General features: G+C 43.0%; 6 protein-coding genes across 7 annotated transcripts; 4 read left to right on the forward strand and 2 right to left on the reverse strand.

The window, feature by feature from the left end:
• Positions 1-23,007: 23,007 nt before the first annotated feature.
• On the forward strand, positions 23,008-34,328 carry oprk1 (opioid receptor, kappa 1). Its single transcript, XM_018756813.2, has 3 exons — positions 23,008-23,240; positions 32,878-33,230; positions 33,802-34,328. Exons 1-3 carry the CDS (start codon positions 23,008-23,010, stop codon positions 34,326-34,328), a joined length of 1,113 nt encoding a protein of 370 aa, XP_018612329.1.
• A 14,191-nt stretch (positions 34,329-48,519) lies between these two features.
• chmp5a (charged multivesicular body protein 5a) lies at positions 48,520-54,016 on the forward strand. Its single transcript, XM_018756811.2, has 8 exons — positions 48,520-48,691; positions 50,732-50,836; positions 51,124-51,170; positions 51,366-51,459; positions 51,906-51,977; positions 52,169-52,277; positions 52,704-52,819; positions 53,740-54,016. The coding sequence occupies exons 1-8, from the start codon at positions 48,623-48,625 to the stop codon at positions 53,788-53,790; spliced, it is 663 nt and encodes a 220-aa protein (XP_018612327.1). The 5' UTR covers positions 48,520-48,622; the 3' UTR covers positions 53,791-54,016.
• Positions 54,017-55,073: 1,057 nt separating this feature from the next.
• On the forward strand, positions 55,074-59,603 carry bag1 (BCL2 associated athanogene 1). Its single transcript, XM_029255120.1, has 7 exons — positions 55,074-55,172; positions 55,303-55,428; positions 56,360-56,442; positions 57,136-57,249; positions 57,827-57,934; positions 58,889-58,951; positions 59,072-59,603. Exons 1-7 carry the CDS (start codon positions 55,136-55,138, stop codon positions 59,159-59,161), a joined length of 621 nt encoding a protein of 206 aa, XP_029110953.1. The 5' UTR covers positions 55,074-55,135; the 3' UTR covers positions 59,162-59,603.
• A 77-nt stretch (positions 59,604-59,680) lies between these two features.
• On the reverse strand, positions 59,681-63,992 carry fastkd3 (FAST kinase domains 3). Of its 2 annotated transcripts, XM_018756783.2 has the most exons (7): positions 63,914-63,992; positions 62,088-63,560; positions 61,897-61,982; positions 61,261-61,435; positions 60,967-61,036; positions 60,484-60,598; positions 59,681-60,184 (listed from the first exon to the last, which is right to left on the reverse strand). In XM_018756783.2, exons 2-7 carry the CDS (start codon positions 63,523-63,525, stop codon positions 60,086-60,088), a joined length of 1,983 nt encoding a protein of 660 aa, XP_018612299.1. In that variant the 5' UTR covers positions 63,526-63,560; positions 63,914-63,992; the 3' UTR covers positions 59,681-60,085. The 2 variants fall into 2 exon arrangements, with proteins under 2 accessions (XP_018612299.1, XP_018612298.1); XM_018756782.2 differs by having other exon boundaries at positions 60,103-60,598.
• A 1,125-nt stretch (positions 63,993-65,117) lies between these two features.
• LOC108937102 (myosin regulatory light chain 2, smooth muscle minor isoform-like) lies at positions 65,118-70,544 on the reverse strand. Its single transcript, XM_018756865.2, has 4 exons — positions 70,451-70,544; positions 67,890-68,105; positions 66,719-66,880; positions 65,118-65,676 (listed from the first exon to the last, which is right to left on the reverse strand). The coding sequence occupies exons 2-4, from the start codon at positions 68,071-68,073 to the stop codon at positions 65,504-65,506; spliced, it is 519 nt and encodes a 172-aa protein (XP_018612381.1). The 5' UTR covers positions 68,074-68,105; positions 70,451-70,544; the 3' UTR covers positions 65,118-65,503.
• A 9,629-nt stretch (positions 70,545-80,173) lies between these two features.
• On the forward strand, positions 80,174-117,624 carry LOC108937086 (M-protein, striated muscle-like). Its single transcript, XM_029254722.1, has 37 exons — positions 80,174-80,385; positions 85,494-85,631; positions 85,996-86,170; positions 87,228-87,385; positions 88,336-88,428; positions 89,746-89,834; positions 90,323-90,367; positions 91,502-91,663; positions 92,258-92,419; positions 94,157-94,298; positions 94,766-94,965; positions 95,092-95,148; positions 95,281-95,405; positions 95,540-95,723; positions 96,090-96,264; positions 96,486-96,607; positions 101,605-101,801; positions 102,016-102,142; positions 102,686-102,870; positions 103,383-103,497; positions 105,106-105,262; positions 105,401-105,507; positions 105,662-105,706; positions 105,816-105,952; positions 107,434-107,578; positions 109,000-109,059; positions 109,177-109,244; positions 110,182-110,295; positions 110,986-111,021; positions 111,328-111,415; positions 112,139-112,177; positions 113,198-113,303; positions 113,461-113,624; positions 115,104-115,140; positions 116,045-116,067; positions 116,503-116,558; positions 117,001-117,624. The coding sequence occupies exons 3-37, from the start codon at positions 86,168-86,170 to the stop codon at positions 117,277-117,279; spliced, it is 4,002 nt and encodes a 1,333-aa protein (XP_029110555.1). The 5' UTR covers positions 80,174-80,385; positions 85,494-85,631; positions 85,996-86,167; the 3' UTR covers positions 117,280-117,624.
• The last annotated feature ends 4,272 nt before the right edge of the window (positions 117,625-121,896 follow it).

A 121,896-nucleotide genomic window follows, 5' to 3' on the forward strand; every position in this document is an offset into this window, starting at 1 on the left:
AGAGCAGGACCCAGTTCGACCCCGTTCAACCCACCGCACCACCGCACCACCATGCCACCATGCACCTTGGGTTTTTCAAGGCAAACAAAATTTAATGTAATTTTTAAGTGAAAATCTCAAGTAAAGCAGCGGTTTCTGGTCAAGAAAAGGGTGAAAAAAAGAGAAAATGGTTATGTGCTCATTGCGGCAATGTGTCCAAAGGGCGTTTATGCTGAGATCAGAAAAATACTAATGATTTGCAGGGCACATGGACTCTGTACTACAAAGATTTTCAATACAAATCTGAAAAACATGACTCCTAATGACTTCAGCAACTTTGATGTTTCAGAAAACCCAGGAGCAGTAATTTTTTCATGATACATAATACAGTTTAATTTGGATCAAACTCGATATGATTTTTCTGGATGAATTCAAGGAACTGGGTGAGTTGTCCAGAGTTATTTAGGGGTGAGAGTAACCCAATGGACTGAAAGCTAACATGCAACGGGTTTCAGAAGTAGAAATCGAGCTTTGAAAATGGAAATTATCAAAACGATATAACCAAGGGTATACTTTTAAGTATAAGAACTAGACAAAAACATCCACTAAATACACACACACACACATTTTCAGAACCGCTTGTCCCTTACGGGGTCACGGGGAACCGGAGCCTACCCGGCAACACAGGGCGTAAGGCCGGAGGGGGAAGGGGACACACCCAGGACGGGACGCCAGTCCGTCACAAGGCACCCCAAGCGGGACTCAAACCCCAGACCCACCGGAGAGTAGGACTGCGGTCCAACCCACTGCGCCACCGCACCCCCTACCCACTAAATAATTAAACATTAATTTACACAGGAACACACACACACATTTTCTGAACCGCTTGTCCCATACGGGGTCACGGGGAACCGGAGCCTACCCAGTAACACAGGGCGTAAGGCCGGAGGGGGAGGGGACACACCCAGGACGGGATGCCAGTCCGTCGCAAGACACCCCAAGCGGGACTCGAACCCCAGACCCATGGGAAAGCAGGACCCAGTCCAACCCACTGCACCACCGCGCCCCCTACGCAGGAACATTTTTTTCAATATTTTTTGCAATAATACAGTTTCTTTCGACTCAGTCTCGAAATAATTTTTCCGAAGAATCCAAGGAACTTTGAGAATTTTCCAAAGATGTTCAGTCTTGCAGTGGGGTGCGGTGGCGCAGTGGGTTGGACCGCAGTCCTGCTGTCCCGTGGGTCTGGGGTTCGAGTCCCGCTTGGGGTGCCTTGCGACGGACTGGCGTCCTGTCCTGGGTGTGTCCCCTCCCCCTCTGGCCTTACGCCCTGTGTTACCGGGTAGGCTCCGGTTCCCTGTGACCCCGTATGGGACAAGCGGTTCTGAAAATGTGTGTGTGTGTGTGTGTGTGTGTGTGTGTGTGTGTGTGTTTAGTCTTGGAAGTGAAACAAATGAGTTACAAAAACACACATCCAGCTTTACAGTTGGGAATCATTATGGTCAAGAATACAATTTCAAGTTTTTGATCTAGACAGAAATACAAAATAATGAAACATTAATAATTTTTTTTGGAAATATTATTTCCAGTATTGCCCAAACAACAGTACCAACACCACGCTAATTTCCTGTGGATATGCTTCATAAAGGGAATTCAAAATTGTGAGCGCTGGTTATCGCAGATATGATTTGGATGTAGCCTCAATTCGCTGTTCCAATAACCGAGCTCTGATTCACATAAATCTCAACAGCCGCACGACTCCCCAGCCCGGATCCCCGGTGCGAGCCTTATCCTCGGGGGCTTTGCAGTCACAGAGCCTCAGACAGTCCACTCAGCTTGATTTATCGTGTGCATCAGCACTTTGATGTGTGATTGATTTCTCCCTCACTTCCGTTAACCCTGCCGAATCGCCGTCTTCTGGCCGCTGGCCCAACCTCATCCTGCAAATGCATCTTGTTTATGTTCCATGTTCACCTGTAACAGGTCTACAAGTGTATTTAAGTGCTGTCACACACTGATATGTGCCCCATACCTACACCCAACTAACCCTAACTCTAAACCTAAGCTGTCTCAGGTTGAAGGTCTCCGTGGTTATCAGTTTTGATTTTAATGTGATAAAATGAACTCCCTCCATCTCTCAGAACTGCTGAATCCCCCTCAGCCTTCGCAAAAAATTTCAAAACACATTTCAGTTTGACCCAGTTCTCTCCAGATCTTCCATCAGCTACACGTTTCATATTTCCTACCTCGCTCTTAGTTTTAGGAAGCTACTCCTGAAAATGATGGTGGAACGAAAGGAAGAAGGTGGTGCTATGAAAAGTAAAAACTGTGTAACTATGCAACAAGTGCGATTTTTGTTGCAAATGTGAAAACTAAAAATATTAAAGACTTCAAAGCTATTATTGTGTGTACAGCTATTATTTTCACAGCACACAGCCCATGAAATTTCTTATTTGAAGTCAATTAAAAACTTTGTTATGCTAAAAATTGAAATTCATTTAGAAATTAATTTGCTAACAATATTTTCCCCTTTAATTATGAGGCACAACAAATTATTTCCCCATATTGAGTTATTGTTTTCCTTTAAGTTGTAGTCATGTCACAAAACTGCACTGTTCAAATGTTAAATCAAGTAACATTTCTTTCTTTTTTGGGCTAGTTTCAGTCCTACTTATCATTGTGGCATGTTTCAATATTTACAAGATTTTTTTTTTTTTTTTTTTTTAACTTGAATAATGCCACAATTGTTTTTATATTTAATGAAATACTGTCCCAGTCTTGAAGCCTTGCGAAGAGAGCTGGGCCTCACTGCTCTGAAATGTTCCCCTGTGATGAAGAATACAGAGGTTCTACTGTTGCACCCAAACCCCAGATTATGATAAAATCACACAACAACTAAAAGAATTAGGAGGTGACACATTTTAAGGTATTTTATTATTGGGATCAACTGTAATGATGGTACAGTAATATTCTGGCCAACGCTAGAACTGGAATTACTAACAAAGGAAATTAATGATAAATGTGTTTATGTGCTGAAGAGATGCACTTAATGGCTATTAACGAATATGATGATGTCCTTGTGCTCAAACAAACCATATTCACAAAGTTTCCACCAAATAAACACTGCGGTTCCTTCATCAGCCTGACAGTAAGAGTCAGGGACACGGTGTGCGCTTTTGCAAAGCAAGCCAAAAATACAAACGACCCCTTTCCATTGCCTCCGTGCAGTGGTTTGAGGCAGGCATTATGTCAGTATTTTAATATACGTGCTATATTTTTATATATATATGTTTTATGCGAGCAGAAACGCAGCCAGGAGCACTTAATCACAAAAGCTATTTTTCCGAGCTGAGGGAGGAGGTGCTGCGGGTGGCAATGCTCGCTGAGCGAGATCACAGTCCGCTGCTGCGGGAGGGTGGTTGCCCCCAACAGCAGGGGTGGAAGGAAGCTTATCTAAGTGCAGTGAGCATATTTAATCGCCAAGGATAAGCCGGACTCTTGAGACAGCTGGCTTCTTTTCTCCGAAGTCCTCATTCTCGGCGAAAGTTCGGCAGTTCAGACAGAATGAAAGGCTCGAAAATAACGCAATTCTATACTCTCTATACACCTCGCCACGGCAGACTCTCCTATACAAGAAGCAGGACAGCCTTGGAAAGGATGGGGGTTGGGGGGGGCAGGGGTTTGAGTCAACTGCAACCACACAAAATACAGCTGAGCCTACCTGCAAACTCAATTGTCAGGCTTTGGAAGCAGTCCAATAGCTAAATAAACCAAAAAGCAAATAAATATCTAAATAAGTAACAGATAGATAGATAGATAGATAGATAGATAGATAGATAGATCTCCAACACTTATACTCTCCCCTGACCTCCCATTCATCATACACTGAATGCAATGACATTCAAAATAAGAGCAGATGTTCCATTGCTGTAAATGCATTAATATGTATTAAATCATTACATTGTGTCAGCACTACAGTTTCAGTTGCATATAAGTAATGAATGATTTTCGAGATGAACCTCAACACACTTGGTAAGGCAGATGTCCAGGGAAACGTTTGCTTGGTGTCAGACTCTTGTCACCAAGCACAAGTCTGCTGGGGGGGGTTGCTGTAAAATTAATTTGAATTTTTATCTGGGGTCAGCAATTGACTCATCATGATAGGATTGCTGGTCATCTATAAATCTGGGGCGCGGCGCAGGGTACGCCCTAGACAGGACACCAGTCCATCATGGGCCAGTCACACACACTCACATTCACTAACACGTACACACAATATGGGCAATTTAGAGTTACCAGCTGACCTGAAACATGTGTCTGTTGCCTGTGGGGGGAAACCAGAGCACCCAGAGGAAACTCATCCAAACACGAGGATAACGTGTGAGCTCACACAGACTGAGCCAGACTCAAACCTACATCTGACCACCAGCATTATCCACTGCATCCCAAAGATGCCCTTACTGAAGTATTTTATAAATAGAAATGTAAAAATTTTGTATATATAAATTAGTGTTTATATATAAACATATGTAAACATATCTATATATCTACATTTACCACATTTCTAAGATAAGGTAAAATAAGGGCTTTACTGAGCTCCAAGGGGAAAACCTATAATATTAATTTTGAACAAATTTTAATAGAATGTTCATTCTCAAACATTAATGCAATAATACAAATTTTATATCCTGTTATGAAGTCAGAGTGAACATTCAGACATTCCCTTCACTTCCTTCTCAGTCTACCTCATAAACCTGACTAAGCCACCATGTCTAAACTGAAGGAACATTGATTAACCATTCATATTGACTCAAAATGAACACTTTGGGTGAGAAGCTGATAGTGGGGCTCCGATTTTTTTGCTTCATAAAACTTCATAATGCCGATTACGTGCAAACTTATATTATTGTGTCTTGTACTTCTATGGAAATATAAAATACAAAATTCATTATACTGAAAATGGGTAACACCAGAAATCCCACCAAGTTCTAATGAAGCATGAGACATCATAATGAATGGTTTAAAAATGACTCATTAAAATGCAGAAATTTGGCTTTCTTGAAGTTCCACTGCCGATATAACAGAAGTTATGTAATGGATCCTTTCATAAGGTCATGGTACCATTTTCATCCTTTCGACCCTTAAGAAAGACATGTTCACAAAATTAATTTTCTCAGGTTTTAAAACTTTGGTTTTATTTTTATTGAAGTGTCCTTTTCAAGAGGGGGTGCAGTGGCGCAGTGGCGCAGTGGGGTGGACCGAGTCCTCCTCTCTGGTGGGTCTGGGGTTCGAGTCCTGCTTGGGGTGCCTTCCGGCGGACTGGCATCCCGTCCTGGGCGTGCCCCCTCCGGCCCTACGCCCTGAGTTGCCGGGTAGGCTCCGGTTCCCCGCAACCCTGTGTGTGTGTGTGTGTGTGTCCGTGTGTCCTTTTCAATAATGTGACATAAAGCACTGAACAACAGACCACATGCAGTGACATATAAGTGATGATTGAAAAAAGCAAAGATAAAACAAGACAGTTTACTACTGTACTAACCTGAAATAAACCAATTAGCAGCTGAGGAGAGGAAAACAAAATCCTCCCAAGCCAAGGAAAAAAATAATCCTTGCGGGTCCACGTTGCAGCTTATATGCACCCCTCCTCGGTGTTATCGTGCATAAAAATTGAAAATAGTGACAATTTATAACAAGTAGACTGAAGCTGTTTAAAAAAAGAGCTAAACTTGTAAGAACGTGGATAAAAGATCAATAGAACAGTTAAGTGACTTATCTCCAAAGCAACTTACAATGTTAAGCTGTCTGCTATTATTTACCCTTTATACATCGCTAAGTAAATTTTATTGGAGCAATTTAGGGTAAGCACCTTTCTCAAGGGGATTAAAGTCAAAAGAAGGACTTGAACCAGCAACCTTTGGGTCCAAAGAAAGCAATATCAAACATTACACTATTAGCCACCCCAGGTGTTCTTGAGCTATAATCTGAATGCAAGACACCCTGATACTAACTGCAATGGCAGCATGGTGCCTTGGTCCTGGCCGGAAATTTAATTGACACACATCATGAAAAACATGGTAAAGTGACTAAGAACTGTGGACTTCATACACAAAAACTCAGATTTCCTTCCACAACCCAAACATATGGATTTCATGTGAATTAGACTTCAAACTATGTATGTACTGTATATGGGCATTGCTGATAAATAGCTTCCTTCCTTGCACCACATGACCCTGGTCACATTACAGCAAAATATTTTTATTGTGGATCCATAAAAGAGAGATGTTGAGTGGTGAGTGACACCCTGGAGTAGAGGCCAGCTGAGTCCTCCTGGTGGGTCCCCTGGACTCACAGAGGACCTACTCAGTCTAAGATAAATGTAAAATAAAAATGATCTATATACAATTTAAAGCCATAAATTAAAAAAATTAAAAAATTTTTGATATTTGCTGCTGGATTGTGGAGTGTCACTTTCCTGAGACAAGCATGTGTGTATGACAGTCATTTTCTCCTGCGTCTATTTAACTGTAATAATCTGCATTATTAGCATTACTGGCCTTATTGCTCATGGCCTGAAATGCATCATTAGCCAGAGTTTGTGTTTCTTACACTTTCTTTCACAACTATATGCTCTCGGCAGTAGCTTAATTCCCCGGATTTGACCCCATAACTTTTTAGGCAAAGGCCCCGATCCGAGGAATGACACAACGCTCCTCGATGTAATATTCCACAGCATAATTTATTTTGTAAGTCTAACATCAAATGCTGTAAATAGCATTTTTTATGCACAGTTAGGCAAATTTTCGAGTTCTTTTAGAGCACAGCAGGTGGACGGTCTCTTTTTATTGAGTTAATCTGAATCAAGCGCCACAGGGCCGCGGCGACCAGCCTGCACCGAGAAGCAGGGTTACGTATGCGTCCGATCGGGGGGCGAAACCGGCAACGACTGTGAATTTATGATTGCGCTCAGTGTGAGCAAACAGACGAATACCCGTGCCGGCAATAAACGTTAATGGAGCTGTGGGAACGCAGCGCCACATCCGCCCCTCGCCTAATGACTGCGTTGCCCATCCAGCCGTGCGGCACTCAATGCTTCCGCCACGAGCGCGCCATTGACACCGTTTCGGCCAGCGGAGCAAATGGGATCACGTGACAGCAGCCTGCGCCGAAGGTGTGACCCCCGACGGGGTCCTTCTCCCCGCACAAACAGCAGGTGCGTAGAACGAGGAACATCTCGGGCCTGTCTGAAGATTACTCTACAGAGTAAGGTCAGAAAAGAGGTGGTCAAGGGAGAAAGAGAGAAAAGTGAGTCACGAGGTGGGATTGCCCTTTTACAGAAGCGAACGGATTTTTGTCTCGCCCGGCACGCGCTACCATCCCGGATCACGTCCAACACTCACATGTAAAGTAAACAGCAGTAAAAGCAGCAATGATAGTTGCCATGCATTACCCATAATAATATGCAGGTAAAATGCTTCTTAAAATTATTTCCACATCAAGGGACTGATCATAAGCTTATAGACGGGAGGCAATCCGTGATGAAGATAAGAGACTTTTAACAGACAATGAAAAGCAAGACATCGTTTGACTGATCAGTTAGATTTGCCTAGATGAACCTTTATTCAAATGTTTCCATATTTTTTTTGCCGTATGATTCTCATATCTCTGAATTTCCAGTCGTGAAAAATTGAGCTTTCACGAGCTCCCAGACAGACACAGTGGGTCAACAGCATTGCGTCATGCGAAGAGTTACTCTTTATTGCGATATGGAAGCTCAGCTGGGGAGAAAGCGATAAAGAATTAAAATAAAACCAAGGTTTATGTTTTTTTGGCAAAAAAGACAGTCGGAGGATGGATTTCAGAGACTGCGCTCCCACCTCGTTGTTTGTCCGCTGCTCAGTGGCACAGCGGTAAAGTGCTCTAGCAATGTCCCTGTCCAGGAGTCCTCAATGGGAGCTTCTATGAGGATCTTTTAATTAAGGCAACCTGTAAGTCACAGATTCTGAGGGGAATGGGGAGGTGGGTGGTGGCATGGCTGGTTTCGGGTTCACGTCCTACCTAGGGTGCCTTGTGGCACATTGGCGTCCCGTCCAGGGTGTGTCCCCTCCCCCTTCAGCCTTGCGCCCCGTGTTGCCAGGTTAGGCTCTGGCTCGCCGTAGCCCCACTTGGGATAAGCGGTTGTAGATGTTTTGTGTGTGTGTGTGTGGGTGGAACAGCTTCTGGCATGCCAAGTCAGCTGTTTAGCGGTCTCTACATGCCCCCCCCCCTTCCTGAGTCTGCAATCACATCCAGCTAACGTGCCCAACCTCTCCAAGTACACACACACACACATTTTCTGAACCGCTTGTCCCATACGGGGTCGCGGGGAACCAGAGCCCACCTGGCAACACAGGGCGTAAGGCCGGAGGGGGAGGGGACACACCCAGGATGGGACGCCAGTCCGTCACAAGGCACCCCAAGCGGGACTTGAACCCTAGACCTGCCGGAGAGCAGGACCGGGTCCAACCCACTGCGCCACCGCACCCCCTCCTCTCCAAGTAATTGAGGGCCTAAAGCAAAGATGACCCTGTCCACCTCAAGTCCACACAGTACATTTACTTACTTAGCAGACACTTTTCTCCAAAGTGACTTCCAGTGAACTCTATGCAGTGTCATGAGCCAAACACCTTATTCACCGTGGTGACTTACACTGCTAGATAACCTACTTACACTGGGTCACTCATCCATACATCAGTGAAACACACTCTCTCTCACTCACACACTATGGGGGAACCTGGACAGCATGCCTTTGGACTGTGGGAGGAAACCCACGCAGACACGGGGAGAACATGCAAACTCCACACAGACTGATCCACGCCCTCTCGCACCACCCAGACACTGCGAGAAAGCATCGCTACTCACTGTGCCACCGTGCTGCAGACAGTGATTTACACATTTATACAGCCGGCTCTGTTGTTACTGTATCAGTTGAGGGTAAGTACCTTGTTCAAGGGCACCATAGCAGGGATTCAAACCTGGGCCCTTTGATCTCGAGGTGGAAGTGCTAACCAATACATCACCTGGTGCCCTGTTCAAGAACATACACATCTACTCTTGCGTCAAAGAACCTTCCACGACAGCATCGGTGAAATATACAAGCAAATTGAGAGTAGCCAAAGGCAGGGGGTAGGGCATGAAGTGGGGGCCGAACATAATGGACAGCTGTGCACTGCTCGTCTCAGGTCAGTTTACGGTAATGATGACAAGCAATGGGCGGTTGAAGGCTGGTCACTGAGGACATTTATGCAGCTGGTGATTTGTTTACACTAAGCTGTTTGCCGCTTTCGAGGAAAGCGTTTGCTAAATGAATAAATCTGATGTAAACGGTGTAAGAAATCTGAGCAGAGAGAAGCAAAGAAGGAGCAGAGGTCCCTGTGTTTGGTCAGTGTATTGGGCTTGTTTAGGCTTGGCTTGATTTGGGTTAGTTTTTGGGGTTTAAGAACCACCAGGTTCTTTAGTTCTGCAATGGGCTGCATCCGAGTTTTTGATTTAATTTGATTTTCTTAAAAAAAAAACTTTCAGAAAATTGTGCATTCATTACTATTATAGCATGGTAATAAAAAAGGAGAAAGTGCCTGGATTATGATTTTTTTTTCAGTGTTTGTTTTGGTTCGTCTTTAACATTCTCTTTCGACGGAACAGGGTGTGGGTTTTGGGCTCGGATACACAATTTTCTAAAAAAATTTAGTTGCATAAACCTACTGTCCTTGTTGCTCCTGTGTTGCTCAGGTTCGAACTGTGGTTTGATTCCTATTTCCTGCTGTACCACCCTTATTCAAAGTGTGTACCCTCAACCGATGCACTAGACATTACCCAGCAGTATCCATAGGTAATAACGGTAAGTAGCTAAATGAATGCAAAAGGGCGCACAGCGGCACAGCGGCACAGCGGGTACCACTGCTGCCTCACAGCACCTGAGCTTTTAGGAGTAGGTGCGAATCCTGCTCTGTCTTTGTGGAGTTCGCATGTTCTCCCCATGTCTGTGTGGGTTTCCTCTAGGTGCTCTGGTTTCCTCCCACAGTCCAAAGCATGTAATTTATATTGGGACTCCTTGGGATATTTGGGAACGTTCCCTCATAATCCTGCCGTGATGAGATTTTGAGCCACTACTCAGATTTATTTATTATCTGTCAACATTTCTGTTGCTGACACCTCCGTCCAAGGCAATTTACCATGTTAGAAAGAGCTTTACCATGATTCACCTATTTGTACGGCTGGGTAATTTTTTGTGTATCGGGGCAAGAACCTTGGTCAAGGGTACTACAGCGGGAGCTGCAATCAAATTCAGTCTGAAAGGAGACAGCCCTAATCACTGGGATATCTGTTGCCGCAGTGTTGACATGATCTCTGATCAGTACTTAAATTCATGCTGTTATCAGGTCTGAACATGTCCCTTCAATATTTACTCAGCTACGTCTCGAAGCCTTGAGCAAATGGGGGTTCTGCAAGCTCGCGTTTCACCTTGGGGCCTTCCGCTCACTTCACCCGCAGCACTTTTACTCCTTTCAGATGTGTAATCGAAACACAGAACACGGTCGCTGAATTAGTTCCTAAAGACTCGCTGTTGGAGGCGAGGAAGTAAAAAGGAGGCATCAATATTTAATTACAAATTAAAACGCGGATGAAGGCTGTTAGGAAGCCGTCAGAGCAGCAATGTCACAGAGTTTTGGTAACTTTACACTAATAAATCTTTCGCTGAGTGGGGTTCCATCAAAATTAATTTATATAATAATAATAATAATAATAATAATAATAATGTGCCCAGTATTATTTTTCAAAAAAATAATAACAATAATCAAAACTAAATATACAGTGCATCCAAAAGCATGGGCGGCTGACTATTTGGGTTCATCAAGCCTGATCGCTTAATTATGTAATCAAGGTTATGGATTGCAAAATGAAAATAAAAATGAGTGACTACAGTATCCAAAGGCCAAACCAGCGCTGTTCATGTGCTCCAGCTGATATGAATCATCACAAATGTGAAACTAAAACCCCAGGCTGCAGATAGAGAGCAGAGCACTTCCCCTGCGGGAAAACACTGAAGAGAAACGTTCCTGACAGACATCCGTAACTCGGAACGTCACGCTTCTTTGTCATTTGTTAGTTTGATGCTTCGGTGCCCCTTAATGGTGTTTCTTCTAATGTTTTGCAGTCGTTTTGGTCGCTGAGGAATACTTTTATGTTAAGTATGATGTTAATTACAGTATGTGGTACTGTGTGGTTTGAAGGAAGGGAACTTAAAGAAGCATCACCTTGTGGTCCAAAAGCCCAGGTTCGATTCCCACCTCCTGCTGCTTTACTGGGTAATTCACAAAAAGAAAGCATAAATATTTCTGAAAACTAGTTATACGTACATATTTGAAATTGTACATAAACATGCATGGTGGCACAGCGAGTAATGCTGCCGTCTCAGTGCCTGGGTGGTGCGAGAGGATGGGGTTCGATCCCTGCTCGGTCTGTGTGGAGTTTGTATGTTCTCCTGTGTCTGCATGGGTTTCCTCTGGGTGCTCTGGTTTCCTCCCACATTTCAAAGACATGCTGTTGAGGTTCATACACAGTGTGTGAGTGTTTTACTGATGTATGGAGGAGTGACCCATTGTAAGTAGTGTATCTAGCAGTGTAAGTCACCTTGATGACTAAGGTGTGTGGGCTCATAATGCTATGTGGTATCCTTTGAAGAAAAGCATCTGCTAAGTAAATATATGGGCTCCTGGTTCAAACTGTATATTAAGGTACCCCCCCCCCCCCTGCATGAATACAGTAAAAATGACCCTGTGGTATAAACAATAAATTGCTGTGTACAAACATGACATTGTAAGTCAACTTGAAGCAACTAACATTAATTAATAGTAATAATAAAAGTTAACTGTGGAATATCTGAGAATGAGATGCAGAGAAGAGGGAGTGTGTGGAAATGGAACTGGAACTGGTATCTAATATCATTTCTTCCACGCCCTTCCAGTTTTATTCACTTTCCTTCTCTTTCGGATGCACAAATGTGAGACACCATCAACACGATGCTCCCTGCCCCCCATGGTGTTCAGAACTGTCTCTTACACACACAGCTTGGAGTGCTATGTAGTTCTGTAGTCATGCTCAGTGGGTCTGGGTCTGGGTCTGGGGTTGGGGGGGGTGGGGGTGGTCGCTCCATGCCTGGCCTTCAGAACATGCATACATAACATCCATGAGATGGATTTGTGGTCAAACATGTTGTGTTGTGTTATATTGTATTTGGTGTTTAGGGGCAGCTGATGGCTTAGTATTTAGACGTGTTGCCTTCGGGTTCGAATCTCACCGACTACCGCAGTACCCTTGAGTAACATGCTTACCCTAAAAATACTCTGTTGTATAAATGGATAAATAACTGCAGGTAGCTCAACATATGGAAAAGCCAAACAAGCCGGTACTCTTTCAGATCTCTTTGGGGTTGCTGGGAGACAGTAAATCTGCTCAACTCATTTCAAGTTATGGCCTCGACCCGACAGATCAGTCAGTTTGGTGTTATGAACTTACAGCACCGAACGAGAAGATAGCATGGCGATCGTTTCAGACCAGTAGGTGGTGTACTGGTTACGGTGCCGGGGTAATTATGGAAGCAGATGGTAGCGACTTCTGTTCGCTGAAAGGAATGTGGCATCGAGCAGCTGCACGTACAAGCGGGGATGTAAATTTTTAAAAAGGAAAACTATTCTAAGATTCTTAGGTGTTCTAAGATATTTGCAAATGTCGTACAATGTCTCAAATTAAATTTTTCTTCTTATTTAGATAGGTCTCTCTAGTCGACTATCACACTTCCCCAGTGTAGCTTCCATTGACTGCGATTCGGATATGGACTTCCTCCTAATTCCAGCCTTCCTACTCCCTCATTTGTCACCATCTGTTTCGGTCCCTGTTAGCGCTGTGTGACCCCCACATGGGGAGCAGATCAAGCTGCCAGAAATGAGAATGACAGCAAAACACATCACGCGGGATCAGCTTCCTTTAAGATGACGAGTCACAGAAGAGGGACAAGTTTTGTACAGAATGCAAGTCCAAGCAAGTCCAATGGCATGCTATTCAGGTTCCCCATAGTGTGTGAGTGACAGACAGTGTGTGTTCCACTGATGTACGGATGAGTGACCCAGTGAAAGTAGTGTATCTAGCAGTGTAAGTCACCGCGGTGAATAAGGTGTGTGGGCTCATAATACTATATAGAGTTTATTGGAAGTCGCTTCGGAGAAAAGCATCAGCTAAAGAAATAAATGTAAATGTACAATGGTTGAGGTTAAAACGGAAAGAAAAGGAGAGACTGGAGTCCCATCCCAGACGCACTCTTCCTCAAGCCCAACCCTTCCAGGATAGCCTCTACTCTCATACTAAGCTCCTGTTAAATATTCACACAGGCTGGGAAGACAGTGAGTGAAATGATGGAAAAACCTTGTGCTTTCTGTGTTTTACAATGTGAGGCATTAAGAACAAAGTAAACAGCTCCAGATTTGAAACACAAGGAGGTTTTACTGAGATTACGTGCGGAGCTCTTCTGCATCGTCATTTGGAGCACGAATGTTTCAGCACAGTGCGAGTCGTGTTTGAATGCCCTGCCAATCTAATTACTTGGAGGGGAGCGGCAGAGCGTAGTGTCACTAGGGACCCCTAAATGCCAGTGCCTCTTCGTCGATGGCTTTGCCTGTGATTTTGAGAATCTGAGTTGCGGCTCAGCCGCTGGATCACTGACAAATGAGGTCTCGGTATTGATGACGGTCAGGCCAGCGAAGCTTGAGATCCCATCAGGCCACGTGACCTTCAACCTTCTATCTCGCCGGGCCCGTCACGATCAATCTGCTCCCATGTAAAGGGCTTTCTAATTACAGGTGGAATGTAGAGGTGTGCAGTGCTTATTGCTCGCCAGCTTTTGAGTGTGGAAAGAGGTACATTTACAATGATGTCCCAGAAGGGGATGTGGTCCGAAACACTCGGTCGGAGTGAATCGGGTCAGGAAGTGGGTGGAAGCTGAGAGTTACACAAAATACACAGCATGGCTGCATGTTAACACTGACACAGACATGCGAAACAATGGTACAGCAATTGCTGTTGGTGAGTGTATGAGTGAATGAGTGTGTGTGATCTCCCTGTGATGGACTGGTGTCCCATCCAGGGTGCACCCTGCCTTACACCCTATGCTTCTGGAATGGATTCTGGATAGCACTGTGACCTTGCACTAGACAAACAGCTATGAATGGTTGGTTGGTTGGTTGGTTGGTTGGTTGAATGACTGGATGGATGGATAGATGGATGGAATTGTCTGTCCCTAAATATTTCCCAGTTTTATGCCCCTACCAAAGACTCAGCGAGCCCAAGAGAGTCCAGGTTACATCACAATCAGTAACAGCTTTCTATACCACAGTACATTGCCTTAAAGCTCCAGGGTTGAGGGTTCAACTCTTGAGCGAGGTCTGTGTGAGTCATTTGCATGTTTTCTCCATGTTCAAGCAGGTTTCCTTCAAGCACTCGGTTTCATGAGATCCTCTGAACTACTGCTGTTCCTGTGAATTGGGAATTCTGAGTTGCCTTTAGTGTGTCGCTCTGTGAATAAATTTGTGTGTAAATAACCTCCAACTGATGAGTTTTGAGTGCAGCATGACTTGCGCCATATGCTTCACAGGAAATGCTCTGGGTTCTATAAGTCCCCTAGGATGCTTAACTGTTAAACAGTTAACTGTTTGAATACTTAAAACATTTTTATAGTACAACAGCCATTGAACTTGTGCTGTGCCTCTAAACATCATGTACTTTAATGTACATTAATGCTTCAACAGCTTATGACTGAAACACACTTTTCTTTGAGCTTTAATATTTTATAGGCTTGAGAGCATAAAGTCAACACCCATCCATTGTCGATATACCATTTGTCCAGTGCAGGGTCACGGCGGTCTGGAGCCTATCCTGGAAGCACAGGGTATGAGGCAGGGCACACGCCAGATGGGCCTCGAGTATACAGCAGGCCAATCACACACTCAGTCACACACACTGTGACCAATTCAGAGTCACCAGTTCACCTGAAACAAAAGTACATGAAATGACCTACTTTTCTATCAATACCGTAGCCTCCCGGTTTAAGAACAGACTGTAAAATGATGGATAAATATTAAAAATTACTTATCAGCAGTAAGTATCTGAAATGTTATTCCGCAATGCAAATTAAACTAGTTGCACATGAACAAAAATTCAGTTTGTTTAAAAGGTCTTGCTGGGTAAAATTAACCATCTTTATGTCGCTTCTTCAATTACTTACCTTGAAGTTCTTTATATTGATTTATGAAAGCATAGTCCTGAAATCTTTCGTAACCTTTTATATATATTAAAAGATTAATTTAAGATATTGTCTTATGTGGGGCTGGGTTTATTTTTTTTCTCTGATTCTAATCCTGCTGTAGTTGTTAAATGTGTTGTAGTACTGTAAAACATGCACATGTCTGGTATAGGTCAAATCTCGGGGTACTGATTGGATTAGTCTACATGTGGTTCCATGGGAATGACAAACACATCAGCTCTTGCACGACGACTCCATCAGCTGCGCCGCGTGAAATGAAATATCTCCAGGAGCTTCTGCAGTGGGATGAACTGGTGTGGCCGCCCCCTCTTCAATCACATTATAAAGAGATGATGAAACCTATAAAACAAAAAAAAAAAAAAAAAAAAAAATCTATCAAAAGTATATTTTGAGGTTGCCTTTGCCTAAGAGATCCTCACGGTACTCGGCAGTCAGTTTATAAACCATCAGGCGTGTTTTTATTGTAGCATAATCTTTAGACACTAGTCTTACAATGTAATAACCATATAGGATAAGGAGTAATTTATTGTTACGTAATTTCTTAGTAAGTCCATCTTTGTTGCGGCGATGAAAGCGTACAGATGATGGCCCAGAGTGGTCGTCACATAGGACTCAAAACTGACGGACCAGGTTGAGCAGCCTGTCGCGAAGCCTGGACTCTCGTAGGGGTGATGAAGCGGTGAACCCAGATTGGGTATCAAAATGTAGAGCACGCCTTTCCACGAAGAACACAACAAGGGGAGAAAGTCTGTATTTGATTTCTAATCAATCCCCCCAGAGCACAACAGTAATCTGATTCCCTTCTTAGAGTCCATTTAAATGAGATGTCTGTTTGAATGCAAAATAAAACAAGGCAAATTCGGCCGATCCTGCTGACACGCTCCAGTGGATTTGTACTGTGCGTGCGATGCTGGGGATTAGATTGGATCTTTAGTGGTTTTAATGGTGCACGGTAGAGCGGCTCTCTTCAGAAAGACTGGTAAATTATCAGGGGCAAAATATGTTCATGTGACAATTTTTTCCTTGCCCTTCTCCCTGCGTGACCTCCAGTAAATAATGTGCTGACAGTTCGCCTGCCAGGTGAAAACATAAACCCTCAGATATTACAGGTCCAAAGCAGGTGTCGGAAGGTATTCAACAGCTTGCACTTCATTTCTTGTACTCTGCATGTTTCGTCCAGAGCCATTGCCTGAAAGTTTTAAACTAATGGTAAATGTTCATCACAAAAATATTACACATACAGTAGTACTAGAAACGGCTATATTACAGTATTACAAATGTACGAAAACCACACACACACACACACTGAAACCGCTTATCCTAAGCAGGGTTGCGGCAAGCTGGAGTCTAACCTGGCAACACAGGGCGCAAGACTGGAGAAGGACGGGACACACCCAGGACGGGACACCAGTCCGTCACAAGGCACTCCAAGCGGGACTCGAACCCGAGACCCACCAGAAAGCAGGACGCAGCCAAGCCCACTGTGCCACTGCACCCCATGTAAATTTACATTTATATAGATAAATAAATACACACATACATAAATAAAAATGTATGCATATATATATATATATATATAAATGTAATGCATACATTGTAATTTTGCTGAGATGTGCGTCGCTTTGGACAGAAGCATCTGCTAAATGAAAAAATGTAAATCTAATGTAAATATATACAGTACATATACATATATACTCTATGTATGTTTTAACCATGATTAGCACTGTCCCCATAGCATTGTTTTGCTATAAAACTTCTTTTAGCCCTTTCAGTAATTTACTGTAATAATTTATGACATTTTGGAATTTTTTTTTAATATTGTGAGACGAATGACTTCTTATAGCAGTGTTTAATTTAGCACCCTAGCTCTTGTGAACACATCTAAAGCACCAATCATAGTATTACTATATGTAATTTGTTTTATGATTACAGATTTTACATTTATTATTTCATATATATGAATATACATATAGAAAAATATACTTTACATATAAACAATTTTATGATTTTACATTTGTTCATTTAGCTGACACTTTAATCCAAAGCAACTTACAATGTTACGGTTGCAATTACAAGCTTACAATTATTTACCCATTTATACACTACACTACCAGATGCCCCCCCACATTTTATGTATCTATGTAAGCAGTAGCAAATATATATCAATAACAACTTGTCCAGCCTCAAATACGCATAAGCAAGCAAGTCTAAACAAATTAATTCAACACACCAGGGCTTTAAAGAACTGAATAACATGGAATGATCACAATATCTAATGAAATCTTTGACTTCCATTTCCTATTGCCGTTTGGCACTGCAAATTAAAGAAAAAAGGAGCTCCCACATAAAATTTAAATTCGATGTATTTTAAATAAGCACGATGTTTAATATTTGGCAGCCAGGGAGGAGTTGCGTAACAAAAGACAGAGGGAAACTGAGCGCTATGAGTGTGATATGAACATCCATTAAATGGAATTGTTAAAAAAGGAAACACTTTTATTGCATAAGATGGTGTACATTCCCAAAATTGTCTCCTTCATCAACCCTTCCTCTGTTTGAGGGCACTGCTAGCGCACCCTCGAAATAGCTACTTAACCGCAATTGCCTCTGCAAATATCCAGCTGTAAAACTACAGATTGCACGAGTTATTTTGGATAAGCATATCTGCTAAACAAATTAATGTAATAAGGTCAAGGCAATCATACTGGCAGAACCATATGCTGCACACTTCCAGGATTTTCAAGGGGAGCTTCACTCCTGTTAAGATATTCGCATCATTAATTACCCTGAAGGAAATATCCCTGGCTGTAAGAAATGCCCATTTTGGGAAAGAATAATCATGTCGCAAAAGCACTTCAGTCGCCTCACTAAGTCATTTTTTTAAATGAAGTTAATTTGTGTATTTCAGTCAATTGCTTGCGGGCGCATTTACAAGCCATATAGCAGTACAACTAATTTGGATAATCCCAGTACCACAGGCAAGAAGCGAACCCCCTCAGCACCCCTACACAACCTATACAACTGCAATCCCTGCAAGGACTTTCATCTGTAAATAAAAATCTACTTTCTGGCATGCAACTCTGCCATTTTCTGACAGGCTTTTGCAGCATATTCTCCCTAGCTCTAAGAGTTCAAAATTTATTATTAAAACCGTAATGTAAGTTTGCTGTAAACAATTATCCCTCTAATTCTCTTAATTCTCTCTAATATCGACCAACAGCTTCCAGGAACGGTGATGAGCAGTGAAACCTTCCCAGAGAAATCAGGAACCCTTATTTGGAAATGCACCGGATCGCCACCCACCACACGGAAACATTGACGCATGTTGAAAACTTTCCACGTGTCTTGAATTAATACTGGACACAGGGTGTTTTAGATGCTCCATTCTTTCTTTCCTAATAAATAGATGTGTGCTCATCCCCAGCCAAGTTTGGAATTCAGGAACAGTGGATTTGCATTTTCAGTTCAGATCAATTCAGTTATTGTGACATGGTTCCGAGGAGTGGTACAATAGAGAAGAGAGTGGAACAATACAAAGTTGTATTTGTATTTGTCACTGATATAGATAACGTTTGAAAAACCCAGATGTCAGCTGAGGAGAGAAAAACAAAAAGACTCCCAGCTGCTAAAAAGGGGTAAACAAAAAACCTCCGGGAGTCCAAGTACCAGTGGGTCCCAGCCCTCCTGGTTATCCTATGTGGTGAAAAGGGACCTGTGTGGATATGTCTAGTATAAAACAAACATGTCTATCAAGGTGGAGCTGTGGTCCACCTTGGTGGCAGTTTGGATGTGAAGACTTTCTCCAGGCCCATGATTGCTGATCCTTTAGTTGGTGGTGGACAGGCATGAGTTCCTAACTATAAAATCCAGCAGTTGTCAGCAATTATCAAATGCAGGGAGTTGGTGACCTGGGGCAGCTGGTAGTCTTTGGACCCAAAGGTAACACATTCCATACACTTCCAGCTGTAGTACCCTTGAGCAAGATACCTACCCTGAATTGCTCCAGGAATAAAAATACTCAGCTGTATAAATGGGTAAATGATTATAAGTAGCTTAACATTGAAAGTTACTTTAGAGAAACGTGTCAGCAGTATGCTGGTGCAACTGTAGACCATGCTGGACGGACCCCACACTGAGACACTTTCACATTACATTCATTCATTTACCCGATGCTTTTCTCAAAAGCGACTTTTAGCAATACATATATAGCTGGGTATTTTTGACTGAAGCACCTCGGGTGAGTAAGTTACTGAAGGATACCACAGGAGGAGAAAGGATTTAAACCTAGGTCCAAGCCAAGGGGTATTGGCTCTAACCATGCCGCCTACTGAGACAAAAGAGAGCCAGAGGCGGTCAGTTTGTGGAAAACAGCCTATGCAATAGCATAAACAATAGTAGGTGTTGATAAACATCATTAATTGTCAGGTGGAGTCAGAGGTTCTAATATTTCCCTCTCGAAACTTTGTTTTTAATTGCTTGTCCTCCGGCAGGTCTGGGGTTCAAGTCCTGCATGGGGTGCCTTGCGGTGGACTGGCATCCCATCCTGAATGTGTCCCCTCCCGCTCCAGCCTTGTGCCCTGTGTTGCCGGGTTAGGCTCCGGTTCGCCGCAACTCCACTTAGGACAAGCAGTTTCAAACAGTGTGTGTGTGTGTGTGTGTGTGTGTGTGTGTGTGTGTGTGTGTGTGTGTGTGTGTGTGTGTGTGTGTGTGTGTGTGTGCTTGCCCTCCAGGAGGGCCTGCAACTTGGTACTGCCACCTTTCCGAGATGCTTAGCTCAGATGTTCAGCTTTCATCCATTTTTTCAAGAGATTTTGCCAAATAAATTTTTTTTAAAGTTAAATCAGAATGGGTTTACAAGAGATGACAGTGGAGCTGATGAAAAGTGTCAGTTTAATGGTGCAATTATAGGTAATGAAGCACTCTTAAACCTCTCTCACTTGGATGTGAAATCCATCTGGGGTCAAACCTGAGTCCATGTGGACACAGCTGTTCACTAGATCCGGCGAGCGCACTCCTCACACGTGATGCCGCCGCAAGTTGACATGTTTGAACTTGCTGGAGAACAAACGGTGCGCTTTGGGGGGGGTTGGGAGAGAGCGTTCGCTGCAATGTGCCATCGAGTTGCACTCGTGCTGTCTGTTGAGATCAACCTCAGCATATCATTTTTTGCGGTGCCTAAAAGATGTATATTCTGAGCGGAAATAATTGCCGTGAAAGTGAACTGCATTAAAGGAATACCATTTTCTTTATTTGATACACTCTGACATATTGCTGTATATGTCAGGGATGAGAGCAGGAGACCGAGGAGAAGGTGAGGATCCAATCGTGGGTGGTTTATTCTTGGGCGTGCGAACACAGGAAGGAGTCGTAGTCAGGGGCAGGCAAGGGTCGTGGGGGGCGCAGACGTTATCCGTGGGGCAAGACGAGACTCGGATGTTGAGGAGACAAAACAGGAGGTCCGGAACGAGAAGACAGTGAACAGGGAACCGGGGGAGCCGCCGAAGCGGGACTGTGAGAACAAGGAGGAAGTGGGCGTGGTTTTATAGCAAGGGGGACGGTTGTCTCAACAAGATTCCGTCAGCTTGTGAGGCAGCGGTGTTTCTTTTAACGTTGCGTGTGCTGATTGATGGCAGGTGCGGTTGTTTGACCTGGTGGTGTGGGCGTGGTCATGACAATATATTTCAGGAACATGAAAGAGTTCTGAATCCACTAGGGTAAGGCTTGCTGAAGCAATCTCATTATTTTCGGATTTATAATGTTTGTGACTTTAACCGACTCCTGGGCTTGGGGTTCAGAAGCGGGTTCCATTTCAGCCCGGTATAAAAGGGGTTTGCATGTTCTCCCTGTGTTCCTGTGGGATTTCTCTAGATGCTCTGGTTTCCTCTCATAGTCCAAAGACAGGCGTTTCAGGTGAACTGGTGTGTGTGTGTGCGTTTGCGTGTGTGAATGAATGACTGTGTGCAATTGCCCAGTGACTGACTTGTCCCCCATCCTGAGCGTGTCCTACTTCACGCCCCGTGCTTCCAGCCCAAGCTTGGGACCTCTGCGACCCTATCGTGGACAAGCGGCAGATTAGCGTGGAAAAGAGTTTAACTACTTCCACACCTCGATGGCCACTGAAGGAAATACTCCCCTAGTGCCAGAACTCAAAGGTACAACAGCAGAGCCCTTCCAGATGCTCGACCCTCACAGTTCTAACTCGTAATGTTACTCACCGCTGGCAACCTCACCGGCCCGCAGCGTAATTCTCTGTTTACGGTTCCCCAGAAGACAGCTTTCGAACCCGGTTAATCCTTAATGTCTGCCATCTCCTTTCCTCTGAGCGCGAGGCCTACGATGGGCACCAACCTGGTGCTCCATGACTCCTCCAGGGTTTACCTTCGTCTCTCCTCAAAAAAACCTGCATTAGCTGCGCTTCCTCTCAGTTCCCAGTGCTGTCAGATGTCCACACGCGTGTTTTCCACACATCCTGCCCTGCAATGAACTTCTCACCAGTGCGAGGACGGCAGTACGAGATCTGCTCGCAAACCGTACTCGAGTGATGCTCTCTGGCGCACTCCCTTCTTTGTTGCTTTGATTGGGTTACGAATTCACGGGATACGTGGAGTATCAGAGTTTGTGAGCGCGCGTTTGCGTCTCTCTGTGTACTGTGTGTATTTGCGCGCGCGCGACGCCGGGGGGGAAGGAACGCTCGGACACGCCCCTTTTTAAGAATTCAAATCATAATCGAGGTGTTTAGACTGTTCTTGGTGTTTGATCAATCGAAATGTTTATCGGCGCCCATTAAAAAAGTTAGATTGATTCTCTGTCCGATTTTCCATATTCCCTCTGCCTTATTATATATGAATGTTATATACTGTATACACCCATATGGCATATGTTTCCCGAGCGCGCGGCGCGCCCCCTCCTGCTATAAATGCCCCCGGGGCGCTTATTGTCACAGCTCTGATGTCACACTCGCGGCGGCGGCGCCTCGCGACTCGCGGCTCGCGGAGGGGTGGTGGTGGTGGACGTGGTGGTGATGGTGGATGGAAGGGGGTGTGGGGGGGAGGGTGTGCGAGCGACGGCAGTGCGCGCGCCTGGCAACCTGTCCCCTGTGCTGCGCGAGAGCACCGCGATCCGCGCGCTGCGGACGACCGGGAACCCGCGATCCTGCTCGTGCTCCACGCGGACGTCAGCGAAGTTCTCCGCGCACCGACCGTTTGCTTCTCTGTTCGTGTGTGTTTTTTTTTTTGTTTTTTTTTTTTTTTTTTTTCTCCTCCCCGCACAAGCGGAGGGCGACACTTTAAACTGTGTCCTTTTTTCCCCCTCAACTTACTACTGCGCCGGGAAAGTGAGAAGGAAGGCGGAGAAGTGAGACACAAACTCCTCTGGTATGCGTTTCGTACATTTTTTTTTTTAAATATAAAATGCACATTTCGCTTTATATTTTGTTATTTTGCTTAACCATGGCATGTTTTACGTTGCGTGTTCCCTGTGTTAATCGGCGTGTATCAAGTCTGTATAAAGTATCAAACGTGTTGCCTTCGTTCGTAACTTCGTAGCACGCGGTGTAGGTGTGTCCCCTTTGCCACCCCCCGCTATAAATAAAATTTATTGTCCTAATGTTTTTTCACTGTTTTTATGTGACCCCCCCCCCCCCCCCCCAACTCCCGCGCTTGCAGAAACCGCGGGGGGGGGGCATGGAGATCAGCCCGGTGGAGATCTTCAAGGAGGACAGGTGTCCCTCGGAGGAGTGCCTCCCCAACTCCACGCGGCTGCCCGCGCTCGCAGACATCATGTACAACGTGTCGGCCAACGGCACGTGGACCGGCGAGCCCATGTCGCCCATCTTCCCCGTGCTCACGGCCGTCTACTCGGTGGTCTTCGTGGTGGGCTTGTCGGGCAACTGCCTGGTCATGTACGTGATCATCAGGTGAGCATCAGCCTCAGAGAGTCCTGGGAGGCTGCTCAGCACTGGAGGGATGGGGGGTGGGCTGGGGTGTCGGGCGGGGGGGACGCTGGTACCAATGATGCTGCCATTGACAAAGATGCAAAGGTGACGGTGTCCAAGTTGCATTTTTGTGTTTTGATCGGGGTGAGGTGGACATCACCAATGTTTGAGGGCCACCCAGTGGCTGCTCTGCAGAGGCAAGGGGCTCGAACGCAGCCAGAATGACCACAGGCTGACCGATGACTATTGCCATCAGCTGCCGTTTATGGCTAACGTGCCTGTTTAGGGGGTGAAAAAGACCTTATATGTGTGCTGTATGTTTATTTTCTATGAACACAAAATACTGTTGTACTTTACTGCTACTACGGTAAGCTGTGGTGTTGTGATACAGAAAATGTATTCATTCTGTCCGGCTGATTTCATTCCTGCATGTCACGCAAACATCTTAAAATGCTTTTTAATGGCATCTTGACCATCATTTTCAGCCTAAATTTCAGCCCTTATGTAAAGAAATTACCCCCAAAAAAACTGAATAGGATAATGTTGAGATATCACTGAGAGATATTGAGATGGACAGAATGAATAAAAACTGATACAGAATAGTTAATAATAATTGTAAGCCGTTAATATGGTTCACTGATGCTGACGCCTGAATTTTTAACACAGCAGGTATGGTGCAGATGTGCTGAAAACCGTTCAGTAAACACTGAGCCTTCGCCCGTCTGACATGTGCCTCGAATTTGGCGAGAGAGACGCGTCTGTTAGTTTGTAACCTCAACGACAAAATGCCGCTCTTCGGTTTCTGACAGCGCACAGAACACACATTGGGTGCCTTAATTGCGTGTGACCCCCCCCAGTTACTCAATCCAGCTAAACTGACCGCCACTGGTCCGACTCCACTGGGTGATACTCGGTTGACCTGAGACTGACCAGGACTAACATGCCATTCAGGCTTCCCACTGAGGGCAGTAAACTTATGAACTAACCTCATACATCCTGGTTCCAGTCTACAGGGGTGACCTGCTGACCAGGGGATGTCACTCATCCGCTGATCTGCAGTAACCCAGCAGATGGCCTTGGTAGTGACTGCTGTCAGTTGTCTTTTCACTCCTATAAACATATTTATTTGTTTAGCCAATGTAGCCCCCCCCACCCCAAAAGCAGCCTACATTGTCTGTTATCCACAGTTATTTACCCATATATATAGGTGGGTAATTTTTACACGAGCCGTTTAGGGTGAGTGCATTGCACTAGGGCACTGTAGCATTAGGTGAGATTCAACCCTACAACCTTCAGACTTGAAGACAACCGCTCTACCCCTACACTTTCAGCTACCGCTGTTATACACCCACCCCACACTCCGCACTGTTATACCGCTCCTGGAGACACAGTCACACTGCCCTTAATATTTAATGTTTCTCCTGTGCCAGTGTGATTTATGCTTTGCGATATTATTTCTGATTCGAGATATTATTTGGGGAGGCAGTTATATTTGTGTAGCACTTTCTCCGTCTGCTTAGATGTCCGATTCGCTCACCACTTTGGTCTTGGGATTGTTTACTCACCTAGCGATCCAGCTGCAGGTTTGCTGACTTTAATTTATAAGCGGAGGTGTTCGCCGTTCGATAGCAGTGCACTTCATTGGAATTCATTCGCTCTTTGACACTTGATTAATTCATACAAGCCAACTGCCCCCCTGCACGTATATTGATTACTAAATGCAATGTTCCAGCTTCGCCATATGGAGTTTCTGCCTGCGCTGACCTGCAGCCCATAATAACATATCCTGGTCCAGAAGTTCTGACACACTCAGCAGCTCTTGGCTGAAATGGAAGTTAATTATTTACATTTATTTACTTGGCACCTTTCTAGTAAGTGACTTATGCTGTTAGGTTTGTACACTGAGCTGCTTGTAATTATGTCCTCTTTTATACAACTGGGTATTTTTACCATATCAGTTCAGGGTAACTACCTTGCTTAAGGGTATTGCATCAGGGATTTGAACCCAACACGATTTATTTGAGGGTGACGGTCCTAAGCATTACACCACCAGCTTCTTGTCTTTTTTTGACTGGTTTCTGTTGTGTGAATTCTGAATCAATAGTAAAATATTATTTCTTGAAAGCACTGTACTGATACCATATGATTTAAGTCCAAACAATGGTTTGGGTATTTTTTTAAATATGTAAAATTTAAAAAGTGATGCGCCAGAAGTCATGCAGCAGGTGGCATAATGGTGAGAACTACTGGGGTCAATCTGAAGGGTGTAGGTTCAAAACCCAAGTACTGCTATAGCACCCTGGAGCAGTATACTTCACCTAAACTAGTGCAGTAAAATTGCCCAGCTCTGTAAACAGGTAAATGATTGTGAGTAGCTTAATGTTGGACGATCCTTTGCAGAAAATCATACGATAAATGTAAAGCCTCAGGAAAGGCGGCATCCTTACAGGACATTTATTCCAAAGCAATTTACGGCATTAAGCTACTTACAATTATTTACCCATTTATAGAGCTGGCTAATTTTACTGTAGCAATTTATGGTAAGTACCTTGCTCAAAGGTACTACAGCTGGAGGTGGGCTCACACCATTAACCTGTGGATCCAAAGGCAGTAGCTCTCACCACTACACTAGCAGCTGTCCTTAACATAAAGCGTAATAAAGTTTTGTCATACACTTTAGTCAGCTCACACACATCGTCTGAAAACACTCGTCCTACAGGGTCACTGGAGGGGACATACCCAGGACAGGATGCCCATCTGTCGCAAGGCACCCCAAGCGGGACTTGAACCCCAGACCTACTGGAGAGCAGGCCCTAGTCCAACCCACTGCACCACTGCACCCCCCTTGTAGTCGCTTTGGTACTCCTTAAACATCCTCAGTGAGACCCAGTCTAATGGCAGCCTCCCCCTGTATGTTGATGCTTTTAAGTGACCCATAAAAAAATATATTTTCCGATCAAGTCCAGTTGTGACTTGCAGATGAAGCCCGTTGTTTGTATTAGTGTAAACAAATAAACGCAGAGACTCGCAGTCCAGCCCCATCGCATAATACAGCTCCACAGATGAAGAATAAAGGAATGATTCCAGTTCGTTCAGGTCATTTGGCATTTCACAAAAGTATCGTATTCTGCAGATGTCCATCATACTCAGAGGCTTTCAGAGAGCACGGAAACCCAGTTGGCCTTGAGAAAAGACATGGGTTTTGTAATCGAGGATAAAATCATGCGTTACACCCATGACAGTGCAGCCAAGCTTGCTGTGTGCTGTGTGTGTGTTTCTTGTCATGACATTGGCAGTGTCAGTGATGGCAGGGATCACATCTGGAGCTGTGTCTTCCACACAGTTTTTTAATGCTGAGCGGTGAGGGTGGACAGCCATTCGTCTGTGGTTCATCTGACCAAAGCTATAACGGAAAAGCACCCGGATGTCATTACTACCTCTTTGTCACCACAGCATGGGTTTTACAAGTGGCTTTCCTCGCTGGTGTTGCCAGCACTGGCCGGATCGATCGCTGGGACGGTTATTGTCACACAGCAACACAAATGGTGTGGCAGCTGGCTGGTCATTCCAGCTCTCCATTGTATCAGAGGAAGCCCATCGAATGGATGTTGCGAACCTGTGGCTGCGATAGATGCCAATTTTGATGAGTGCAAGGTCATGTGACAAGAATGTCACAACACACCTGAGATTCTGCAGTCATGAGTCTTTTACCACAGTAAAAATGGCCTTTTACATCCATCCATCCATCCATACATCCATACATCCATCCATCCACACTAATCTTTCATTATTGATCTTCACTTGTCCAATGCAGGGTCATGGTGGTCTGGAATTTATTCCAGAAGCAGGGGTTGAAGCAGGTTACACCCTGGACAAGACACTAGCCCATCACAGAGTAAAGACATTTTATATGGGGATTCCGTTGATCTAAGAGTAAATATGGTTCAAACGAATGTGTGCTATGCACTCAGATTTAGCTCATTTTCACTGTAACCATACATGGTTGAAATACTAACCTCATTGTTTTGAGACATGCTGCTTTAAAGAGCATAATTATGAAGCATGTCAGTTGCAGCGTGTGGTAGCACCATATTAAATCTGGGAGCCGGCTTTAAAACACGACGACTCCCACAAGGCACAATACTCTCTCATCACAAACCCCAGGTAATGAATAGGAAAGGAAAGGAAGGAAAAACTCAGATTTGCCATTATTTTATGTGGAATGGATTCCAAAGGAGTAATTGACTGAATGGTGTTATGAATGGCTAATTTGCCGTTCGCGCTGGATGCTTATGATCGTTTACTCTTTGAATGAGAGGCCAGTTCATGCGTGGACAACATTCGGGCTTCCTTCGACACTCCCCGCGGAAAAGCCACGTGAATATAATTTGGCCATTTAATCAGTTTTCCATTTAAAACTGTTGTTCCTTGGGTAATAATTTTATACACGACATGTTCATTTTGGTTGTACCCTTCTCTATGGTCTGGCCTCTGCCTGATTTTTATATGTTAATTCTGTGTTTTAGTGTTTGAGTATAAACAAAAGAGAACATTTTTTTTAATGCCTGCTTGGGAAGCAGAAATGAAGGTCTTTATCGTGTATGTTAATAATATCCAATTTCCATCCCTTTGACAGCTGCAGTATGTGATGCATGTTTCCTTATGGTCTTGTTAGGCTTAATGAGACAGGAGATGGAGAATTTACATGAGATTTTTTTTCTATACAAATCAAAGACTTTCTGCCCGGAGCAGGACGATCCCTGACCTCTAACCCCAATTTTCAACTCATTATCAGCAGTGTAAATGGCACCGCAATAACATGTCGACTGCCACACGCCATCGGCTCGGATGGCTGATGAGCGGCAGACATCTCCCATCAGCCGCTCTGTGGCAGTACTGGCGGGTTTGTTTATTTAGCTTCCAGTCAAGGGAGCCTCCCATGACAGTGGAAGTGGGGATTCTCTTATTATTTGTGCTGGTGTGGAAGGAGCTCTATATAGTGATACGCTCTCTGCGGTTAGACTACATTTAGTCACTGAGCTGACACTTTTCTCTAAAGTGACTTTCAGTGTTAGCCTATCTACAATTATTTACCCATTTATACAGCTGGGTAATGTTACTGGAGCGATTTTAGGGTAAGTACCTTGCTCAGGGGTAGTACAGCCAGAGATCAAACCTGTAGCCTTTGGGCCTGATGGCAACAGCTCTAACCATTACACTACCAGCTGCTGGACTAGGGGAGGATGAGGTCTTTACAGAGGAACCCGAAAGCAGTAGATTCACTGTACACTCAGCTCTCATATAACAGGTCCCATACAATAAACAAAATGCTGCAATGGCTTGCGAAGTTATATGCCTTTTTCTTAGAGCTCATTTTGAAGAGGGTTCTAAAAAGTTGACCAAATACATGGCATCTTTTTAGGTGTTTTACTGAAACTGGTTTAGTCACTTTGTCATATATCAAAATGTCAAACCTTTTTTTTTCCCTCAGAAAAACAACCATGGGGAGTCTTGCTGGATGGAGATTAGAATCTCAAATGCATGAAGATGGATTGTTAGATTCAGCTAATTATTTATGTAGCACGAGTTTAATGAATGGTATCCACCCAAGGTGATTCCATCAGCAGCAGGCAAGGATTACTTTTTAAATATGTTTTCCTATGTGCTGTTGGACTGGGCCAACATTATATTTATCTGATGCTTTTCTCCAAAGCAACTTTTAACATTAAGGTTTAAATTATGACAAGCTGATAGTTATTTACCCACTTACTAGGTGGGTAATTTTACTGGCACACTTTAGGGTAAGTACCTTGCTCAAGAGTACTATAGCCAGAGGGGGGGTTAAACCTGTGACCTTTAGATCCAAAGGCAATAACCGTAACCACTACACTACTAGCTGTCCCACAGCAAAGCAGAAAGTTGAAAGTGTTGTAATAATTGAGCAACTCATGCTTTTGCAGTACTGACCACCCTCATGCTATTGAAGCAAACTACACGACAATGTCTACCTGGATAAAAAGTCCAGTTGGCAAATAAATGTTATTACCACATGTAATTTTTGTTTGTTCCTAACGTTATCAAGTTAATAAGTCATTGGTTCCATTCTAGTTGAGCGTATTTGTCATACTGCTGTCATTGTCAACATCAAATAGCAGATAATTTGCAAATATTTTCCCATATTTTGTAACCCTGTTCTCATGCAGATATCCAGTTTTCTTTGGTACTCCATTTGTTTTCCAGTCCAATGTAAAACCTTTGCAAAAGCCAGGTGTTGTTAGATGTTGACACAGATTCTAGGAAACAGCCAACGGCCATCAAATTTGGCCACTAATGGACGGAGAGCATCTGATGGTCCCTTGTGATGGTAGCCAGCAGGGCTATAGACAGCTCTCAGCCTATTAAAGAGCACCGCTGTGACGTTCCTTTGCTGGATGGCAGCGTCAAAGTGCCCTCGGCTGGAGGTCTGGGCTGTTGGAATGCTACTGAAACCCTTTTATAGCCATCATCGCTAAACACTCCTCTCTTCCAAGTAAAGCAATACTTCTCCCATATGGGCAGGCACTTGGAACCCAACACTGTGTCAACAACGTCCAGGCTCATGGCAGTTTCTAATAAAAAAAGATTAAATATTAAAATGCTTCAAATAAATACATATTGTTTTGCCTTAACTGCAGGAAGGACAGCTTTGCGTGCCAACCTGGAACTTTGTCACTTTCACCGTGCTCTGGGGAAGCAAAGCAGCAGTGTGTGTCATGGATCTTGAGGGCTTTAACGCATGTCAGCATGCTGGCAGAGGTCATAAATGAGACTTCATATCAGGCCAGACTATGTGGGCAGTAGGGGTATTAGGTCATGGTCTATGTGCATGTAGTACTCAGTGTGACCCATGAATGGCCAGTTCCTCTAGAGAATGGATAGATGGATGTGTAACTCAAACTGTATAAAGGCATCCAAACACACAAGTTGTTATGAAGAAACCTTTGACTTCCAGCATTCAACTCGGACGGATTAATCATTTTCTGTAACAACAACCTCGAAGGACCGAACTCAATTTTAGCCCTTTGTGAATGAAAGTGTACATGTAAACTCAAACAGTGTACATGTAAACTCAAACAGAACCACATTTCCTAAATCCTACCAATAAATATCCAGCTTCGAGGAATTACAAAGCACTCGGATAAGGGCGCACGCTGAGGGTGTGTGTTAAGCAAACACACGATAACAGCATGCTCCGGATAGTGAAAGCAAGACCACATGTTCACTCGGCCTAAGGCTCTTTGCTTGAGTCTTTAAATCCGTATCTTTAATGTTGAACTTACTGGATTACTGTGATGACAGGAGTTAAGTGGCAGGCATATTTGTGCAGAAAGAGCATGGGGGGACAAAATAAAAGGACAAAGCAACGTTTAACAAGGTGATTCATTTGAATCAGTGAGAAACACTATTCTTACTCCGTATTTTTTGACAAATACTTCAAAAAGTATTTGCCCCCTTTCCAATTTTCTCGATTCTTTTTGGTTTTTTTATGTTAAAATTGATCAAATAATTTTTGTCAGTTCTAGTGTGGAAGTAGTATATGCATAAGGCTTGAGAAAGAAAAAAGTGGCACTGGTGTAGTTTTGTGTAATTTCCTTGGTGTGGAAGATAATCAAATGTGCAGTTGTGGGTGTGAAAAAAATAACTGTTTATGCTACCTTTAGCTGTGATGACTGCAACTACATTCCTGTTGCTTTTCATCAGGATCTCGCATAGCCATGGAGGAATTTTGGGCCAACTCTCAAAATTTTTGCATGTTTTGCATGTTTGAGTTTGCGTGTTCTCCCATGTCTGCGTGGGTTTCCTCCGGGTGCTCTGGTTTCCTCCCACACTCCAAAGACCTACTGTTCAGGTTCCCCCTTAATGTGTGAGTGACAGAGTGTGTTCCACTGATGTATGGATGAGTGAACCAGTGTAAGTAGTGTATCTAGCAGTGTAAGTCACCTTGTTGAATAAGGTTTGTGGACTGATAACACTACATAGAGTTTGTTGGAAGTTGCTTTTGAGAAAAGCGTCTGCTAAGTAAATAAATGTAAATGTAACTCCTTCATTCAGACCTGCTTTAGCTCAGCAATGTTTTCATGTTTTCAGGAATGAACAGCTATTTTCATCTCTTGCCACAACAGCTCAATAAGATTCAGGTCAGGACTTTCATCTGGCCATTCCAAATTTTTTTTTTTTTTTTTTTTCTCCCAGCCATTTCCATGTTGACTTGCTTGCATGTTTGGGGTCATTGCCTTGCAGCGTGACTCTGCTGTCCTTTAGCTTGGTTTTTAAACTCGTGCTCTGATGGCCTGACATTCTTATGAATGTTCTAATACAATGAAGACTTGCCTGTTTGTTGCTCATGGAGAGATTTTGACAGGGTGGCCACTCCTAGGTAGAGTCACCAATGTTCCAGATTTTCTCCTTTTGATGAATATGACTTTGACCATAGTTTGACTAAGAGCCTTAGAAATGGCTGTGCAACCCTGTCTAGACTCTATCAGTAGGTTTTCTCTGGAGATCTACAGAAATTTCCTTTGAGCATGACTTGATGTGCCTCCATGAATCCTTGTTTTGCCAACTTGTCTTTTGCTGGTAAGGTTTTAAGTAGTTGAAAATTATATCGGATTGGGTGCTGATTTATATATACAGTACATATAAAGATCACACCTATGATTGCACATGTCATTATTTTCCACAGCAAGGATTGCCTTCACAGATGAAGAGGAACCTTCTCCTTTGAATTTGTCCTTGTATGATTGCATTATTTTGACTTCAGCATTATTATTTGTTAACACTATTCATTTTGCTGGAGTTTCTTTCAAAAGCGATTTACAATACAGGTGGTCCCCAATTTACGATGGGGTTAGGTTCCATGAAACCCATCGTAAGTTGAAAATATCGTTAGTTGAAAATGCATTTAATACACCTAAATACACATCTCTGCGTGACAGACGGGGAGATGCGGATTGCTGCCGCTGCCCAACATCACGAGAGAATATCACTCCGCATATCGCTGGCCTGGGAAAAAATCAAAATTCAAAATTCAAAGTACAGTTTCTGCTGAGTGGGGGTGCGGTGGCGCAGTGGGTTGGACCGCAGTCCTGCTCTCCACTGGGTCTGGGGTTCAAGTCCCGCTTGGGGTGCCTTGCGGCGGACTGGCGTCCCGTCCATGGGTGTGTCCCCTCCCCCTCCGGCCTTATGCCCTGTGTTGCCGGGTAGGCTCCGGTTCCCCGTGACCCCGTAAGGGACAAGCGGTTCTGGAAAAAAAAAAAAAAAGTTTCTGCTGAATGTCTGTCGCCTGCTCACCATTGTGAAGTTGAAAAAATCATGTCAACCCATCGTAAGTCAGGGACCGCCTATATTAGCTTTGCATACCAAGCTGCTTACAGATTTGAAGCTAGGTTCTTTAACTGGAAGGCGACCCTAAGACCTACTCTTGCCTCTAATTTATGTTATTCCTAGAGAACAGTTGTTATTCCAGTGCACAAATGCTTTTTTTGGTCTACTGAAGGTGCCAAATGTTTGCTTTGTAATGGTGCGTCATTTAGCCATCCTTCCTGAGAAGATGAGCAGTTCAAATTGATCTTTTGTCCAGATATACAAAGATGAAGACAGCCACCAACATCTATATCTTCAACCTGGCTCTAGCAGACGCCCTGGTCACCACCACCATGCCTTTCCAGAGCACGGACTACCTGCTTAACTCGTGGCCATTCGGGGACGTGGTCTGCAAGGTGTTCATCTCCATCGACTACTACAACATGTTCACCAGTATCTTCACCCTGACCATGATGAGCGTGGACCGCTACATTGCTGTGTGCCACCCGGTCAAGGCACTCGACTTCCGCACGCCCCTCAAGGCCAAGATCATCAACGTCTGCATCTGGATTCTGTCATCGGCAGCTGGAATTCCTGCGCTAGTCCTTGGCAGCACCGAGACAAACAATGGTGAGGGTTTGTATGAGGTCCACGGATGTTATTATAAGTCCTAGTTATAATATTTTCTCAGTATATGGCTTGCATCACGTATTTTGTGATGTTTTACCTATTTATTCAGATTAAAATAATTCCATAAAGTATTCAGGGATACCGTAGTTCCCCCTTTGGAACTGGCTCAATTAATTGAGAATCCAAGGCTCCATTCCTTCAACCATTAGACTGCAGTGTGGCCCTGTAGGTTTACTTCCAGTAAACCAGATGCTACGACAAGGTGGCATAAAATTGGAGTTTGGACCTAGGCAGTAAACTACATTTACCAGTGTTGAGTAGAGTTTAGTGCATTGTAGGTGTTCAGTACTGGGTTAATATTAATGGAAATTTCCTCATAAGAGTAAATCGACCAGTGCCGCCTGTCCTACTTTTCAATGTGGTCTTTTCACCATGTTGTTTAAGATTGCGTCCCTTTAAAATGTTTAAGACTAATCGAGTTTGTGGAGAACTACAGTGAGAATCATTGGGTGTCTGCAGTGTACTATTTCCTCTTGTTTGTAAAATGTCCACTGCACGCTCACCCCCTCAGGGACCACGGAGTGCGCCTTGCAGTTCCCTGAGCCGTACGTCTATTGGGACACATTGATGAAGGTTTGCGTGTTCATCTTCGCCTTCATTGTGCCCGTCCTCATCATCACTGTGTGCTACTCCCTGATGATCCTGCGACTGAAGAGCGTACGCCTGTTGTCAGGCTCACGCGAGAAGGACCGCAACCTGCGGCGCATTACCAAGCTGGTCCTGGTAGTGGTAGCCGTGTTCGTCGTGTGCTGGACACCCATCCACATCTTCATCCTGGTCAAAGTGCTCACAGATGTGCCCAACACCACAGGCATCACGGCGGCTTACTTCTTCTGCGTAGCCCTAGGCTACACCAACAGCAGCCTCAACCCTATTTTGTATGCCTTCCTGGATGAGAACTTCAAGCGCTGCTTCAAGGATTTCTGCATGCCTCGGAAGCTGAAGACAGACAGGACCAGCACCAGCCGGACCAGGAGCACCCTCCGAGAGCTCGCACACCCCCAGCAGAATCTGGATGGAACCGGCAAGCCCGTATGACTAGCCGTGGAGATGTCCTCTTTTTCCCCACATGGAAGAGAGGATTCCAACGACCTGGGGTTAACCCAGGTCACTTCGGCTGTGTGATTCGGGTTGGACGCTACGCAGAGTAACTGATGAATTCACCTCCACCTTCGAGGCAGACGAGAAAACGTAATTTCACCTTAATTCATTTCACTGTTACCAAACAAAAAAAAAAAAAAACTCTTCACGAGTAACAATCACGTTACGTTAGCCAAGTCGCTGGTTTTAATGAGAGTGTTGGTGGAACAAAACAAGTGATCAAGGATCAGGTTCCACATTTATAGAATCAAATTACTTGTCGGTGTGATATGGCAGAGTTTCTCCTGAGACAGCTCTGAACGGAGTGTGCACGGAGCGTGCTTCTGATTATGCTCTTCAGTATTCATTTCTGCCTGTATAATTTTCCCAAAGTGGAACAGATTGGATTTCAGGCCTCGCAAACATGCAGGATGAATATTTAAGTAACGGCAAGTTGGTTTACCGACAGTCGTTTTGGAAGGACAATCCGGCACACATCACTGAGTGAAATTGGTCTGTCAAGAACAGAACCTTGAAAGTATAAATCAATATGCTTGGATTATGATAAACTCATTTGATCTATAAAAACCTGACAGTTCTGCAGGTTTGCGCTCCTGAGGAGAAAATGGACTGTTTGCATTACAACAGAAAATCGATGTACTACTGTAAGAGTGAACGGCTGCACACGTTCGGAAGGAAGCTGCTAGTCTCATAGACCTGCGTTGATGCACACGGCTCTTAGAGGTGTCCTTTAATCCTTGCTGGTCCCTCTTTGTGTCTTCGGGATCATGGTAAAGGTGTAGATCGGTGTAAGTGAGTATGTAAGGATTACGCAGTAGCCCAATTCAACACATGCTGCTTTGAGCCAAGTATGCTTTTCAATTAGTAACTTTACACTTTTGCATGGGAGTAGATGATTTGAGCTTGAAATGGGTCTTAAGTGTGATTTAAATGTCAGAATTACCTCTCTCATGAAATTTGCACCGTGTTCACCAAAATCTTGTTCTTTACTCAGTAACTCCTCGGTCCTGTAAAACGAATTATTCCGTTTAGCATTCAGGAGTCTCAGTAATTAAGTTAAATGTCAAAGTATATTCAAAAGTACAGATATACTGTGTTTCACCCTGTATCCTGTGAAATCCTTTATTATTGATTTACCTTTCCTTTACACTACCTGTCCTTTATTCTACATATTCATCGGGCACCATCCAAAGCGATTAACATATATACCTTTATATGCACTGTTATAAACTTTTAGTCATTTGTACTACTAGCTATTTCCCTAAGGATATTCCAGTGGATATGTCTGCTAAAGGATACAGTAGCAATGCCCCAATCTGAGACCTGACCCTGCTACCTTCTGGTTAGTTGTGCTACCTGTCATTTTCAGGTGTAGCTACTTTTGCATTATAATGCCCATTATATAAATAACATCACTATAAGGATTTTGTTGTGTTAATGATAAAAATTACATATACACCCGTATTTATAATTGTTGTAATTGAGTTTTTATTATTAAGAGAACAGAATTTGCAGATTAACGTAGTTTCTCTCAAAAGAGGTGTGTTACGCTACATATGATCGAAATGCTGACAATCTGGTCAACATCTTTGTAATCCTGAGGGCCCTCTTCTCCGTGATATTCTAATAGGCACCCTACACGAAACCATTTGGAGATGTTTTTTTTTTTTTACTCAGTAACTTTGTTCAAAACCCAGAAGAATATGAAACGGGTTCATAATTCATTCATCGAGAGCCTGTCCCAGATGCACAGTAAATGAGACAAAATACATCCTGGACAGGTTCAACCAGGAAAACGATGCAATTCACAGACACATTTCGATGATGTAAAGCAGGTATATATGACCACTTAGAGGCAAGATCATTTGATCAAGTGGGCTAAGCATTTATGAAAGATGACACGTGGTCATAACGCCCAATAAGTGTCGAAATCGAGTCTTCGAAGTGTGTGAAAGCTGGTCCGATCTGAGAAACACTTTTCATTCGGATTGTGGCACTATCATGGAACCTCGGTACAGCTACAATAAAACATCCAATGTATGTGACAACTACGATGATACTGGCAGGGTGGTTTAATGTCCATTTGCAAAACCCTCAACAGTTTTATCACCCGTCAAGAAAAATATGACTAAAGGAATGTTAATGTGAAGTAATTCATAATATGACTGCGGCACAGACTGTGTGGATTTTGATTGCTTCATTCCGGTTCGACTATCTGAGGTCAACACTGGAGTGAGTTGCTTTTACCGATTTGTCATCAAAGGGCTCATACACGAGCACTATTTTTTATTTTTTTTTTAGATATCTGTACATTATAAAGTGATCAAAGAAGCCTCTTCTTCGACTTGAATTTTTATTTTTTTTTTTTTTTTTACCAAACAACCTAACAGTGGACATGTATCTCAGAATTCCTGGCAACTGAGAAATTTTCTTTGAAGGGAAAAACGTAGGATAAGCCTCTCAGGGACATCGGCGTGGGTTCTGACGTTCTGCATATGTTAGTGGTGAGAGCGACACTGGAGTTTAATCTGACACCTCGAAGGGAGGGTTTTGCTGCGTTTAGTCAATTCTTTTGTATTTTCTTCGACTTTAGGGGCAACGGGTTTCGACCCTGTTGGCGACTTCCCTAAACTTCGAAAACCGCAAGTGCCCTTGAACATCCAGGATTCGGGCACATCTCCGGCCGCTGTCTCGGACCGACACATTCGCCAAAGAACACAGGTTACTGGACCTTCTCGAGTGAGTGCGGTCGCTCAAAAGCGCACAGCACCTGGTACGAGAAGGTGACAGCGGCCAGCATGGAGCAGTGTCCACTTCTGAAAATGCGCTTGAGCATCAGGAATCCTGGAACTGAATGTTCATTTGAAATTTGACAGAGGGCTCGAAACTGACTTGACCCTCCGGAGGTCAAGCCGTAAATGTTAGAACATAATCATTAGTGACGTTCATGGTTTGCGACTCACATCTGGGTGTTAATATTCCAAGAAGTCACCGAAACGAGATGATCGATGCAGTTAAAGCATGCAGAAGGACTGTTTCCGGGTGAGTAGTTGGTGCATGTAAATCAGCTCCAAAGTAAGAATATTTCACGCCATCAGAAAAAGAAACAAACCACATGGTACAGCTAAACTGCAGGATGTGACTTCATAAAGCACGTTAGCACACACTGCAAGGCAGCGTCATCTTATAAACATGAGAACAATGCAGTTCATTATCAAACACACAAACTCATGTGGCCTTCACTTGACATTGAACTAAATACGGTATCCTTGCTGATACAGTTTGTACATACTCTAAATCATGCTGTCCATACATGTGAATGTAAATGAACCAAAAAAATGTATCTTTTCAGATGTGATCCGTTTTATTTACCTCTGTGGCCATTCAAGTGGCTTTTAATTGAGGATTTTTGTCCTTTTCCTATACGGCAGATAAGTGTACGTAGGTATTTTTTTAAACAAATGTGTACATATATAGTGGACATGTGCTGTTGCATCATTGCAACAATATACTTTGCTATTGTAAAAAATGTCAAAAAATTAGGATGGCCTGAGCTTGGAATATTTTTTTTTTGTTTCTCCTTATTGCATAATCCAATATTATGTAAAAAAAGTCATATTTGTTCCGCTGTTTAATGTACATGGTGTTCAGTCAAAAATATGTTTATATTGCTTACTAATAAAGTATGTGTGAACCAAAAGGTAAAATTCTTCAGTATTTTAGAATTCAGAGGTTTCTGTGTCACAGTGTAGCTAGCTTGTACTTGTATGTTATCTCTAATATCTTATATTGCACAAAAAAATGGTATCATATTTTCATTATGATCAATCTGCTATGTTGTGAACTCTATTTGAGTGAATGTTGTACTAATGGGAAGAATAAAGAGAAAAGGAACAGGAGCTTGTGAATTCTTTTGAAAACTACAGTTTTGTCCTCACTATATCATATATGCATTATTGATACTCACATTATTGGGAATATTGCTGAACTGCGTATAAAATGTTGCGCTGTATTGATGTTCACATCACTGCGAAGATGGATGAACTCATTATTAGGCAAATTGTCCGGCTGCTTTTAGAGAGCTTTCGGCTTTTCTCAGTCACATCTCCTGCTTATTTCAAGTTACAATTTTGACAGGAAGGTATAATAACATGGTTTTGTCGATTTATGTTTAGTAATTCTATCATTTGATTTTAATAATTTAATAATACTAAAATGCACTGTTTTATTTAATAATTTAATACAGTACATTATTATTATAATTATTATTATTAATGATAAAAATTGCTTTGGATAATTATCAAAACAATCACTGTACTGTATGTTTCATTTTTTTGCAAGATATTTCAATGACTTCATTAGTCTTTCATCCCATGGTTTGGATACTGTACGGTCACTAGATACGTTGAAGATTCACGACTTTCCACATTTGCACAGAAGGATAGTTTGCAAAAGCATCCAAAGTCCCTTGGCATGGGTGCAAAACTAGAGATGTGATCCTCTAATTTTAGTACTTTTAGTTCACGTTGTGAGCCACTAAACCAGCGTTGGCCATTCACTGCCTCTCTACATCCCATCAGGAGTGAATAACCTTCATGATCCTGCAATACTTTTGTTGAAACAGTCTGCTGTTATATGTGAATTTTGTGCTGTGCTGGTCTGTTCTGGCTCCACCATCTGCTCCATCAGCCCCTGCGATGTTTCTCCTCCTGCTCCACTCTTGGGTCTGGGCCCAGGTTCACTAATGCTGTGAGGATTCAATGTCTCCAGGTTATGCCACAGCCTGAGATGGTTTATTTCTCAGTTACTCCTTCCTGGGTTTCTCCAGACAGCTTGGCTGAATCCATAAACAATGTCCCTCACTTTGAAACTGCAGCAACATTCTAGCAAGTACTCAACTCCAGCCTCGTACCCACAGACCTCGGGTGAATGATCACAGAATACCTCTTACCTCAGGCTTAAAAGACAAGAGCTGCAGAAGTGTGGTTTATTGTTGAATTATTAAAGGACAAGGACGCAGAACAGAGGAAAAGGGAGAGATAAAGACCATGATTTTTATTCTATTTCATAAACTTGAGTTTTAATATATGATTGCAAATTATAATTCTGTGGTCTAACACATCTGGGTATGCGTATTAATTTTGAGTAGTTTGCCCCTGTATGACAGGATAAGAGCCATTAAATTTGGCATTTAATAGGATTTTCATGAACAGCACAAAACACAGACATAATCAAATAATTATGGTACAATTATGATAATTAAGGCCGAACAGTCTTGTTAATACATAATTGGTGGTTTGCAGAGAGAAAATACTCCAAAATACTGCACTGATCTTTTGTACTTACAGCGTAATGCTTTGGAGAACTCGATACATGCAGATTTCTGCATCCTGCACATAAGTGCTTCACGATATTATGAAGCGCAAACGGGAATCTATATATACAGTAGTTGGCAGCAGCTACATATTCAGAAAAATCCTTTTGAAATTTCTGGGTCTAATATTTCTCAGAGTATCTGGCCATGGGGGTGTACATTTGCTTACCCTCCATGCAGGTAACCATGTGCTAAATGCATCAGAGGGTGAATGAAAAAAGTGTTGCTACCATGGCAACAATTAGCAAGAGGAATAAAGCCAAGGCCAGTGGCGTCGTAGACTCACTGTAACAAAATTCTTTATTGTGTGCTTTTAGGCAAGGCTTCCGCAGACATCATGTACTTTTTACGTTGAAAGCTGTTTCTGGGAGAGTGGTGCTGGGAGACGTGGTTGTGTTAACCACCAGAGATGGGTTGCAAGATACACCCGAAAGCAGAATCAGCAGTGGTAACCTATTCAGCACCATGGACAGGGCTGTACTGTAAAAAAAACTGGTCCACTCACCTGGTCAGGTCCATGAAGAGAAGTGCCATGAGAGCATCTTTTCAGTGCCACGTCTGTAAAAATTACAGTGGCATCATTGGGGTGTGGGGGGTGCGGACCGCACTGGGTGACACCATCAGAGGGGGGACACCAAAATGACTATCTATAAAATTTTTGTGCAGTTTTTCAGCAGAAATGTGTTATTTTTTAAAATAAAAATATCCCTGTAGTTCGTTATAACAACAAAAACACACACACACACACACATACACACACACTTTCTGAACCGCTTGTCCCATACGGGGTCGCGGGGAACCGGAGCCTACCAGGCAACTCAGGGCGTAAGGCCGGAGAGGGAGGGGACACACCCAGGACGGGACGCCAGCCCGCCGCAAGGCACCCCAAGCGGGACTCGAACCCCAGACCCACTGGAGAGCAGGACTGTGGTCCAACCCACTGCGCCACCGCACCCCCAGAACAACAAACACATTTTTCATAAAAAAAGATCAGCTGACGTATCAACACACGTACAAGGCTAAAATTCTATGATAATTTACCTTTTGAACCTCCTAATGCGCTCCGCTCAGAGCTCTCATTATTACCCAATTACAGTGACGCTGGGAATCACGTGGTTTCATCTGTGCGCGCTACAAGCACGCGCTCTTGTTTTCGTCGCTGCTGTAGTCGCCGATTTTGTCGTTTTCTGGTGTTTTAGCTACAGCATTGTGGTAATTAGTATTTGCAAACCTACATCAATAATGTTAAAATAAATATAATTTTGATGGAGCTCTTGAACGTTTTTACTTAGAATTCTATTTTTTTCTTACCGAATTTTCACTTAACCACACGAGACTAATGTAAATATGTCATCTGTGCGTACATAATGTAAAAGTGGAATTTTAATTTTCCTAGTTGTTTATGTCACTGCTATTGCCATTACAGTCAGTCAGTGAAATACGGGAATTATGATTTACGAGTAACATTAGTACAAAAAACATCACTAAGGATTCTGTGTGGTCTGGTACGGGAGGAGGTCCATAGGGGGGTGACACCAACCCTAGTGATGCCACGGAAAAATTAGTGCCGGTGATGACGTTCGATAAGCTCTGACCAGGAACACTTAAGGCCTATCTTTAGACACATGACTTTAAATGGTGGTTCAGACAAGAGCTTTTGAAAACCCACAAAAGTTCTTGATTACTTGAATCAGCGTTGGATTTGAGAAACCTGACTGCAATTTAGTGGTTCCACATTTCTGATTCAAATACCACATGAGATTTTTGTGTTGTGGGGCACTCAGAATGAGACTGGGCCCCTATGCAGGAAGTCTCAAGTAAGCTTAACTTCCTGACCTTCAGATCATTCCATTGAACCAATGGGATGTAGAGATAATGGTAGTGGAAGACCCCAGGGACAAAGTGACAGGAGAATGTGGAGTCCAAACTGACACCTCTTTATTGTTAAATAACCATCTCTCATATGCATGTAACTGAAACTCTGATGGCTGGAGATCCTCAGAAATCTTAATCCATTTCCTATGAGCTGGTATGAGAAGGACCACAAGTTCTGATCCTACTGGAACCTGACAAAGCCCATTGTGGAATCATCAGCGTCTGACATTTGGGTTACGGTTACCGAGAATTAGCTGAACACAACATCTGGTTTCTGCTACTAGAACATCTGTGATAATTTGGAAATTGGACAGTGATGTTTCAAATCCAAGCAATGATTTGGAGAAGTATAATAACATGGAGGTTGGTCACATTCTTTGGGGTATTTGTATAAAATACATGGTTCACCAATGAGATTTTAGTCTACTGCACCAACTATACTACAATTGTATAGTTACTGACATGTTTCTTAATGGCACTTAAAAATGTGCAAGTCATCTCAACTGGTGTCCCACAGGGCTCGGTACTGGGTCCTCTGCTCTTCTCGATCTACACCTCCTCCCTCGGCCCTGTCATTGCCTTCGATGGATTCAAATACCACTGCTGCACTGACGATGCCCAGCTCTTCCACTCCTTTCCACCTGGAGCGTCAGACATTTCCATGCGAATTGCTGCCTGCCTGTCAAACATCTCTGCATGGATACCTGATCACCACCTCTAACTCAACCTCTCCAAAACAGAGATCCTACACCTCCCAGCTTGCCTGTCTTCCTGTCACAATTTCTTGATCAAACTGGACAACTCACTCATTTTATCTACCTCCTCAGCTTAGAGTCTGGGAGTAACAATTGACTCAAGTCTTTCTTTCTCTCAGCACATCGAAGCCACAGCCTGGTCCTGCAGATACATCCTGCATAATATTCGTAGGATCCATCCTTACCTCACAACTGACTCTTCCCAACTATTGTCCAGACCATGGTGACATCCCATCTGGACTACAGCAACGCTCTCCTGTCTGGCCTTCCCGTTACTGCCATCAAACCTCTATAGCTGATACAGAACACTGCTGCATGAGTTATGTTTGACTTACCAAAGCGTTCACATGTATCTTCTCTACTTGTTTCTCTGCACTGGCTTCCTGTAGCTGCTGGATCAAATTTAAGACCCTGGTTATGACCTACAAATGCATCAATAGAACTGCTCCCAGCTCTCTACAGGACTTGATCAACCGCTTCACCCCAACCAGACCGCTGCGCTCTTCTACATCTGCCCGCTTGGCGGTCCCATGCACGAAAAGTAAAGCACTAAGGTTCTCAGTTCTGGCTCCATCGTGGTGGAATGACCACCCCCTCTCACTCAGAACTGCTGAATCTCTGTCCACATTTAAAAAGAGTCTGAAAACTCACCTCTTCCAGACTCACTTCGCTCATCATCTTTTAAATTCATGTAAGGTATGAATGTTCATCATCATCCTTGGATCAGTCCTTTACAGAGCTACTTCTGCAATGTAACATAAATGTTTATATGTATCTAAAAAAAAAAAACTACTAAGAAGGTGATTTGGAATCGGCAATATTCTGGTAAAGTTTTATGGAGCTACTTGTGTGATGAAGGTCAGTGCACATGGTAAAGGAAACTAACTGTACTTAAGAATAACGTGTCTGTAACTATGTCTCTTTCTCCTAATGTAATGTACAAGTTGTATTTTCTATGAGATATACATCACATTGGATAAAAGCGTCTGCTAGACGAATGAATGTAAATGTAATGTAAAGTTAAAATCACAATGTGTGCGTGTCAATTTTTTTTTTTGGTCTTCGCATACGGATTGTTGAAGTGGGACAACAAATACACACAGAATGTTTCCCCAGTTAATAAATACATACATTGATATTCATATGTAGTGACAGTAATCACATACTGAAGAAGTATATGTAATCAGATATTAAAAAGGTGTAAACATGTACATGCATCCTATATGGACACGGGGAATATATGAATCTATCAATATGTAATTATAGAGTATATGAGAAAATTTTTTTTTTTAAAGTGTATGTGTAAAGTCGGTCAATCCCACTGTGACAGATTGAACTATTTTCCTTGTATCAAAAAACCCTCTGCCCATTCTAAGTAATTAAAAGTAAAACTTCCTGAGAGCCACAGCCAGTCTCAGGAGTGTGTGGGCTATACACTCCTACTGATGCTCCAACACACACTCTGACAGTAATGAAAACCCGCAAAGTCATCAGTCTCTGTATACAGTGTGTTTCTGGAGTGTTGAAAGAAATAAGAAATGAAAAGAAAAAGAAATAAGAAAAGAAATAAGATGGACAATTATGCAGGGAGGGAGCATATATAGCAATCTATACACAGGGTTCAGATTGAAACCTACAACCCTATGGGTAGCTAGTTGGTAGAGCTTCTTGTGAAACTCACACACACACTGAAACCGCTTGTCCCAAGCAGGGTCATGGCAAACTAGAGCATAACCCAGCAACACAGGGTGTAAGGCTGGAGGGGGAGGGAACACACCCAGGAGGGGATGCCAGTCCATCACAAGGCACCCCAAGTGGGACTCAAACCCCAGACCCACTGGAGAGCAGGACCTGGTCAAACCTGCTGTGCCATCAAACCCCCACTTTTTGTGACACTGCAGCTTTTTATTAATCTGTGACTCATACAAAAAGGGGTAGCATCATTTATAACGGGTGATGTGTACTTCTAAGTCCAATACAAGAACAGACCTACGTTACAGAAAATACCCAATTAGCTTAATTAAAATTCCTCACCAGGACAACTGAAAAATTATTAAACATAGCAATTATCTAGAGAGAGCCTGGTGGCACAGTGGGTTGGACCGGGTCCTGCTCTTTGGTGGGGCTGGGGTTCAAGTCCCGCTTGGGCTACCTTTTGATGGACTGGTGTCCCGTCCTGGGTGTGTTCCCTCCCTCTCCAGCCCTATGCCCTGTGTTGCTGGGTTAGGCTCCAGCTCCCTGTGACCCCATCTGGGGGAAGCGGTTCAGAGAATGTAGTTATTATTTCACAGTGGTCCATCCTCAAGAGTGCATTGCAGCCCAGCCTTAAATTTTACACACAGCTCACCTTTTTTGTTCAACACCTGGACTGGGCGCCAAGTGCACTCGTGATAAATGTCACTGACTGAAAGTTCTGGAAAGTTACCACTATTAAATTTCTAAGTTAAAGTCCTCAGACCTCTGCGGTAAACTTAAGGATGGCAGATTTACGGTATAATATCGCAAAGAGGCATGAGTGTATATCAAGATCTGTAAAAGGGAAGAAGTGTGTAGCTGAAAGGTGTGGATGAATTATGCTTTGGATAAATCATCTCCCTGTATAGTACAGTATAAGGGTGCCCCTAGTGGTCAAAGCTGGTCTTAACACATCCTTTTTTATGTGTGTGTGTGTGTGTGTGTGTGCGCGCATGCCTCACTGGACTGCAGAGAGCCAGCAATGATCCACACACACATACTGCATTCATTCATTATCAATAACCGCTTGTGCAGTGCAGGATCACAGTGGTCTAGAGCCTATCCCAAAAGCATAGGGTGTGAGGCAGGGTCCATCACAGGGCAGTCACACACTCATTCACTCACACATAAACTGAATATGAGTCATTTATAATAATCATTTTACCTGAAACGCATGTCTTTCGACAGTGGGAAGAAACCAGAGCGCCCAGAGGAAATCTTTGTGAACACGGGAGGTACATGCAAACGCCACACAGACTGATTAAAGTTTTAATCTTTAATCAAATCCGTGTCCAAACCCACAGCAAAGTGGTCATTTGTCCAGTAAAGTCTTAAATCAAGTTTATTTCCATTTTTAAAATCCTATCTGCTCACCTTCAGCTTTACAGTAATTAATTTGCACATACAACTTATACTCATGCAGCTCATTGCATATTTCACATGACCGGAAAATTAAATGTGACCAAATTCTATGTTTAGAATTAGAAAATCCATTTTCCAGGTGTTTTCTGCTGCCCGAATACTTCATCCTGCGAGTTGTTCCATGACTCCCACACATGCAAAAACCCCTAATTGACGAGTAAATAAAAATGACATAACTAATCAAATAGAGTGACAATAATCAAATCACACACACACACACACACACACACATTTTCTGAACCGCTTGTCCCACACGGGGTCGCGGGGAGCCGGAGCCTACCCGGTAACACAGGGCGGAAGGCCGGAGGGGGAGGGGACACACCTAGGACGGGACACCAGTCCGTCGCAAGGCACCCCAAGCGGGACTCGAACCCCAGACCCACCAGAGAGCAGGACCCGGTCCAACCCACTGCGCCACCGCACCCCCATAATCAAATCAAATCAAATCAAATTACAGATTACTGAGTCAGAAGGCAGTTGCATAAAAAAATTTGTGTCAAATACATTCGATAAGGCAGCAAAACTACTGGTTCAGTACCAGAACGTTACACGTTTACATCATGGAAATGTAACCATTGTTGGATCTTAAGCGAAGTAGCTGTCAAAAATGGCATAACGTAATGAAAACATAATATGAACATGTGATTTGCTCTTGTCTAGGCTCCCCACATTACAATGGACATCACCATCAAGGACATTTAGAAACAATTTTGCATCAGATGCTCTGCACAACACAACGATAGAGGAACATTATAAAGGTAATTTAAACAACTTGATATTTTGTACTGCTGGGAGATTTTAATTCAGTATAGACTGTAAAATATATTCCACTTGTTTGACATTAAATAACATTTTACAGTAATTAAATACATTTTTTGCTTCCAAAGCAAAACATGAATGGACAGGATGGGATCAGAGAAGCAGTTAATAAAATATACTTGTTCAAATTATTCCTAAATAATGGAGGAAATATATTCTTGTCTTCCTCCATGCTGCCAAAAAAGAACTTTTCTGACAACTTGCATGCAGTGGTGAAGAAACTGACTGTTGCACTGCATCCTCACCAGTGGAAAGCAGCTGTTTTACATTTATTTATTTATCAGACACTTTTCTCCAAAGCAAGTTCCAATTAACTCTATGTAGTGTTATCAGCCCACACACCTTATTCACCGCGGTGACTTACACTGCTAGATACACTACTTACACTGGGTCACTCATCCATACACCAGTGGAACACATACACACTCTCTCTGTCACTCACACACTATGGGGGAACCTGAACAACATGTCTTTGGACTGTGGGAGGAAACCAGAGCACCCAAAGGAAACCCACGCAGACTGAGCGAGGATCGAACCCACGCCCTCCAGCGCTGCTCACCGTGCCACTGTTTCTGTGACTGTAATCACACGATGGGTTAATATTAGTACTGAGATGTACGTGTGTAGCAACCGGGACCCGATGACTGTATCTGGTGACTGATGGGATCAGCGACCTCGGGCCTGGTGAATTAATTTTCACACTCCGTAGTCGACTGCTTTATCGTGACAGTACTATCGGTCCTTTAGGTTTTAGGAGTATCAACACATGTCCCCTGTCACCGCAGCAGAATGATCCGGCTGGATGTGCAGCCATTGGTACTTGGACCCGCCGAGCTTTATAATTCCTAGGTCTGTTTCCTCCACTCCCTGGACACATTCCTGAGTTTATTACTATGTGTATCTGTTTTAGTGTATTCTCACTGTACTGCAATCGTACTCATCACTCCGTGTCACTCTGCTCAGAAGGGTGTTCTGATAAAAATAAGTGGATCTGAACTGAAGTGAACTGGAGGTGAGGTGGTGCGGCGGGTTTGGCCAGTGTCCCTTGTGTTGCGGGTCTGGGGTTTGAGTCCTGCTTGGGGTGTCTTGGGACAGACTGGCGTCCCGCCCTGGGTGTGTCCCCTCCCCCTTCGGCCTTGCGCCCCGTGTTGCCGGCTTAGGCTCCAGGTCACCGTCACCCCCTGCTTGGGACAAGTGGTCGTTGACATTGATTAAAGTGGATTGAATAGAAGCTGTGTTTGACCTGCCAAAAGTGCTCCCATATGCCTTGTCCCTGCCCCTCTCTCTGCTGGCTGCCTGTAGTTTCCCAAATCAAGTTCAACACTCTGCTTTAGCCTGTGACAAATCTGCTATCCAGTATCTACAGGACCTGATTACTAACTACTCCACAATCACGCTGCTACTCTCCTCCACCTCTTTCTCCTCCCAGACACAAGAAGTTCAAAACCGAAAGCCTGGAGGTCCTCAGTTTTGGCTGCAGTGCGGTGGAATGACCTCCCTCGGTGCCTCAGAACTGCTGAATCCCTCTCAACATTCAAAAGGGTCTCAAATACATCTCCTTCTGACTCCAACTCCTGTCTTCATTATATCATTTGTCACAAATATTTTTATACATTCTTTCAATTATATATGCCGTTACACGTGTAATATTTGCAGTTTTAAACAGATATATCAACAAAGTGACTGTAATTTGTTAATCCCTCAAGAATGTCTCTGTTGTTGTGATGCACTTTTGTTTTCTCTGAGCTATGTGTTGATTTGGAGAAGAACGCCTGCAAAATAAATAAATGCAAATGTAATGTAACTATGTAACCATAATGAATGAACGATGTGTTTTCAAAGTGTAGAGCAGATTAGGAGATTGTGTATTACAATTTGAAAACAAAATTATAATTCAGTGGATTTCTTCAGTCAGTCCGGTTTCATGGCAACTCTGGCAAGAGCTTCAAAATTTTTTAAAATTAAAAGTTAAAAATTAAAAATCAAACGCAACCTGTCAGTGTTAATGTCAATCACCAATAAGTCAGTAATGAGGCATCAATACCGTGTAATTACCATTAAGGCCGAAGGGGGGCAGTGTCTATACGCCTAAGTCAAAACTCGTGACAGTCTGGTGACGTTTCCAGCACGTTTCCTGTGACGTCAGAGGGCGCTCCTTCCGGGTGTTACTCGGTGTTTTCTGTTCGCCTGGGAGGGGAAAATAGCTGCTTTTCCCCACGAATATAAACTAAGCGAGCTTTTAAAGTGTAACAATGAACCGTATATTTGGCCGAGGAAAACCCAAAGCGCCTCCGGCGAATCTCACCGACTGTATCGGAAATGTGAGTTTTGTCACACTGTCACAAAATTCAATTGTGTACGGTACCGCGAGCGTGTTGTGTGTGTGTGTGTGTGTGTGTGTGTGTGTGTGTGTGTGTGTGAGAGAGAGAGAGAGACTGTTGTTGCTTTAAAATTCGGAAAGAAGTGCCTCAGGTCCTCCTGTGGAATGTGCTGGAACTTTTCCCGTGTCACTACGCCGGCGACTGCATGATTCAGAGTCCAACTCCCAGAAGTACAACAAATGTGCAGAAATATCACAAAGTGTATTTCAAACTATTTGTTATAATATAATAACGTGTCTGCGTGATAATCGGCTCACAGAATGACCTTGTTTTGTGCTGCCGCCGCCGGTGTGAAAGAAAATCCACGCCACGGTTGTACTTCTCTTGAGTGTGTTAAGTTGGCTGGTTTGTGTAGAAATAAATATAAATCAGCGCACTGTGTGTATTGTAAATGTGTGAAATAACTGGCAGTAGTTAGGCCAATTTAAATCAAATGTGTTAGTTTTGTGTTTTAAAAAAAAAAAAAAGTGCTTTTACGAAAGGTTGTCCAGTGTGTGTCCAGTGTAGGCGTTGGGTGTGTTTTCATTCCAACCTGCCAGCTGACACCAGTCGTATGGAGGTGAAGTGTTACATTTGTACATTTTCGTTTAGCTGATCCTTTTCTCCAGAGTGACTTTTTACCCATTTATGCAACCAGGGTAATTTTACTGGTCTGGAGCAGTTTAGGGTAAGTACCTTGCTCAAGGGTTCTAGAGCTGGAGGTGGGATTTGAACCTGTGACCTTTGGATCTGCAGGGAGCAGCGCTAACCACTACACACTACTACTAACTGTCCCTATTGGAAGTAGGGATTTAATTCAAAAAGTTGATTCCTTGTTCCACAGTGATCAGTTCTCAAGAGTCAGATCTGAAGATAAAGATTAGATTTTACTTCCAAAAACAATCTTTTTTTTTTTTTTTTTTTCTCCCCCTCCCCTATTTCCATATAATGGTCTCTTACACTGAAGATGGCATTTTAGATTTGTGGTGGCATCATGAAACTTAATTTTTCTAACTGGAAAAGCAGGTTTTTTTTTTTTTTTTTCCTGTGATTTTGATCTGAACTTCAATTCCTCAACAACCGCATCACAGAGAGAAGGTTTTGAACAACGCAACCTGCAAATGGACAAAAGTAAAGTGCGGTCTAAGGCACATCTGCTTTAAATTTGCTGTCACGCCTTTATATTTTTTCTGTTCTTCTACGAAAAATAATCCCTGCTATGTTAAGTGCTGTTGAAACAATTGCATGATGTTAAAATATCCCCCATAAGAACAAGCAGATCTTATGATTTCTGCTAAACATGACAAAAGTGTGGGAAGTCTGTTACATGAAGTCGAAGGAAAAAGAGTTTGAAGGGCTCTTTAAATGTTACATAAAAATAAATGTAAGAATGTTTTTAAAAAAAAAAAATTCATAATCGGAATGCCTTCAGTCACCCCTAAAAACATGGCAATGTCGCCCAGTTTTATTATTTACATCTGTCTCTTTCTAGAAAATGACTGAACCACGAAGAGTTGCTGTTAATAGACATATTTGAAATATAAAGTTGATATATCTATTGTACTCTGAGATCCTGGTCCAAACCTTAAATTTCTATTTCTGTTACTTCCTGGGCAGGTAAGGGTATATTATCATAGTCCTCTAGTGTTTCAAGTGAACTGGGATTTCCCTTTGGTTATTAAATTCTTTTCTGCTGAATTGGAATATACATTTTTGATAGGTGCCCACCAATGGATTTTTTTATGCAGCAGCAGGAAAAGCAACAAAACTATAACATCTAGTATGTTTCCTGCAAGAAAATACATTTTAGAAGTGTTTTTTTTTATTTTTATTTAAAAAAAAAAAAAAAAAAAGCTGCGTAGACACACACAGAGTGGCTGTTTAAGACAGCTGGAACTTGACATGTTCGTGCTAGTGATGACTCTGCCTTCCACAGCGATGGGTCAGGCTCCAAACTTGACAACTGAAGTGATCATTTCCCTCTTTCCTCCCCTGTCTCAGGTGGACTCTAGAGTGGAGTCTGTTGACAAGAAGATTGCCAGGCTGGATGCAGAGCTGGTCAAGTACAAAGATCAGATGAAGAAAATGAGAGAAGGTCCTTCAAAGGTAAACACATGTTGTCCCTGTACTGCAAAGCAGGATGCTTGAAAATCTGGACTCTTGTGTCTGAAATTTTACGGAAGCAGTTAGTTTCATCAGAGGATTCACTGTTTGGAAGTGGAGGAAGATGGATGGATTCACTGTTTGGTTTGTAAAATGCATTTATCTGACTTCACTTGATTTTCAGGATTTTCCTTAATGCTAGTTCCCTGTGTAGCATTTAATTTGTATTTTCTGTGGTGTTTTGGGGGAGAATGAGTACAGATAACACATGACATGTTTTCATGTGTCAGAACATGGTGAAGCAGAAGGCAATGAGAGTGCTGAAGCAGAAGAGAATGTGAGTTCAAGCTCATTTTTGCTGTCAAACCTCCAACAAACCCACTCAGAAATTTCTCATTCCATTTATATCGCTGCTTACATCAGTTCTGGTCTCTTCTATCCTCAGAGCAGCCTAAGCACAAAAGTAATTTTCAGTACGACACTAATGAATATTCATGGCCGTCTTTGTTCATTTTTTTTCTTTTGCTTTCAGGTATGAGGGCCAGAGAGACAACTTAGCACAGCAGTCATTCAACATGGAACAGGCAAACTATACAATACAGACACTGAAAGATACAAAAACAACAGTAAGCATCTCCATCTGAATTAATTTGCAGGTCTGTTGCACACAGATGAGCTCTTTGTGTGCACATTACTTTAGTGGTTTCTCCATTTCTTGACAGACAACAGAACCGATCTTTGTCAGAACAGACACGCAATCTGTCCACTGAAAAAATACAAATTAATAACAGAGGGAAGGAAATACAGCATAAGGGCAAAGAGTTACAATATTTAACAGGTGTGGTCATGTAGTTATTTTAAACTGCATTTGGAGGGATTTGTCACCATAGTCTGCGAGTCATTGTTAAATGTATTAACTGCGTTTACAGCAAACATAGTTGTGTGTGTTGTCTACTTCAGGTGTTAATGACAGAAATAAATCTTTTGTGTTTGTATGGATGTGTTTTAGCTGATGAATATGGTAAATATGCTGTGAAATGAACCTCCTGCAATAGCTGTAACACTTTTGTAGGTAGAAGCTATGAAGATTGGTGCGAAGGAAATGAAGAAGGCATACAAGAATGTGAAAATTGACCAGATTGAGGTATTTTCTCATTTCCAATGTCTCCTTCTGAAAATAAATGTTTCTTTTGAGTAAAGTGTTTTGGTCAGCAGTTTTTGAAGATACAGCTGATGAGACTGTGATGTTTACATTATTTTATGAATGACAGGATTCTTCTTAAGGTGAGTGGTTGTGGTGAGTGGGTTCATGGTTCGAATCTCACTTTGTCACAGGACCTTCAAGACCAGCTGGAGGACATGATGGAGGATGCCAACGAGGTGCAGGAGGCCCTGAGCCGTAGCTACGGCATGCCAGAGATTGACGAGGATGATCTAGAGGCGGGTCAGTATGGGTTCCATGTGGACGGTGTTGGGGGCTGTAACAGCTTGTAACGATCCGGCTAAGCTAATGAGTTAGCCCAGATCCTCACGTGGATTCCAGAAAGGCGTAAAAGTATATAAATCCAGATGGACACGGACAAAAGGACGCTCTTCTTTTTAATATCTTGTGGGAAACTATGGATAACATATTTCACACAGCTGTCCTTACAATAAAATAACCAACATTAAAGCAATCTCCAAAACGTGCGAGGCACAAAAGGGTGTACACGGCCACGTATATCAGCTTGCGCGCTCGGGAGCCAGCAACGAGGGGGCGGAGCAACCCCTTAGTCTCCACCATGATACGTCATCATTACAAGCTCCATGCCTTTTTCCTCTGTAGTCAGGAATCTCATGTGGTTCTTTCTTTGCCTGTACACGCACCTAGAACTGGACGCCCTCGGGGATGAGCTCCTGCTGGATGAAGACAGCTCGTACCTGGATGAAGCCTCTTCTGCACCTGCCATCCCAGAAGGAATGCCCAGCAGCACCAAGACGAACAAGGTACGTATGAACCACACTGTTCATAGTCTGTCTGTTCTTTTGCTGCTTAAATTGGGTTTCACAAAGACGTCTTACATGTTCTACTGACTTATTCAGGGTAATTTAACGGGTAATTTCCTCTCTAATTGAGCACAAAGTGATCGTGGTATCAAAGGCTTTGTGCAAAAATTTCCCTTTCGTTATTTTGACTCCTTTCCGTTTCTTGTATGTTTTTTTTAAATACATTTCCTGTGCTGTTAATGCATATTCATTCAGGAAGAAGACTATGAATGTAAAAATTCATATGTTATGGTTTCAGATTGAGGTCCCTTCTTCCAGTTTGAAAATTGTTTGCAGTGCTAAGTTTTATCTGTTTTTGCGATGTGATGTATTTGATTTAAAATATATCTCCAAAACCCTGCTTAACTCATTGAATTTACACGTTGCCATATGACATCACCTTCAAATGTCAGTCTTGCTATCCCATGTCTCCGTCTGAAGACATCATGTGGACAGTAGTATGTGTGATAGCTGTTGCATAGTGACTAGTAACGCTGACACCACATGACCACTACTCTTGGATACCTTGCCAGATGTTTGGACATCTTGAGATGTATTCGGCTTGCCTTGATAGTTATTTAGAGTGATTAAAAAAATGAATTCCTCATTGGTTGGAGGGGGTTGTATATAAAATGGTCAATCTTAGTAATGTATCAATTTCATCACTTGAAAATTTTAATGGCATTTTTCTAGAGCCCTGATTATGATGCTGGAACAGAGAAGAGGCTCCTTAAATCTTGAAATCACAGTACCTGCTCTAACAGGACTTGTTCTAAATATTTAAGTTTTTAATTGATATGGTCCTAATGAATACATGTATTTGGAGCGACACTATATGTGTATCTTTGTGTGGAGTTACACATCCTTTTCTTCTTTTGCAGGATGGTGTTCTGGTGGATGAATTTGGATTGCCACAGATTCCTGCTACATAAGCAAATGCATACAGCGCTCCAAAACAATTTTATATGTAAAATATGACATTTATATAAATAACTAACTAATCTGGGTTGTATAAACAACTCTTTATATATTTGAAGTGATAGGTAAAAACGACTCTTCTGTTATTGTTCCTATAATGCTAAAATGAGGTCTTACATTTGATCAGTCTTTGGTTTGTTTACTTTGCTTATTTAAAATAAAAAGTGCATTGAAATTAAACTTGTGTTAATGACTATTATGAAGGTATGAATTGTCATGCATCTTCATCCTTAATGTTTTCATTGATTTCGGTTAAGGTTTATGATTGCCTGCCTTAACTGTGTATATAACACTATACCCTGTATGAAGTGAAATAAACTGTTTTAAATGAATATCTGAAATGTTCACTGTGAGTAATTTACAGTGATGGCTACATTTACATTACATAGTTACATTTACATAAAGGGTTACCTGGAATGCCTGCAATGCACAGTTGAAAATGTTAAATGTGATCAGAGAAACACAGAAACAGTGGGAAATTAATTCAATTTTCATGTACAGTATTAAACACTTCATGCTAAATGACACTTGGAAACATACTCTGCAGGTGCAGGGAGTTTAAAAACACACACACATGATGTATACACTTGAATATCAATGATCCCAGAGATTTTGCTATAATTGTGCCTCCTCCTACCATCTAGTTATATATATATTTGCCAGTGCCCCCCCAGCCCCACCAAAGGATCAATGTGGATTATTAAAAACACACCGGATGTCTGTAATATGTTCCCTCCTCTCATGCCATGAACTACACTCAATAATATATGTGCTTAAAATAAAAAGTGCCTTGAAATTAAACTTGTGTTAATGACTATTATGAAGGTATGAATTGTCATGCATCTTCATCCTTAATGTTTTCTTTGATTTCGGTTAAGGTTTATTATGATTGCCTGCCTTAACTGTGTATATAACACTACCCTATACTTGTGAAATAAACTGAAATGGGGGCAATATCGTCGATACTCTGTATTTTATGTAATTCTTTAAGCTAGAAGTATTATTTACATGACACCGAAGTGATTTACTACTACAGAACAGATTGAAAAAACAATTTCTGAGGGAGACCTGCTGCTGAAGAGATACCAGGGAAGGAAGCCTGTGTGTGTAAATGTAAGCGCAGGGGGAGAGGAGATATGCTAGAGAGAAAATCGGAAAAGAAGAAAATCTACGCGTGAGACCTACTGACGAGAAGAACTGCGGGGAGACCAGTGAGTGGAGACCTACAGCTACACGGAAGCTGAGTGTGTCCACGAGGGAGACAGAGAGTGAGAGACACACACACACACAGACAGAGCGATGGCGGAGGACACTCTGACGCTCAACGTGTCGTACGGTAACGGTTCCGCTAACACGATCTCGCGTTGCGGCCTTTTTACACCGCGTTATCTCTCTCTATGTGTGTGTTTTTGTGTTACGCGGCTCGTTTCAATCGAGTGACTGTGTGTGTGTGTTTCCGCGCGCAGGCTCCTCCAAGCTGAGCGTGGCTGTGCCCGCGCGGGATGGGGCCGAGCCGGAGCTCGCGGAGCTGGCGGCGGCGCTCGAGCGCCTCACCGGGGTTCCGGTGGCCTCGCAGCGGATCATCTACCGAGGTCACCGCCGTAAAACGACTCAGCTCAACTCAACTCAACTCAACACAACACAACATAACATAACGTACAATGTACGTATCGCGTTAAAATAAAACAACGCAGCAAGTTCTGCGTACGGCAATAGCGCGTGACGTCATCCGCGCTCGTTTCCTCTAACCTGGCGGCACTTCGTTGTTTTATATAAACGTGTGTGTGTGTACTTGCACACGTACACGTACGTCCGTACATACATACATACATGTAACTTGGCTGCAACACTGTGTCAGTTCCTCTGGGTGCTAAACTGTGTGAACAGCATCTCCTCAGTTCCCGGTAAACAAACAGCTGTTTCCTGCTACTTTTCCAGAAAAATACATGATGTATAGGTATTCATTTGGGTATTCATATACATACATATTTTGTTTTAGCAAAGTAGCAGCCAACAGCTGCTCGTGTGTGTGTGTGTGTGTGTGTGTGTGTGTGTGTGTGTGTATACATATACGGTACATATGTATATGTATGTAATTTGCGGTTTATTGAGCCGTTTTAGTGTAAAAAGCTGATTTTACAGTTTCACTGCATATTATTACATATTCATGTCCATATTTTTCTGTTTATAGATGTATATATCAGTTATTTGGTTAGGGTTAGTGCTCTAATATGGTACATATCAGTTATTTCTGTTTCTATATGTGTTTCATCTGCTTCACTGGGTACCAAGGTGTGTCAAGTGTGTCCCTAGTTCTCTCCTGTAGCCCTGTATACAAACAGCTGTTTGCTGCAGTTATTCTAAAAATGTGTGTTAATTTATACCCCGATTATCCATTTTGATATAAAAAATTGAGGCCTATGTTAGTCAGTGTATGTGTGCTATTTTGTGCTGCTGCTGTACCGGACAATGACTGTTGTGACCGTTTTCTGTTTTTTTCTTCTTTTCTCCTCCGTCCTACAGGGAGGACCCTGAAGGAGATGGATCAGAGCCTCTCCAGCCTCGGCGTAAAGCAGGGCTCTAAGCTCATGATGATCGGGAAAAGGGTGAGAACATCACCTACGGCATGAGCTCCACCGTTCCGTATTCCGTTTCAATGACTGAAAGTGGAACTTTTCCGGAATTAGTGAAACGAGTCCAACCGTAATGTTGTTATATCTGTGGCCGCCATCCTTTGCCGCAGGAAAGATTGGTTCTGTACGCATTTACATGTATTTATTTAACTGACGCTTTCCTCCAAAGTGACTTAACATAAACTACCTACAATTATTTACCCATTTGTACAGCGAGGTAATTTTTTTTCTTTTTTTTTTTTTTAACTGTAGCAGTTTAGGGTAAGTACCTTGCTCAAGGGTACTACAGCAAGAGGTGGGATTGAAACTTGCAATGTATAGGTCCAAAGGCAGTAGCTTTAACCACCTTGAAGTCATATATGTATATTTTTTTACATGCTTATGTGTCACAAACTTTACGTTTTTTTTTTCTTTTGCTGTTGTAGTGGCAGATGGGATATTGGTCAGAGTTGCTGCTTTGCACACTCAGCAGTGTTGGTTTGTTTCCCCCTACTGCTGTAATACCCTTGGTCAGGGCATTTACCCTGATTCAAAACAGTATGAATACCCTGCTGCACACCTCAGTTAACATTGTGACCCAGAAAAAAGATGTGAGCTAAATAAAGGTTAATAATTTTTATTGATAGATGCACTATCCATTAGAGGTGAGGTGCTATTCCTTTACAGAACAGTCCTGAGGAAGAGGCAGAACTGAAGAAGCTCAAGGACATTGAGAAGTCTGTGGAGCAAATGGCCAAGAAGTTGGAGAAGGTGGATGGAGAACTGATGGGCTTGAAAAATGTGAGTACTTTTTTGGCTGGTTCTCATTTATGGCCATCCTGAAAAACATGAAATTAAATTAACAATAATTGTTTTAGTAACTAATTTAAAATTTATTTGAAATGGAGAGCTGGGCATCTGCTAGTGTAGTGGTTAGAGCTGCTGCCAATGGACCCAAAGGTTTAAATCCCACCTCCAGCTCTACAACCCTTGAGCAAGGTACTTGTCCTAAATTATGCCAGTAAAATCATCCTCCTGTATAAATGGGTAAATAATTATAAAGTAGCTTAACGTTGTAAGTCGCTGTGGAGAAAAGCGTCAGCTAAATGAATACCTGTATTTAATATTTCTAGTAATGTATGTAACATTTTTAGCTTTGTTTTGTTGGTGCACTTTAGCCACATGGCTGTTTATGTTCATAGGAAGTTTTTAGATGCCTACTAGTTTTTAGATGCAATTAACTGGTAAAATGTTGTATTTCTTTTTAAAAAAATTGGACATCCACGCACCTCCTCGGCCTGTTCGTGTCCCTGATACACCATTTTTAGCCTTTCGTGGTTACACATGCTGATGGGAAATTTTCTTATAAATACTTTAGGGTTTTTTAGCAAAGGATCTGCAAGCCCAAGCCCTGAGCAAGCTGGACCAGAGAGTGAAAGGAGCAGCTGAACAGTTCATGAAACTCCTTGAGCAAATGGATGCTATGGTATGTCAATAGTGTCCTGTATAGCTGAACTGCTTGCATGTTGCATGATAAATGTTGTGTAATGATGCAAAGTGCAAGTAAGATTATATCCATGTAAACTGGCTCCGAAGCTTATGGACACAGCAGGGAATTGGAGTCTGTTTATATTTCAATCCGTTCGTAACTCGACTCGTGTCGAGCTTCTTTAGAAATCAATAAAAGCTAAATATTTCCCTCAATTAATTTGAGTTAGGTTCACTTGACTATAGACAGGAACACCAGACAGGAGCTGTAAACACTAGGGAAACAAATTGAATGAAGGCAGTCTGACAGCAAATGTTTGTGTTTTTTACTGCCAACTATCTGCTGGTTGTGTAAAAACAGGTAGCAGTTCCTCCACAATTGATGGACATCTTGCAATAAAGAGAATAAAAGTAAATAAAAGAAGAGTGAAGAGGAAAAAGAGTAAAAGTAAATAAAGAGAACAATGTATCTTTGAAAATATATCATTTGAAGGAGCCATTACATATAGTTGTACCTTATAGGCTGAAGTACAGAAATCAGTGTGGTACCTAATTGGCCTAGTAGCTGTTTTTACTGCGGGCAGTATGGTGGTACAGCGAGTAGCGCTGCTGTCTCAGCACCCGGGTGATGCGAGAGGATGTGGGTTCAATCCCTGCTCAGTCTGTGTGGAGTTTGCGTGTTCTTCCCGTGTCTGTGTGGGTTTCCTCCCACAGTCCACAGACATGCTGTTCAGGTTTCCCCATAGTGTGTGAGTGACACAGAGAGAGTGTGTTCCACTGATGTATGGATGAGTGACCCATTGTAAGTAGTGTATCTAGCAGTGCAAGTCACCGTGGTGAATAAGGTGTGTGGGCTGATAACACTACGTAGAGTTCATTGGAAGTCGCTTTGGAGAAAAGCATCTGCTGAATAAATAAATGTAAATATACTGAAGACTACATTTTTTTACAGATTTTGCCAGAGAATTTCAGCGACTGCAGGGTGAAGAAAAAAGGCCTTGTGAAAACGGTTCAGGTAAGCACTCACTCATTAAAGCACTTGAACCCTTAGTGTGGTTTATATCTTCATATACTAGAAACAACCCTTGGGACTAAATTCAAAATGCGTGACTGTTCTTTGTTACCCCCCCTGCAGAGCTGCCTCGCCCAGTGCGACAAAATTGAGGCAGGAATTTCAGACCATCTGGCAAAGATACAGTCCAAGAACTTGGCCCTAGCAGATTAACATCCAGGAAGTGTCTTCCCTTCTGGTTTTGCTTGTTGCTCTGTGAGCAGCACGTAGCACAACTTAGAGCTCCGCGTTTGGAGCAGGGTATTTATCTTTGGTCTGTATTATATTTATGGAGATTTTAACAAGAGAGACCGAGTTAAGTACGACGAGTTTGAGGAAACACTAGGGTCTCAGCACTGAGATAATTTACCATACCCGTTAACCCCAGGCACTTGTGATGGGTTGTGTGATATTAGGATTTTTTTTCCCCCTCAAATCAGGGATCCCGTTGTTCTCCTTTTCTTCCTGATGATGCAGGAGCACCAAATCCCAGCTGTAGCCATCTCTTCTGGTGCTCTAGTCATGGTGCCTGTTCACAAATGTACAGCTGGCTGTGATACAGGCCTGGACTGTGACTCAAACATAATAAACCTTGTGTTTCTTATTGTGAGTTGAAGAGATTCTCCATAAAGGATGTATGTGAGTTGTGGAGTAAGGATCTTGGTCTGTTAATGTTACCTCTAGGAGCTCTAGTTCCTGCTGGAAGTAAAGTTTTCATCTTACACAGCAGTCCTTTGCCTGACTTTGAACAATCACCCTGGTAACTACAATGAATGTTAACCAGAGTGGACAGGACTTTTATTTTGTCAGATAATTTACAATAAAATCCCACAACAACTTAAATTATCAAAGCATGAGCATCCTCTGATCTAATCTTCTGACCATAGGATGCTCGCATATAAATACACATCCCTGGACGGGAGACTCGTGTTTATCCTCCAAAACATCAAGAGTTCAAAAAGGAGCAGGGAGGAAAAGGACCTTTTGGAAAGATTTGTTTGCCCAGTTGGGCAATTAATGTGGAAGCAAACATTGGATTAGTCAGTCTCAGGCAGGATGCTTGTCACACTTCCTGTTTGCTCGACTGCCCTTGGACAATCACCAGCTGAGCCTGTAGCTGCGGGGGAAAATTTTCTTGTGCAAGTATTCCACTATATCTGCCTTGCTTGATAGCATCTCAAACTCATAAAAGGGAATCTGCAAAACGAAGACCAGGTTATTCAGTAGAGTTAGATGACACACGTTGGACACATGCAAATGTAAACACAGTCCATCCTTGAAACAATGGATTTCAGGAATAATTAACAGCAGGAGGAAAAATATTTCAAGTTCTGAAAAAATTTAAATTAATGGGGGGGGGAACCCAGGGCTCCTCAGGGAGAAGACAACGCATGCTGTCCTGCGCTGTTTCCAGCACGCAGAGAAAACTGACGTTCTACACCATGCAGATTTAAGGTCCCAGCGGAACAGACACAAACTGCTCTCCTAACTCCTACCTGCACAACTTCATATCCCAGCAGTCTCAGGTGCCTCTGCTTCATGGCCTCTCTGCCCAGGAGCTTCCTCGTGTTCGTCGAGAACCGGTTCTGACCGTCGATGCACACGGCTATCCTGCACATCAGGGCCAAAGACACTAATGAATGACCTCCTGTTGCTTATTCAGTGATTAATTACACCCAAATATATCCTTTTTACATTTATGAATTTGGCAACATTTTTATTCTCGGTGACATACAGCTCAGAGTAAATGAAAGGACATTCCGCCACAGATGAAGAGCTTTAGATACAAATGCAGGATTACAGAACCCCAACTTGTCTCACAACAGCATTTCTTTTGGAAACTGCAGCTAATCGGATGACTATGTAGTCTTCTGACAAGTCATACTGCAGATGAAGTACGTTTAAAAAAAACTGTCTTTGAATCTGAATAAAAACCAAAGTATATGTCATGCGTGTTATTACAGAAGAGAAAAAAATACCTCTTAAAGACTTCCTCGATACTGCTGGCTGGCAACACGTATCCTTCCTCATCAAGCTTTATTTCCACATCTGTAACAATTAAAAACTGAAGTCTTCATCTTTTTACAGCAACCAGTAAACATATGCTTTATGAATACAAGTGATAATACACAAATTCACTATCCGTGTTACAACACAATTTGACTTTGCACTTCTGCAAATGTAAGCACTTTCTTCCCATATTCATATGAACTATTGGCCACACACTTTGTGCGGTTTGTATAAGTCGTGCATTCCCCTGTGCTGTGTTTTACCTAGAGTGTAGCAGTACGGAGTGAGGACACGTGACGCAAAGTAGGACCGGGCCCCAAACAGGTTCACCAGGCCGGCTTTCACAGAGTTGTAGAGCTGCATCTCTACCGGGGTCTCCAGGGACCGGCCTGGTGTCAGGAAGGACTTCACACGGTAGTTACGGTAGAGGTTGGGTCCCTGAGAGCAAAAAAAAAAAAAAAAGTAGCAAGTGTTTCAGCATCGCTGAAGAATGAATCAGCACGTACATATTCCTTGTTCCTGCACATCCCACTAGGGCCCCTGCTGTAGGACCTCAGTGCAACATACTCAACCAAACTGTCCCAGTCAACCATACAGTGTTGTTTATATTTCATTTTCCTCAATTTTCTCAAAAGCAGCTTAAAATGATTTTCTTGTTTATATATCTGGGTAGTTTTTACTGTATTGCTTCAGTCCAAGTACTGTGATTAAGGGTACTACAGCAGGAGGTTGGATTCAAACCAAGGTACTTTCAGTACAAAGGTAGCATGTCCAACCAGTACAGCACCTGCTGGCCCCATATAAATTGTATATATAAACTCGGATAAAAGTCTCATCTAAGCAACAGAATAATAAATCTAATTATTACATTGGGTGCAAGCAGAAATACTTTAACTCACCGTGTAAAAAGGGCACTCCAACTTAACAGTCAAGTAGATCTGCGTCAGCTGTGAGAGTACAATCCTATCCATGCCTGTACCCTGCTCTAAAACACATGAAAACACCGTGGTAAGAATGGGCAGCAAAACACTGTGGACCTGGATCGTACCACAGAGAGCCTTAAATCTTTGGCCACTAAGGGACTTCCTACCCTGAAGCTGCTGGAGGAAATAGGGGCTGAAGACTTTGGCCACAAAGTTGAGAGGGAACCTCTCGATCAAAGTGCAGGAGTGGAGCAGGTTGAGCAGGGTGCGGGGCTGAAACTGCGAGAAGCGGGAGTGCAAGATGGCTTCCACCTTGCGGAAGAGCGATGCGCCATTAGGTGGCAGGTATCCCAGCTTCCCAAAGGGCATGATCTGCCTGGCAATCTGGCTGGTGCTGTAGTCGTCCGCCCGGTACACGAAGCTCTCGGCCACTGCATCAAAGACGGGCACAGAAAGGATGTTGCGGCGGCCAAAATACTGCATCGCCTTGGAGACCGTTTCCGGGTGCGCTGTGAACGCCGTCTTGGTGACGCGCCTCTCCAGGGCTTCGACGAAGAAGCGTTCGCTGTGACCGAAGTGCATCAGGGCTCCCAGGACAATTGTGAGCTCTGCGTCCGAGAACCGGGGCACGTGGCTCACCGAATTCTTACAGAGGCTGATGACCAGCGGCAGGGCCTGGGTCTGGTTGAGCACCACCAGGGCGCTGAGCACCTTGCTCACGGCAGTAGGGTCAAGCTGCGTAGCTATAGAGACGGTGTAGGTGTTCATAGCATTCAGGAGCTCCTGGTAGCGACTGCCTGCGTTGGCCCCGCTCTGCAGCAAGCCGTATACGGCAATCAGCTCGTCTAGGCTCCAGTCTGAGGGTGACTGTCGCCCCACCTGCTCCATGACCTGGTGCAGCATCCCGCAGCCGGGTCCCTCTAGGGCCAGCAGCGCCTCCCCCAGGGTGCATAGGTGAGCCGCTGTCAGCCGTTCCTGGTCTAGCCGTTCCTGGCTCTCAGAGATGAGTCGCACCATCAGAGTGCTCCAGGGGTCCACGTAGAGGCGGGTGCAGGCCAGCAGGGCCGAGACCAGCCCCGCATCAGTCAGCCGCGTGGACTCGCGCTCCAGCTGGCAGCAGATCTCCCCAACTTCATCCGTCTGCAGGATCTCGGGGTTCCTCAGGCCGCGGCCCTCCCGCTCCACGTCCGCTATACGGTGCAGCACCGCGGCCGCCATCGTGTCAGACATCATCACCGCCGCAGACTGCAGCAGCCGGAGAAGCTGCTTGGAAGAGTCGCAGGCATGGAGTCGGCCCACAAACGTGTGCTCATCTGTTGCGGTGGGGCCAGGTGACTGGGTGAGGAGGAACCGATGCGTGGCATCTCCGTGGAGACACACAGACCCCACGCCGAGTGTCAGTGGGTCTCGGATGATGGTGGAAAGAGCCACCCTCCCGCCATCAAAAGGCAGAGCACCACAGACCAGTCCGGACGGCCTGCAGACACGGGCGATCCGAGAGCATGCGGCTCCGGGGCACACAAGCAGAAGCTGAGAAAGGCACGGAACTCCACGAAGAGCCCGCAGACTCTGCCTGTGAAGGCCCCACATGAAGATGAACGTCATGATGTTAATAAGGATGCCATGGGGATGCAGTGAATCTGCGCAGCAAAATACAATAGGGTCAGTCGTAACCCTAACAGTATTTTCACAAACATTTTTGCCATTGATCCGTGAAGAACACCATACTCAGAATGATAAAAAGGGGGTGGTATCTAAAGCATTTGCCAAGCAAAATCACAAATTAACTTTCAACTAACTGCTACCTTAGGACAGAAACACAGCAACATCGTCATCATGACATGACATGACACGATCATCATGTGTCGTTTACCCCAGAAACCTGGTGTGTTGCATGTCTTTCCTTAAGAAAGAGAATCCCTGAATCTCACGTATCTTCATTTTTTAAACTTTATTCCGAGGCAAAACTTAAAAGTGAAACAAAATAGCTCACCATCTCCTACAGATGCACCGCATGAAAATGCAGTTAACTTTAACCGATCCAGTGCATGGTTCCATAATACTATGATCACTTCCGGGTTTACAGTGACGCAAATAGATTTAGTTCCGTGACATTATTATTACTTCCGAGTTCATGACTATGATCACAGAAATATTGTTCCGCTAATTTGAATTTAGTTCCGGGTTCAGGTGGCGCTGATCTGAGCATGCGCAAATCAGAAGGGGTAGTTTTTGTTACCACTTGGACGGTTACTGAGACGTTTATATGCCAACTTTACGTAGTAACACAAAAATTAAGAACAGAGGGATTGCAAAGAAATTTTTAAGAATATGTGCACCGATACTTTAGACACTCATGTACATTCGGCTCGTCGTGCTTGAACGCGTTTAAAAATAGCAGTAAGTAAATGTAGTTGTAGGAATACCCCTTGTGTTTTTTTTTCCTTCTCTTTAAAATTACTTTTGAGCACTTATACTCCTTTTGCGGTGGGCAAGTTCCTTTATTGGAACATTAAATACCAGTACAATTAAACTTCTTGCATACATTGTCATGTTTCATATTAACTTAAGTTCTGCTGAATATTTTTAATACCATCTATCTTACAAAAACACGAAAATGCGGATGTCAAACACTCCTTCCACTCAGACACAAAACATTTGGAGATCCTTTCCCTCCTAATGTCAAGTTCTACTGGGATTTGCTTCACATCATGTTTCCACACGTTTGGGTGACCAGGTGGCCCAACCCCTCCCCCCCATCCTTGCCCCAACACGAAGACATTCCAGAGGGGGAATGGAGGGTGTCTGTTCCACAGAGGCCTCCGCATTTATACGCTGCTGCTGAATTGTTCCAAGTGTTATTTCAGATGGATGCAAAATCTGAGCTTTAAAATACGGGACAAAAAAAAAGCTGGGCTCCTTTGAACTGTGATGCCAGAGGCAGTCTTTGTAAACACCAGGAAAACAGATAGGTCTTGGTTCAGATCAAACCAGAACTTTTACCTGAATCAAAAATAATCAGACTTAGGGTCTATCATACTTTGGAATTCATGTAAAGATGAGACTCTTGAAAAGATGGTCACAGCTCAGAAAGGCTAGGAAGACACCAGAAAGAAGATTGAATTTTGTCCATCATTGTGATAATCGGCATATCGTTCGGAGGACAAAACATTGTGGAGACCACATAGAAATACCTATGAGTTGACAGAGTAGTTTTATTTCAAAAGTTTAAACTTACAAAATGTAAAAATCCAGCTAAACCAGGCCATTAAATTAAGAGCTCCTTTCCGTAGATGAGATTCCCCCAGTTTTCACATTTTGAGTGACTTTATACCACTTATGAAACCTTTTCTGCAGAGAGTTCATGACATATGTAATCAGATGTGCAAATCTGCGGGGGCTGAAACTGAAGTTGTGCATAAATCCCATTTTAAGAAATGCCTTTAGTTGTGCTTGTTTTTGGCATGAGCTTGGCTGAAAGCTAAGGCTTACAACAGCAGGATCTAACTGGGGAAAAAGACCAAACAAGGTATATATTTATATAGAAACACAAATCAAGAAATTACAGATCCTCCAAGCTCATTCAGTCATCCTTGTCCTTGGCTCCGTGCTTGAGGATGCGGGTGAACTCTACATAGTTGAAGTTGTTCTTCTTGTCGATGGGTGCCTCTCTGAATAACTCGTCCACCTCCTCATCGGTGAAGCGGTCGCCCATGGTTGTCAGCAGTTCTCTTAAGTAGTCCTCCTGGATGAAACCTGCCAGGAGACAGATGCTTAAAACTACCGTGCGTTTGTGAAGATGCCATCCTCTTGGAGACCTTTTAAGGATTACCTCCTTGTGTCAAACTCATTCGCAAGGCCATGGCATCTGAGCATTAAGTCTGGTGAATTCACACTGGATCTCAGTTTTTTTTTTTTTTTTCCCAAACTTGATTGCAATCATCTATGTTTATATTTCACAATTGCTTTTCTCCAAAAGTGACATAAAACCCAGAGTAACCAGAAGCATACTGAACAAGAGTTTAGATACAGAAACAACTATCAAAGATCTGATATGACCATTTTTGTGCCAAACATCTCTGAAGTAGCTGCTTACAGAAGTTGAGTTGTATATTAAATGCAAAGATAATCATGACACTTGGTGTGATGCAAATTTCTTTAGCTGTTAAGAGATCAGGTGAGAATTGGGCCAGAATAATGCATTTTTGGACTCCTCTTGAATGCTGGAAGGATTCAGCATTTCTGAAGGACAGGAGTTCATTCCACCAAAAGAGAGCCAAATCTGAATAACTATAGACTAAACGAAAACTAAAGATGTTATAAGGACTGCATTTCTTTCTTTCAAGCTCTATCAATTACCTGCGAGTTTTCAAATTTTGTTAGCTTCGAAATTGAACTAACTATAAAAACATTTTTTCTTGCATTGTAACATTAAACAAGGTAGTTATTCACATTTAAAAGCATTTTCATGGGGACCATTTTTGATGTTGGCCAATCATGGCCAGTGACAACACAAAGGAACAGACTTCCTGCAGTATAACAAAGCTCCCCCCTGGGACGACCTCATCTCTGAAAATGTTTTTTCACTGCAGCATTTCAGCACAACGGAGCTGTGGTTTCCCCCAGTAGCTGCATCCAAATACACCCCTCATAGCTGCCATGAACAAGAGCTTTCAAAGAACTGCTTTGTGGTAATTAGAGCTTCTTATGCCTTTGCATAGCATGGCTCCTGATGGACATGCAGAAAGGTTATCTGTTCCACAAAAAAGGCACAGCACTAGCATCTCTTCTGCCTCACCTGTGCCCTCCTCATCGAAGCATGCAAAGGCATTTCTTATGACGTCTTCAGGGTCTGTGCCATTCAGTTTTTCCCCGAACATGGTAAGAAACATTGTGAAGTTTATGGGACCTGGAGCCTCAGTCATCATGGTCTCCAGGTACTCATCTGTTGGGTTTTTGCCTGGAAATAAAGCACAGGTATACAATCAATATTATGCAAATATGAAATTACCCGAGGGGGTGCGGTGGCGCAGTGGGTTGGACCGCAGTCCTGCTCTCCAGTGGGTCTGGGGTTCGAGTCCCGCTTGGGGTGCCTTGCGGCGGACTGGCGTCCCGTCCTGGGTGTGTCCCCTCCCCCTCTGGCCTTACACCCTGTGTTACCGGGTTGGCTCCGGTTCCCCGTGACCCCGTAAGGGACAAGCGGTTCTGAAGATGTGTGTGTGTGTGTGTGTGAGAAATTACCCAGAGGTTGCATAATGGATACCTCCTATGCCAGGAGTGGAATAGGACTGAATTCATCCATCTAGACTAACATCTATAAGACTAATTTTGGAAGACAACACTGAGCACTGCCTTTGAGGTGTTACGAAAAGCACATTATGTCAGCAAACATGCAAAGACAACACCCTCCTCACAGAAACATCAACTCAAAGTCCACATTCCAGCTCAACAAACTGCTCCCCTGCAACACCTCAGGCAATAAAACAGACCTGCTGGTCCACACTGGCTAATGACCATCATATGGCTCCATAAAAGGACATGGAAAAAGGCCCCCCAACTCAAAGGAAGGGTGATTTCAGAATGGATGGGACATCACTTCTATTTATAGCTCAGCCTCAATGTTTTTGGATTGTGAAATGATTAATCTTACTTGGAACACAGAACTTTGACAAGGGTTGGGAGCCCAGAAGCATGTTGCTGAACAACTTTGCTGAAGAATCTCAGGATATCACTTCAAACCAGGAAAAAAAAAAAAAAAACAAAAAGTTGCCTCCACTACAATTAATACGGTTTGAACTGATAAGGAGACCTGATGGACTTGATTCCAACCATAAACTGTGGGAGGAACCACATTCCTTGCCAAAGTTCCTTAAAGATTCCTCAAAAATACTACATCAGATGTGTCAAACTCAACCTCATGAAGGTTGCAGAGAGTGCTTGTGTGTACCAGCTGCTCCACATGTACCTACCCAATGAAGCCAGCATGTCATGCAGGTCTTCCTTGTCCACAAAACCATCCCGGTTCTGGTCAATCATGTTGAAGGCCTCCTTGAACTCCTGGATCTGGGACTGGTCAAACATGGCGAAGACATTGGAAGTAGCGCGCTGAGGGCGCTTCTTAGGGATCTTTCCCTTGGCCCGTTTGCTCGACATTTTGACCAATCTGTTTTTTTGCTGTTTTTAACCTGGGTGGGACAAAGAAAAAAAAAAAAAAAAAAAGTTAGTTTACGGAACACCTTTCTCTTACCTCATTTTCATAATTTCAGTACTTTCAATACAAAACTCAAGAGCACAGCCACCAAACAAAATGGAAGCATATATAAATATATTCAAAAAGGGAAAGTTATACCTCCCTTTTATAAATGTTTAAAAAGTTGTTAAGTCCCAATAGATCAAGCAGCTGGCAAAAAAGCAAAGAAAAATGAGCACATTTGCCCCACACCCACTTATCAGAGCAAGCCATTCCTCTGAATGCCACTCAGCAGCATGTTTTATTTTGATCAATCGGACCAACAGCTGACTGTTCATTCCTACTTCTGCTCATCACCCAAAAAAGATCCTGGACAACCTCACAATGGCACCAGAGCCCCACCCACCGGCACCCAATGTAATCCTTATTTTGACTCACTGCAGCCAGAGAAAATGAGCCCTGATGTGGGCTTTCAGCAAGGCATCGAATGGCTTCTGCAAAGTTATCATAAAGAAACCACCAAATGTTCCCAATTTCTCAACAATAGACACAACTATGGCACTTACAAGAGAACTTGATGCTCCCAAGTCCGCCACCCTTCGTCCCAACAAAGCCATTAATTTAAACAGACTGGGTCATGCAATGAGCAAAAATAGTGTTTTAACAGTCAGGTTCCTCTAGTCCTGGCAAGCACAAATCTAATAATGTGGAAACAACTCCCCAAAGTGGTGTCGCTCATGGCTATAAAAGGCAACGTTGCTGCCCTAGTTTTGCCCGCTTCCTTCATGCACTGCAGGAAAAACTGCTGGGGCGAAAACAGGTACCATTTTCCAAAGCAAAACCAACACTTTCAAAATGACCAGACAGATCCGTGTCACTCAAAGGTGCATAACCTTATGTAACCCAATTTTTTTTTTTTAAAAAAGTGTTATTCTGAAATATGTTTTCTCCTTCAATGTAATGAACCAAAACTCCTCTGCCTGAAGAGATACACCTGTATAGCCGTTTTTGGGAATGCCACAACCCTCGCGCGAGACGGAGATCTTTTACCCTTGACGCACAGCACTACACTCTGTATTGTGGTTGTGCATCTAATCGTTCTCCATGTAGGCCACATCAGCAAAGCACCAGAAACACTGGGCGAACACAGTTTATCAGCAACTAAAAGAACAAGTGCCCCAACAGAGAGCTCACCTATTGAGCAGCACCAAGGAAGCATATGGGAAACGTCACAGCAGTTCAAACAACAATAAACACCAATACAGAAGCAGACATGCCTAAAACACTACCGACTTGACAAATTAGTTTTCCCCCCGTATTAGAAACGTTAAAATGACATCTTGCTACTTCAACAGAAAGCTGAACGACCCTGATCAACAATGAATTCTGACTATGGCACATTGATGAACTGCAACTGTTTTTTAAAAATATGCATATTGCTCTTTCCCTTTCACGTCACACTCGAAAATATATTATAGTTCATCTTTCTGACTGGTCAGTAACCTGTGAACATTTCATCACTTGATCTCAGTGCATTTCTGTAATAGCCTGCATGATAGAGATAAAAAAAAAAAAAAGTAATAACCACAGTTTAACTCAGCATCAGCTGCTTCCTGGTTATCTGGGTGTCCGTGATAAAGTAAAACCAGAGTATGAAAAAGTTCTGTCATATGACAATGTTCTGCATTACATTTATAAGTGATACTAAAACTTGTAAATGGGGAAACACACCATTATGATGAATAAAGGCGGGAGAGCCACGGGCCAACCTTATAAAGGTATTCCAAGCATGCTAAACACCACACCTGTGGTTGTCCGAATAAATCTGAATGACTTCACTTGTCAGTCATTCTATCAGGCCCCAATACCACTCGCACTCCATCAAAATCTCATATAGTAAAACCTCATATAGTCAAACCTCCACGGAAATAACCAATCCCCCCAAACTGACAGCCTTCATTTCCCCATCACTCCATCCCCCCCCCCATCACACACCTTCCTCACAAATGCTCCTGTGGGGCAAAGATCTGCATCTGGCTGAAGGTGGAAACTGAACCCAAGTTACGATTCATAACTGTACAACCAGTTACTTATGAAAATTAAACATCGAAAAATAACTTCAATCCGGTCTACACTCTATGCCCCTGGAAGATTTATCTCAAAGTTAGATTTGCAGTATCATACTTCCGCAGTGCAACGGCAAAACAAAAGTTCTCTGTCGCAGCTTCAACTTCTGACCGCCACACCGCTCCACTTGCTTCGCATAAAAACGGTGCACGCGGTTAAACAATTTTTGTCCGTATTACGTTGTTATTAAAACAAGGAAGATGCGAGAGGTACCTGAAAGGCAGGACAGCCAAGTAAGAGCAGCTCCTTTCAACCCTGACAGCCGCGACGCTTCGCCACCGCCCGACTTCCGGCACAGGGAGCGGTTGGCTACCGGAAGCGAAACTGTACCACCGGCAGCACATGGAGGTAAACGCCACATCAATTAACGGCAAAACACGTTTATGTTTAAATCTGCATTTTTTCTATGCACTTTATGCTTTGTTAACATTTTATATTGTGTTTTTGGAAATGATTTTTCGGTAATAATTCATTTCTTTTTACTCTTTTAAAATGGCGAACCCCGTGTGGTTCGTTTGGTTCAGTCCGGCACATTCCAGCTTGTCTACGTCTTACATTTGAGAAATGGCCATTTAGGGAAGAGAGTAGTGAACTTCCTGTTCGAGTGTGGCCTGTGAATTGACGTCATCGCTAATAAGCGTGACTGTGACTCTATATCAATATATCATTAGTTGAATGACTGTTATTGAGACAAGGGCCAACATTTTTGTTAACTACTGTGTTTATCCACTGTGTTGCCCGGTTTGTACAACATAAAAGTGTTTGCAGTCATAACATCATTACATCGTGACAATGCATTGTGAAACATTGTGGTGCAGAAATTCAAGATCAACAAAGAATATGATTATATGTCACCCTCTGAGAAGAAAATTGAAGCCCAATAGGCAGTGCTTCTTTTGTATAGTTGCTGGGATGTGGGTTTGGATACAGGTTTGAATCTTGGATTTCAATGTGGAATTTTGCGTGTTCTGCCTGTGTTCGCGTGGCTTTCCTGAAGGCGCTCTGGTTTCTTCCCACAGTCTAAACATGTGCTTCAGGTGAACTGGTGATTTGAAATTGCCTTTAGTGTGTATGTTTGTGTGTGAATGAATTGAGTGTGAGTGTGTGTCAGTGTGTGTGAGTGTGAGTGTGAGTGTGAGTGTGTGTGGTTACCCTCTGATGCACTGGTGTCCCAACCAGGGTGTATCTTGCCTCATGCCCTTTTCTTCCAGGACAGGTTCAGTATACCTCCCCAACCTTGACATATACAAGCAGTTATAGATAATGGATGGACGAACGAATGGATTATCTACAAAGCAAGAACACCTGAAAGCCAAAATGAGCATATTAAAAATAAAGCAGGGTTAAAGACAGTGAGGTGCTATCATGAGTATCACAATGTTTTAGTTTTTACTGCATTGGTTGTTTACTCATTTATTTCATTTTTATTTGTATTTTTATATAATTTGTACACTTTTTATTTTCATTGTATTTAAAAGTATTAGTTGTATTATTGTATTATTAATTGAATGGAAGCCAAAGACAAGCCAGCTTTGCACTGATTTTACTATCATGGATACAGCAGGTATGTATTGACTGCAGGATAAATGAACCCATAATGAGGGTATTATTAGACAGTGAGAGCAGACTGCATGGCAACAGCCATCCTGTGGTCAGCAGCAATGCTTGGAAAACTTCTAGAAGGAAGGAACACTTTGCACCGAAAACCTGAAACAAGGGGAGCCCTAGTAACACATGACTCACGGGCTAAACTGGGCCACTGCCCGACCCAAGGGTGTTATCAGTGTCCGGGCTGCATGGACAGAAACCCAGCAAGGCGTGTGCATGTCCTCCAAAGGGAACATCCTCCGTATCTAGAAAACGGACCCTAGTGGTGCCAGCCATGTTTCTACAGGGACTTGGGTTTCTTCAGTCAGTTATGTGCAGTGATTTTCTATTGACTTCTTACTCTCTCATTGAAAACGGGGCTTCCCAAGCTCATTCTCAGTCGAACAAACAAAAGCTATTCATAATACACCTTATAATTTCTTGTTTCGGAGCCTGAATGAAGAGACTGGTTTTCTACCATGTTCCTTAAATGATCTGTATGTTAAAATGTCTTCATTTATTAATTTCACCTTATTTTCATACTCGCTAGGTATTGTTATTCTGTGCAATGAAGCCTTTTAAATTAAACTGAATCAGACAAAATATGTCTTGGGCTTATTTGCTTACATGAATTAGAACATTACAGATTGGATGCCTGCGCCTTGAGCCGTGATTGGCCAGGCTATATAAATTTACTAGGACAATATGATAAACTAACGAAAGACAAGCAATAAATGAATAAATAAATAGTAATTTGAATCAAGTGAAATACATCTTTATTTTATTTGCTCCATGTTGGTATGGTATGCATGAAATAGGACATCATAGACTGGGCCATAATTGGGTCATAGTCCTTCTAAATTTATTAGGGCAAGCTGTTAGTTTATCCTTCTGAGACCCAGCAACAAGGTTTTCGGTTGTCTTGGATTTCTAGGAAGCTGCCCCAAGTCCACCCCGAAACATGTGGTGTCATTTAAAAGCATAAAATATCTTCTATAATGTGCATTAGGACTCAGCAGTGTAGCATGTACAGTTTGGGAGATATACTTTAGAAATTTTGTCCCCTTGAGTGGACAAAACAGAATTGCTGAATCTCAGAATGATATTTAAAGGCCAGTGTGATCTGCTGAATGTTTTTATTTTTTTTACCCTAAATTAGAATTCCCCGTGGGTTTTTGGTGAGCTCTGTAAAGCTTTTCATGGTCAGTAGAGATTAAAAAATTATATATTTTTTTTTATATAGACTTATAAGTCTTATAGTTCTGAATGGGATTTTGAAGGCCTTCATGAGGGATAAGATGATGGTCATTTAGGACAGGACCATTGATAGAGAAGAAATTGAGTGCAAAATAGAGTCCCTAAAAATGGGTCTAAGGCGAAATTTTCTACAAGCTTGTAGAGGTACACTGTAGTATTTGTTTCCCCGTGGAAACACTTTTATATCAAACAACTTGCATAGCTTGCAGTTTCAGCCCTCAGTAGAGCTCTATATTTACTGAATATGGAGGACAAGCACTTTGCTCGAATCCTAACTGAACTCCCGGGAAAAGTTCTTCCTTCTAATCAGGTCCATCATCCATTCATCTGCCTTCTCACCCTCTGTACATGTCTGTGGATGCACAGCCTTGTTATATTTGGTCTACATTTTTCTCAGGGTTTTAATTACATTGGGGGGGTGCGGTGGCACAGTGGGTTTGACCGCGTTCTGCTCTCCGGTGGGTCTGGGGTTCGGGTCCCGTTTGGAGTGCCTTGCGACAGACTGACGTCCCTCCCTGGGTGTGTCCCCTCCCCCTCCAGCCTTATACCCTGTGCTGCTGGGTTAGGCTCCGGTTCCCCGTGACCCCACATGGGACAAGCGGTTTCAGATGATGATGATGATTTAATTACATTTTAATATGGAAGGAAAATGGGTGATGGCATCTTGTTCCGGGAAGGCAGCAAAACCAACTCTGCTGTTAATATTGACAGCACTGTGAAATACCATTTGAAAACCACTGGAATGTGGAATCATGTTCATTTTTGGGGGAATAGGAGTGTGAATAGAGGGCATGCTATTTCCAGTTGTGTGGGGGAAGAGAAGGGAATATCGAAAGAGTATTTTGCCGGTTTCAAGAAAAGCAGATTGTCTTGAGTCCCTGTATGGATACTGAGTTACATTTAATCTGGTACTTCTCTCCAAAACACCTTCTCATGTTAAAGTTGTAATTATTTGCCCATTTATACAGCTGGATAATTTTACTAGAGCAATTTAGGGTAAGCACCTTGCTCAAGAGTACTACAACCAGAGGTGGGGATCAAATCTACAACCTGGGGGTCCAAAGGCAGTAATACTAACCCTCACACTACCAACCATCCTCAGTTGCCTGTTAATGTCATGCTGAGATGACACAAATTCAGTGATGTCACTAGCTCCTTTACGAAACATCTTTATCATGGTTTCACATCCACTGCCCTACTGAGATGTGTAGAAAAAGGGAAGCTCTGTCTGACAGCCTGGCATCCGCGACTCCTTTTCTAGCACCTTTGAAGTGGTTTATATAAGTATTTATAACATCTGTATTTGTTTTCTGTTTCTTCTCAGGTTTCTCTATACACAAGTATCGATGACATAAGTATTTTACTGTCTTTTGCCATACTTTTTACTACCCTGAGGAGAGACACCGCTGTTAATGTATTTTTGTTGGGTCCTGGGGAAAAGGTGCATTGCTTACGTTTAGGAGTTAAATGTGATCCCTGCCTGGTACCTGTCAGTGAAAATAGCACCGAGGCTCTGTGTGGGGGTTGTTTTCATTTCACTGGGTCATCTGTCCCGGTTAATGTTCTTTTTGACAATATGGCACATTGCATTATTGAGGTTACATTATGTTCTAAGGTAAAATTATTTGAATCTCCATTTAAAATTATTGCCTGGGATGTCAGTACAGTGAGGAGCGAGAAGATTTAAATATCTTTAAATGTGATAAAACTGGATGTAAAATGTACCTGTGCAATAGCCTCTTAAAAATTTACAAGGAATTGTGGTGTCTGCTTTGTTTCTTTTAACTTTATTGATTCAGTAGTAGTACTGTTGTCACAATATTGTTTATATTCCTAGTGTTCTTACAGGGCCTCGCGTACTCAAACATATCTTTAAAAAATATGCCATAGTCAATAAGAGCACCTTAACTGTGTTAAAATAAATAAACTTTTCTCTGAGAGTGGGGTGCGGTGGCGCAGTGGGTTGAACCACAGTCCTGTTCTCCAATGGGTCTGGGGTTCAAGTCCCGCTTGGGGTGCCTTGCGATGGACTGGCGTCCCGTCCTGGGTGTGTCCCCTCCCCCTCCGACCTTATGCCCTGTGTTACCGGGTAGGCTCCGGTTCCCCGTGACCCCCGTATGGGACAAGCGGTTCTGAAAATGTGTGTGACTAAAAGTTCTTCAGTATACATCTATGCCTTTGCTCCACATTATTATCTATTTTATAGGGTTGATATATTTGCTCTGGGAATGTAACAGCATACAGGTGTACTAAAAGCATGTGATGTGTTAAATATTTCCTATTCCAAAAATTGTAATAAAAACAAGGTTAAATGGAATTTAAATCCGGTTGAAAACGTAAGTGCAGCTGCATCACAACCACAAGCTTTTCTGAAAGGATCCTGATGGTTCGGCCACCAGAGGGCAAGTCAGTGACATGGTAACACATTTTTATTATTGCGAAGAGACTGACAGATGATTCTTTCACAGCCTTGGACCATATACTGTTGTTATAAAATGGTGAAATATGATCCTTTCCCATTAATTTCAGATGCATGCATATCAGCATTAAAGTACAGCAAAAGGAAAATAGGAGCAAAAAATCCACCCACTCTTTTAGAGGAGCGGTATTACTATCCGTGGTGTTGTTACATTGTACATCACAAACATCAGCGTGGGAACTGTCCTCGTTTGGGTGCCATTGAAACTGAGTACTTTGAGTAGTGTTTGTATCATTAACACACCCTTAGCTCTGACCCCTTAACCAAATCTCTCCTATTCTTGGAATTCCGAAACCTTGTGAACTTCAACCGATCAAATCATTGCTGGAGTTACTTTAAAAAGTTGACACAGAATCAGAATTTAGTTTGTGGCTTCAGTGCTGTGGAGAACCGATACAGTTTTGACAGCACCGCTGCTGTTTATGCACATGCAAGATGTCAATAAAGTGAAAGGGGCCAATTTTACAGTAAATCATACTGTAACGACCCACATTACCGGGAGTTTTAGCAGGAAAAGGGGTCTATTGTAAATAGTTGTATTATGGGTAAAATGGAATTGTGTTCAACCACTGGGGGGACTTAAGGGGAATATAAAGGGGTAACTGTTTGCCGGGGAGGGTGCGCAGTGGGTTGGACCAGGTTCTGCTCTCTGGTGGGTCTGGGGTTTGAGTCCTGCTTGGGGTGCTTTGTGACAAACTCAAGGGGATACTAAACAGGCTGGGAAGGCTGGCAAGGCTGGCTGGAGGTGCAGGTCCTAGCAGGCAAGGGGTCCTTAGACCTAGAGCATTATTTCCTTGTGTTCCAATAAGCATTCATAACAAATGCTGTCTATGTGTCCTTCTTCGCCCTATCTGAACCTGGAGTACAGTACTGTTTCAGTAATTTGTCTGGGTGGAAAATAACATTTATTCTGAGGAAATAACTACTGTAAGTGCTGGCTTAAGAGTGGGCAAACTTCATGAGATGTACAGGAGGTCTGACTCTGCACAGCCACATCAGGTGTACGGTTAAAGGTGCTAGATTGTAGCGTCAAGCCTGGTTCTGACTGAAAACAGAAGTTTGGGTCTTGTATACAGGTTGGAGCTCCCCAAGTTTTTTTTTTTTTTTTTTTTATGGAGGTCATCTGGCATGAGCCATTGGCCTCTGAAAAGCACTACTAACTCCCAGAGGAGCAGGGAAGGGTATAACAGCTTAGCAACATTGGGGATGGAAAGAATTTGACAGCTGAAAAAAATATGAACACCATTATTGAGCAACTAATTGCTTTGGTTCAAATTTTAAATAGCGTGCAATGACTTTTATTTGCTTTTTCGACTTGGCTTCTCTTTTCACGTCGTGCAGCTGCTGCGACGCATTGTGTTTCTCGGATCAAAATTAACCGCTCGCCCAAGGGACTTCTTGGTATTTTGGTGAGGTGCTGGCTCACCATTGAGAAGCAACGCGACCGGAAAAGTATTCTGGCGACGTCCAGACTACGCAACATCTGTGTGGCGGCCTATGCTGTTAATCTTAATGGCTCCTTCAAAGCTTAGCCTAGGGGGGGTACGAGACGGATTACGCTCTGATGGGGTTTCTGGGGGTCTGCAGGTGAACAGCTGGAATCTGGGTAAAACAGGTGTGACTCTCTAGCAGGGACAATAGCGGGGCAACCAAAGCGCTGGTTAAAATAGAAACGGGTGACATCTGACCGTCCCACTAATTTATTGCGGAGTGTGATGGGATGAAGTCATTAGCCTTCCTTGTTATCGCATTCCCTGATGCAGTGGTACTTGTGCTTCCTAATAAACCGGAGCCAGCTACTTTTTACGGAAAAAAGTGTTCACACGAGCGCTAACTGACAGTATGGTTTCAAACCTGGATTACTGGAATCCCAGGACCTTTTGGATGAAACCCACTGACTAATAAAACAATTTTCTTTGAAGTTTGTCTACCCACACAATACATAACTGCTGACTGTGCTTGTCTTCAAGCGTGGGAGCTATCAAACTCAAAATGATCAGCTGTGCTCTTTATTGTTTCAAAATAACATCAATGTTTTTTATTGAGTAGGTTAAAATATCAGCGGTGCAGTGGTATAGTGGGCTTGGCTGGGTCCTGCTCTCTGGTGGGTCTGGGGTTCAAGTCCTCCTTGGGGTGCCTTGCAATGGACTGGCATCCTGCCCTGGGTGTGTCCCCTCCAGCCTTACACCCTGTGTTAGGTGCCGGTTTGTTGCAACCCTGCTTGGGACAAGCAGTTTCAGCCAGTGTGTGTGAGTTTAAGATACCACCAATTATTTACCCATTCAGATGGGCAGGTAGCTTTTATCTGAGAAGTTTAGGACAAGTACCTTGCAAGAGGGTACTATGGCAGTAGGTGAGGGCTGAACCTGTGACCTTTGGAACCAAAAGCAGCAGCCCCAACCACAACACCACATTCTGTAGATTGAGTACATGTGCTCTTAGACGACAGCAAGTTATTGACTTTGCAAATTTTTTATGTGTGTGTTAACCTGGGCAGCTAGTAACATAGTGGTTAGTGCTACTGCCTTCAGACCCAAAGGGTCTCACTTCCAGTTGTAAAACCCTTGACCAAGGTACCCTGCCATGCCCTCGCCGCCAGAGCGATGAGGCACACCTGAAGCTAGTCTTAGGCAGACGTATAAAAGGCTGAGTAAGTACAAGGACTAGTGCGGAACCTTGTCCAGCCTTTCTACTAGCGTACTCCTTGTTCGACCCTTTGCATCTCCCTTACCTCTCCGTCCTTTGCCCAGTACCCTTATCCCTCTCCTTTGTCCTCCATGACCACCTTTGGATTATCGATCTCTCGCCTGCTTACTGACCTTGTCTTTTGAATTCCCTTGTTACTGACGTAAAAAGTCAAGGTGTGTATTATAATATCTAGAAAATTGACCTTTTAATTTTCATTTAGGTTACTAGCTATACTTTTATAGAGGAGCCTATACGGCTTGAAATGTCACACATTACGTTTATTTTTAATGAAACAATTCAGATTAAGCGCAATTCGTGTTATGCGAAAAGGGGTAAGGTCACTCCTGGGACTGGAACTAGCAACCTTCTGGCCTCAGTTTAACCTTACTATAGCAGGCTGTGATCAGGTGTTGGCTAGCAAGTGATGGTTTCCATCATGCAGGCACAGCTTCCCAGGGCATAAAGCAGCAATAAAACGAGGCACGCGCGGGCCCGCTGCCTCCTTCGGTCACCGTTAACTGGTATTTATTGTTCATGACTCAAGTAACAATAGCATTTCTAAAGTTAGCAAACACCACAGCTGAGAGCAGACCCTTAAATACAGCGTGCAGGCTAAGAGTGTCGATACTTGAAAGCAAAGTGTTTGCGCGCGTCTCCACACATATTCAGAACCTTTGTGCTGCTGTTCGTATGTTAAAACCATGTCCAGGTCAATTTTTCCATTAGTAATGTGTTTGTCTCTACCATATTACAGCAGTTATATCGGCAGGTACCCTACTCTGTGGTTCTCGTCCACGCTCTGACACCCCACCATGATAAATCTCAGCCTTGTTCTTCTGAGGTCACCATATCTAACTGCACTGCATTTTCCAAAAAATTGTGTTACTTTAAATTTTTTATTTTTCATCTATTTTTAAAGCTTGCAAAAATTTAGTAATTAGGTGGATGCCAATTAATCAAGGCAACAAATACAGGTATAAACTCAGCCCCTACCACCTCCTGCATTTCCTCTTCCCCCTTGTGGGAGATGCTACCTTGATTATTGACAAAACATTTGAACGAGAAAATGTCAAACTTGGTGTTCACCTAATAAATATAATGATCCTCCAAAGTGATCACTCATCTTCTTTTTCACTTACAGAAATATGTAATATGATGTGTGGATGAGTGACCCAGTGTAAGTAGTGTATCCAGCTGTGTAAGTTACCTTAGTGATTAAGGTGTGTGTGGGCTGATAACACTACATGGAGTTCATTGGAAGTTGTTTTGTAGAAAAGTGTCCGCTAAATAAATAAATAAATGTAAAGACACGCAGAAGCATAAGGAGTGTAAAGCAAAAATAAAAAAAGTTTCGCAATGCTGGAATTAATGTTTTTTCAAAGCACTAATATAAAGAAAAAGAGATAAGATTTGATCCTCATAAGCTACTGGTTTCTAAATATTCAAATGAATCAGTGTTGTTCTTAATAAGTAAAAAAATAGCTCATATTCAGACCTTAGCCATGAGTATGCCATCCAACAATAGGTATGCCATTTGAAATAGTGCAGGAAGTATTGATTCAGTTCCTTATTATTGTGTCTATATGCCAGGTGAGTGTGTGGTGTGTAGGAAGAGAGAGGGAGGGATAGAGAGAGAGAGAGCGAAGAGGCCTGAGTTACACACGGCTCCTGTTACTGTACATGGCATTCCTGGTCGAATCCCAGGAGAACGCCTGTGACGGTGGCACTTCTCCAGTTCTCTGTACATGATACTCATACATACGTGTAAATAATATTATGCATGTTCCAAAGTTACAAAAGCACTTTCCATCCCGACCGCCCGCTCACTCAGACCTCTTATAGTGGCTCGACCTCAGGGCTGCTCCGACGGTGGCCCTACCGGAGGGTGCCGATAACCATTCCGTGCCCCACCAGCTATATTTAACAGGCTCCCTGGCCATAAATGGTCGCGACTGTGGCCTCGACGTTCAGCCAGGAGCCAACATTATTTTTGTTCTGCGGTCCGCTGCGCTGTCCACTGCTGCTCCCACGCATACGTGCCTCTCTGTCCGGATTTTCCTCCGTCCATTTGCCGGGGTTTGGAGCTGTACCTGTGTCTTCCCTCATTTTTCACCCTTTCGGGACGTTTCGGGTTTAGGTAAGAGGAGCTGTGTTTTCCGGCTCATTTGAGGTTGACTGTGCATGAACACTGAAGTTGGCGGAGATGTCCATTTTACTGAGATGGATTGCCCGGTCATTTTTAATTGCGGTTTAATTGCTTGTTTTCATAACACAATTATGCGTTTATATGACAGGCGTTTTAATGGCCTGTTAACGTAGTGATGCATGCATTTCAACTTGTATGCACACGGTTTTGTAGTTGTCCTACTTTATCAAAACTGGAGAACGGCTATAGGTTAATGAGTTTATAGAAGGTTGCTAAAATATGGAGAAATTCAAATGGAGAAAAACTAATGTGTTAAAATATAACCTGTATATCAAAATCACAAACTAATCACAACCTCGTTACGTTAGGTAAATCACTGTCAAGCATTAATTTTTTAAAGACATGTCAAAAGGGCCCAATGCAACATTTTTAAAATTAAATCACTAAATCTAAATTAAATTGGCTAGATTTTGCAAATAATCACGTAATATTTTTGTCTGAAAGCAGAATTATTATTAATGTGCTTTACTTATGGTATTGCAAGGCAATTACCAGCAATTTGTGTATTGATGAAAATAACCGTAAACTATGTGACTAATAGAATTACACGAAACTGACATACATGTCTGATGTCTATGACAAGTTTAACCTGCTGCAATTTAGGCAGAAGATTCCAAAGGTGTCAGCCAGCAAAGACATAAACTAATAACCTGCAGGTGTCCCAAACAGTTTCACTGTAATCACCAAAGAACAGCTCTGTTTCAAGGTCGTGACCCTTTCTAACAGCTGTTGTTAAGCCAGGATGATGTTTAGAGCTGTGATTTCTAACAAGTGCCAAGGAGCAACGTGAAAAAAAAAAAAACTGCAATAAAAATAAATGAAAATGCAGCAGAGGGAATCACAGGTAAGTCTGATGGACCACTAAACTGGCGTGAGGTCACTAACGCAGACATTCTCAAACGGTAGTTGACTAAAAGCACAGGCTGCCGAAGACTCGGACGTAAGGTCCGCGCTTGGAACGGCGCAAGATGTCGGGATCCTTACCTTTCTACCAGAAACACCATCGCCACTATGACCGCGCCTACCGCAGCAAGGAGGTGCAGTCGGCCGTTAGGCAGTACCATCAGTCCAGCAGTTACGCGGCTCACAGCGCTACCAGCAGCAGAGGGTAAGAAGGACTCAGGTGTTCCCCTGCTGGGCTGTGCTCCATCCCATCACGCCGTCATTGCTTGAGTGAAAAGACCCACCAAAAACCCAGATCACCCCAGAAACCCCTTACCCCACCATCCTTTCTTCTTGCGACTGACCAACCCCACCTGCCCGCCTCACTACCTGTACCCCATCCTATGTACTTACATGACCGAATCACAGGTTTGCTTTCCGTTTTCTGTACCTTTGTCATGACTAAAAACACATCCATAAAATCATTTGCTCTAATACAAAACCATAACTTTCAGTCCTGCATTGCAGCGCCTTCCTCAGTCAAAAAACAATAGAGCAGCTTGAGCGTTTCTTGTATTTTTGCCTCCCCGAAAGTCATCCACGTTCGTTCCTGTTGGTAATCCATCTCTTCGTTTTGCATGTTTCTTGTATTTGTGCCATGGATGAGTTACCGCACCTTCGTGAACATATTGTGGTAATACAGGGGGCCTTCGCTTGTTTGGGCTTTTGGAGAGTTATGTAATATATTGAAATGCAGCACGTTTACTGAAACAGTATCCGGGCAGTTGAGCGATGAGCTCCAGAAGATGCTTAAAGTTTCTGAGACACCCTGAGGGCCACACTGGGTTTTTGGTTTCTGCTGACATGATGTATTTTTAAACACAGACCGAAGAGCCTTCCGAAGCCACATTAAAACATTAAAAATTTAAGGAGTGTTTTTTACGCTGTCCTGCAGGTTTACTGCTTGCAGTCATTCATGGGTATCTAGCTGATACTTTTATGTCCAATGAAACTATGAAGGTGCTTTGAGACACCAGCACTAACCAGTGTGCCAATCAGTGTTCCTACAAACCAATTCTTGGACAATCTTGGGTGTACTGTAGTTCAGAGTTTTACTTCACTTTGAAACCAGAGTGAAATGTTCTAATAACTGCACTGTAAATATGTGACCTCGTATTGGGTCAGTTTGAAATAGAAGACAAGTTGGGTTCTTTCAATCAATTGTGTATTTCACCATGATGTGCTGATGAGTCAGGTCCCAGTGCTGTTACATTGCAGTATTGTCAGGGTTAGGGTTAAGTTAGGTTAGGGTTGCAGTATATGATGCAGTGCACATGAAAAAAGGCAACATAGTGGTTACAGCTGCTCTTTCAGATCTGAATGTATACAGGATCGAATTCCACCAGTTACTGTTGTACCCTTTAGAACGCTTCTTACCTTAAATTTGCCCTACTCTATAAATAGGTAAATAATTTCAAGTAGATTAATGTTGTAAGACACTTTGGAGAAAAGCATCCAATAAATACAAATTGATCCCTCATAGGTACAAGGTTAGGGGAAGATCAGTAGCTCTGGAGGATAAGTTTGATTGCACGTGAAGTTAAGCGTTGCGTCATTTGTGGACACTTCAGCACCAGCTGACAGATCAACATAATCCTTTGTACCCAGTTATTCATTTCTTCCCATTGAAAAGTACACAATTTTAAGTTTAATGCACATTACAGAGGACATCATATTCTTCTGAATGACACCATATGTCTGAGGATGAAGCTTTGATAACTTCCCGGAAATACTTATATTCAAAAATGTATTTGTTGGCTCTTAGGAGGATAAACCGTAATCTGTCATAGCCAGGAATTTGGCTAGTAAGGTTAGATTGTAACACAATACATTCTGAAACCTACTGACCCACCTTTTCAGTGGCATGCTGATATCAGAATCGCTTGTTCACTTTGCAAGTCTTCTGATCTTTATATTTGAAATTGTAACCAAAAGCCAAATCCTCAATGTGCCATGTTGGTTCTATGCAATGGAAACATGGCAAATCCCTATCTCCTTGGCATTCTGATGCTCTGCTGAACATCATTATTGATTTCTGCAGAGGAACATACTGACTCCTTAGCAGAGGAGGGGATCTTGGTCCAGTTGTCAGAGATCCCATAGGCTTCATTTTACAGCATGATAGAGATGTATGTCTCAACTGGAAAGTGTAGACCTTACTGAGTCTCTTTTTGGAGCCTACAGACACTCCAGTGTGATTTATGCTCTATATTTAAATGTATTCCTTTAGCTGATGCTTTTCTCCAAAGCAGCCTACAATGCTAAGCTTACAATTGTTGACCATTTATCAAGTCTGGTAACTTTACTGGAGCAATTTAGGTACCTTGCTCAAGGGTACTACAACCAGAGGTGGGGATGAAACCTGCAGCCTTTGGAGCCCAAGATGGTGGCTCTAACCACTACCCTACCAGCTGTCCCTGCCCTCTACTCATTGTATCAGAGAGCTAGTCCACTTTTGCTTCTATGGCAGTTCGCACTGGACTGGGTGCCACAGAACCATTTACAGAGACTGATGATGAACTGTACTGATGGTTCATTTCCTGCCAAAACTTGTTACAAACTCTTAAAAAAGAATTACATCATGGTAGGTTAGGCCAATAGAGTAGGTGTCCTCACATTTGTCAGTCCTATAGATGCATTCCCTTCCTGTTGATTTGAAATCATCTCAGTCCATAACTCCTTCCCATGGTGGGCAGCATGCAGACATCATTATGAATCATTCAAAGTCAAAGACTGCACTATGAACTCTACACATTTGATGTCACTCACAAAAGCAGAATAATATTTTGCCAATGGCTGCATTTTCAGATATGACCTCAATATGACTAGTTATTCTATAAATGAGGCCTCAGATCATCCTTATCTTGTTTCTGCCCCTCCTGTGGAAAATCCCTGTTTTCCTCTTAGGGGATTAGTGCAAAGCCAAAACACAAATGGCATTCTCCCCCACGCTGAAAAAACATGAAGGTTTATCATGGCCTTCAGGGGCTTGCTGTCCATTTTACATAAGAATGTGAGGTGATGTTGTAGCTATTCTGGGCACATGGTGCAGGATAATTCAGGAGCTGGGATGCACTACCAGGATAACTGGAATGCCTGCCCCACTTCTGTACTCATTTTAAAGGCGGTCCCCTGCACATGTAAAGCATCATGAGGCTTCTATTGATACTGATCTATCCACAATGGTGTCCTCCATATACAGGGCATTTGGATTACTCCAATGGGACCCAGGCTTAGCAGGCAAGCTGCCTTTGTGGTAAATTTAGTCACCTATACACTTTAATCCAAATTGGACTACTTCAACCATTTTCTGAAGAAATTCAACTTATATGCTTTGGTCAAGGGTTCAACAACAGAACTACTTCCAGGACACTAAGGTCTCCATTTTGTGTCCTTAATCACAATGTTGCCTACTGCCTGGGTGGAGTGGTGCTTAATGTTGTAACTTCTTTCTGAAACAGACATCTTTAGGATTTTTAAGAACCATAAAGCCCAACTGGTGATGTTGGGATGGTTGACTATGGGAGCTCAACGTCAAGGTGCAAAATGATTCCCTGACTGTGCCACCTTTAGGAGGCCATGACAGCATGACCCCTTTGGCATTACGGTGGAATTCTGCACTGGTTTTGGTTGCTCTTGACCTTTACAGCTGTGTGTCACTTAGCAGGGTCTCTTGTTGACCTGTGTCCAGTTCCTATACTTTCTTCTTCTGCTCTGTCTCTGTCTCTTCTGCTCCTCTCTTTTGTTCAGGGTTATTTTTAAAATGACCTAACAAAGGCAGGGTGTTGAAATGTCACGTCAGGGCAGCTTGGTGATAGCTGACTTCTCCTTCAGGGTTAATGCTTTTTTCTTTCACTGTATACCACTTCTTTTTTTCAGAATCTTTTAAAACGAGTTTTAAAGTAGACTTGTGCCTACATGCAAAGCCCTTATTTCCAATTTTTTACCGTTTTACAAAGGCACTGTAGGCTTGAGTGACTCTCCTCTCTTTCACCTCCCTCAAATGCCTGAGCCATTTCTTCAAAGCAGTAATTCAGGTGTGTCCCTGGGTGTATCACCAGAGCAATGTTTTTCTAACAAACCTGTCCTCACCATAGACTCAGGGCATCCAAATATTCTGGGCTTGAGGAGGACAGCAAAGTCAGCCCCCTGCCTAAGAGAGCCAAGCCAACCTACTTGGCTTTGGACAAGGAGAACCAGATCATTGGCTACGTTGTTCCCATCTTCAGAGGCAGGTTTGTAGCAGCTTGGTTCCTCAGTCTAGAACATATGATTTTTGGAGTGGAGATACAACTAACTTTGTAGATGTGTTTGCATTAAACTGGAAACACTCTTTAGCCTATTTAAAATAAGAGTTACTTTGATAGTTTTGATGTTAGCAGCATGTCCTTTAATAATCTAGACTCTTGTATACAAGGAATTTTAGGAAATTTCCTGTGTTGTTAGTTGCACTTTCTGTAATGTCTGGGTGTCTCATCTAAACAATTTAAACAAAACTGGTTATGAGTTCCTGACAATAGGTTGATGTGTAATTTTGATCAGTCCAGAGAGAATGGACAACTGGGAGCCAACCTTGTACCATTGTCTTTCTCTCTCCAGTGAGGAATTGGTCAGTGGTCTGTCAGACACAGAGGAGGCACGTGTGAAGGAGAGCGCCGCACACATTGCTCGCAGAAACCTGTTTTCCAGTGAGGTGGAGGCCCAGCACTTGGAGCAGACCTCGAGGAAATACGCCATCAGAGAGTCGGCCGAGCGTATCTCCCTGAACAAGATGGTGAGTGGAGGAGTGGACTCTATTTGGCTACACAGACGTGATGGTCTTTTGCTTCTGTTCTGTATGAGTACAGCTGGGCAATAGGGTTAATAGCTGTATGGGAGGAACTGGACAGAAAAATGAAGGCAAAGCATCACTTAAGACTTCTACATCTCTGGGAACTGCTGCAGAAGAGCTGAGAAGACATGGTGCCTCATTCTCTGGTGAAACTTGTTAACTGAAAGCCTTGTGAAAAAACTTCTAGCAAGGGTGCTCAGACTTTTACAGGTACTACACCTCATTTCATTAGTCTAAAGTCATACTGTATCTTCAATGCCCAAAACGTATTTTCACTCCTTAGACCCTGTAATGAAGTTTCTGAACCACAACGATGATGATGATGATTTCTAAGTGTTGCTCTTAACTCAGACTTGTTATACAGTGCGGGATGAGAACCTTAAGTATTTTTGAAACGTAAAGACTCTCACCAGGTTCTTCACCAATATTTCTCAGCTCTTCCAGCTCTCAGTGAACATGTAACAATGTAGCCGCTTCTACCTTTGGAATAAAGCTAAGTGATCTCATCTTGAGGAATAACTAGTTTGACTCAGGAAGAACTCAAGTAGAACTTCCATGCTCAGGCAGAATGAAAAGTTATGGTCCTCTAGGACTAGATCTGAGAACCTCTGATGCAAAGAGCGAGACACACCACACATTTAGCCCTTAAACAAACAGCAGCCAAGCACCCCTGGCAACAGACTCCTTGAAGGTGATCTTGTTTCTAGAGACTCTACTGGCAGCCCTGTTCTAGGGGTGCTCTCAAATTATGTGTTAACAACTACAGCAGGCGAGAGCAAGGGATGGTTCCCTCAACTATTTATAAAGGGAAAACAAAACCCTAGCCAGCCACAGAGAGGGACAGACGTGCATGGATCGTAAAATCAAGATACGGCTGGGTTCAGGGTAACAAGTGTCATCTCAGGATATCACAGGTTTGCCCTTAGTGACCCCCAGAATTCCATCTGAGATGCAAACAGGGAGATATGCCGTACTGATCATGATATTGTCATTACTCCAGATCTTGGAGAAGGATGAGTACCACCGGCGGATGAATGAGGACAACCTGCAGCATGCCCCCGACTTTGTGATCAAGCCACGCTCCCACACGGTGTGGGAGAAGCAGTGTGTGAGGTTGCACTGCACAGTGACTGGCTGGCCTGAACCACGGGTTGTCTGGTGAGTTCACACAAGCAACTCACTGCTACCCTCCCTGCCTTGTGAAACGGCAGAACAGCAGAATAATATGATGCATTCTCAAGGGCGTGGTGGGTAGCTTTGCAGATAGGGCCATTGTCTTGTGTTTTGGAGGTTTCTGGTTTGAATCCAATGCCTGGTACATACCCTGAACTACTTCAACACAAATTCCCTTCAGTGTAAGTGGGTACATTATTGTAAAGGTAATAATTATACATAATGTACACCAACTGAAACAAAACTTTTCATTCCCACTTGTTTTTGCAGAACATACAACAACATATCTCTCAAATCATTAACAGTTTCCTAGGATTTCTTCTGGCAACTGCTTTTTTTCCTTAGCTACTTGCTGTTCTCTCTAAGTGGTATAAGTTGTAACAGTCAGTGATTACACCATTCTTGGCTAGGAGCATCAGGGGGCAGTTAGCCTCCAAGATAACCAGATGAGAGAGCTGATCTGGAATGCCACTGGGCGTAAGCAGGGATTATTTCTTGGATGTGTATCACTATTCCTTGAATACCATTCAACCAGAGGTCTGTTGGCAAAGAATTTCATTTCCACTGAGTGGAATACTTAAAATTTCAGATTTGTACCACGTTAGCTTTATCAGAGTTTGATGGCAAGAAATACACTCTGTTGCATACATCCGGGACGGTTTACATGAGAAATAAGAGACTCAGATGTCAGGCCCTTGAAGGTGATGTATATTTCATTGTAACAGGCAATTACAAATGCATAGATAACTACAGGAAACCAAAGGAAGACAAGAAACAGGAAACTGTCACAGAGCTTAGAATTTTACATCCTTTTCCAATTTTCGAACTACCCCTCTTGCATGCTTTATATGGCCTTCTTCTCCTCATCTCCCTCTTCTTTCTCTGTTTGTTTCTCCCTGTCCTTGTCTCTCTACCTGTGTTCCCTTCACACACAGGTACAAAAACAATGTCACTATTGATCCCATGGCCCACCCTGGCAAGTATAAGATAGAGAGCAGCTACAACGTACACTCTCTGGAGATCAACAGGTAGGAAGAGCCTTCTGCTGTCTCCCGCAGTAGAGGAATACCATGTCCTGCCGTACTTTTGGCAATAAGCTCAGAGTGGAGATAAAGAGTCAGCCACACTCAAAATTGCTCGCTATCATCTGGACCACTTTCCAAAATAAGCACAGGTCCTCAGCATGTAGAGTCATCAACCCAACAACATGGCACTTCAATGCAGAAGTAGACCCTTTCTGAAAGAGATGAAAAAGACACACACACATTTTCAGAACCGCTTGTCCCATATGGGGTCACGGGGAACCGGAGCCTACCCGGTAACACAGGGCGTAAGGCCGGAGGGGGAGGGGACACACCCAGGACGGGACACCAGTCCATCGCAAAGCACCCCAAGCGGTACTCGAACCCCAGACCCACTGGAGAGCAGGACCTGGTCCGACCTGGTCCAATCCACTGCGCCACCACACCCCATGAAAAAGATAATATTTATTCATCCTTAGAGCCAAGGGGGCATGTGCACTTCAGATTAAACTGATGAGCGAGTTTATACTAAGGGTGAGGACAGCGACTTGCAGAAGGGTCATCGCTGTTGAGTCTGAGAACTGACCCGTTACTTGGTCTGTACCAAGGAAGGCTGTAGTTGACCATCCAAGCTTTGGTCATCCAGGGTGCTATGTGATCCCAGCTATTTTCCTGAGCCTCCCCTTCCATAACAAAGAGGTCATCTAATTATATTACAATGACACAAATAAGGAATTCTCTCAAGATAAAGGACACCACCCCTGTACTGTTGTGCCCTATTTTTGTCCTAGCTATAACGGAGTACATGTTTCACAGCCAGAATTTTAAATGCTACCAGATGGTACAGTGTGGTACAGAAACATTGTTATCACAACAGATAATCTCTTGGTGATTATGAAATTATTCATTTGCTTTGAAGATACCTTTATGGCTACAGTGAATTTCATAGCCGAAATATTTGCTAATGTCAATGATATTTGCAAAAGCCACACGTCAGGTGTCATTCAAGGGCACAGCCCAATTTCCCTTCTAAGGACTTGCAACAGTAAAGTTGGGTGCCCAGTTTCTCCAACACTTCTCTGTCCTTTGCTCATGTATCACTTTCTTCCAAAAGAGAAAAAAGATAGTAATTTCCCACAGATAATGATTGGCAAGCCCTCATCATGTGACACAACCATAATATGACATCATCCCAGATTCTGTTTTTCCTCCTGACTGTAAACCTTTTGCTCCAGTGTTATGGGATACATTACAGGCCCCACTGTAGGTGATTTACATGCAGGCATTGACTGGCCAGTCACGCACCCACCTCTCTCATTTCAGATGCGATTTCGATGACACCGCACAGTATCGAGTGTCTGCCATGAACTCTAAAGGGGAGCTCTCTTCCTTCGCCTCCATCGTGGTGAAACGTAGGTCCACGGGATCTGCAGTGTCCTTTTTCCCAAATAAAAGTGCAGTGCACGGCTCAAGGGCTGCAGTCATTTTGTACAAAGAGGCTAAAATTTCATACACTTTCATATATTCCAGTGGTTCTCAACCCAGGCACTGGATTCTGCAAGTCTTCTGGCTTTCTTTAAAATTGCAAAACCTACAGTATGTGTAGAGTTCTACAATTGCAATATCTTAGGGAAGTCCAACAATATTATCAGCAGTATTCAATGGAGTGGAGGATGCACTTCGTTTGCTCTAATATTGGTCGAGAGAAGTCCTCCTCCCTTGAGAGCATCAGTAGGAAAAGCAGAGAAAAAGCCAAAAGTTGCAATACATGTTTATTTTTTACACATCAGTGTTTTGATGTAGAAAATTGTATCAGATGTTTAACATTTCAGAAATTCATCCAGGCTCTACCGTCGCCATGCATATGGATGTGTATTTGACTTGTTATTTATGTTCTAAGGGTTCAAAGGAGAAGTGGATGAGTTTCTTCCTGCTCCGAGACAACGTAAGTGTTCCGTTCTCAAAAAAAAATGTCCCATTTCCTAAAGCACTCCCTGGAAAAGAGCATCTAAGACAATATAAATTTCCTCTTAAATAACAATTACTTTACTATGTTTGAAAGAGGTGCTTGGACTGAATTGCTCCAGTAAAAATTACCCTGCTGTATAAATGTAAGAAATTACATTTACATTTACATTTATTCATTTAGCAGACGCTTTTCTCCAAAGCAACATACATCTCAGCAAAAGTACAATTTATGCATTACATTAAGGGAAGGAGACACAGCTGCAGACATGAAAGTCTCAAGCAAATCTAATTTGTTCCCTACCACTTGCTGCACCGAGGTTCATCGTTCGAGTAGGTATTTGTACACTAAATTAGTGTACAAAATTAACATTGTAAGTCACTTTGGAGAAAAGTGTCACATGAAATATACTTTCACAAAAAAATGAAATGGAATTTTTAATGGAAAAAATATTATATTATTCAGGGATTTTATTAATTTTATACTTCTAACCTTTAGCCTAAATGTTGGCAGTAGGGAGCTCCAGCTGATTTGGAAATAATCAGGTGTGTTTCTGAACAATACTCAATAGAAATTTCAGTGCCCCTGAAGTGTTGGGTCTTGAATTTTAAAGATGGTGATTTAAATCTACATGGATAGCATGGGTTGATCACCATTTCCTCTTCAAAGATGCTGTCTCTGATTTTATATTTTTTTTTTTGGAGACACTATCAAATTCTTTCACACCTTAAGTACCATGAACAGTAAGTTGAATGTTAGCGTACGTTTTGAGGAGTTACCACTTACCAGCATCGTGTAAGTTACTTTAGCTACAACAGTTCACTTTCAAAATCTTCTACAAATATGGAAAACTTTGAGAATAACTAATTTTTTAGTCATTTATTCTAAGACCTAATTCCCGAGTAACCCACTTGATGCTGGTAAGTGAACACAGATCCTATAAAATGAAACTGAATTCAGATAGGTAAATCATGCAAATTTTACACTTTATTCGTTGAAAACTATATTAAATTCACTATTTTTTAGGATGATGTAATTTTTTAAAAATAATTTATTTGAACATTATGTCTCCAATTTTAATTAATAATTCACCCTGTGGACCTCCTCTTCCAGATGCATTCTGTTCCGAATATGGTGTCACCTTCGAGACACACATTGTAGACAAGTTTGGCGTGTCCTTTGGCCGAGAGGGCGAGACGATGAGCCTGGGGTGTACGGTGATCATCTACCCCACCATCCAGCGCTACCAGCCTGAGGTCCAGTGGTTCAGGGATGGTAGGTGAAGGTGATCCACTAAGACACTGATGCATCACCCTTGGTGTTGACATGAAGATGATAGATGGATTCACTGATGAATAATGTATTTATCTACAGTTACTGTGGATGTTAAATATTGCATATGATCACATTTTAATTAGTACATAAATTGTAGTTTGTTGAAAATGAATTTTATCCAGTGTAAAAATTTTGAGTCTTTATTTATCTTAGATACTCCTGTCTATCTATCTATCTATCTATCTATCTATCTATCTATCTATCTATCTATCTATCTATGTCTCCTGAAAGATGTATAGAACTATGAGACGTGTTGTTTCTATGGCTCTTTTCCATGTGACAATCATGAAATAGCGACTGATACTGAACAAATTCATTGAAGTGCTTCCCACTGTACTGCATATGTTGGGGGTCACATACAGTATAGTGTTGCCTTAGCTTTATTTCACTGAGCATTCACTGAGGACACATCTGGTATTCCTGCATGCTGCTCCTAACCGCCAGCGGCGACAGCTCATTGTCACTGGCGCTGTATGTCCTTCCTTGTTTGGTGCTTCAGCTGACGTCTCTTTTTTGCCCCCATGTGTTGCACAGATGTGCTGCTGAAGCCCTCCAAGTGGACACACATGCACTGGAGTGGGAACCACGCAACTCTCACACTCACACACCTCAACAAAGAGGATGAGGGTCTGTACACCCTGCGCGTCACCACCAAGTCTGGCTACGAGACCCACTCTGCCTATGTCTTTGTCAGAGGTGAGCCCTTCCAACCCCCAGCAGGTATCTTGCACTAGATAGATAGATAGATAGATAGATAGATAGATAGATAGATCATCAAGCTTAACATTAAGGCATTTTGGAGAAAAGTCAGTATTATGAATAGAAATGTAGCCCAGGAGTACAATATATAGATATGAGCTCTACGTTGGGCCTATCTGGCTTGGTGGAAGGTTCCCAGGTGTTTCCCTGGACCCACCATAGGGAGCTCAGAGCCAGGTTGAGGTTTAGAGTGAGCTCCAGACTGAGCCTATTGAATACCATTCATCATAGTTTCCATATGGAAAATGTTAATTGGGTCTCATGGAACAGATGCCTCCCCACAAGGTCACTCACACACAGAAAAAGACACACACATGCAAAGAGTGCTTCCAGATCTGTTTCCAAGCTGTAAGGCTTATTCAGTACTGAATCAGATTGAATAGACTCCTGCAGGTTCCTGCAGAACTCTTTAAACAGAAAACCCCAATAAAACACCCTATGCCAGAAAATTGCTTGAGTCGATGTCCAAAAAACCAGTCATTTTCTGTATGATCTCTGCTTTTGCTCTAAATTTGAACTTACACAACACACATTGTCTGAAACCGCTAGTCCCATAGGGGGTCATGGGGAGCCGGAGCCTCACCCAGCAACACAGGGCATCAGGCTGGAGTGGGAGGGTACGCACCCAGGACAAGATGCCAGGCCGTTGCAAGGCACCCCAACCGGGACTCAAACCCCAGACCCACAAGAGAGCAGGACCCAATCTGACCCAGTCCAACCCAGTCCGACTCAGTCCAACCCAGTCCAACTCACTGTGCCACCGCACCCCCTAATTTGAATTTATTGAAATGAAAATATCAGTGTGGCTTAATGGACACATATAAATGCATTACAGCAGTCACAGGAAATTTAAAAGCATTAAGAACTGGTTTAATATCATCTGAATGAAAGTCCTGCTTTTAATACAACTGCGTTAACTATAGTGCGACTGTATTATCTCATTAAAAATAAGTCATGGTCGGAGTGGTCCAGAGTCTATCCTGAAAGCATTGAGCATGAAGCAGGGTACCGAACACCAGACCATGACACTCATAGACACGCTAGGGGCAAATTCGAACAATCCACTCACTTGAGAATCATGTTTTTGGACTCTGGAGGGAAACCCACACAAACGTGGGGCAAACCTGCAAATTGCACAAAGCTTGAACTGGATTCTACCTCACATCCAATCTCAGAGTCCAGGCACTAGGAGGCACTAACACTACCCAATACACCACCATGCTGTGCTGGTAGGAATGCAGTTATTTGGCAGTACTCGGTTCACAATTGTAAGTATTTAGCAGCAAAGTTTTTAGCTTGAATACCTGTGCACTGTGGGTCTTACTCATGCTGAATTTGTTAGTTATTGTCTGTACAGCTATGTGTGATCAAGCGACTGTGGGCTTTAATCGGCAAAGAGCCACAGGGACCTAGGAGACAGTCCAAAAGCAGCGATCCACTCTGTTTGGAAAGGGATTACGTGTTGTCAGCATTTTTACCTTCTAGACTATGACAAAGAGTGCTAATTCTGACAGCAAAAATGGACCTTACATTTAAAATTCCTTCAAAGGACTGCTAATCTATCATACACTATTACACCAGGAGCAATTTCAGGTATAATCACGAGTAACTCACTTGATTGTGGTTTTGTGACTGCCTGGTTGTATATGTGTGTGTGCCACGCATGCATTTTAGATGCCGAGGCAGAGCTGGAAGGGGCACCTACAGCCCCCCTGGACGTGCAGTGCCAAGATGCCAATAAGGACTACGTTATCGTCACGTGGAAACAGCCAGCTGTAGATGGGGGCAGCACCATCCTGGGCTATTTTGTGGACAGGTTGGCCCTCTCCTTCGTCCACAGCTCACATAACCCACAGATCTGAATGAATAGAAGTTGTATAGGAGTCTGGTAGGGAGTCCCTGAAGTGTGACGAGGGTGTAGAGAGGCCTCGGTGAAAGGGGAAAAGGGGTTCTACAGTGGAACCCTCATTGTACTTGGACACAACTGTATAAACAGAGCGAAAGTCTTTTTGCGGCAGCTCCTATACCATAATACCCAACAAATTGAATGAAAACCTGACTCTAAGTCATGCTGCAATGGCTGCCCTTGAGAGGCAGTGGATTTCCCCATAACAAGTGGATCACAAATATCCCCCCCACACTTTATTTTCAAGAACTGCTTTTCATGCATTTGCAATCTAGAGACAGAATCTTTAGAGCCACAGAGGAAACATTTTGGAGGTTTTCCATGAAAAGCTTAGTCTGAACCCCCTGACAAAACCCATGATTGTATGTTGTTCATAGGTGCGAGGTGGGGACCACCCACTGGATCCAGTGCAATGACACCCCGGTAAAATTTGCCCGCTTCCCTGTCACGGCCCTGGTGGAGGGCCGCTCCTACATCTTCCGAGTGCGTGCCGTCAATAGGGCAGGCACAAGCCGGCCATCCCGTGTATCAGAGCCGGTAGCTGCCATGGATCCTGCTGACCGTGCACGCATGAAGGGTAAATTAAACTATGGAGGTTCAGCAAGAATTTGCATGCACTTTCTCCCATAATTTTTATTACTGTAAAATGGGCTCCTTGCCTTTGTGGAGATGTTAATATAACATGTACTTTTACGTGTCAAAGGTCACACCTCCGCTCCCTGGACCGGACAGATTATTGTTACCGAGGAGGAACCTGCAGGTAGGAATAGAGCTGGAAGTCCAAATCCTTTTGTATCTACTGCTGCTGCCATGAGGTGTGAAATAAACAGTCATCCGTGTTCCTTACGACACAGCACCTGAACTGATTTTTCTTGCAATACATTCCCTTCAGAGGGAGTAGTGCCTGGAAAACCTCGTGATTTGGCTGTCACAGAGGCAACCAAGAATTATGTGGTACTCAGCTGGAGGCCACCTGGACAGAGGGGACATGAGGGAATCATGTACTACGTTGAAAAGGTGAGCGAGGAAGTTGGATGATTTTTGCATCAATTCCATCCTGTTGTCGAATGTCGAGAGTGGTCACTTTGGTATATTTTGGTCATCCTCAGACTTGTTAGCTCAGGTGACCTGAAGACTGTCGTGTCTTCCAGTGTGTGGCAGGAACAGACAGCTGGCAGAGGGTCAACACTGAGATCCCAGTGAAGTCCCCTCGCTTTGCGCTGTTTGACCTCTCGGAGGGCAAATCCTACCGCTTCCGTGTGCGATGCTGCAACTCAGCTGGGGTTGGAGAACCATCTGAACCCACTGAGGCCACCACAGTTGGGGACAAACTGGGTGAGCACTCCCCAATTAACTAATCAAATAAGGGACCACAAACGACAAGACAGTTGCTAGGGAACATTTTGAAAACAGGTCAAAATAGCTGAAACTCACAAAAAAGGCAGAATTCTCATCAACGGTTAAAGTGAGTATTATTTAAGAACAGCTGTTACTCGAAATTATCAATTTAATTTATTTATTATTTTTAGAAAAATGCACTACCAAAACTGAACACCAAACAGATGTTTTGACACACCTCACACGGCCATGGTACAGCATAAACACATCATTTCGTAGGAATGATTTTGGGATAACAATCAGCTTGCAATTACATGTCTTTTCAATGACACTGACAAAATTTCATACGTCCAAACCACATAGACATCCCTTCTGCACCGGGGCGTGTGGTGCCCACCAGGAACACAGACACATCAGTGGTGGTATCCTGGGAGGAATCCAGAGATGCAAAGGAACTTGTGGGGTATTACATCGAAGCCAGCCTGGCAGGCAAGAATGCCTGGGAGCCCTGCAACAATAAGCCAGTGAAAGGCACCAGGTACAAGGAGCACACAGAAATGTTTTGAAACCAAATATTCCACATTCATAAAATAATAAAAAATATAAAAAATATAAAGTTTGCGATTATTTAAAATGTCTAATAATTTTTTTTTAAATTCAGAGACAGATTTTTTTTGCTCAAAGACTTGTTTTAAATTAATTAATCTTTATTAATCCCACAGAGAAATTCTTCACACCTTTTCCATGATGTTCTTGTAGGTTTGTGTGCCATGGCCTTACAACAGGAGATAGCTACATGTTCAGAGTGCGAGCTCTGAATGCTGCTGGACTCAGCGATTATTCACAAGAATCAGAGGCCATTGAGGTCAAGGCTGCCATAGGTGAGTGAAACAAGGAGAGAACAGAGAAATTATGAAATAATTCTGTCCTCGATAATGAGAATAATTGGTGTGACAATGTTGACACATTAAATGTTTTTGAAATTGAAGTTTATTTGTACGAGGTCATTTTCAGTTCTGTGTGGTTCTCTTTGGGTTTCCTGGGGCTACAGCCTACAGCATAGCAAAAGTTTTTTTTGCAGTATTGCCTTATTGAAAATTGTTGACATATACATGCTTCACTTTCAGGGACTGGTATACTTTCCGTTGCAAAAGTGATAAATTGTGATTTACTGTCCTATACACCGGTAGAGGGATAAAAAGTTTTTACAGTCTTCAAATGTACTTTTGCTGTTGTTTTCCTTGTTTTCATGGAGACCGTGTCTGCCACTCTGTGTGCATCAGCATTCCTCCGACCTCCACTCTTTCTGTCCCGTCACGTCGTTTTGCACCACCCATGTTTTCCATCACCGCAGTAACCACACCAAGTCACACCCGTTTAAAGCCACCTTTCCTCCTGAACACACTACAACCAGTACTCCTGAAACCCCTTCCTACTGTGCACTTCATCTTTGAGTAAAGGACTTGTAGACTTCCTCTGGTTTGGGTCATGTGATCCAACATGATGGTGGTTACAATTCAGGCTGCGTTCCACACTGTGTCGTGTCCTCACCCTCTGCCGCACAACCTCGTTCCTTGGAGCATGACAGGCCTGGGTCCCCCTCATTGATTTGAAAGGTAGCACTCCACCACCAGCACTCCTGTTCCACCCACTGTGCTTGATTCATCTTCCCCTGTTCTCCAATCCTTCATTGTTATTTAACCAATGCTAACAGGTCAGGCTCCCTTTCACTCTTTATCACAGTAGAAATGACTCTGTTAAACATAAGTATTACTACTGCCAGAAACAGGCCAGGTTTAAAAATAGAAATTTCAAATTTGGAACTTAAGTTGAAAAATTTTGGTAGACATATTTTTTTATATGTAGACTTCAAGAGGAAATCAATCCAAATTAAAGGTAAATTCTGGAATATTAACCTGTAAAGTAGTACTTTTAGTGTCAAAAAATTAAATAATTTTTGTTTTATATTAAGCATTTAAATGCAGTTTGCCACATGTATGATATCAGATATTTTGGCTTATGTGATTTAAATCAGTCAAGAAATTTATGTCAGCAAATATATCCAAATTCAAAAGTATATTTTTCTTGAACACACATTTCTTACGCAAATTTGACAGAGCATGACGTTTAAATAGCCAGATTTATAGAGTGTCATTATAACAGGGCCTTAACATGCTTGTGTGCTTAAGTTTTGTCAAAACTTGATACTCAATGCTTCCCTTCCAGACCATAATCCAGTCTGCACTGGCTTTGCACTTGGAAGTTTGTTTCAGTCTCTCTTATGAAACCCATCTGGTAATGGAGCGCATCCATGTTATTTAACTGTAACGTGTAGATATATAAAACAAATGAAATAGTTTAATAAATACATTCAAATGAATCGGTGAATCTTTGGCCTGAGGGCTGTATATAATTTTTTCCATTTAAATTATTCTTAAATTAGACCCCAGTTTACAAGAATTTGGTTTTAAAGAAGTTCCCAGAAAGCTATTATGCTCATAAACCAGGGTAAGGGTTTAAACTATACACATTAACTCAAGTTTAAAAACTGATTTTGAGTTGACTAGTTCTGCAAAATTCCAGTTTTCTTCATTACCAGATTTGGAAAAGGGTGAAATAAAGTGAGAATCATTTCCTTTATTAATCTCCTGCATGTTCCTCCATCCAGATGTCCCTGTGACCATCTTGTCTTCATTTTTCATGTATACCATAAAGGGAAAAAATGAAGACTGAATTAATTTTAGATTTTAGCTGCTTTTTAAGTCTTGTTTAATATTGTTTATACTGTAGTCTTGTTTCCCTCTTTTTTTTGCTACTCGTGTTTGCATCTCTAAGTGCATCTCTCTCGCCTCTCTTCTGCCTCTCTCTGCTGTCCTCTGCTAACTCCCGCAGGGGGCGGCGTTCCTCACGGTGTGTGTCCAGCGTTGGGGGGTAATGCAGGTGGACTAACCGAGCACATGCCCCCCAGCTGGGCAGGCGTGCATGAGGCCGCCCGGCACACCCCTGACACGTTGCTAAAGAGCCCTGCCCAGGCCAGCTCTGAGCCTGGGGCCCCTAGCTCACACTCGGTAGGGCCCCCAGTGAGGGAGGAGGCCAAGGCTGCCGGCCGTCCTGGGTCGGACACAGCCAGGCAGAAACGTAAGTCCTCAGTAGACACTCCGGCCAAAAGCGGAGGAGAGCAACCAAGCAGAGACTCAACAGGTGAGACCAAAACTCTCCCGAACACTGGATACAAAAGCACTTTTCTTGTTCTTCCAAACCAATTTTTTGTATTTTGGATATTTTTGCCTTTTTCTCAATAACAACTTATTAATACTTCCCATTTTGGACAATGTCTTTATAGTACATATAAATTTTTGATGTAGGAAACAGTTACGTTTGCGATTCACTTTCTCACCAGATTCGCCCATTTATCGGACATTTCTGGTTGCATTTTGTTTGACTTTCTTCCTCTGACAATGGACCAATGAAACTTTCCACTCATGTAGCAGGACAAAGTTTTTGGTTTTTTTCATTGCACTTGCATTTTATTAGAGATTTCACATTTTGTGACTCATGCCGTATTTAGAACTTTAGCTGAAAACAAACACTTGGATTGATGTTTAATTCTCTGAGGAGATGTAGCTCACTTTGGGGAAAAATCTGTTGTAAAAATACAGACTGTTTTATTGGTTTAAAGTATCCTGCTCCCTTCTATACACACTGGCAGCCTTTAGCGTGTTCTTGCCAAGTGCAGAAGCCATTTTTATTGCTGATGAAATGCAAAGTCTTTATCTCTCTTGGAGTAAAGCATATGCACCAAAACCTTCAACATGACAAGGAATTAAATAAGTTAGTCGTCCTCCTCTGCCATAAAAATATCTGTGTCATGGCGTCCACAAGAAACAGAGACACTGGACCCAATTGCTGGTGCTTTATTTCGTCTAAGTCAACAAGGAACAGGCAGGATGATGTCGATGCGCAAACGTCATACCAAAAAAGAAAAACCAGAGACGGGGTCCAGGGAACAAAGACAAGGGTCGAAAGCCAGAGAAACAGATCAGGGGTATACAGGGAAGACACGGGGAAAGGGAATCGGGGAAACTAGGAGACAAGGTTAGTGTTGAGTAGTCGCTGAGGCTGCAGTGGCTCAAATGAGGTTCCGTAAACCGGTGCGTTGGAGCAGCCCCTTTATACCCCATCTCCCCAATCCGCTGCAGGTGCAGTCGTCTGGCACGAGGTTGTGGGCGTGACAATCTGTGCTTCTGATGAAGGGTCTTTTGAAAATGCGGTAGGCCTCATCATACCCGCAGTCAAATCCATGCTCCTTCTGGTAATACGGGAGATTGGCGGAACAAAATAAAATGGCACACACAACTAAATCTGTTTGTGTTCCCGGTGCTGATCTTCCACGTGTTCAAATTTTAAATCTCAGCCTGGGGACTCCTGCTCTGAAGTCAGACAGCTGTGAACCTGATGAAAACACGAGGGTAAAACACAGGATGGGCGTTGAAATCAAAACACAGCAGAGGTGGGATTGGCTGTTTTTTTGTTTCCAGTACTTGCTGAAATGATCCAGGTTCAAGCTGCTCTTGATTCTAAGGAAAGTGGAAGAACAGAGGCTCCTGACACAGGCTACTAGTAGAGGCTTCATCCACCCGTTTTGTGGCAATTTCCAAGTTGTTGGACGTGGTCTTACTTAGTGTACAATCTTGGCATTGAAAACATTTTTTCAATATTTGAAACAAATTATGAAGTTGGTGATGTGTTGCCATAGTCCACAAGGCACAACAGATTGACTTCAGGTATTGCAGCTCAGCAAGCTGCATAAAGGTAAGGCAGAAATGCAGTGATTCCAGTGAAGATGTGGGTGTGATGCTTTCACTAGACCACAATTTAACAGGGACCCCACTGTAAAAGGTAAGTTCAGCTGTGCCCAAATAAATACTGAGAGTGCAATGATTTAAAGTTAAACAACAATAACCTGCATTCATGGCAACCCTGTTGACATTATTTTGGATGTACTATAAAACAAGAAAATGGAAGTCTGAAGTTCCAGAACGTAAACCCGGATAACAGAGAATCAGTTAGGTTTTAACCCACTGAAATAAATAGCCCATCAGTAAACATTCATAGTCATCTGGTATTTACACATGGTTTTCCCTAAAATCATTGCACCTCTACGCTTGAGCTTTGCTCAGCTACCGTCACAACGGCTAACTCACTGCATTCACGGCAGTGGTCCTCCTCGCCATGAGTAGGCATGATTGCAGGCCTGGAGGACGGCACTGGAAAGATCTCAGCAGACAACACTGCTGATAGGTCATTGGGACTTTTTAGAACCAGGGCTCAGCCATCTATTAGGCACCCAGCCACCAGAAATCCAGCAGTGTGTTTGTGTGACAGGTAATCCCACGTTGTGGAACCAAAATGGTACCCCTTCCTTTTGGTGCTACACTTCGTGCAGATGTGTCTTGTACACACTCGGTGGAGTAATACCAGGCTGGAAGAGACGGAAGTAGTCAATTACTGGCATTCAATTTCAGTCCAAGAGGAGAATCCAACCTTTTCCTGTATCAGCAATGACTTACTTGTCAAGTACCTTTTAATAAATGACTACTTCTCTGACCAATCTCTCTCTGAGACAAATGTGTGCCACTCTTGTTCTGGGACATAGGACTGGAACGGGCAGTTTTGATTTCTTTTTGCTTTGTTCATGTTTCATCAATTTTTCTGAGAGAATCTAAAATTGCCTGAATACTTGCAGAATTATTGATTAAGGGAAACATTGACACAGGAGGACTTGAAAGTGGCCTAGTCTCTGCTCAGAGAGAGATGGTCAACTCTTCCACCATGCCAGGGGGACTAAATGTACTAACTTGAGCCTCTGCTGCCCTAGCATCCCCAGCCCCACCATATGGCATCACTGTTCTGGAGAGTGTTCGTGACTCCATGGTGCTGGGGTGGAAGCAGCCTACTTTCATCGGCGGAGCTGACATCACTGGCTACTTTGTGGACTACCGGGAGGTCGTAGATGGTGTCCCTGGCAAGTGGCATGAAGCCAACATCAAGGCTGTCAGCGAGAGGGCCTACAGGGTAGGTCATGTTGGTGACGCATTACCACTGGATTCTTATCATTTCATTCAGCGTATATTACTATGGCAATCGGATTAAACAACCAAAGTTTGTGGACCTTAGCCTGCTAGCTGTCTCTGCTCAGACACTTCAGCAAGACCTTCATCCTTGAAAGAGCTGCGGCTGCCAGGCTGACCCTCTTCACCTTTATTTCCCTCTTCCTTTCTGGCTTTAGGTGACAGACCTGAAAGAGAATAAGTTCTATCAGTTCCAGGTGCGTGCAGCCAACATGGCGGGCGTAGGCATTCCCTCCCAGCCCAGTGACATATTCAAATGTGAGGAGTGGACCATTGCTGTACCAGGTACCGTGGCAACTCAGTGACTGACATATCTCTTAACCAGTAAGCTTACCTTTGAAAAGAGTATAGATTCATTTACAGGGTCTGACTAAGGTATGTGGAACTACAGTACACTCAGATTTGTAAGCCTACCAAAAATAGAAAAATGCTACTCCCGAAGATGGGGGTGCGGTGGCGCAGTGGGTTGGACCACAGTCCTGTTCTCCGGTGGGTCTGGGGTTCGAGTCCCGCTTGGGGTGCCTTGCGGCGGACTGGCGTCCTGTCCTGGGTGTGTCCCCTCCCCCTCTGGCCTTACGCCCTGTGTTGCCGGGTAGGCTCCGGTTCCCCGTGACCCCGTAAGGGACAAGCGGTTCTGAAAATGTGTGTGTGTGTGTACTCCCGAAGATGCCACATTGCAACTACCTATACCTGTCAAAATACTACTTAAATTGTTAGCAATTTGTGATTCTACAAAGTCTCACATCAACATTATAGCTGAGCTGTCCATGATTTTCTGTGCATGTTTCTGATCTGTTGCTCTACCCCCTCCTCCATCTCTGCCCAAAGGACCACCTTATGACCTCCAGCTGTCGGAGGTCCGCAAGCACTCCCTGGTGGTGCTGTGGAAGCCCCCAGTGTACCAAGGCCGTGACCCTGTCAATGGCTATTACATTGACATTAAGGAGGCAGATGCACCAGAGGAGGACTGGAAGGGTGTCAACGAGAAAGCAACAGGCAAGACGTACATGAAGGTATGTGTGTGCTATCATTTGCCAGCCTTGGGGGTTAGTAGTTCATGATGATGGCTTCTGTCCAGCCTCAGAGAATGGTCTCCAGTGGTACACTTCAGACTGAATTTCTTCAGTAAGGTATTAAGTTGCTTCCACTTGACCAATAAACAGTTAAAAGGCAAAGGGGGCAAACAGTTTTTCAGATATTGACAGCGGCTTGAAAAAGTATTCAGACCCTTGATGAAATTTATTTAATTTACATATTACTAGATAGCAAAGTAATGCTTCAAAATTTTGTTCCATGTCATATTTAAATTTAAAATAATACTACTCATTAAAAAAAATATTATTTTTTTAAATTTTTTGATGACAAAGGTATCATTTTGTTATCCAGTAAAATTTGTGATTTTGTTAAGGGTCTGAATACTTCTGGATGCTGCAGTATTACTGACAATGACTGCCAGTGATTGGATTCCAAGCAAAGGTAAAAACTGAGGACCAGGATGTTCTTTCCTTTTTCTCCCCATGTATAGATTGAGAAGCTGAAGGAGGGTGTGTCATACGTGTTCCGTGTGCGTGCACAAAACAAGGCCGGGGTGGGCAAGCCTTCACAGGTGACAGAACCTGTTGTTGCACAGACCCGCCCAGGTGAGCCCACGAAGACCCCAATCATCTCCTGCTCTATGAGATATAAGGGGTCTAGACTCTCATTTAGTCTGGCAAGGTCATTAAAAGTTAATAAAGCAAATAGCATGTATTTCATATAATCATATATATGACAATAACTAAAACAGTGTAACTGTGCCAGGTGAGAAATTGTTAAATTTACAGAATAGAAAGCAGAGGGCTCAATTAATAAAAACCTTTAAAATCCTCAAAGATGTAAATTAAAACGTTTTGAGAAAAACAGGACATGAGTGCATAGCCAGTTTATCATAGAATTGCATTATTTTTCTCAAAGGGCAATGGAAGTATTGACAATCTCCCTGAGAACATGCTGGAATTCCAGTGTTTGCACATTATTAAAAATACAGCTGATTAAGATGCTTATGGGTTACTGAGTGAAGAATAAAAATCAAAGAAACAATGCAAAAATTAAATAAAACAAATACTTGAAACAAAGCAGAGGTATGAAAAAAAGGTCAGGTCATGTTTTGATGAGTGTAACATAAAGGTAGTTAAAGGGAGACATCGGAGGGCCAAGCAGAGCCTGCCTTAGGCATCACTACCAATAGGTCACATGTGATCCAAGGACACCTAAAAGTTAGGTGATATAATGATCCTGGCCTTGCAGGACGTGTGAAATATGGTTTATATCAAGGAGGGTAACGGCCAGAGGTTAATCTGCACTCTGTCTTTGCAACAGGTTTCAGAATGTGATGTTCCTTGACATACCCTGTTGTACTCTGTGATACGGGTGTTACTTGCACTTATTCTGATTTCAAGGGGAATTGCTGTCAGTAATCTGAATTTTAGGCTCCTTTCACCCCCTGCAGTGTCTTATATGTGAACAAGGTATCTTACATGTGGGAGTAATTTCATGATAAGTAATTGTGTAATTGCAGTCTGTGGTACTCCCTGATTCTTTCTCCAGGATGGCACTCAGACTTGGGCTCGCTGTGCTCAAGTGCAGGGTTTATTTTGGAAAATGCAAGACTGGATAGTGGTCAGGGATAATATTGACGGCAGAAAGGAAAGTGCAGGCAGAGAACACAGGTTTGGACAGAAATGTTTATTCATGTAGCTGATGCTTTTCTTCAAAGACAGTTACAGTGATTTACCCTTTCACAAGAGCAATTTTAGGCTATGTACCTACCTCAAGGGTATTGCAACAGGAGATGGGATTTGGACTTACTGCTTCAGAGTAGAAAGACCATACCACATATTGTCCTCATTGGGGCTTTAGGAAGGAGGTATCACAGTGTGTTCTCTCTTAATTAGCCAGCCCCTTCTTATTTTGAGTACAAAGATGTAAATAGGCAACTGGGAGGCATGGCAACTAGATGCAGGTGTTAGTGAAGCATATTGACTAGACCCAGGTGATTGTGCATGGTAACATGGATACTGTGAGCTGTAAACGCGGATACTGCAAGCAATAAACATGTATACTTGGATGTTTTCCAGCGATGTGTTCCCTCCCCTTTGCTCTGCAATGGGCTTCACAGTCTGATGTATTTATCAATTAATTACTGGAAGACGTACGCAGACAATCCAACGGAAGCTGTTAAGAGTATGCCGTGTTTGGTTCGTCCCTAGGCACCCAAGAGATTGTGGTGAACGTCGACGATGAAGGTGTGATCTCGATGAACTTTGAGTGTACTCAGATGACGGCGGACTCACAATTTGTGTGGTGCAAAAATTATGAGGAGATTACAGACTCTACCCGCCTGACTGTGGAAACCAAGGCAGGGAAGTAAGTTATATCATAATAACTGATGTCATTGTAGCTCCTTTGTCTTGACTCCAGAGCACTGTATCATTATGTTTAAGGGTCATATGAGACCATTCTTTGGAGCTCACTAAATTTGGGTGCTTGGGAATGGCCCCCCAGGTCAAAGGCTTCATTTAAGACTCCAGACCTGGAAGACCTGGGCATCTACTCCTGCTTGGTGACCCACACTGATGGTGTCTCTGCTAGCTACACCCTGACCGAGGAGGGTGAGTCCCATTGCTGGGGTGGGTACTTCTAATCTGTCTGAGAGTCACCTGTCCTACCCACCCCAAAAACCGTCCAACAACACTCAGGACCAAGTTTCCCCTAAAGAGATAGGGACTGGTGGCAGAGCTGTTCATCCATGTTCTCCCCTGACAGGCTTGAAGGATCTGCTGAAGATCAGCCACGATCACAAATTTCCCAGTGAGTACCAGCTACTACTGAGTACCAGTTGCACGGTATGTATGATACTGCGGACCGCAGTGACTCCCTGATGTTAACTGGGTACGGTGCGGCTGTGCCTTCTCTCTAGTTATCCCCCTCAAGTCGGATCTGGCTGTGGAGCTGCTGGAGAAAGGCAGAGTGCGCTTCTGGCTGCAGGCCGAGAAGATCTCTCCCAACGCCAAACTCGACTACGTGTTTAATGATAACATCCTCACCCACGGAGAGGTGCGTCCTCAACAGAACCTTCCAGTCCGTACTGGAATCCTCAGTCATTTTTCCTTGAAATCCCTACAGAGAACCTGTTCACATAAGGGCCTTAAAAAATCCACACAAATGACTCACACACACAAATTTACATATTCAGTACTGTCACTGCACTTGCAAATATGGGCACACACCCCTCAGAAAGTGTCCTCAGCTGTCCCTCTTCAGCACGTACAGTATACCAACTACAAGAAGATGAAGCACCTTCTCATTTCCAAGACACACACACGCATTTTCAGAACCGCTTATCCCATACGGGGTCGCGGGGAGCCAGAGCCTAACCCGGTAACACAGGGCGTAAGGCCGGAGGGGGAGGGGACACACCCAGGACGGGACGCCAGTCTGTCGCAAGGCACCCCGAGCGGGACTCGAACCCCAGACCCACCGGAGAGCAGGACTGTGGTCCAACCCACTGCGCCACTGCGCCACCGCACCCCCCCCATTTCCAAGACTTCAGATGTTAATTTGAAGATAAAGAATACCTGCTATAACACACATGTTTTAATAGACTGGCCATAAGCTGGAAGATACTTCTGCATAAGTGTCACTGTTAGACCAACTACACATCTCTTTCCATCCTAGCCTCTATCTGCAGGTGGAAATCCTACCTGCAATATTCTGTTTTAGATACACAGAGTATATATTTATATACAATATATTTAAACCATGAATATGTATAAATGCTTTTTTTGGACAGCACAGGATCACAGCAACATTAAGCATGGTGTGTCTGGTAGTAATGGTTAGGGGTGTTGCTTTTAGTTTTAAAAGTTGTGGGTTCAAATACCCCTTACTGCTATAGTACCCTTGAACAAGGTTTTTGCCCTTAATTTCTCCAGTAAAAATTACCAAGCTCTATGAATGGGTAGATAATTTTAAGTTGCTCTGGAAAAAATATCAGCTAAATGAGTAAATGGAGGTAAACATAACACGCTGAGGACCTACAAATATGTCCACATACATGGAGCTTGGGGTCAAGGTCAAAAGGTTGCAACATATCACAGGTATGATCATGCAATATTCCCTAATAGGTTCCAGAACGGTGTACAAAACCTTCCAGAACTGATCAGAGCTGTCATACAAATCAAGGGTTAATTCTCCCAGTGGAAGAAATTTTCATACTGCAGATATTCATAATTGGAAAAATCTGGGACAATTATAGAATGCAGTCTTGCAACGGCCTTTCATTCCCCTCTAGTAATCCTTGTGTTTCTGTGGAAAGTTCTGGAAGGGCAATGTTTTCCTTTAGAAAGCCCTTTATTGATTAGGCACTCTCTGAAAAAAAGGCCCAGGAAATAAACAAGGGCAACATGAACACAGGTGCACCAAACAACAACAGATTTGGTGAAGCTTACAAAAAAGACAGAAAGGGGCATAAAAAATGGCTTGGCTTCACTGAGTCAAAAGCTGACTTTTTGCGTGGCTGGCCTGTGTTTCTCCAGAAATACAAGATGAACTTCGACAAGAACACTGGTATCATCGAGATGTTCATGGAGTCGCTGGGGCCTTCTGATGAGGGGACCTACACCTTCCAGCTGAAGGATGGGAAGGCCACCAATCAGTCCAGCCTGGTGCTCATTGGGGATGGTATGATAGAGTTCACTTTAGGTCAAAACTTATGGGCCCTTGAGCTCCAGCAGAACTCCATCTGGGTACCTAAGTCTTCAGTGTGAATACACAGATACAGCAGATATATTTTCATAAAAAAACAGCATAGCACAGCCAGCTTTCCTCCTATCACAAAATTGTCTACTGTTCACCGCCAGGGGTCACCATGAGATTGTCACACTCTTGAATGTTTTATCCAGATCTTGGGATCATACCACAACCAAAGTCTTCCTTTCTGGTTCTGAGTCGCTCTGAGTAACAGCATTGCATGTGGGCGATGGGTTGGGGGTCAGGACAAGAGTAGAGGTGAGGGGTTAGGGTTTAGAATTAGGGTCAGGGGTTAGGTGCAAGGGCTTTGGGTTATGGTTGGGAGGAAGGTTTTAGGGATTAGGAAGCAGGTTTAGCATTAGTGTTCTGGTTTTCTTTCCAGGGGCTTTTCAGAGTTTATCTTTGATGTAGACTCTCTTTGTTTCCCATGGACAGATTTTTAACCACAGAAAGAAAAATACATACCCAGTCAAAAATTTGAGTACTCTGGCTGGAAAGTAGTAATTTTCAAGGCGTTCAGTTTCTCAGTTCATTTTCAGCATCACTAGCACCTACAGCACAAATTATTGTAGGTAGCTTAACACTATAAGTCTCTTTGGAGAAGAGCATGAGGTAAATGAGTAAATGGGGTGGTATGGTGGCACAGCAAGTAGCACTGCTGTCTCAGGGTGCCTGAGTGGTGTGAGAGGATGTGGGTTCAATCCCTGCTCAGTCTGTGTGGAGCTTGCATGTTCTCCCTGTACAGAAATCAGTGTGGTACCTAATTGGCCTAGTAGCTGTTTTTACTGCGGGCAGTATGGTGGTACAGCGAGTAACACTGCTGTCTCAGCGCCTGGGTGATGCGAGAGGACATGGGTTCGATCCCTGCTCAGTCTGTGTGGAGTTTGCGTGTTCTTCCCGTGTCTGTGTGGGTTTCCTCTGGGTGCTCTGGTTTCCTCCCACTGTCCAAAGATGTGCTGTTCAGGTTCCCCCATAGTGTGTGAGTGACAGAGCAAGTGTGTTCCACTGATGTATGGATGAGTGACCCAGTGTAAGTAGTGTATCTAGCAGTGTAAGTCACCATGGTGACTAAGGTGTGTGGGCTGATGACACTACATAGAGCTCATTGGAACTTGCTTTGGAGAGAAGTGTCTGCTGAAGAAATTAATGTATACAGAACAATGTGATGCTTCTATCTGTTAATATGGATGAGTGTTTCAAAGAAATGTTCTGGCTCCATCAACTTCTCCAAGGCTAGGATGTGAACCTGCAGTATTTCCAAGAAAAGTCAGTAAAACATCATGCCTGCTACTCACAGTGACAACCACAGCAACTCTGAAAATGCCCTGAAGTTCCATCTTTCACATTTGTAGTGTTCGACAACCTCAGAAAGCAGTCCGAGTTTCAGAGGAAGGAATTTTTTAGAAAGCAAGGTGAGAACATTGAGCAGTTTTTGGAAGTTTGATTTCAGTCTCTTTTTTTTCTTGTGAGCATCTTTTGTGTAAACGCTGCTGCTGTGAGTCCTCAGTGCTCGATGTTTATTCATGCAGGTCCTCACTTTGTGGAGTTCCTCAGCTATGAGGTCACCCCAGAGTGTTGTGTGGTGCTGAAATGCAAGGTACGACTCTAGGAAATAGGGGTTCCGTTGGGGTTATGAACACATCATTTCTGGTTTTATAAGTATGAAACATGGAAGTATCAACTCTACTGTGGTTTAAGAGACATTATAATCAGAGTTAAGGGACTCTGAGATAACGCATAGGGGTTTCTTAACATTTGAGAACATCTGCTTAAGATTGTCAATGAACCATCCCATTACACCGATTTTTACACAGATTTTTTTTTTTTTAAATCAGTTCTTTGCTGTTATCAACTCAGTGTTCACAAGAATAAGAACAAGAACAAGCAACGCTGCCAGTGAAACAACGAATAAGAAAAAAATAATTCAGCAATAAACCCACGCTTGTGCTGCAGGAGTCCAATACATTTTTTTTTTTAATACAAGAAATGACAGTATAAAGAAACTGTACCTTGACAAAAAATTGAAAAATGTTCTTATTGACACAAGATTTTATGTCTGGTTGCGGAAAAGAAAGAACTGAAATACATCCTTTCAGATGCAAAACCAGCACAGGCAAATTTTTTGAAGGCCATTCCCTTAATAGGGATGGTGTTTGCAGTGTAATCTGTAGCAACAGGTGGTGTCGTGGTTGAAGCCATTGCCTTTCACTCAAAAGAAATAGGTTTGAATCCCATTCCTGCAGTAATACTTCTGAGCAAGGCACCAAAGTGATAAAGTAAAAATGACCCTGTAAAAAATTTTTAAATCACTTTGCAAAAAAGTGTCAGATATAGAAAATAATATTATAATAATAACAATAATGATAATAATAAGAACTCAGTTTGTATGGTCAGATGGTATATTTAAGCAGCTCTACAGGTTTCATAGTTATTATAAACTTGGTCCTCAGGGTTCCAGTGGATACCTCTTTAGGGCAGAACTGGTGTATGGATGTGGAAGCTCAGCAGACACTCCTCCCTGTGGCCTCTTCTAGGTGGGGAACATTAAGAAGGAGACGGTGGTCATTTGGCAGAAGGACGAAAGGGAGCTGAAAGTGGATGAGAAGTTGTCTTTCACCGAGGGGGTGCTGACCCTGGAGATCTCCAAGGTGAGAAGTCACAGGGTTTGGCCAAAGAAAGGCCTCTCATACAATCCCACAGATCAGGAGGACCATAGATAGATACTTTATTGATCCCCAGGGGGAAATTCAGTAATTAATAATTACAATGTGTATTTATTACAGTGTGTGTTACAGCTGAATGTTTTTATCCCTGAACAGGAAGCTCTACTTGGGCATCTACTTTTAACAACAGGCATCATAGAAATGTCTTATTAAAATATACTTGTTCCATTCAGGGCTCATATTTAACATTCCAACATGGTCTGGAGTTTGCAAATGCAATTTTACTGCAGAAATGCATGAGCGATGTAATAAGCAATGGACAAAATGTAATACAGTTAATATATTCACCAGTATATTGCCATAAATTTAGCGTTTTTAGGCTTTTAGGTCAGACTGATACCTATCCACATACCTGTCTAGTGTAAACTTTAGGCTCCTCTATGAATGGTCATTTGTGCCACCTCCCCCCCTCCCTTGGGGGCACCACTGAAGAGGTGAGTGCTGTCAAAAGAGAGGCCCGGTCGTTTCGAGGGACGGAACTGTTGCTCCGGGTTAAAGCTGTTGGGCCGTTTGAGCCTTGTGGCCTGCTGACCCCCCCCCACCCTACGAATGATCGATGGAGGAGAGTGTGCGAACCAGGCCGCACGCTAACCTAATGTATGTGTCTGCTTGCAGCTGGGTACAGCTAGAGCTCCCGGGACGGAGGGAACAGTAAGTCCTAGATGATGCAGAGACATTTTGGGACCTCTAACACACGCTGCCGCCGTAGTGGACGTAGTCCGGGCCTCGTTTTGCTTGCAAATGCTCTGACCCGTATTTTTGGCTCCTCCGTCGTCGCTGTGCGTCCTGCAGCACCCAAGGCAGGGGAGAAAAGCTTGTCTTTTCGAATGCTTGGTTTTGGGAATTCTCATGAACCAGAATTCCAGTTTCCTCCCGTTTGGCACAAAAAAAAAATGGCAAAAGGGAGTTCCCTCCAAGGTCAGCCACTAACTCCTGCTCCGTCTCCCCCCACCGCAGATCTCCAAGAAAGACCAGGGTATTTACAAAGTCATAGTGAAGGATGACCGAGGAACGGACACCTCTGTGCTGAAACTGACTGACCAAGGTAACTGCAGCTGGAAGTCGAAGGTCTAAGTGCACTGAGCAAAACCATACAGCAGGGATCTTGAACCGTGGTCCTCAAGACTCTCATTCCAGATGGTTTCATATGAAACCCTAAACACGGCTACGTATCAGTCGCTGAGGTCAAGAACATGGTGATGGTCATTAGAAATAAATGGGTTCAATTGATAATGGGCAGAAGGTAACATGGTGGTAAGACAGCGACTTTCGGATCTGAATATCATAAGTTTGAATTCCACCTATGTCTTTAGGAGCATTAAGCAAAGTACTTTCCCAAAATTGTTCCAGTAAAAAATACCCCGCTGTATCAATGGGTAAACCGACAGTAAATTGGAGAAGCGTCAACTACATTAATAAATGTAATAATGGTAAAGAGGTGGTTGAAATTTTCCAGGCATGGATCATTTCTGAATATAGAACCAGCTGGACTGGGGTTCTCCAGGGTCATGGTTTGAGAATCCTGACTCACATTAGTCTCAGAGAATTTATGCATCCGGAATATCTCTTATTTGTGTCTTTAAACACTGTAAAACATTGACACACCACAGATCCTCTCACAAATATACATGGCATGTTGCAGTAAACACTTTTTCACATTACTGATATTAAGAAATGCTTAAAAACTTTATATCTCATCAATATGCACGCGTTCGGTCAGGGCTGAATAATGAAAAAGGCGACTGATACTTTGCCTAATGCATTTCAGGTTTCAAAGACTTGATGAACAAAGTGTTCAGCGTTATCGGTAAGTCGCACTCTGTTTAATGGACTCTGTGCTGTCAGATCTGCAGTTTTCTCGTGAAATCGATTCAGAGGTGAAAGATCAGTGGTGTCTCCAAAGTCAACATGCTATGGCTGCACTTTTCCAGAAGAAGTGTTATACGCCACGGGACCAAATGAACTGAAAACCTTCCCAAAGTACCTTATTAAGTAACAGCTATAAAAGTCTAACTTGTATGAAACTAATGACGAGGCAGCAGGACACACACTGGTTATCTGATGGTTCCTGGTTCGAATTTTCACTCCTGTGGTAATACCCTTCATCGAGGTACTTACCCTGCATTGATAGAGCAGAAATATCCAACTATATAACTGTAAGAAGCTTCGTGTACCAAACTTGCAATATACGTCACCCTAGACAAAGGCATCAGGTAAAAGAAAAATAGCAAGAAGAGCCTAAACAGATATTTAATGAGGTACTTTATGAGATGCTCAAATTGCTGGCAGGCACTCCTTTAGACACAGTTCTATACACACACACACACACACACACACACACACACACACACACACACACACACATCATCTGAAACTGCTTATCACAAGTGGGGGGGTCGCAGCGAACTGGAGCCCAGCAGCACAGGGCGCAAGGCTGGAGGGGACACACCCAGGACGGGACGCCAGTCTGTAGCAAGGAACCCCAAGCGGGACTTGAACCCCAGACCCACCAGAGAGCAGAACCTGGCCAAACTCTGTGCAACACAGCCCCCCCCCCCCCCCCACCTCGATATATCAATATAATATAACATATGCACTCTTTCTCACTGTATTGAATTCTTTTTCTAAATAACCTTCAGCAGAGTTACACTGTGTCCCCTTTGCACAAAGTTACCTTCCTTAACCTCGCTGACTTTGTTTTGCCAAAATGAATGGTTCCGTGGTGCCACACATAAAGAGTAGATAAATGCAGATCTGAAAACCTACCGGTGCAGACCTCATCAAAGGCTGGTTCCAACACCCTGAGGTTTCTTTTATGTCTCGCAAGCCAATTCTGCCACCCCCTTGAAGATCCAGAGCACTGCAGAGGGCATCCGACTCTACACCTTCGTCAACTACTACAACGACGAGCTCCATGTGACCTGGCACTACAGGTAATTGAGCACTTTCTCCTGTTCTTGCCTTTGTCTGTCAGCATCTCTTCAGCTCTCTCTATATTTGGATATTTGGATGTCTATTGATAGGTTACAGTCTTGGGGTATGTTTGTGGGCCTTCCCTTCTCCAATTTAACCTCTGACCCCTGACCCCAGGGATGCAGCCATCGCCTTCACAGAGCGGATCAAGAGTGGTGTGGTTGGAGAGCAGCTCTGGCTGCAGATCAGTGAGCCCACAGAGAAGGACAAGGGCAAGTACGCCATCGAGTTCTTCGACGGCAAGGGTGGTGTCCGGAGAACAGTGGAGCTGTCTGGGCAAGGTGAGCTGAGCTCATCCAGGACCTGTCACTGACCCTGACTCTACCAGGATTTTGTGACTGGCCAAAATAAATTAGTTAACATTAAAAAAATACAATGTTTGTGTACTGGCATTGCTGATCTTCACACTCTCTACTTCATGAGTCAATTGGCGCATTAATGAAGGTCTCAGCATTAATTAACATATATTTCCAAAACTAAAACTTTTTTACAATCAAATGTTCACCTGCTCTCCTCCACAACACTAAAGATGCAATATAACTGAACTAGAATACAGCAACTGTACTCTGAGTGTATTGAAATGAGTCATTTTTTAACCCATATAAATGTTTACAGTCCTCCATTCTTTCAGTCTTTAACATACAATTAACATGTTAGGAACCAGGAAAATGCTGTTTCTGTGAGCGTATCCATATCGTTATCCCGATAAAACAGGAGGGGCTCACTGAATACACACACAGGCACCCCAAGCGGGACTCAAACCCCAGACCCACCGGAGAGGAGGACGAGGTCCAACCCACTACGCCACTGCACCCATCTTGGCTCACTGAATAGCATAATTTAAAAATGAGACCTCTTTAACTCTTTTAGAATGAAAAATACAGAATATTAAACATCTCCTGTCTGTGAATGAACTAGGTTGTCAATCAAGGCAGTTCAAAACTGTGATTGATCACACTGCAAGGGAAAAACTGCAACTGCTCATTGACTGCAGCAAAACTGACTTGATTACACACACACACACACACACACACACACACACCATCTGAAACCGCTTGTCCCATACGGGGTCGCGGAGAGCCAGAGCCTAACCCGGCAGCACAGGGCGTAGGGCTGGAGGGGGAGGGGATACACCCAGGACGGGACACCAGTCCATCACAAGGCACCCCAAGTGGGACTCAAACCCCAGACCCACCGGAGAGCAGGACCCAGTCCAACCCACTGCACCCCTGCACCCCCAAATGACTTGATTACTTTTAGGTAAAAACATTAAATGTGACAAATTAAAACAGGGCAAGAGAGTTACCAAAATATTACAGCGTAAATGAGCTTTTCTTTTTTTACAAATGCGGCCATGTGAAAGTTTAAACGAATATTGATGATAAAACAAATTCCTAAATACAATTTCTTCAGAAATGCACTTAAGTACAAGTAACAGAGTAAACGCAACTTGTTACTATCAACCTCTGATTTTTACTATTAAGTTTACAACAGATCGTCCTTCATCCTCTTTTCTATTTGCCTTATTTTCCATCCTGCAATTTAAACCGAAGGTCCGTATCTCTCAATTGTATTCCCATATTAAACGCTTCTATACCAGAGCACTTTAGCGTGACTCCACTAAACGACCTCTCGCAAATGAGGGGGCGGCTTGTTGATGTGCCGCTGAAATGTAACTCATGCAAAAGGCCCCCATTCCTGTTTTTGCAATGTCAACAGGCACACATTGCTGACTCATACCTTTCTCTCCTTTGACTCAGCATTCGACGATGCCTACGCAGAATTCCAGAGGCTCAAGTGAGTAAACATCAAGAGCAGAATAAAACTACATTTGTTCAGCTCTTTTAACGGGCGTTCCTGTCCAAAGTGACTGCCTTAGCTCACAGTTTTAGTTTTAGTGAAAAAATTCAGCCTCATCACCGCTTTGGTCTTCATGGCTGTATTTAATACTGGCTTTATTTAATACTGCAAACATACGGTCCTGCTTGAAAGTATGTGAACCCCTTGCGTACCTTAGTTTTATCTTGAATGAGAAGCACACTTTCTCACACGAAATAGTAGGTGTGTGACGACCAGTTCCGTATGTTACTTTAGATGAAATCGTGTGCGTAGTAGAAACACGGAAGTAGTTTTGCAGATGCAAACATAAGTGAAGCCCAAGTTGCATTGGTTAAACCAAATGCATAAGTAGAATCAGGTGTGTAAATCATAATCACTTATTCATTACATAAGGTTATTTTAAGATTTAACATTTAGATGTTATAAGTTTATTCTAATATTTTACACAAAAATAAAGATCATCCCTATAGGCCTCACAAGCTTTCAAGCAGCGCTGTAAGAAGACCTTTCTTATTTTAAGGGAAAATTTTAAATCAAAGCCTTTTTGGTTGATATTTCCTAGCAAACAGCTTATATAATGGTACTTGGTGTTAAAAACATATTTTACGCAGTTGTGGGTGGTACGCAGAACATCTGCTGTCGTATCATTTTTCTGGCAGCCGGAACAAATGAATTAACAGGTTATTTGTTTTATGTTTCCCGAGCCAAAAGTGGTCATTTACAATGCTCCTAAAAATAGCTATGAGAAGGCAGTGTAAGGAAGGCTCAGCTTAGTCGTTCTTCCTGCGAATAAACAAATTGTCCAAATGTTCCTGGCTCCAGCAAGCCTAACGCTGTGTCTGCCTTCATCTTCTTTCCACAGGGCGGCTGCGATCGCAGAGAGAAGTAAGCTCATCCTGTTTGGACATCATCTGGACATCTCACAATCTGTAAAACAAAACACAATAGTGGCAAAATCAAGCGCAACCTGGAGGGCGGATTCTTTATTTGGCAACGCGGTGGCCATTGACATCGATTTCATTGTGTTGCACAGCAGTACAATGACAATAAAGCCTTCAATTCAATTCAAGCTTTTATACTATTAATGAGCTGAAATGAAAATCTGTGCTGCCATTGGCTGAGAGAGCTGCCAATCTTGAGGTTGATGGATTCGCAGGTCTTAGACGTAATAAGTGTAATGAAAGTGAGATGGTGGGAGACAGTGGTTTTCACCGTGGGGTTTGTGAAGAATTGTTACACTTTATAATATATCTGACCTTTGAATGGCGCAGTCCTCTCCCAGCCTGTGAGCGGCGCCCTCATCGTTCTCGTTTCTTCCAGATCGAGCCCGCGTTGCTGGAGGCCTGCCAGACGTGGTCACCATCCAGGAGGGCAAGGTAAAGAGTTCACCTCTGATCCTCCCCAGCTGAGTACTCCAGAGGTGTGGGAGGTGTTTACACACAGGTTCAAATCCCATCATCCTTTTCACTCTGTGTGGAAATACGGGTTTCCAATCTTCCATGTGTACAATTCCCTCTGCATTGGGACTGGATTTCTGTCTACACGCAAGTTCAGATATGTCACAGCAACAATTTAAATCTTTAACTTTGAATATTTTTGCTTGTAAAATGTTTTCAGGTGTTTGTGTGACCTCAAGGGGACACAAACATACTTTTTTTTAATGTTATTTAAATATGAATACTGTATAAGAACAAATGAACACTAGGTGTTGTTTGAGAGAAAGTCGCAAGGAAATCCAGACCACACTTAAAACAATGATGCACCGTGGTATTTCTGGCCATCCTGGTGTTTCTTTCCCTGCTTCTCACTACCTGTCAGGCCCTGAACCTCACCTGCAACATCTCGGGCGACCCGGTCCCAGAGGTCACCTGGTTGAAGAACGAGCGGGAGCTGGTGTCCGACAACCACTACATCCTCAAGTTTGAGTCGGGCAAGTTCGCCAGCTTCACCATCACCCAGGTCAACACGTCCGACTCGGGCAGGTACAGCATCCTGGTGAAGAACAAGTACGGCACAGAGAGTGGAGACTTCACCGTAAGTGTCTTCATTCCGGATGACCAGGATCTAGCCAAGGCCGGCAAGAAGGACAAAAAATAAACAGCTAACCCTATAACTTTAACACATGTGTACGTTCTAAAAGTGTAAAGAAAAAAACAAATATATTGATTATGCAAAAATTGGAACAATGGTTCAGAAAAGTTTTTATTGTTATTCCCTAATGTGTGAACTTTCTTCCCTGCAAATGAAATTCTGCAGGATTGTGGGGTAAAAGCAAGAAAGCAAGAGTAACTGCAACATTAATAGATGGTAGTTGTTACTCAGCCCATTGAAAAACTGGATTAGAAAGTCTGGTCTGGTTCTGAGAAACATCCTGTAGTCACATGTCTAGTTACCTCTTCACCCCTTGGCCTCTAGTAAAACATTTACCAGCGATTAAAAACCCCAAATTAACATGTCACTGACCATTTTACAAGTGGAGTAGTGTCTAGTAGGATGTTCTCTTATTTGTTCTGTAATCCCAAATGCCCAGACCAGGTACTATCAACACTGATGATAAATTAAATTACAGCATCCCTGTGTTTAATTTTTATATTGGCTTTTCATGGGGGTAACATGCTAGCGGGAAAAAGTATTAGAATTATTTTAATTAATTAATTGATATGAAATCACCCATAGTCACGGTTCCCATAGGAAGGCTGTGTTTAGACTGAGCCTTTTTAGCTTGCATCCCACTTTTGTTAACCACTTGAAATTATTTTTGTCCCCATTAATCGTACAATCATTTTTTTGTTTTTCATTTTATGACCAGGAGCATGTAAAAGTAATTGTTTAGACTACAGTCAGTTTTTTTTTTCAACCGTTTTCATGTTGGTTGGGATCAGGGCCTGAGTTTCCATGTCAAAGGTTAGGGTTGGAGAAGATTAAAACCCACAGTTAATGGATTCTGACATTAGCAAGAAGTTTCTAGACTTGATGCAGCAGCCTTGAGCCTCAATCCAGCATGATTTCAATCATTGACCTTCTTGAGAATCCATGTAATGTCTAAATGTGAGTGATGCACAGCTCTTGCTATGTTACAAATCCAATTTTTTTGGGGTCGGGTGAAGGTGGTCGCGGGAGAAGCTTGTTTTTGGGTTTTGTTTACTGTTTAAGTAACGGTGTGACGCAAGCTCAGAGCTGTCCCATGATCGCAGCTACACGGCTTAGCCAAATAGCGGAAGTTCACGTAGAGGGCAAAGGCACTGTCCTCTGCAGTGGAAGCAGATGGATCAATACGATGTGTGTTTGTGTTCCACCCCTCCATTCGCAATCGCTGAAAATGTGCTTTTGTAATACACGCCCCCAACCCCTGACCCCACACCCCCTACTGATTCAATGCCACTTGTCAAGGACTAATAAATGGAACACCAGTACCTTCACCTCCTCCTCTGTGTGGTTTCACTGTGTCCTCTTATTGCTGTCCGTGGCCACCAGGATGACAACCCTCTGTCATATTGACCTCACGCGTGCTCTCCACCTTTCACGTCTGGTTGTGTGGCACATCCACCGGTTGCCTGTCATTCAGGTTTTTCCCATGAGTCTCTGCTCCCTCCCATATCTCTCCACCTGTCAATCACTGTCAGTCATCCCCACTCATCATGTACTGCATATCCAGAGCAGGTGAGTTGCTGAAAGTACAAACCCATATCCCACATTCTGGAGAACAATGGATACCAACTGGTAGTGAGGGCTCAGTGTTTATTCAGTGTAAAATATGGTAAATTAGCATGCATTATAAACCCCTGGCAAAACGCACCACTCGGAGCCATAATCATTGGTCGATGCGGGGGGTGTGCAGCTTCCCGGTTAAAGACATGCAGCTGTAACCTGAAGGCAGATGTTTGAAGTCTCACTCCCACAACTGCTGAAGTGCCCTTGAGCAAAGTACTTACCCTTAATTGCACCAATAATTCACTCCTATCCTGCTCTATAAATGGGCCGGATTTGAAAGTTGGATAGAAAAGCAACAAATAATAGCAAAAATGAAGTTCAGGCATTTGTCACCTCAGAAATGTGTTTTTTAGGGACATTATTGTCTCTCAGTACAGCCTCTCCCCTACTTAGAACCTGTGCAACTTTCAACCATCCATACATACGACTGAAAAAAAAACACTGTATAAATTTAAAAAAAAAAAAAAGAAAAAATATATATACATAGAAAAATTACGCTTGGTCGTACGTCCGCCAGTGCTAATGGCTGCGTGCGTACAATGGTGACTGTCAGACGATATCCTGGCATTGTGTGCACCACAGCATCTCTCTTAGGTCCTGATCTCATTTGCCAGTCGGTAAAATAGAAACTAAACAATGATAAATATACTACCGTACTGTGTTTGGTGAAATCATAAAAAGACCAAGATTAGAAGATAAAAAATAAACCAAAGAATTAATTTTTTAAGAAACTATAAAGTGATTTTAAAAAATGTCAATTCTTAAAACTGGTTAAACAAAACAAAATGAGATGATCACGATAGAACTTGCATAATGTAAAAAATAAAAAATGATGAAATATGAACTGAAGAATCTTAAATAAAAGGGTAAAAAAGCTACAGAATCATAGAAAATGTCAATTAAGCTCACACACACACACACACACACACACACACACACACACACACACACACATTGGCTGAAGTCGCTTGTCCTGAGCAGGCTCGCGGCAAACTGGAGCCTAACCCAGCAACAAAGAGCGCAGGGCTCAGACACACACTGAGGGCAATTTAGAGTCACCAGTTCACCTAAAACACATCTCTGAACTGTGAGAGCAAGCCCATGCAAACTCCAAACAGACTGAGCTAGATTTGACCCAACATCTGTCTGTAGAGCCCATTAGCTGTGAGGCACCAGCACTACCGGCTGTGCCAACATGCCACCCTTAATAAAAAATTCTACTTCAATAATACACTTTAAAAATTCAAATATTTAATTAGCATTTTTGAAATATTTGGCCTGGGGAAGACCGGAAATAATAAACTCTTGGTGCCTTTTTTTATTTTATTTTTTTTACAGTAAACAGGATATGTTCTATTTCACACTGCATGTTTGACTCATCCATGGAAACATAGGCAGGGTCAATATGCAGAAGCAATCAGCAGAGAGAAGGAGAAGTGTTTTCCATTTCAAAGCCTGTTTGTTTTTCCCTTTTTTATTTCCCCTTATGCCATCTTACCCAGAACAGGACTGTCAGAAATAGGGTTACATAAATATCGTACTTAAAAGACATGCGCACAGACTTTCTGTGCCTGCTGCAGCAAGTGTCGAAACAGCGGCTTTGAAACAAGGAAGTGTTGCGCTCGTTGTTTTCGACACAACAGACTTTCCTCCTGCTCGTCACTCCTGTCCTCCTGCCGCAAACTCGACACCTCATGTTGTGTTTGAATGAACTGCTGTGGTCTCTCTTCGCCAGCTATATGTGACAGAGGCTACGGGAGGCTTTGGTGGGATCACCCATTTGTCAGACGCTGATGGAAACGTGACACTAGGAAACCTTGCAGGTGCCCCAACGTCAAAGAAGAAGACCACAAAGAAAGTGGAGCGGAGAAAGGGTACTTCTCCCGGCAGCTATTTGCAGCACCTAGACTGAAGTCTTTGTAAAGCTCACAATGGGTTAGGATAACCCTAACCCTAACCTCAACCCTATCCCTGAGAGCCCATGCAAAAGTATACAGTAGATGCGACATACCAGGTTATACTTCTGGTCAAGAATCCACTGTAATTGATTTGAAAAGTACAGAAATTCTCAAAATATTCTCTGTACTCATGTATTTTGCAAATACAGTAACAGTCACTATGAAAACAGTCGTCATCAGACTACTTCCCCTAAAGTTTTTACTGTAGTAATGCATTTGTAAGAGAGTATGAACTTCCATGCGCTCCGTACTAGGATTGCAACATGAGTTAGAACAAAATGGCATCATAATCATAATTTACATAATCTGCAAAATGGCATTATAACAGTTTGCTACAAAATCAAAATGTGACTGCAAATGATCCCTCCAACCAGGTGGTATGGTTCACAAATAAATATATTAGAGACAATTGTCCTTGAGCACTTATCCATAGTATGGTTATGAGGAGGATCAGGTAGGGTAATGTTGGCGTTCCTGCCTTTGGCTCTACAGATTGTGGGTTCAATTCCTGCCTCTAGCTGTAGCACCCTTCAGCAAGGTACTTACCTTAAATTTCTCCTGTTAAAACTGGAAAAAAAAAATCCTCTGTTCTATGAAGAGGGATGCAATTTTAATATTGTAAGTTGCTCCAGAGAAAAGCATCATTTTGTAGATGTAAGTGCACTGGAGAAAGTATTTGTCTGAAACCAGTGAGCTCCACTATGCACTTCCAAAAGCCATTTAAAAAATTGTAAATATCATTGCTAATGCACCTGCAGGAAAAACAATTTAAACAATGTTAAATTTGATCATTTCAGTACATACCTTATTAATTGGCAAGTCACTGTATTTACAGATGAGAAAGGATGTTAAGAAGTGGAACAGAAGACCTATTTTAATGTAAATTTTGTCAGGATGAGCACTAAACTAGTTGTTACTGTTTTCTAATCATAGCCAATACTGCTTCTCCAGCGCCTTGACTTTATTTGTTTTTACAGACTCTGTCATTCTGACCCCCCCTGGGTTGGGGGTTGAGGTGGCAGGAAACACTGCGGAGGACAAACGG

The sequence above is a fragment of the Scleropages formosus genome, chromosome 9 (genome assembly GCF_900964775.1).
Source record: "Scleropages formosus chromosome 9, fSclFor1.1, whole genome shotgun sequence".
Classification (NCBI taxonomy): domain Eukaryota; kingdom Metazoa; phylum Chordata; class Actinopteri; order Osteoglossiformes; family Osteoglossidae; genus Scleropages; species Scleropages formosus.

What these genes read in the sequence shown, in the direction of transcription:
- oprk1 (XM_018756813.2), top strand. Translation starts at nt 23,008, where the DNA reads ATGGAGATCAGCCCGGTGGAGATCTTCAAGGAGGACAGGTGTCCCTCG. An exon ending in GTCATGTACGTGATCATCAG is followed by an intron (nt 23,241 to 32,877) that starts GTGAGCATCAGC and finishes TCTTTTGTCCAG; the next exon opens with ATATACAAAGATGAAGACAG. An exon ending in CAGCACCGAGACAAACAATG is followed by an intron (nt 33,231 to 33,801) that starts GTGAGGGTTTGT and finishes TCACCCCCTCAG; the next exon opens with GGACCACGGAGTGCGCCTTG.
- chmp5a (XM_018756811.2), top strand. Translation starts at nt 48,623, where the DNA reads ATGAACCGTATATTTGGCCGAGGAAAACCCAAAGCGCCTCCGGCGAAT. An exon ending in TGAAAATTGACCAGATTGAG is followed by an intron (nt 51,978 to 52,168) that starts GTATTTTCTCAT and finishes ACTTTGTCACAG; the next exon opens with GACCTTCAAGACCAGCTGGA. An exon ending in CGAGGATGATCTAGAGGCGG is followed by an intron (nt 52,278 to 52,703) that starts GTCAGTATGGGT and finishes ACACGCACCTAG; the next exon opens with AACTGGACGCCCTCGGGGAT.
- bag1 (XM_029255120.1), top strand. Translation starts at nt 55,136, where the DNA reads ATGGCGGAGGACACTCTGACGCTCAACGTGTCGTACG. An exon ending in GCAGCGGATCATCTACCGAG is followed by an intron (nt 55,429 to 56,359) that starts GTCACCGCCGTA and finishes TCCGTCCTACAG; the next exon opens with GGAGGACCCTGAAGGAGATG. An exon ending in AACTGATGGGCTTGAAAAAT is followed by an intron (nt 57,250 to 57,826) that starts GTGAGTACTTTT and finishes TAAATACTTTAG; the next exon opens with GGTTTTTTAGCAAAGGATCT.
- fastkd3 (XM_018756782.2), bottom strand. Translation starts at nt 63,525, where the DNA reads ATGACGTTCATCTTCATGTGGGGCCTTCACAGGCAGAGTCTGCGGGCT. An exon ending in TCCGTACTGCTACACTCTAG is followed by an intron (nt 61,037 to 61,260) that starts GTAAAACACAGC and finishes TAATTGTTACAG; the next exon opens with ATGTGGAAATAAAGCTTGAT. An exon ending in ATCGAGGAAGTCTTTAAGAG is followed by an intron (nt 60,599 to 60,966) that starts GTATTTTTTTCT and finishes CCTGATGTGCAG; the next exon opens with GATAGCCGTGTGCATCGACG.
- LOC108937102 (XM_018756865.2), bottom strand. Translation starts at nt 68,073, where the DNA reads ATGTCGAGCAAACGGGCCAAGGGAAAGATCCCTAAGAAGCGCCCTCAG. An exon ending in TGACATGCTGGCTTCATTGG is followed by an intron (nt 66,881 to 67,889) that starts GTAGGTACATGT and finishes CTTTATTTCCAG; the next exon opens with GCAAAAACCCAACAGATGAG. An exon ending in CTTCGATGAGGAGGGCACAG is followed by an intron (nt 65,677 to 66,718) that starts GTGAGGCAGAAG and finishes GTCTCCTGGCAG; the next exon opens with GTTTCATCCAGGAGGACTAC.
- LOC108937086 (XM_029254722.1), top strand. An exon ending in CACTCTCTGGAGATCAACAG is followed by an intron (nt 88,429 to 89,745) that starts GTAGGAAGAGCC and finishes CTCTCATTTCAG; the next exon opens with ATGCGATTTCGATGACACCG. An exon ending in TCATGTACTACGTTGAAAAG is followed by an intron (nt 95,406 to 95,539) that starts GTGAGCGAGGAA and finishes CGTGTCTTCCAG; the next exon opens with TGTGTGGCAGGAACAGACAG.